General features: G+C 37.6%; 1 long non-coding RNA gene and 1 pseudogene across 1 annotated transcript; one reads left to right on the top strand and one right to left on the bottom strand.

Annotated features, from left to right (window-relative positions):
• Positions 1-5604: 5604 nt before the first annotated feature.
• On the top strand, positions 5605-27746 carry LOC134808142 (uncharacterized). The gene is made up of 3 exons (XR_010150523.1): positions 5605-6368; positions 26066-26227; positions 27606-27746. It is a non-coding gene; the product is annotated as an uncharacterized LOC134808142 (long non-coding RNA).
• A 2746-nt stretch (positions 27747-30492) lies between these two features.
• Positions 30493-99791, bottom strand: LOC100609120 (magnesium transporter NIPA2-like; annotated as a pseudogene).
• Between the last annotated feature and the right edge of the window lie 26774 nt (positions 99792-126565).

The following is a 126565-nucleotide window of genomic DNA, read 5'->3' as shown; positions in this document are numbered from 1 at the left end:
AGGCTGAGGTGGGTTGATCACCTGGGGTCAGGAGTTTGAGACCAGCCTGGCCAACATGGCGAAACCCCGTCTCTACTAAAAATACAAAAATTAGCTGGGTGTGGTGGCATGCACCTGTAATCCCAACTACTCAGGAGGCTGAGGCAAGAGAATCACTTGAACCTGAGAGGCAGAGGTTGTAGTGAGCTGAGATCATGCCACTGCACTCCAGCCTGGGTGATAGAGCAAGACTCTGTCTCCAAAAAAAAAAAAAAAAAATACCCAGTGAAATACAGAAAATCTGAGATTTGCTTAAAAATATCCCAGGGAAATAACAATAGGTAAAAATGCTGATAATTGTTGCAACTGGATAACAGTGCATGAGAGTTCACTGTCTCATTCTCTCTTTTTCAGGAATGACCACTCATGTTCCTAAAAGAAAGTTTAGAAAATTCTACTCAAGAGGATCTCTGTGGAAAGGCAATGAAATTTCCATGGAGAAAATTTGTTTGGCAGGTACCAGTCAGCAAACTGGGGACTGAGGTAGCACAGCAGCCGAGGAAGTAGAATGCATGGTTAGTGTCGAAAGAACTTCAGGAGAGGTACTCAGTGCATGGGACTTTCTGTTACATGTGTGAAAGTACTCTGTGTGAGAATAAGTGCTCCTTAAACACTTCCCCAGCCCAGACATTGAGAAGCCTTCATTGACAGTACCAGTCAAGCAGTAAGTACTCTATCCTAATCCATTTTTTTCTTTCTCTCTTTCAAAAACATGTCTGGCAAGTAAAGAAGAAAATTAGCAAGACAGAGAGAAGAAATGGGAGAGAGGGTTAGCAACAGAGAAGAGGAAAAAGCAGAAGAGGTGAGTGAGGGAATGAGAGAAGCTACATACCCCATTTCAAGATGGGGAGAAGCTGTGTGTGATCAGCTCCAGTGATCCCACCTGCAGGCAACAGGGTGCTTCTGGGGACAGGAAAAGTTTTCTTAATTCTAAATCAAGTTTGAAGTGTTGATTAACAAATGAGACTAGAAATTTAATTACTGAATTAATGTTTGGTTTGTGAATTAAAGCATCTGCAAGACTTCACACTATCTAGGAGTGACCTGCAAAGTCTTGGGCTTTGCCTGCATTTTTATCCAGTGGCAAGTGATAAGCTGCCTGTGTTGAGTTCACTGAGAAGTTTTTTTTTTTTTTTTTGAGACGGAGTCTGACTCTGTTGCCCAGGCTGGAGTACAGTGGCATGATCTCGGCTCACTGCAAACTCCGCCTCCCGGGTTCAAGCGATTCTTCTGCCTCAGTCTCCTGAGTAGCTGGGATTACAGATGTGCGCCACCACGCCCAGCTAATTTTTGTATTTTTAGTAGAGATGGGGTTTCACCATGTTGGGCAGGCTGGTCTTGAACTCCTGACCTTGTGGTCCATCCCTGCCCCTACCCCCCGCAGCCACCCAAAGTGTTGGGATTACAGGCGTGAGCCACTGCACCCGGCCCCATTGAGAAGTTTTAATGAGGCAGATTGAAAACAGAAAAGATGCAGAAGATGCTTTTGGCTTACATTGCAAGCATTCTGCTTGTTCAGTCTGTTTTGTATATGTATTGTCCCATGTTAACCTTGTGGCAATCCTATGGATGCTCAAGGGAGGCATTATTCACTGCATTCTATTAATACCAGTAGATAAATTAAAATGTTAAGGAAGTTGAGTGATTTGCTCAGGATCACAATGTTGCTAAAAGATTGAAGCAAAGCTGGAACCTGGTCTTTCATTACTTTATTGGTCCAGCATTTTTACACATTATCTCCTAAATCCAGACCAGTCCTAAAGACTTAGAGAAACGGCATGGACTAAAAGTGTTAAAGACTCCTCTTAGATCATGGAGAAGCATCGTTTACCTGGTGGGTTCTACATTCTAATCCTGTAACTTGGTTCTTCCAGATTCCAGGGCCTTATCACTTCTCTGGGGATCTCAGAGACTGAGAATTGATTCATGTTTAGACAAATTTGTTGGGGCCAAAAAGCCCAGCCCTTATTTTCTGGAATTTAAACAAATGTCGCTTTTCTGTCAAACAGTAAAGACACTTGAAGGCTGTGATGTTTTTCCTGATGGCCCAAGGTTGATCAATCAATCGGTCAAAACAGTGACTCTTGTTCAAATTAGGGTCTCGAGGTAGAGACATAAACATAATTAGTTAATTCATATATAGATTGTTGTTGGGTTAATTAATGAGCACCTACAATGTACCACCTCTGTGCTTGGCATTGGAGATGTGATGGTTAGAAAAAAAGAAGAAAAAAAGAAAAGAAAAAGAAGAGAGGAAAAAAAGGAGAAAAATGCAGACTCTCTGGTCTCGTGAGACTTAGAATCTAGGAGGGGAAATGGACATTAATGAAAGAATCACGCAAACACAAATTAAATATCAGCTATGGTAAGTGGTAAATAGGAGAGGATACGGTGTTATAAGAATCAGTACAGGGGCTTGGGGCCTACCTAGTGAAGTTTGGGTAATCTGGAGGAATTTAACATTTCATCAACAGAGATTAACTCAGTACATTCAGTTGGGGTCAGGGGGAGAGAAAGGGAGATAAGTTTTTAGAGATGTTCCTTCTAGAAGTGTTATCTTTCTTCCCTGAGAAAAATAGACTATTAATATAAATAGAATTAAAATTGAATTAATTTCCACAGGGAGAGCCTCTTCCTTCCATTGATCTAGGAAACATGAAAAACCTGAACTTAGTACTTCTGTAACTTCTATGCTTTTAATTTCTGTAGAATAAGCTCTTTGTTATGCTCTAGGCTTTGAGGGAGCAGGAATTAAGTCTTGGACTTAATTTCTTTTTAATGAACATGGTGACAAAAAGAAACTTTAGCAGGACTCAGCAGCAGTCTTGGCTTCCTGAGGCAGAGGAAGACTGACAGGGAGGATGGGGGACTGTGAGTTAGGCAGTAAATGGGCCCCCACAATAGCCTCACTCTGGAGCGGTGTGAGGGTAGTAAATAAAGGTGAGAAGCAGCAGCAGGCCTTTAGGAAGAGGACACAGCTCTAAAAGACCTAGGGTCTCAACAGGGCTGTTTGTGACCCAGGGGTGAATCTCCTTGAGCACTGAAATCTTCATGTCTCTCTGTGTTATTGATTCCCATGTTTAGTACCAGGCATTGCACAAACTGCTCTGCAAAAAAACATGTTTACTGAACAAATGATGAAACTTGAACCAAGAACTTCGATAAAGTAAGGTTATCAATAGAAAGTGAAGACCTTGGAAATAATGGAGAAAGAACAAAGTCACCAAAAAGGAGGGTGGGTACAGTAGTTGTAAATTGCTGAACATCCAAATTGGCCTTCAGCTTCCCCACATGGTCAAACCTTGACTTAATGCTCCAGTGAATTGGGGAGTCTCTACCCGTTTTTCTCAATAGTGTTTATGCATGATAGTTTTTTGCAGACTTTGAAAACCCAGTTCAGTCCTGTGCGTGGGGAGAGCAGATTGATGTGTCAGGATGACTGCTATCAGATTACCGATCTTGGAAAGGGGCACTGTGTGGGGCTGTTGCTCTGGATACACAGCAATACCTCACTTTTCTCCTGCACTCCAGGTAGCAGGAAAGAGGGTAAAAAACTGATGAGGGAAAAGGATTGAGAGCATCCTATTCCTCTCTTGGTTTTGGTAGGAGGGATGATAACTTAGCTCTATCATTTCCTTTAAGACTTCTGTATATGCTAACTGTATTTTTGATTATTAGTGGCTGTCACACATTGGCAGCATTCAATGAAGTGTCGTATGTGCACCAAGCCATCAGTATTACATCAAATCGGTGATTTTCTATGCTCTTTGAGAATAGTCCTAACTGTACTGCAGCCTCATATAACATGCATTAGTCAAATCAGAAAAATACATTGCAATAAATAAAAAGGCAAATTGCAAAAATAGTAGTGTAACAGCATGAAAAAGGAGAGAATAGTTGCTCATTCAGGTGTTGGCAGCAAATTTCAGAGTCTACCAATTTACTTTTCTATCTTAAAATAATTTTGTTGCCTAGAACATTGCCTAATGTATTTAGGTGCTCAATACATATTTGTTAAATGGATAAATGCATTTTCAGGCACTGCCAGTACTCATTCTACAACCTTGCTGAAATTATAATTACTTCCTTGGAGTAATAATGGATTTACGGAAATGAATCCCAAACTTTCGAACTTGGTTTTAGGGCAATATGAGGCTTACTCTTTAGGGTTGAGTGAGATAAGTGTTATCCTCAGGGTGTTCTTTATCTAATCTTATTTTTGTTTGATGGCTTTGTTTGAAATTAGTCTGGGTATAGGAGTAATAAGTTTAAATCCATAATGTCAAAAAAGTTACTTGAATGCATATATCTGGGCCATTAAGACAAGCAACTGGAATCAGCTACTTCTTTTTTCTTGATTGTTTTATTTTATTTTATTTTTTGAGATGGAGTCTAGCTCTGTCGCCCAGGCTGGAGTGTGGTGTCGCAATCTCGGCTCACTGCAAGCTCTGCCTCCCGGGTTCACGCCGTTCTCCTGCCTCAGCCTCCAGAGTAGCTGGGACTACAGGCGCCCGCCATCACGCCCGGCTAATTTTTTGTATTTTTAGTAGAGACGGGGTTTCACCATGTTAGCCAGGATGGTCTCGCTCTCCTGACCTCGAGATCTGCCCTCCTCAGCCTCCCAAAGTCCTGGGATTACAGGCGTGAGCCACCGCTCCAGGCCGTTTTTTGTTCTTTTTGAGATAGAGTCTCGCTCAGTCCTAGGCTGGAGTGCAGTGGTGCAATTGAGAGGTGACAGCGTGCTGGCAGCCTTCACAGCCCTCGCTCCCTCTAGGCGCCTCCTCTGTCTGGGCTTCCACTTTGGCAGCACTTGAGGAGCCCTTCAGCCCACCGCTGCACTGTGGGAGTCCCTTCCTGGGCTGACCGAGGTTGGAGCCGGCTCTCTCAGCTTGCGTGGTGTGGAGGGAGAAGCACGGGGGCGGGGGGGGGGGGGGGGGGGGAACCGGGGCTGCACGTGGTGCTTGCGGGCCAGCAGGAGTTCCGGGTGGCTGTGGGTTCGTGGGGCCCCGCACTCTGAGCGGCCGGCAGGCCCTGCTGGCCCGGGCAATGAGGGGCTTAGCACCCGGGCAAGCGGCTGCGTCACCCAGCAGTGCCGGCCCACCGGCGCTGCCCTGGATTTCTCGCTGGGCCTTAGCTGCCTGCCGGCGGGGCAGGTCTTGGGACCTGCAACCCGCCATGCTTGAGCCTCCCCCACCTCCATGGGCTCCTGTGCAGCCTGAGCCTCCCCGACGAGCGCCGCCCCCTGCTCCACCACGCCCAGTCCCATCAACCACCCAAGGGCTGAGGAGTGCCGGCGCAGGGCTCCGGACTGGCAGACAGCTCCACCTGTGGCCCCGGTGGAGGATCCGCTGGGTGAAGCCAGCTGGGCTTCTGAGTCTGGTGGAGACTTGGAGAACCTTTATGTCTAGCTAGGGGATTGTAAATACACTAATCGGCACTATGTATCTAGCTCAAGGTTTGTAAACACACCAATCAGTACCCTGTGTCTAGCTCAGGGTTTGTGAATGCACCAGTCGACACTCTGTATCTAGCTAATCTAGTGGGGAGGTGGAGAACCTTTGTGTCTAGCTCAGGGATTGGAAACGCACCAGTCAGCACCCTGTCAAAACAGACCACTCGGCTCTCTGTAAAATGGACCAATCAGCAGGATGAGGGTGGGGCCAGATAAGAGAATAAAAGCAGGCTGCCAGCGCTAGCAGTGGCAACCCGCTTGGGTCCCGGTCCAGCTGTGGAAACTTTGTTCTTTTGCTCTTTGCAATAAATCTTGCTGCTGCTCACTCTTTGGGTCCACACTGCCTTTATGAGCTGTAACACTCACTGCGAAGGTCTGCAGCTTCACTCCTGAAGCCAGCGAGACCAAGAACCCACCGGGAGGAACCGAAAACTCCAGACGCCGCCTTAAGAGCTGTAACACTCACCGCGAAGGTCCGCAGCTTCACTCCTGAGCCACCGAGACCACGAACTCCACCAGAAGGAAGAAACTCCGAACACATCCGAACATCAGAAGGAACAAACTCCAGACACGCTGCCTTTAAGAACTGTAACACTCACCGCGAAGGTCTGCAGCTTCACTCCTGAGCCAGCGAGACCACAAACCCCACCAGAAGGAAGAGACTCCGAACACATCCGAACATCAGAAGGAACGAACTCTGGACACGCCGCCTTTAAGAACTGTAACACTCACAGCGAGGGTCCGCGGCTTCATTCTTGAAGTCAGTGAGAGCAAGAACCCACCAATTCTGGACACACAATCACGGCTCACCGCAGTCTTGAATTCCTGGGCTCAAGCAGTCCTCTCACCTCAGCCTTCGGAGTAGCTGGGATTAAAGGTATGCACCACCACACTTGGTTAATTTTTTCTTTCTTTCTTTCCTTCCTTCTTTTTCTCTTTTTGTAGAGCTGTCATGTTATGTTGGTCTCAAACTCCAGGGCTTTGTTTCAAACTCCTGGGCTCAAGCGATCTTCCCATCTCGACTTCCCCGTTAACTGAGATTACGGGCATGAGCTACCACACCTGTCGCTGGAATCAGCTACTTCTGATCCTGACCTAAAAACTGGGTGAATGGGCTTACACTTTAGGCAAATGTCAGGCTATTGGGCCTCCTTAATACATACCCGTGCCTAATTGTAGGTAATTTCTAGGGTTCTTGCATGACTCAGGAGGAGAGAGGGTAGCTAGACAGGACGATTCCCCACAGCTTGTCTCCCTTGCTGTGTCACAAAGGGAAGTTCTAGGTAGGTTAGGGAATTTTTGTTTCACTATGTTGATGTAAACCCATACAGCCTATCCCACTCGCTGAGTACAACTAAAAGCTCTGGATAAAATACAAAAAATATCTATCAAAGGCTCAGATATTAAAGTAAACAAAGGTAGGCAGATTGTGAAGAGGCAACTCATATGGGGAAGGGACAGTGAGCCCTCGTTTTTTCTCTCCTAGCTTTGCCCTGAGGGTGAATCTCAGTGTGTAGTTACTTGGCAGAGGTAGCTGAAACTTAGGAAAAATCCTGTTTCTCTGGCTGGGAGAACTAGGGAAAGAAGCATCTGTGGGCCAGAGAGTATGAGAAGAATTTTGGAAAGGAGAGCCTAGCGAAAAAGACGCCTATTTCTCTGAGTGAATCCACAAAAGTATCAGACTAACCCCTAAGCTATGCATGTATGGCTCAGTCGCAAATGAGGTAGCACAGCTTGGGAGACCTAACCTGAGAGTTTAACTGCTGCTCTCAGAAGATGAACCTAAATGGCTCGAATGAATGCTAAAACAAAAACATCAACACTTCTCAGATAATTACAGTAGGACCCAGAGTCTATAGAACATCACATTCGTCAATCTAAAATTACTCAAATCAAACAAACACACATAGCAGAAAAATAGAACTAATTTTCAAGGGAAAGAAGAAAGAATAGATGCCAAGCCCTAGATGACTCACATGTTGAATTAATAGACAAAGACATTAAAGAAGCTATAATGTCTATGATCTATGAGGTAAAGAAAAACATACAGTTCAGCAGAGAAAAATTATAAAGGACAACCAAATGGAAATTTTAGAATTGAAAGTTAAATATCTGAAATAAATATTTCACTGAGTGGGTTCAATAGTAGAATGGAGATGACAGAAGAAAGAGTCAGTGAACTTGAAGACTGATCAATAGAAATTATTCAGTCTGGTACACTGTCGGTGGGAATGTAAATCAGTATAGCTACCATGAAGAACAGCATAAAGGTTCCAAAAAAAAAGCTAAAAAAAGATGGAAAAATAAAACTAAAAATATAGAACTATGATATGATCCAGCAACCCCACTACTAGGCATTTACCCAAAGGAAAGGAAATCAGTATACCAAAGAGACATCTGCACTCTCATGTTTACTGCAGCATCATTCGCAATAGCAAAGATATGGAATATGCCTAGGTGTCCAACAACAGATGAGTGGATAAAGAAAATGTGGTATATATACACAATGGAATACTACTATTCAGCCATAAAAAGAATGAAATCCTGTCATTCACAGCAACATCAGTGGAACTAGAGGACATTGTTAAGTGAAACAAGCCAGGTGCAGAAAGACAAATATTTCATAACCTTATTTCTATGTAGGAGTTAAAAAAAATTTAACTTATTGAGATAGGGAGTAGAATTATGGTTACTAGAGACTAGAAAGGGTAGTGACTAGGGAGGATTAAAATGATTACTAGAAACTAGGAAGGATTAAAGAGGGGCTGATTAATGGGTGCAAAAATAGGAATAAGATCCAGTATTTGATAGCACAACAGAGCACTATAGCCAACAATAATTTATTGTGTATTTATATGTATGTGTATATATATGTATATATATGTATATGTGTATATATGTGTATATATATGTATATGTGTATATATGTATATGTATATAGATACGTATATGTGTATATATATATAGAGAGAGGAATTGAGATATTCCTAACACAAAGAAATGATACATACTTGAGGTGATGAGTATCTTAATTACTCTGATTTAATAATGACAAATGAAATATTTATATAAACATATATTTACCTCATAAGTATGTACAACTATTATTTTTTAAAAAAGAAATTATTCAAAATGAAGAGAACAATGAACAAAGCAGATTGAAACAAACAACAAAAAACACAGAAATTCAGGCACCTGTGGAACAATATAACAAGGTCTAACATGTGAAAATTCAGTTCCAGGGGAGAGGAGAAAGATTGAAACAATAAACATATTTGAAGAAACAATAGCCAAGCCCAATTTGGCGAACAGTAAAAATTTACAAAAAAAAAAGCTCAGTGAAGAGGAAATAAGATGTATTAAAAAAATCGGGCTTTGACATATTATAATTGTATCACTGAAAATCAAAAATAAATGTCCTAAAAGCAGCCAGATAAAATAACAGCTTGCATATAGGTGCAGAATGATTTGAATTACTGTGGATTTCTCATCTGAATCTATGGAGGCCAGGAGACAATGAGACATCTTTAAAGTGCTAAAAGAGCTGTTAATTTATTAATAAAATTCTAAGTCCTGTGAGATATCTTTCAGAATTTTAAGTAAAAATATTTTTGGATGAAGGAGACAAGAAAATTTGTTCCTAGCATACCTTTTTTATAAGACATGCTAAAGGATGCTTTTAAGATGAAGGGGAAAATGGTGCTGGGGGTAAACTTGTCTTTAGGAATGTGAGAAGAACAACATGATGGTATATTGTTGGATAATTATAAAATACTACCATTTTTCTTTTTCAGTTCTTTAAAATACATATGACCAATTGAAACAAACAGTATAACATTGTTGGGTGAGGTTTTCAATATATGTAGGTATAATTCATGTAGCAACTATAACAGACTTCAGCTAGAGGGGGACTATTTGATTTCAAGACTATTCTATTTTACAGGAAGTAGTACAGTATTAACTCTATGAAGACCGTGAAAGATAAGATACATACATTATAATCCCTAGAGAAAACCCTAAATGTAATAAGAGATAGCTAAAAAGTAACAAATAAATTAAAATTGAATACTAAAAATATTCAAGTAACCAAAGAGAAGGCATGAAAGAAACACAGAAAAAAAACACAGAGGGAAAAACAGAAAACAAATAAAAAATGGTAGACCTAAATCCAACCATATCAATAATTATATTAAACGTTAATGGCTGAAACACTAAAAGGCAGAGATTGATATAGTGAATAAAAAAGCAAGAATCTAGGACGTACTTCCTACAAGAAATGCACACTAAATACAAGGACATAAATAGGTTGAATGTAAACAGATGGAACAACATATGGCATAAAAATTATAAACGTATCAAGGTTGGAGTGACTTTTTAAACTTTTAGGTTAAGATGATTTCAAGACTCAAAGTATTAGAGATAAAGAGAGATATTTTCTAAGGATTAAAGAGACAATTCCTTAGGAAGACAAAACAATTATAAATGTCTATGCATCTAACCATAGTTTTAAAAATGTAATTTAATTTTTATTATATTTTACTTTAAGTTCTGGGATACATGTGCAGACGTGCAGGTTTGTTACATACGTATGCATGTGCCATGGTGGTTTGCTGCACCTATCAACCCATCATCTAGGTTTTAAGCCCTGCATGCATTAAATATTTGTTTTAATGCTCTCCCTCCCCTTGTCCCCCACCTCCCAACAGGCCCCAGTGTGTGATCTTTCCCTCCCTGTGTCTATGTGTTCTTATTGTTCAACTCCCACTTATGAGTGAGAACATGTGGTGTTTGGTTTTCTGTTCCTGTGTTAGTTTGCTGAGAATGATAGCTTCCACTTCATCCATGTCCCTGCAAAGGACATGAACTCATTCTCTTTTATGGCTGCATAGTATTCCATGGTGTATATGTGCCACATTTTCTTTATCTGTACTATCACTGATGGGCATTTGGGTTGGTTCCAAGTCTTTGCTATTGTAAATAGTGCTGCAATAAACGTGTGCATATGTCTTTAGAGTGGAATGATTTATAATCCTTTGGGTGTATAACCAGTAATGGGATTGCTGGGTCAAACGGTATTTCTGGTTCTAGATCCTTGAGGAATCGCCACACTGTCTTTCACAATGGTTGAACTAATTTACACTCCCACCAACAGTGTAAAAGCATTCCTATTTCTCCACAGCCTCACCAGCATCTGTTGTTTTCTGACTTTTTAGTAATCGCCATTCTGACTGGCGTGAGATGGTATCTCATTGTGGTTTTGATTTGCATTTCTCTAGCGACCAGTGATGATGAGCTTTTTTTCATATGTTTTGTTGGCCACATAGATGTCTTCTTTTGAGAAGTGTCTGTTCATATCCTCTGCCAACTTTTTGATGGGATTGTTTTTTTTTTCTTGTAAATTTGTTTAAGTTCCTTGTGGATTCTGGATATTTGTTAGATGGGTAACTTGCAAACATTTTCTCCCATTCTGTAGATTGCCTGTTCACTCTGATGATAGTTTCTTTTGCTGTGCAGAAGCTCTTTAGTTTGATTAGATCCCATTTGCCAATTTTTAACCATAGAGTTTTAAAGGTACTGTTCAGATCACCTGGTCACCTTGGGAAAGTCAATGCCAAGTTGGCTTTGTCCCTGCAAGGTATCCTCACTAGCATGGCTTCAGGGATACCTGATACATATGGCTCCTGAGTTACAGTTGGGTCTGGCATAGTTAACAAGGACTATGTTCTCTCACCTTTAGCTAAATAGTAGTCAACTTTTCATTTTTAATTGTTCAGGTATTTTAAAGTGATGATCATAAATATAATACAATTTTTCAGAGAAATTCAAACTAAAGATAAAATATAAATGAAAATCTTAGCTTTTGAGTTCATTCTACATAGTCTTAAAATTTTAACAGGCTTTTCTTGTTGACAAAATACCATGCCAAGTGATGTAGAGGCAGATAATATAACTGTATGTAACTGAAAAATAATCTCCAGGTGTTATTGGCTGATTTATGTTCCACCAAAATTCATGTGTTGAAGTCCTAACCCCCAGTTCCTCAGAATGTGCCTGTATTTGGAGACAGGGTCTTTCAATAGATAATTAAGTTAAAACAAGGTGAAACAAGTCGTTAAGGTAAGGCTTTAACCCGATATGACTGATATGTTCATAGAAAGAGGAAATTGGGACACAGACATTCATACACAGTGGGAGACCCATGTGAAGACAAGGGAGAAGGTGGCTAACTATAAGTCAAGGGGAGAAGCCTCAGAAAAAAACAGACTTGCTGACACCTTGATCTCAGACTTCTAGCCTCGTGAGAAAAGAAAATTGCTGTTGTTGAAGCCACCCAATCTTCAGTACTTTGTTACGGCAACACTAGCAAACTAATACACTAGGCAAATGCCAGGGAAAGAGCAGGAGTAAAGTGAGATCCTTTAGGGATTAAGCAACACCTAAACTGTCTGCAAGAGAAAGCATTTCCTGCTTTGCAAAGGTGGTCACTCATATCCCAGGATTTTATTATTAATACGTGTGAAGTTTTTCAATATGTATAAGTACATATACAGGATTTTCTTGTGTAATGAGAATAATGGAAGTAAGTTATTACTTCCATAAAATGTTGGAGTGGATGTAATTGTAGCCGAAAGGATGATTTTATTACATAAGAAAGATACTGTTGGCTAAAGCCAATTCATTAGAATGGTACACCAGTCTGTTGTTATTTTTTATTTCTAGTCCTTACGAGATTTCATTCTTTTAGATAAAAACACGCATATCAGCTTTGGAGTTTGATTGCCTTATGGGCATAAAGCTTTGCATATTTACTGCCCGTGAATCATACCGGTATGTGAAATCCAGAGAAGATTCAATTTTTTGCTGCTAGATGCACCTCCAGCCGTTTAATTAAAATATGTATTATTAATAAAACTATATTTAAGTCATATTTTTTACAGATATGACTGAAACATTAAGTGCAAATTGTTTCATACTTTCATAGTAATTTGCTTTTAATGTTTTGTGCCTTAATCAAGGTAGCACACTAGTCAAAGGTTTGTGGTACTGCAGACTTCTTGATGGCGAAATTGAGAAAAACAAGTGGAAAGTGGTGATTAATGAAAGGACACATTTACTTTTCAGAAAGACTCTGGTTTTATTGCAAAAGGGTTCTGTACTAAATTGGAAAGTGCAATAAAATAAAGAGCAGAAAAGAATATTTAATCTCTTTCAGTGCATAGCAATGCCATTTGCCATGTGCATGATAGCTTTGTGCATGTTTCCAACACTGTGTTTCAGCCTGGCTGTCTGCCTTTAGATGTCACAGTTGTTCTTCCACTGAACTGAACTGACTTCATCTCTGTGTTTTCACAATTTTTTCACTTTCCAGAAAGCTTGTATAATCAGTAACACTGATTAGAGGCATTATAGCTCACTTATATAATTCTTAGCAAGGAATTGATTCACAATAGTTTTATTAAATAGGTGATGAAGGTGATGGCTGGATGGCTCTATCAGACACTATGTAGCTTGCTGGCTGTAAGAATATAGCCACGGTGAATGGAGTTTGTTATTACAGATTACAAAATTTCCAAACTCTTGAATTTGGTACAAGTGACGATGGTGGTGAGTGGTACAGAATTAGTAGAAAGGAAGAAAGTATTTAATGACTTCCTACTATGTGCCAGGTACCGTGCTAATCCATTTGCCAGTTGTTATTTTATCCTCATAACAAAGCTTCAAGGAAGAAATGCACATCTCATGGGTTTCACATGAGGAAATGTAGGCCCTGGGAAGTTACGTAACTGCCCCAGCTTTGTAGCTGGTAAATGACTGAGTCTGGGATCAAAATTTTGGCTTTTTAACTCCAAAGCTCCAGTGGGATCACTGTATAGTCTCTTGCATGTTGAGCCTCTACGAATGCATGCGTTTTTTATGTCTGTTTCTAACTAACTGTATGAACACCACCACCACTTCTAAATTTAATTTTTAGAAGTAATTTGTTTGTGATTCTAGACCTGTAATTACAGAGTTCAAATTAATGAAGCCCCCTCCTTTACTTTAAAATGAGCTAGATGGGAAGCCATTAGCTCAGCTAAAAAGAAGACAGTATTTTAGCAAGTTTTCTTTCTGTTTTCTTTCTTTCTTTCTTTCTTTCTTTCTTTCTTTCTTTCGATAGAGATTCTGACTTTATGACATCTACTTAAATGGCATTGGATTGGATAGTTCTCCTTCAAGAAGAAACAGCGTGGAGCTGACATAGGTCATAGAAAAAAAATCCTTACTGAAATGTGTTTGTTGTAATATAGACATCTCTTTTAATACTTAAATTCCCATTGCAGAGATACTTAAATATGACTTTTTGCCTTCAAATTTCCCATTTCTTTATGCTAACTATAGAAATTGAACCTAGCATCGTGTTGCCACCAGAAAAATGGATGCTTCTGTCTTTTCCTTAACCAGTGGGAGAGTTTACCTGTGTTTAAAGTAACAGTGATGACTGTATTAGTCAGGGTTCTCTAGAGGGACAGAACTCTCTCTCTCTCTCTGTCTCTCTCTCTCTCTGTCTCTCTCTCTCTCTCTATATATATATATAGTTAATACTTAATAACAATACTTATAATACTTAATAAACTCATATATATGAGTTTATATATATATGTATATATGAGTTTATTAAGTATTAACTCACACTCACAAGGTCCCACAATAGGCCATCTGCAGGCTGAGGAGCAAGGAGAGCCAGTCCAAGTTCCAAAACTGAAGAACTTGGGGTCTGATGTTCGAGGGCAGGAAGCATCCAGCACGGGAGAAAGATGCAGGCTGGGAGGCTAAGCCAGTCTCTCTTTTCACATTTTTCTGCCTGCTTATATTCTAGCCATGCTGGCAGCTGATTAGATTGTGCCCACCCAGGTTAAGGGTGGGCCTCCCTTCGCCAGCCCACTAACTCAAATGTTAATCTCCTTTGGCAAAACCCTCACAGACACACTCGGGATCAATACTTTGTATCCTTCAGTCCAATCAAGTTGACACTCAGTATTAACCGTCACAATGACCATGCTTGAAAACAAAGGGAAACTAAGCAAAATTAGGTCTGATTTTCAATAATTGTAGAAGAATGTCTAGGCAAAGAAACAGAAAGCCCTCATAGTCCAGGGCAGCCCAAATTCCAAGAAACAAGTGGCAAATCCCAAGTCTGGTTTTGCAGGTGCTGGCGTTTCTATGTTCCGTGCATTTTTAAATTTTGTCTTTCACTGAGCATCCCTGAAGAGAGTTCCATTGGTTTCACAGTGGGGGTGCTGCCTCTTGACTCCACAGAACTCTTAGCATGGAAATTAACCAAACTTCAAAAGTTCTTTGTGTTCTAGAAAACAAACAAAACACACTCTGAGGGACTTATTATTTGCAACACTTAAATTCTAAAATACGTGCACATGCACATACACACTTATACATATTTCAAAATGTAATGACCTGTCTTAAAAATTTTGTGACTACCCACCCCCCACCAAAAGCAGCATGATCTCTCTCAAGCCAGTTCAACCCATACAAAGTAGAAAATACCTAAAATAAATACAATTAACTGGGTACCACAGTTGCACAAACACAAATCTTCAAAGAAGAAAAGCCATAGAGGAAATAAACTAGAGCAAGCCAGCAACTCTGGCAGGAATGGGTAATGGAGAAGCCCTTTACAGAGTGGCAGCTGTTAAAACACTCATCATACCAGATGGTCCAGTTGAGCAAGGCTTGGCCTCTGAAAATATTGCTGGGTTAGGTGATATTTTTTTCTAATGTGCCACATACATTTTTAGAACTGAAAGTGACCCAGGAGGACCTCATGGCAGCAAAGTGACTGAGTTCTGTTAAACAAGGTGTTATCTGGTGCTTTCCTTATTTGTAAATTTTCATTCTGGTTTTAGAGTCAGGGGAAGTTTAGTAAGTCTCATGTATGGGCAGATACAGATGAGACAAGACATGGAAATTTTACTTGAGCAAATTTAATCAGTTTTGCTTTTAAACTTACACATGGTTAAATAAAACATTTCAAATGTGGCAATCACTTTCTTTATGCCTTGTAACAGTTAGCCTTGTGAGGTTGGACCATGATCTTCTGATCGATCTGTCTGCCCTGTGTAAGTACCTACTGTTGTGCTTATACACAGAGGGCAAGCAGCAAACAGACATCATAATGCTTATTTGCATCTTTGTCCTCTCTCCAGTCTGGTTTTTGGAATGCTAATTTTAAGACTGAAACTTAAAGAAATGTAATATTTTGCTGTTATATATTGGTGCTTACCCTAAAGGGCTGTTTCCAAAAACTCTACAAAGTTTTAGCAAGAGTCTTGCAAGAGATGCCCCAGTGAAGTCCTTATTTCTGCTGATGGCTACTAATACAAGTAATTTTTTTCTTCTCCTTTTTTTTAATTGTCTTGAACAATGCACTTGAGAAGTTGATAAATTACTTGTGAACTTGTTCTAGCTACTTCAGAAAAAAATTCAGAGACATTTAAAAATTTTAGTATATTTTGCTTGAATTGTGAGTGTTAAGTCATGTATAGGAAAAGTGATTTGATGCTTTAGGAAACCTGCATAGCCTTTTCTTTCAAGAGCCATTCTTGAACCCCAGGCTGAACTAAGTGTCCATCTTCTGTGGTCCCACAACACATAGAGCAAAGCTTTGCACTTCTCACACTTGATTCAATCTATACATTTTTAGGCATATCTCTCTCACTAGTCCACAATCTCCTCAAAGACAGGCACTGTGTCTGATTCATCTGTGTGTTCCAATTACCTATTTTGGTGTTTACACATCTTAGCCCTTACGTATTTGTTTAACAGAACTGAAATGGGGGCAGAGGATACAGGTAACTACATTTCCCTGTAAGAACCTACATTCATTTAGAAGCATTCTTTATTTAAAAGCTGAGATTGCATGTGGCTACAAATACTTGAAAAGTTTTTGCCAGACTTCTCCTATCTCTGGGCATTTGCTGTATCTATTGATTTTTTTAAAATTCTCTGGTTGGACAATTTGTTGTACAATAATGGTCCATCATGAAAATTCTAAATCCTGAAACATAAATTTACAAAGGATTCTTCCAGTTAGAAGCACCTCTACTGTGTTCCCTAGGTGGTCTCTACCATCTGTTGATTCCAAGTATACTTACTTGTCATATTCAGTCCTAAGTATTTTCCAATTTCTATTATTTTTGTAACCAGTAAATTATTTAGCATATTTTTCACTCTACAAATGATTGTTTATTAAAACTATATTTTACTATTGATATTGCTATTTATATTGTTGTTAGAGAATATCATCCAAGTGATATGGATTTCTTTTTTAATAGACTTTGTAAAAATTTTTACTTTAAGCTCTGAGATATATGTGCAGAATGTGCAGGTTTGTTGCATAGGTATACATATGCCATGGTGGTTTGCTTCACCTATCAACCCGTCATCTAGGTTTTAAGCCCCACCTGCATTAGGTATTTGTCTTAATGCTGTCCCTCCCCTTGACCTCCACCCCACCATAGGCCCCTGTGTGTGATGTTCCCCTCCCTGTGTTCATGCACTCTCATCGTTCAACTCCCACTTATGAGTGAGAATATGTGGTGTTTGGTTTTCTGTTCCTGTGTTAGTTTGCTGAGAATGATGGTTTCTAGCTTCATACATGTCCCTGCAAAGGACATGAACTCATTCTTTTCTATGGCTGCATAGTATTCCATGGTGTATGTGTGCCGCATTTCCTTATCCAGTCTATCATTGATGGGCATTTGGCTTGGTTCCACATCTTTGCTATTGTAAATAGTGCTGCAATAAACATGCATGTGCATATGTCTTTATAGTAGAACGATTTGTAATCCTTTGGGTATATACCCAGTAATGGGATTGCTGGGTCAAATGGTATTTCTGGTTCTAGATCCTTGAGGAATCGCCACACTGTCTTCCACAATGGTTGAACTAATTTACACTCCCACCAACAGTGTAAAATTGTTCCTATTTCTCTACAGCCTCACCAGCATCTGTTGTTTTCTGACTTTTTTAGTAATTGCCATTCTAACTGGTATGAGATGGTATCTCACTGTGGTTTTGATTTGCATTTCTCTAATGACCAGTGATGATGAGCTTTTTTTCATGTATATTGGCTGCATAAATGTAGTAGACTATTTTTTTAAAGCAGTTTTAGGTTCAGAGCAAAATGTAATGGAAAGTACAGAGATATCCCATATATCTCTATCCCCCAACATGCATAGCCTCTCCCATTATCAACAACCCTACTGTAGTGGTTCATTTGTTACAATCGATGAACCACACTGACACATCATTATCATCCAAAGACCATAGTTTACGTTAAGGTTCACTGTCAATGATGTGCATTCTATGCGTTTGGATAAATGTATAATAACATGTGTTCACCATTGTAGTATCATACAGAGTAGTTTCACTGCCCTAAAAATCCTCTGTGCTCTGCCTATTTATTCCCCATTCCCCTCTAACCTCTGGAAACCACTAATCTTTATACTGACTCCACAGTTCTGGCTTTTCTAGAGTGCCATGGAGTTGGAATCATGTAGTAGATAGCATTTTCAGACTGGCTTCACTTAGCAATATGCACTTAACGTTTCCTTCATATGTTTTTTGTGGCTTGATAGTTCATTTCTTTTTAGCACTAAATGAATTCCATTGTCTGGATGTGTCACAGTTTACCTGTTTACCTACTGAAAGATAACTTAGTTGCTTCCAAGTTTTGGCAGTTATGAATAAAGCTGCTATAAACATCTGTGTACAAGTATTTGTATGAATGTAAGTTTCCAACTCCTTTTGGTAACTACCATAGAGTGAGATTTGCTGGATTGTATGGCATGAGTACATTTAACTTTGTATGAAACTACTAAACCCATTTACAAAGTAGCTGTATCATTTTGTGTTCTGCCCAGCAGTGAATGAGAGTTCTTGTTGCTCCACATCCTCATCAGCATTTGGTGTTGCCAGTGTTCTGGGTATTGGCCATTTTAATATATGTGTAGTTTTATCTTATTGTTGCCTTAATGTGCATTTCCCTGATGACCTATTTCCCTGATTTTAAAGTTTATATGAAGGGGAAAAACACCCAGAATAGCCAACACAATATTGAAAGAGAAGAACAAAGTTGGATGACTGACATTACTTGATTTCAAGACTTAACTATAAAGCAACAGCAACCAAGACAGTGTAGTATTGAAGAAAGAATAGACAAATAGATAAATGGAACAGAATAAAAGCCCAGAAATAGACTTACACAGACATAGTCAATTAATCTTTGACAAAAGACCAAAGGTGATACAGTGAAGAAAAGATATTCTTGACATCTACATGCTAAAATTAAGATGTACCTAGACACAGACCTCACACTGTTCACAAAAATTAACTCAAAATGGATCACAGACCTAAATGTAAAACACAAAACTATAAAATTCCTAGAAAATAACATAGGAGAAAATCTCGATGACCTTGGGTTTGGCAAGGAGTTTTTAGATGCAACACTAAAGGCATAATCCATGAGAGAAAAAGAATGGATAAGCTAAAATGGAAAGTTTCTGTTCTACAAAAGACACTGCAAAGATAAGAAAAAGACAAGCCACAGACCAGAAGAAAATGTTTTCAAAAGACATGTCTGATGAAGGACTGTTACATAAAATATCAAAGTAACTCTTAAAATTCAACATAACAAACAATTGACTGAAAAAATGGGTTGAGAGACCTTAACAGACTCCCCATCAAAAAAAAGGTATAGACAGTAAATAAGCATGTGAAAATATGCTATACATCATATGTCATCAAGAAAATTGATTCTTTTTAATTTACTGATACTTCCTACGTGGTCTAGAACATAGTTGATTTTTTAAAATGTTGTGTGTATGCCTAAAAAAAGTGTGTGTCCACTGATCATGAGATATGAGGTTCCATATACGTCTAGTGTTATTCAAATCTTTTCCATATTTGTTTGTTTCTTAAATGCCTGAATGTACACATTTTTGGAAGAAATGTGTTTTTTAAAAAAGACCCTGTTCTGATGGTGGCTTGGCCCAGCTCTCCTTATAATCAGGGATTTTTGACTTTATATACTCTGTGGCTCTATTGTTGGATGCATAAATATCTGGGATTGTTACATCTGTCAGGTAAATGTATTTTTATGTTTAAGAAATATATATCTTTAGCCATAAAAATTGGTTTTGCCTTAATTTTTACTGTGTTTTATTTTAGTATTGGCTGACTAGTTTTATTATATTTTAGCTTTTACCAAATATATATGCATATTTCATTACTTTATACTCAATATTTTTGTTTTGTTGTGTTTTGGCACTTCTATTGTAAATGGATCTGGATTGTGATGTTTATTTTTAAAATTTTGTTCTAATCTGAGTACAGATGCTTCATGAATTATGATGGGGTTACATATGGATAAATCCCATCATAAGTTGAGGAGTATACTGAATGCATATCACTTCCATACTATTGTCGAATCAAAAACTGGTAAGTCAAACCATTGTAAGTCAGGGAGAAAGTCAACAAGGGAGTTTAATCCATTTACATTTAGTATTATTACTGATTTGGAGAGTACTAATTTATAACATCTTATTTTGTGTTTTGCATTTATTATGTTTTTAATTTTTTTCTATTTTTAATTATATTGAGGCTTTTATTGTTTTTGTTTTTATTTTGCTTTTTATCTCCCCTTTTAACTTTGGAAGTTACACATTCAATGTCTATTCTTGTGGCAATTGCCCTTAATTGCCTTTTACCATGTGTAGTTGATTTAATAATATCTGAAACAGTAAATATTCTAAACCTCTTATTGAACAACAATATTCTTATAATATTTTAATTGTAATCTACCACTGACATATTATGTTGTTCAATATTTTACTTTCATCTTGTTTATAATGCCTTCAACATACTTGATTATTACTACAAGTAGTATTCCTGGATCTTAAGAATTATTGTTTCTTTAGATTCACTTACATTTTTACAATTCCTTTACATACCATTTTCTTCACATACTACTCCTTCCTTCTGAATTTAATTTCTTTTTAATAGAAGTGTGCCTTTTGATTTTTTTTGGTTTTTATTGAGTATTATCTCTAAAAGGTAAAAATTTTTAGTGTTTCTTTGTCTTGACGTGTTTTCATTTTTGTTCCTTTAAAAATTGTAGCTTTGCTGGCTATAGAATTTTAATTTGACAGTTATTTTTACCAACTATTTGAAGTTATTATTTCAATGTCTTTTGGCTTCTATCAGTATAATTTCTTTTTTGGCCTTTTCAATGGGTAATTCCCTCTGCTGTCTTTCCAGCTTGAGAGATTTTCTTCTAGAAATTCTACTTCATTAGTCATATTTTATCATGGTTTCTCTTTGTTACATGCTTATTACATTAAGCACATTTTAAATTTTTTCTTCAAATTATTTTTTTGTAGTGCTATTTTCTCATTTGTTACATCTGCTGACCCTCCCTGTTTGGCAGATATTTTTTTTTCTTTCTTTTCTTGGAAAGTTTCATGTGCCTTGGGTTGAATATATTTTCCTATGTTGCAACTGCACAATTTTTGCCAAGATGTTAGAGGTTTTAATTTCTCAGTTTGGGATTCCAACACCACAGGGATAGCATTTAGCCCTCCATAACCGTGCAAAGTATAAGGTTGGAAGTTTCATTTTTATGCATATTTTTTTTCTCAATCTGCCATGATGTCAGCACTGAGACTAAACTATTCTTTAAAAGAGAAAAGAAAGTTTATGCATAATATTTTATTCAACTATATTAAGAAAAAATATCTGATCATTTGCTTCTGATTCCTTTTTTTTCTTGTTCTTCTTTACCCTTTTATTAATGTAAGCTATAAAAACAAACTGTAGTAGCATAATGAAACTTATCTATTGGTTTAGGATAATAGCATTGCACAGTCATGCACAACACATTCTCATTCCAGACCTGGTGAAAAATGAATGATAAATATCAATATAAATTATGTCCTATGGTTAGCAGAAATTAGGTGAGAGGGTTATAAGCAAAACACACACATACACAATTTGTCTTCAAATACAGTTTACTGTTTTTGTTTTTCTTATCATAACTTCATTGGTAATTAATTAAACTAAAGAGCTTCTGCACAGCAAAAGAAACTATCAACAGAGTAAACAGATAACCCAAAGAATGAGAGAACATTTTTGCAAACTATGCATCTGACAAAGGTCTAATATTCAGCGTCTTTAAAGAACTTAAACTGAGAAGAAAAAACCAAACAACTGCACAAAAAAAGTGGGCAAAGGACATGAACAGACACTTTTCAAACAAAGACATACATGAAAAAAAAAACCTCAACATAAATGATCATTAGAGAAATGCAAATCAAAACCACAATGAGATACCATCTAACACCAGTCAGAATGGCTATTATTGGAAAGTAAAAAAATAACAGATGCTGGTGAGGTTGTGGAGAAAAAGATTCCTTTTTTTTTTAGATGGAGTCTTGCTGTGTCGCCAGGCTGGAGTGCAGTGGCACAGTCTCGGCTCACTGCACCCTCTGCCTCCCAGGTTCAAGTGATTCTCCTGCCTCAGCCTCCCAAGTAGCTGGGACTACAGGTGCCTGCCACCATGTCCAGCTACTTTTTTGTATTTTTAGTAGAGACAGGGTTTCACCATGTTGGCCAGGATGGTCTCGATCTCTTGACCTCGTGATCCACCCTCCTTGGCCTCCCAAAGTGCTGGGATTACAGGCATGAGCCACTGTGCCTGGCCCCTTTGAAAAAAAAAAATCAAGAATTCACCAGAAACAGGGACATACAGCAGTCTTAACTACATCTACAAGCCTATAGGTAGAATTTTTAAAAATTTCTTTTCAGTGATTGGGTGAGCTTTTAAGGATACTGGCTTTATTAAATGATCTTCATCTCAGCTCTTCTCCCATGATAACACTTCTTGTCTTTGCATTGTCATTAAAACTGCAATCCCACAATTCTTATGATCATACCTGGCTTTAAAATGCATCTGGCATTTTTAATGAAACCGCTACCGTGTCTTCGAGTTCCCCCTTCATTCCTGTTTCTAGAGGTCTTACCTTCCTTTTCAGCTTGGCTGCATATTTAAACATAATTTTTAATGTCATTAATCTAGCATCTGGAATTTTATCACATCTATAAGTTGTAGCTGGAGGGTGTGCCAACTGACCCAATCTGATGTAAGGTTAGCATTGAGGCTAAACTCTTATTTAAAGGGAAAAAAGTTTATGGAAAACATTAAAATATTGTATTAAATATATTTAATAAGCTTATTAAACATATTAAGAATACACAAGAATAAGTTATTAAACATATTCATAAAAAGTCTAGTTCTGATCCATTAAACAAATCAAAAATTCACCTTGCTTTGAATATTTGCTAAAATTGTTTGCTTTTGTTCACTGAGAACAACTATCCTCCTCAAGTTCACTTGAGAGGCAAAAAATATTTACCGTTTTCGGGGGATACAAAGGACCTAACTGAGAGAAATTTGCTGTTACGTTACATTCTGCGCAAGAAGAAGGAAGAAATAAATACGTTATAATTTTATATTTGTTTTCTCATTTTAAAATTGCTATTTGAAATCCTCAGTAATATTTGCCTACAGGAACCATTTGAAGAATCTGTTTTCCAGCTGAAGCCAGTGATCCTAAATACATGCCTAGACTCAGGGTTGTGCCCATATGTTTGCTAGTCTAATTCCATAGGTAGTACAGTTCTAGCACATGGTAACTTCGAGAAATATGTCTTAAATAAATACCATTGCATGAATGGATGAATGTGCCCACAGCAATTCTCCAAGTATGATAGTATAAATGTGGCATATAAGCAAGTTATTGCCAGAGAATTGCTGCTTAAGAAACTGTCCCCACGGCCGGGCGCGGTGGCTCATGCCTGTAATCCCAGCACTTTGGGAAGCCGAGGCGGGTGGATCACGAGGTCAGGAGATTGAGACCATCCTGGCTAACACGGTGAAACCCCGTCTCAACTAAAAATACAAAAAATTAGCCTGCCTGGTGGCACGCGCCTGTAGTCCCAGCTACTCGGAAGGCTGAGGCAGGAGAATGGCGTCAACCCGGGAGGCGGAGCTTGCAGTGAGCCGCGATAGTGCCACTGCACTCCAGCCTGGGCGACAGAGCTAGACTCCGTCTCAAGAAACTGTCCCCACAACTCAGTAGTACAAAGTTAATATTTATTTTTATGTTAGTGTGGTTTTGCTAATCTAGACAATCTAAACTATGTTCAGCTGGGCTCACTTGTGTATCTGTGTGTTGAGGATTAAAAAAAATCTAGGCTGGGCTCACTGAAGGCAGCTTGTATGGGCATTAAGTGTCTCTCTTGGAGCTTCAGTGACGAATTGGCTAGTCCATGCATTTCTTTTAAGGTCAATGGCAGAGGCTAGGAAAGCAAGCCAATTGCTGGACTGTTAAGAGCCTCTTTGCCTCATGTTTGCTGACATCCCATTCGCTGAAACAAGTCACATGGTCAAGACCAATGTAAATGAAATGGGAAATATAACCCTCTTCTGAAAGTAAGGTGGAGGGAGAGAATATTTCTGAACAATAATCCAAGCTATCTCACCTGGGAAGAGTTGAAAATATACTGAAGCCTGGTTCACCCAAAGTGCATTTTCTGTTTAAGGGGTCCCTACTCTTATAGACATCTGTTTGCAATTGCAGGAAGTTGTGAAACTCTCCTTTTACAAATTTGCACTATCTTCTCTTATTGTTATGAATGGCTACTCTTTTCTGAGTGCCTACCATGTACCAAGTGATTTATATATACTTTCAAATTCTTTAACATTCCAACAAATTAACTATTTTATTCATTGTCATTTTTCATGTTTTTTTAAAGTGGCTCAGAATACTCAGTAACTGGTATTAGCTAGTAAATGGTAGAATAGACATTCAAATTCAATTATCTTTGAAACCAAAATCCATATTTTTAATCCATGCCATAGCTTAACTTTTACAATCCTAAAAACTGCCTCAAAGGAATGAGTTCTGAGCTCTGAATAATAATAATAATAAAACTAACATAAAGACAAGATTTGTTTTTTTAGAGGGCTTTGTTTTCTTAGCTACCAAAGTAAGAATTTTGAAAGTGAAATATCTCTGACTTATTATTGGTTAGAATATAATCAATTACTGGCCTTTTCTATGGCTTGTTCAAAGTAATATCAATTTGTCGTTTTACTTCCTTTTAGCAATACTGTCATCTTATTGAATATTTCTACTTGATTACATTTTTTTTCCTGGAACTTTGACTTTCACTTTTAAATACAAATCTATTTTGGTTCAAGATGTCCTGGAAACTCAGGCCTTCATATGTTTTCAGATGTCAAAAATACAGCTATAATTTTTAAAAGTAATTTTCTGACCATTAAAACATAACCTTGTAAGTTTTTAATATTTTCCTTGTTGAAAATGTCTGCAGTAAACAAATATTGCCTGACAGTTTACAACTCCAGGAAAAAATGAATGCAGAATTACCAGTGGGGGGATTATCTCTCTGTCTGTCTGTCTGTCTGCCTGTCCATCCATCTGTCTGTCTATCGACCTACCTACCTATCTGGATATTTACCAGTTTTTAAATGGGAAAATATTAACATTTAATTGTTAATGTTTGAATTGATGATGGAGTGTGAGTAGAGATGTGTGAACTGATGATTGAACAGAGAGGTGAGTATAAAGCAGTAATTCTAGCTATTTTGGTTCTGCTACCAGTTTTGCTTCCAACTAACTCTGCAGTCTTAGAAAAGCAATGTCATTCCTTCAGTGAACTATCAGTTTACAGCCTCCCCTGTGATCAAGCCATCCTGTCATTGATCTTGAACTTGCTACTGGTTCCTTGCATTACTGTTTTTGATGTGGAAAAACTTTACATAGAAAGTTTATCTTTTCTTTAGGCAGAAGGAGATAGAAAGGTCTAAATCAACAACCTAATCTCACATGTAGAGGAACTAGAAAAATGAGAACACACTAAAGCCAAAGCTAGCATAAGAAAAGAAATAACTAAAATCAGAGCAGAACTAAATGAAACTGAGACCTCAAAAAAAAAAAAAAAAACAAAAAATAAATGAAACATTTGTTATTTTAAAGGATAAACAAGATAGATAGACCGCTAGCTAGATTAACAAAGAAAAAGAGAGAAGATCTAAATAAGCACAATCAGAAATAACAATGGTGACATCACAGTGAATCCCACAGAAATACAAACGATTCTCGGAGACTACTATGAACATCTCTATGCACACAAGCTAGAAAATCTAGAGGAAATGGATAAATTCCTGGAAATACACAGAGGGAACTAGGTTGATGGATGGGAAAATTCTATTGAGGTTTTTCAAAGAGGCACGTGGATTGGGGGATTGTAGTGTCAGACATGAGGAATTTATTGATTTCAAATGTAGGTTTGTGAGAACACTTAGAGTGTAGAGTATCCCTAGCCCCTGTGAGTCCTACTTTATAACAGCCATTCCCTCTTCTTTCTTGCTAACAGTATTCCCGTTTTGTTTGTTTAGCAATATTAATAATTCCAGGCTTTTGTCCCGCTCAGATCACTGCTCTCTGAGTGTGAGATGCTTGGAGGTGAAGCAGCTCTCCTTTTCCTGCAAGTGCAAGGCCCATAGTGGCGTGGATGCTGGCACAGCTTCCTGACTTCATTGAGCTCTTGAGCCAGTTCTGGAACCACTCACCTCCAGACTTCTTGTCATGTGAGGTAATCAAATGCTTTTCTTTATTTTAGCTTCTATCAGTTGGGCTTTCTGATATTTGCAGCTAAGTGCATCCTAAAACAAACTGTATGTGGGAAATCTTAATTTCATTGCTGAAGAAGTTTATGTGCACTCTTTCTGGCCTTTTGAAGGCATCATTATTCTTTTCATTTAAGTTCACCTTCTTACTTGTTTGTGAATTGGTGTAGGCAGTGGAAAACAATTGATGAGCAGTTTTGACTCGCCTATTCACCTGGCACTGGGTAGAGTGAAAGGTGCCATCATCGTATCATAGTCTTCTTATCAAATTATCATAATCATTTCAAGAATTTCCATAATGCATTGAGGACCTTGAATGAAATAATTTGGATAAGAATAAACTAAATTTTTTTAAAATTTATTTTTTATCTTTTTTTATTATGTATTTATTGAGATAGAGTTTTGCTTTTGTTTCCCAGGCTGGAGTGCAATGGTGAGATCTTGGCTCCCTGCAACTTCCGCCTCCTGGTTTCAAATGATTCTCCTGCCTCAGCCTCTGGAGTAGCTGAGATTACAGGCTCCCACCATCACGCCTGGCTAATTTTTTGTATTTTTAGGAAAGACGGGGTTTCACCATGTTGGCCAGGCTAGTTTCGAACTCCTGACCTCAGGTGATCCACCCTCCTCGGCCTCCCGAAATGCTAGGATTACAGGTGTGAGCCATCGCGCCCGGCTAAATTTTTATTTTTAAAATCTCAGTTGAAGATGAATTTATTCTGGATATCCTCTACTATTTATTTATCTATTTTTACTTTGGAGGATGTGTGATTCTTTTTTTCCCTACTATTTTTAAATATTTTAAGTAAAAATAATTGTTAAAATACACCCACAATACTCCAGAGCTGCAATTTCCAATCAACTGGGAATATAGGGAGAATGCAGTCAATACCAGTTTGCCTTTGGGGCAGTAAGTCTGCTCATTTAAATCTAAGTGGAACAAATCCCTCTCTTGAAGAAACCTGATTAGCTATATGAGCAATTGTGTTTGTCTGACAGCCATCTTTTACAGTTGGCTCAATTTGCCAATCAGCAGGTGAGGTTTGTGGAAGAAGACTGTATCTGAAAACAGTGGGAACTGGAATGATCTTTGTATAACGACACTGTACTTACTGCTAGTGTGTTCTCTGTGCCTATATAAATGTTAATATTTTTTTTAAAACCATGGCTTGAATGACACTCAGGGTTATGTCTTGGCTTGGTTGTGTCACCCCATGCCACATGTTCGATGAAAATCCCCTGTAGGTTATATATGACAGTGATCAAGTAGTGACTTGGTCTTCCTCTCTCCAGGCAAGTTATAATTATACTCACCTTAACAAAAACTGTTTCTCTATCAATCCAAAGGTATTCCTTAAACCACAGGTTACAACATCGTCCTTGAAAAATTTCATCACATTTTCTGCATCTTGCATATTAAAAGAAGCCTGAAATTTGAAGGCAGTGTTTACCTCAAAGTTGTTCCACTCTGTACCATTTAACAATCAGGTATGAAAATAGTACAGTTTTGCAAGTGTGCTTATATTTGATGGTTCATAAAGTTGATCATTAGATCTTTCTTTTTAAGTTGTGATTGGATCACCTACCAATATTAGGCATGAAATGGCTTCATAAAAAAGCTATCCAGCTGGGCACGGTGGCTCACGCCTGTAACATCAGCACTTTGGGAGGCTGAGGTGGGCAGATCACCTGAGATCAGGAATTTGAGACCAGCCTGACCAACATGGTGAAACCCTGTCTCTACTAAAAATAAAAAAATTAGCAGGGCATGGTGGTGGGTGCCTGTAATCCCAGCTACCCAGGAGGCTGAGGCAGGAGGCAGGAGAATCGCTTGAACCCAGGAGGTGAGGTTGCAGTGAGCTGAGATCGCACCATTGCACTTCAGCCTGGGCGACAGATTGAGAATTCATCTCAAAAAAAAAAAAAAAAAAAAAAATCTACCAGCTACTGCTTTTACCAAGGACCTCTCATCAGAGGTCCAATGCCAAGGATTTCAGCTCAGATCCTAAGCAGGAAATTATTCTTTCCATCACACAAGGTGTTAAGTTTCTTCCTGTTGCTGTAAGAAAGAATGCTGCTGGCAACTGGGAGGATGCAGGCTGGGCGGCATGCTCGGCCAATGAACTTGGGTTTAGACAGATGACCAGATAGCTCTGGCACCACAGGGCTATTCTTTAGACCTAGGAAGGCAGGTCCCAGCATTTTGCAAAGCACATTGGAGAAAATCAAAATTTATTGAAGAGAAGAAATCCTTTCTTGGTATCTGATTGATATAGGCTAAATACTTAATGACATTGCTTTGAACAAATGCATTAGCAAAGACTAAGGAATTTCTATAGTTAGAAATAAAGAGGCAAAAATTAGATATCCCAGTGTAAGCCAATGTGAAATGCAAGAAGCAGTTTAGTACCCACAGAAGAGCATCTATATAGAACTAACACTAAGGGTCATCAACTATTCCTTGTGAGAATGAACAGGGAACTGTCATCAGAGCCCACCATATGTGCTTCATGTTCTGTGTATATACATTGTAGGTGAAGTGTAATTATTAAAGGATGTGGTTTCACTTTGTAGTTAGATGAATGGAATTGTGACTATGTAGTGTATGTTCCATCATCTTATCATTTTTACATAGTGCTAAGTGAAAAGGCTACGGTTTAGAGAATTATTTGTATTGCAGGTGATTTACTGGGGAATGACATATTAAATTTTAACAGAAGTTTTAAGACTTATTTTAAGTCTTATTTTATTTGCCTAAGCTACATTTCTAGTTGCCTGCTACTATGCAATGGCATATAACAGCTGAGAGAAGTCCATTCAGCTGGCCTTGAGAAATGGGTAAGATTTGGATGGGCAGTGATGGAGAGGGGGCAATTCAGCACTTGTGGGGGTGCACAGTGCAGGAGTCTCCATTATTCAGGGCAAAGCACTGAGCAAGGACATGGTGAGGGAAAAGGTGTATGACGAGGTGTATGTTATATGTTACACATATAATAGTAGCATTCCCTACTACTATGCAATGGCATATAACAGCACTATTTTACTTATGCAATTAAACTTCTCCCTACTCAGTATTACTATCCATTGATTAATGTACCATTTATTTTTACTGTCAATTCATTTAACAAACACTTTTTCAGGTCCAATTATGGGTCTGGAATTTGGTTGTATGCTGTACATCCAAAGGATTCTATGGTCCAGTGTGGAAATAAAAATTCACAAATAATTATGATTCAGAGTCATATATGCTCATTAACATATGAGCAGGGGCAGAGATGCTTCTCAGAGGAAATGATAGTTAAACTTTACTCTGAGTGATGACCAGTTTTTAAGGGGGACAAGGCAGAGAAGGGGCATAAAGGGAGATGGAACAGTACTGGAGACACAAAAGGGGAGTTAGAAGTTGCTTATTCTGGCTGAGATGTTGGCTGCCTGTGGAGGAGATAACATTGGAAAAAGGTAGCTTACACCAGGCTCCTGAGATGTCAGTCGACTTGTAGGTGAGATTGTGAGATTTGGACTTTCTTTTGCAGGTGGAGAGTCCCTGAAGGCATTTGTACAGGGAAGAGATATATTTTGATTTGTGTTTTAGAAAGCTGTCTCTGAGGGCAGGATGCAGAATCAGATCTTTAGCAAGCAGACAAGTTCGTCCAGATAGGATGAGAACTTAAAGTAAGACCATGGAAATAAGGCTTTCCTAGCTGCCATTGTTAGCATATTAGGCTGCAAGTAATAAGTACTAAGCATTGGTCCTCCACTGGACCAAAGACTTTCTTAAATATGAGAACTGTATTTTATTCATCTTTGCGTGATCAATCATGTGTGATCCATGGCATGATGAAAAGGGTAAAGCATTTTTGAATCAGACAGGCTCAGGTTCAAATGCCACTTCTATAACTTAGTAGAGTGTATGGTCTTAGCTAAGTCATTTTGCCTTCTTATCTATAAAATGGGGCTAATAATACTTTTGCAGAGTAAGGACATTATGTAAAATACAATATGCCCATATGTCATTCTTATTATGGCCATAACTATGTTACACTCCACAAGTAAAGGAGAATATTAGGCTAGTACAAAAGTAATTGCTGTTTTTGCCATTAAAACTAATATTAGAGAATTTATAGGAAGGCCATTGCCCTTTGAATATACTTTGCTATTCACTAGAATGCTCTTGTGTCCAATTTTCTATACAGAAAATGCCTTTTCTCTCCATCTCCACTTGTCCAAAAGCTTCCTATCCCTCATGTTCTTTTTTTTCCCCACAGATTAATCTTTTAATTACATATTTCTTAAAAGCTGTCAGATTCCCATTTCCTTGGGAGATATTTTCACCAGTGTTTTGTTTGATTCCACAGGTTAGGCTTCTTTTTTTTTATTACTATACTTTAAGTTTTAGGGTACATGTGCACAACGTGCAGGTTTGTTACATATGTATACATGTGCCATGTTGGTGTGCTGCACCCATTAACTTGTCATTTAGCATTAGGCATATCTCCTAATGCTATCCCTCCCCCCTCCCCTGCAACCCACAACAGGCCCCAGTGTGTGATGTCTCCCTTCCTGTGTCCATGTGTTCTCATTGTTCAATTCCCACCTATGAGTGAGAACATGCGGTGTTTGGTTTGTTGTCCTTGTGATAGTTTGCTGAGAATGATGGTTTCCAGCTTCATCCATGTCCCTACAAAGGACATGAACTCATCATTTTTTATGGCTGCATAGTATTCCATGGTGTGTATGTGCCACATTTTCTTAATCCAGTCTATCATTGTTGGACATTTGGCTTGGTTCCAAGTCTCTGCTCTTGTGAATAGTGCCACAATAAACATACATGTGCATGTGTCTTTATAGCAGCATGATATATAATCCTTTGGGTATATACCCAGTAATGGGATTGCTGGGTCAAATGGTATTTCTGTTCTAGATCCCTGAGGAATCACCACACCGACTTCCACGATGGTTGAACTAGTTTACAGTCCCACCAACAGTGTAAAAGTGTTCCTATTTCTCCACATCCTCTCCAGCACCTGTTGTTTCCTGATTTTTTAATGATCGCCATTCTAACTGGTGTGAGATGATATCTCATTGTGGTTTTGATTTGCATTTCTCTGATGGCCAGTGATGATGAGCATTTTTTCATCTGTTTTTTGGCTGCATAAATGTCTTCTTTTAAGAAGTGTCTGTTCATATCCTTCGCCCACTTTTTGATGGGGTTGTTTTTTTCTTGTAAATTTGTTTGAGTGCATTGTAGATTCTGGATATTAGCCCTTTGTCAGATGAGTAGATTGCAAAAATTTTCTCCCATTCTGTAGGTTGCCTGTTCACTCTGATGGTGGTTCCTTTTGCTGTGCAGAAGCTCTTTAGTTTAATTAGATCCCATTTGTCAATTATGGCTTTTGTTGCCATTGCTTTTGGTGTTTTAGACATGAAGTCCTTGCCCATGCCTGTGTCCTGAATGGCATTGCCTAGCTTGTCTTCTAGGGTTTTTATGGTTTTAGGTCTAACATTTAAGTCTTTAATCCATCTTGAATTAATTTTTGTATAAGGTGTAATGAAGGGATCCAGTTTTAGCTTTCTACATATGGCTAGCCAGTTTTCCCAGCACCATTTATTAAATAGGGAATCCTTTCCGCATTGCTTGTTTTTGTCAGGTTTGTCAAAGATCAAATAGTTGTAGATATGCAGCATTATTTCTGAGGGCTCTGTTCTGTTCCATTGGTCTATATCTCTGTTTTGGTACCAGTACCATGCTGTTTTGATTACTGTAGCCTTGTAGTATAGTTTGAAGTCAGGTAACATGATGCCTCCAGCTTCGTTCTTTTGGCTTAGGGTTGTCTTGGCAATGTGGGCTCCTTTTTGGTTCCATATGAACTTAAAAGTAGTTTTTTCCAATTCTGTGAAGAAAGTCATTGGTAGCTTGATGGGGATGGCATTGAATCTATGATTTACCTTGGGCAGTATGGCCATTTTCACGATATTGATTCTTCCTACCCATGAGCATGGAATGTTCTTCCATTTGTTTGTGTCCTCTTTTATTTCATTGAGCAGTGGTTTGTAGTTCTCCTTGAAGACGTCCTTCACATCCCTTGTAAGTTGGATTCCTAGTTATTTTATTCTCTTTGAAGCAATTGCGAATGGGAGTTCACTCATGATTTGGTTCTCTGTCTGTTATTGGTGTATAGGAATGCTTGTGATTTTTGCACATTGATTTTGTATCCTGAGACTCTGCCGAAGTTGCTTATCAGCTTAAGGAGATTTTGGGCTGAGACAATGGGGTTTTCTAGATATACAATCATGTCATCTGCAAACAGGGACAATTTGACTTCCTCTTTTCCTAATTGAATACCCTTTATTTCCTTCTCCTGCCTGATTGCCCTGGCCAGAACTTCCAACACTATGTTGAATAGGAGTGGTGAGAGAGGGCATCCCTGTCTTGTGCCAGTTTTCAAAGTGAAAAGAGAGAAGAATCAAATAGACGCAATAAAAAATGACAAAGGGGATATCACCACCGATCCCACAGAAATACAAACTCCCATCAGAGAATACTATAAACACCTCTATGCAAATAAACTAGAAAATCTAGAAGAAATGGATAAATTCCTTGACACATACACTCTCTCAAGACTAAACCAGGAAGAAGTTGAATCTCTGAATAGACCAATAACAGGCTCTGAAATTGAGGCAATAATTAATAGCTTACCAACCAAAAAAAGTCCAGGACCAGATGATTCACAGCCGAATTCTACCAGAGGTACAAAGAGCTGGTACCATTCCTTCTGAAATTATTCCAATCAATAGAAAAAGAGGGAATCCTTCCTAACTTATTTTATGAGGCCAGCATCATCCTGATACCAAAGCCTGGCAGAGACACAACAAACAAAGAGAATTTTAGACCAATATCCTTGATGAACATTGATGCAAAAATCCTCAATAAAATGCTGGCAAACCGAATCCAGCAACACATCAAAAAGCTTATCCACCATGATCAAGTGGGCTTCATCCCTGGGATGCAAGGCTGGTTCAACATACGAAAATCAATAAACGTAGTCCAGCATATAAACAGAACCAAAGACAAAAACCACATGATTATCTCAATAGATGCAGAAAAGGCCTTTGACAAAATTCAACAACATTCATGCTAAAAACTCTCAATAAATTAGGTATTGATGGGACGTATCTCAAAATAATAAGAGCTATTTATGACAAACCCACAGCCAATATCATACTGAATGGTTAAGCTTCTTAAGAACTTCATGCATATTTGAGAGATTGCCTTCATTGCTTTCTCATCTTTTCAAAAAGACACAGGCAGACTTGCTAGACTAAAGCCGACATCTTTAAAGGCATGCAACAAGAATATCCCCACAATTATTGTAAAGAAGCCACTCAAAGTACCAATGATGTCATCAACAGGCATAACTTGCCACTCCTTAAAAAGGATAGCTGTACAAGTTAAAACTGATGTTGTAAAGATTGCATAATACATTGGAGTCACGATGAAAGTGTTGAATATATCCAGGGCCCTATTTAGGTAATTAAACTGTGTGCTCACACAGATGATGAGGCTCAGCAGCAGAACCCAGGCTAGGGAATGCTGCAGCACAGGCTTTCCAGCAAAAAGCTCCTTGCCTATCCCTCATTTTCAAATGCAAATGTCACCTCCACTTTAGTGGCTTTAGAGCTTTCTGCCTCCCTTAAGCCTCCGTGGCTTTCAGCAGCTCTTTCCTTATGGTGCTTCTCACTTCCTACCTAATACCAGAAAGATATTTGAGAACCAAACTTCTCTACTTCTGTAATGTTAAGAGGCTTTTCCAACTCTTTCCTTTTCATCTTCACTTGGCACCGAAAGTGGTATCATTCACATGGTAGACATTATGTCAATGTTAAATGAATGCAAAGTTAATTAATCATTTCTGGACAGAGAGAGCAGGAAAAAGCTGCATGAGGGGAGTCCATTCAGCTGGCCTTGATAAATGGGTAAGATTTGGATGGGCAGTGATGGAGAGGGGGCAATTCAGCACTTGTGGGGGCACACAGTGTGAGAGTCTCCATTATTCAGGGCAAAGCACTGAGCAAGGACGTGGTGAGGGAAAAGGTGTATGATGAGAGAACAGGGGTCCTGTGGAGAAAACCGGGAGGAAAACTCTTTTGGTTGGTTGGGAAAAATGGGAGTCAAATGTGAGGGTCTGGAATAAAGCTTGTAATCTATAGTCAAATTCAAATCTTGCAGGCATGTTCAGGACAGACTGTGTGGAAGGAGAAAAGATTGGAGGCCTATCTTTTGGTATACGATGTTTTTACAAAGTAACGTGGGCTGAGCCACATTAGTGTGATAAAAATAAAAATGAAAGGAAATGGGCTAGTGCTCGTGTGACATTTAATAGGAGCTGGTAGATGATTGCTTGGGGAAGAGAAAAGGCTGGAGAAGTTGAAGTGAGGATGTTCATGCCATTAGGAGAAATAGAAAATTTTCTGGAAGATATTTGTTCTGTGAAAGGTGATGATTTCTGTCTCCAATAGGTTGATTTTGAAGCCATCATGGTAGAAATCAAAAAGGTGATGGGATCTTGGGAGAGAAATCAGTGCTCAGGTGGAAGTTTTGAAAATCTTTTGTATTGACATTATGGTTAAATGGCAGATAGTCTCAATTCATACACTTGACTCTCATGGTGGGTGTGCCTGGGAGTGGATTGCCAGTTGGTGGAATAAAGTGGGAGAAGCTTAAACCATTTGTGATTATTCTTGGCTCTTGTTCAAGCCTTTCTATATTTCTTTAGCACCTATATGCTGAGGGTGTTAAACCCAGACTTATGCATCTTTATAAAGTCCACGTGAAATAAAAACAGGAAAAAAGTTTCTTTCAACTTGGATGGAATTAACAGGGCTACTGAGAGTCAGAAATTATCCTCAATTCCCTTAAACCTTAGCTTCCAGAACTTAGGTCTTCCACATTTGAGGAAGATGTATTACTTTTGGGGTATTAAACATTTATAATGTAACTCTCATTTTAAAAACAAATTCCCTTTCTCACTTTGGTTTTCTCCAGGAAAACACTCCTTAGGCATATTCATGGGTGAAGTTCTCTTAATAAGCAGTAGCTTCACCAGAAATTTGCCTGAGCAGTTCCCAACTCTAATGTTGAATAGTTAGTCCCTGCTGACTCTTATAAATCATGCCTTTAATGCATAAAACTGTTTTTGGTGGTTTTGTTTTAACATTGTACTCATACATGAAATAGTACTTGAAATAAAGTCTAATAATAAAGAATGTGAACTGGGAACTAATGCTTGACTTTTGAACAAGTATTCTTTTTAATTAACAATTGAGAGAATGCTTAGTGATTTTAGTTTATCAACATTGAGGACAGTCATTAAAAGAAAAAATATGAAATATTGTTCACATTGTCCCAATTACATTACTATGTCATTTTTTTCTGTTTTTGTTTTTTTGATTTCAAAAATTTTATTTTTTCTCTAAGAAATGCCCTAATCAAATCTTTTTCTAAGACAAAAATAATTTTTAGATATTACCAAACGCAAGTAAAATTCACATTCATTTTATTTTGTTGTAGAAAGATTTTTATTTGCTTATTTATTTTCTTCAAAGAATTTGAGGCAACTAGGTCAAATTTAAAGATTTCTTTTCTTTTCTCTCTCCCTCCTTCCTTTCTTTTTCTTTATTTTTTCTGAAGATTTGGGAGTGTCTGGACTATCTATGTGAGAAGTAGGACCAGATGCTTTCGGAGTTGCTCATGTGCTCTTGGGGGAAGAGGAAAAGTTCTTCGTTTGAATAATTTGGTCCTTGCTCTTTTAATCAATTCAGCGTGTAATTGTGGGCTCGCTTGAGAACAGTTGATCATTTATTTTGATAAAACAGTGGCCTGTAGGAAGCATACAATACTTCCTCTTCCTTTTTAACACTTTAGGTCAAGAAGACCTATGGTTTGGTAAGGTCCTTGCCCTGGGAGTTAGTGACCTAGGTAGGTGTCAGTTCTGACCTAGACACATCTGAGACCCTGAAAAGATTCTCTTTCTCTGCTTCTGTAAGTTGAAGCGGTGGGATTCAATGATCTATGATCCTTTTTATTTTTACTTTTAAAGATTCTTTGAAGGTATAGTTTCCAGGATAGCTGGAACTTTTCAAAATGATTCTCCTTTTCTTTTTCTTTTTTAGATTAAAGCAACAGCTCAGAGCTCATTATGAGGAAAGAGGAAAGACCCTGGCTAGATATTCCCAAGGAAAGCAAGTTTCAGAGTGTACTCAGAAATCTGTATAGACAAAGCAGTTTGACCCATGTCATTGTAAACCTTGCTAAAATTTATTAGGAGAGGAAAATGATCAGCCAGGAAGATCCTTCTAGATTTATTTCTTAGTGCTTACATGAAAACATGCATTTTAAACTTAATATTAACATTCACAATCTAGATTTATATCTGGCAAAGAATATTGCCACAATTAGCTAGTTATTTCCATATTAGAGAGATGCAAAACTTTCTTCTCCTAGTGTATGCTGTTTTTACAGATGCAGCTACTAGAAATTTGAAATGGGTCAAACTGCTTTTAACCTGGCTACCATTACTCAATTTTATCAATTCTTCATTTTCTATTAGCAGAAAATCTGTTTCATGACTTCAATATATAAAAGAACACAAAGCAGCCTGAAGCAGATAAATATTGAACTAGTCAAACACACATGCTGCTGAGAATTAGAATAACTTGTATTTTTGCTCTGGGACTAGGCCAGGAGAATGTTGAAGCTGTTCATGCCTAACTTACCTTTCTCAATCTATTTCACCTGCTTCCATTTTTTTTGTTTGTTTAGTAAACATCTGCTTTCTATTAGATTGTTTTATCCCCTTAACCTTCATAAATGACAATTAAGTCCATCTAGTCTGTCAATAGCATGTCATTTATTTGTTGCTACAGCTGAGCCTGACCTTCATTGATTTTATTGGAGTAATTTGCTGGAAATGATTTTTTAATGTTGGATTTATTGCCCAGGCACTTCATTGTCAGATAATTGAAGTAAATTGTATTTTTTTTCAAACCAAATGCAAGAAGTGCAGGAAAGAGATATATATATTATTTTGAATAATTATTTCCTATTGGGAAATATTATTATTGAGGTAGAGCGACATTAAATGTGATGTCATACACTTTTCAAGTTTGCAAACATAGATTGTTCTTGAGTCGTGCACACTTTTCTCCCTTTTTGGCTTTTCCTTAAGGATAGCTGAGGTAGAAATAGGAGTTGGTAATGAATTACATTCAAAAATGATGTTGCAAATTAGATTAGCTATATACCTAAATCTATCAAGTAGCTACACCACCACCTCTTACATAATGGGCCTTGCTATTGTGATTTAACTGCAGGTTAAATTATAAATATGCTGATGTTACATAGTTAATCTTAGCTTTTACAAGGTATTATCTTATTCCCTCAGTATCAGTGTTAACAAGGCTTTTTTATGTTGTGCGTTTGGTTCTCCAAAAATTTTGATTGTCTGCCCAGATGATAATTAGTATTTCAGTCCCTAAATGAGACTGTCTTGGTATTTGTTTATTCCAGTGGTGTTGTACTATATTTATACAGCAGAGGTGATACTGAGCGATGTAGTTTACATTTGGAAAAGTATTGTGAATATATGACTTTTTCCTTGCTGTGCTGTTGTGTCCTGGTGTTAGCAGGGACACGCCAGGAAAGGTTTGCCAGCAAAGCTGCTGTTCTTGTTATTCAGAAAATGGACTTGGTTTGACATAAAGGAGATCAACCTTTGAACTCCACTTTAGATACTAGCAAATGAAACATGCCACTATTCACACTCTAAATGATCATACATTTCTGAGTAGGAAGTTTCCCAACATATTGAAACTAGTTAAGGAAAAGTAGACAGAACTTGAGTCTTATTGTTTAAATGAACTTATTGGTTTTTTTTTCCTCCCTTGTGAGCAGAATCAAAGAAAGCCATCATGTAATCAAAGACAGAACACTGGATCAAAATTCTCTAGAAATCTGTTCTAATGGCTGCAATTTCTCCATGCATTCATAATTGTTTTGAAGTCAAAAAAAGAGAAAACTATAATTTTTAGGGGTTTAAAAAACATTTTATATAGTTAAAAGATTTTTGGAAATAATACCCTATTGTCAGCTTATAAGCTAAAACTATAACAACATGAATGGATATTGGTGACGCAATGGTTCTCACTCATGTTGCCGATGACTTCCTCTCCTGTCATATTCATTAACGTGAACTTGGTATCAGTTTTAATGAAGAACAGATAGATGATCACATCCCCAGGTTTTTTAAAATTCAAACTTGCTGCATCTGGAAAGGCAGTTATACATAGGCTTAGGAATGATTATTCCAAAGAATATTCCTGGAATAAAGTTCAGTAAAAGTAGAATCTGCTTTCAAATTAGGAGTCTGACGTAATAATTTTGGAGTAAAGACAGTCAGCAGCCAACAATGTCCTTCTCAATAGGTTGGACCCGGAGATTCAATTTTAATTTGAGCAGAAATTGTGGGGAAAAAGGGCTGCAAAGACTTGAGGGAAAAACTTCTTGCTTTTAAATGGTCACATCTCTTTTCTGTCTCTGTTCCTGTCACTATTATTGATATAAAGAATCCATCAACATATTTTTATGGGTGATTAAGAAAGGCTGACCTTTCTTTTGCAGGTGCAAATAGGTAGTTCTTCAGAGGCTGTAACTGAATGACAAGATAATTCTATCCATTTAATATTGAAGTGATGTTGATAGTATCATTCTTCTCGAGTTGGAAACAGGACAGTGTAGAGGCCTTTTCTGCCTCAGCCTGTTCTGCCCTGGGTGATGGATTTTTCCTCTGACTAATCGCTGTCACATTAACCCGCACTATTTCATCCTTCAGAGCTGTCAAGATAATGACGATAATCCAAGTGGCTCATTGTAGGTAAAGGAAATTATATGAGCACAGTAATATCATAAAACAGTGTTTAAATATTTTAATTTCATTTGTCAGGGCTGCCCCAACACTTCATTACACATATAACCATCTCTCATCAGTGGAATTAGTGCATTATTCATTACTGTTAATTATTTTCACATAATGGCTGCCCTGATATATTTAACCTCCACATTATATCTCAGATAATGGGTCTGTAAAATTGAATTGTGTGAAGAGTGGAGTTCTAAAGCTCATTTGCAGAACATCAAAGAACAAAGAAGAGGAAAAGAATTCTAAATGGGACATTTTGCCCAGCTGGGACCAAACATTTGTTTCTGTCTGATTTGCATACAGAAAATAGGTGGTGTAGAAGTGGCTTAACACTATATAGGCTGTCTGCTCCTATTACTCAACCAATTAGGATTTGTTAATATCACACACATCAGAAGCAACTTGAGAATTATAATATGGAAAATGAAATAGTTCAGAGAATACATAATATATACAAAATGTAATTTCCTTTTTGAGACAATTGTAATGGGCAAAAAAGAAGAGAGAGAGATAAGGAAAGGATACTATCAAATTTTAGATTAATTATTTTTATGAATAACTTTAATAATAAACACTAAGTTTTGAAAAGTCATAAAACCTAAGAATAACCATAGAAGTCCATTTAGCTTTTAGTCACTCATTCTTATCATGGCTAGTACAAAATTTGCCGTTTGTATTTATGATGATACTTTCTCAGTAACTTAAAGCCTTTCAACATTCATGCAAACAAAGCATCACTTTAGAATTACCAGCATCCTATGCATACAAGCCAGGTTTTTGCAATTTAATGCTTCATGATTTTGAATTACTATTCTTTTGTAGGGCATTTGACAAGCTTAATGATCCGATTAGCAATGTCTAAATGTACCTGTATCCAGGTGTATTTTCCTTACAGTTTTCAGTGTAATTAAATGAACCAAAAACCAACTGAAATTGGTAGAATCTGAGTCAGAATCTCCTGAGGGTGAGACTTAGACATGCATATATTTTGAAAGCGCTGCAAGAAATTCTGAGGGACTTCCTATGTGCAGACTCTTGGTTTGAGAGGTTAGCGGAGCGTGAAGCTCATCGCAGGCTTGTAGCCTCCCTTTATTGTTTTTGAATGACTCCCTAATCTTTGTATTTCTAAAAATCTTTTCCTTTAAAAATTTTTTTAAAATTATTTCATGTTTGTGGGTACATAGTAGGTACCTCATAGTATATATTTATGAGGTACATGAAATATTTTAATACAGGCATGCAATGTGTAATAATCACATCATGGAGAATGGGGTATCCATTCCCTCAAGCATGTATCCTCTGGGTTACAAACAACTTTTGTATTTTTAAAACATGTTTTAAAATAATTTCATTATCCATATTTGAGGTTTATAATACGATATTGGATACATATAGGTAGTAAAATGTTCACTACAGTGAAACAAAATAACATACCTCTCATCTCATATGGTTTTTTTTTTGACAAGAGCAGCTAAAATCTACTTATTTAACAAAAATTATTAATCCAGTACAATTTTATACTATTATTATTTATAACTATAGTCTTCATGTTGTATGTTAGATGGTTAGACTTGTTCCTCTTACATATCTGCTACTTCATATACTTTGACTTACATCCCCATCTCTGCTCCCCAACCTCCTAGCTCTGATTACCACTGTTTTATTCTCTATACATTTGACGTTTTTGTTTATTTGCTTGTTTCCACTGATAAGTGAGATCATGCAATACTTTTCTTTCTTGCCTGGCTTATTTCTTTTATTTATTTATTTATTTATTTATTTATTTATTTTATTATTATACTTTAAGTTTTAGGGTACATGTGCACAAATGTGCAGGTTAGTTACATATGTATACATGTGCCATACTGGTGCGCTGCACCCACTAACTCGTCATCTAGCATTAGGTATATCTCCCAATGCTGTCCCTCCCCCTCCCCCCACCCCACAACAGGCCCCAGAGTGTGATGCTCCCCTTCCTGTGTCCATGTGTTCTCATTGTTCAATTCCCACCTATGAGTGAGAATATGCGGAGTACACCTATTTTGGCTGTGAGATGGCTTTTATTACATTGAGGTATGTCCCTTGTGTGCTGATTTTGCTGAGAGTTTTAATCATAAAGGGATGCTGAATTTTGTTGAATGCTTTTTCTGTGTCTATTGAGATGATCTTGTAATTTTTGTTTTTAATTCTGTTTATGTGGTGTATCACATTTATTGACTTGCATAGGTTAAACCATTCCTGCATCCCTGGTTTGAAACCCACTTGATCATGGTGGATTGTATTTTGGATACGTTATTGGATTTGGTTGGCTAGTATTTGTTAAGAATTTTTGCGTCTATATTCATTAGGGATATTGGTCTTTTATTTATTTATTTATTTTGGTTATGTACTTTCCTGGAGGGTGATACAGGCTTCATTGGATAATTTAGGAAGGATCTCCTCTTTCTGTATCTTGTAGAATAGTGTGAGTAGGATTGGTACCAATTCTTCTTTGAATATCTGGTAGAATTCAGCGTGAATCCGTCTGGTCCTGGACTTTTTTTCATTGGTAATTTTTAAATTACCATTTCAATCTCACTGCTTGTTATTGGTCTATTCATGGTATCTAATTCTTCCTGATTTAAGCTAGCAGGGTTGTATCTTCAGGAGTTTAGTAATCTCTAGGTTTTCTAGTTTATGCATGTAAAGGTGTTCATAGTAGCCTTGAATAATCTTTTGTATTTCTGTGGTATCAGTTGTAATATCTCCCATTTTATTTCTAATTGAGCTTGTCTGGATTTTCTCTCTTCTTTTGTTGGTTAATCTTGCTAATGGTCTATCAATTTTTTGTATCTTTTCAAAGAATCAGCTTTTTGTTTCCTTTATCTTGTATTTTTTGTTTCAATTTCATTTAGTCCTGTTCTAATCTTAGTTATTACTTTCTTCTGCTGGATTTGGGTTTGGTTTGTTCTTGTTTCTCTAGTTTCTTCAGGTGTGACCTTAGGTTGTCTTTTTGTGCTGTTTCAGTCTTTTGATGTAGGCATTTGGGGCTATGAACTTTCATTTTAGCATCACCTCTGCCGTATCTCAGAAATTTTGATACGTTGTGCCACTATTGTCATTCAGTTCAAAGAATTTTTTAATTTTCATCTTGATTTCTTTACTGACCCAATGATCATTCAGGAGCAGGTTATTTAATTTCCATGTATTTGCTGGTTTAGAAGGTTCTTTTGGAGTTGATTTCCAGTTTTATTCTGCTGTAGTCTAAGAGAGTGCTTGATATAATTTCAATTTTCTTAAATATATTGAGGCTTATTTGTGGCCTATCATATGGCCTATTCTTGGAGAAAGTTCCATGCACTGTTGAATAGAATGTATATTCTGTGGTTGTTGAGTAGAATGTTCTGTAAATATCTGTTAAGTCTATTTGTTCTAGGGTGTAGTTTAAATCCATTGTTTCTTTGTTGACTTTCTATCTTGATGAAATGTCTAGTGCTGTCAGTGGAGTATTGAAGTCTCCCATTATTATTTTGCTGCTGTCTATCTCATTTATTAGGTCTATTAGTAATTGTTTTATAAATTTGGGAGCTCTAGTGTTAGGTGCATATATATTCAGGATTGTGATATTTTCCCATTGGACAAGGACTTTTATCATTATATAATGTCCCTCTTTGCCTCTTTTAACTGCTGTTGCTTTAAAGTTTGTTTTGTCTGATATAAGAATAGCTATTCCTGCTCGCTTTCGGTGTTCATTTGTATGGAATGTCTTTTTCCACCTGGCCTTAAGTTTATGTGAGTCCTTATGTGTTAGGTGAGTCTTTTGAAGGCAGCAGATAGTTGGTTGGTGAATTCTTATTCATTCTGTGATTTTGTATCTTTTAAGTGGAGCATTTAGACCATTTACATTCAACATTAGTATTGAAATGTGAGGTACTATTTCATTCATCATGCTATTTGTTCCCTGTATACCTTTTTTTTTTAACTTGTATTTTTGTTTTATAGGTCCTGTGAGATTTATGCTTTAAAGAGGCTCTGTTTTGATGTATTGATAGGATTTGTTTCAAGATTTAGAACTCCTTTTAGCAGTTCTCACAGTGCTGGCTTGGTAGTGGTGAACTCTCTCAGTATTTGTTTGTCTGTAAAAGATTGTATCTTTCCTTCATTTATGAAGCTTAGTTTCACTGGATACAAAATTCTTGCCTGATAATGGTTTTGTTTGAGGAGGCTGAAGATAGGGCCCCAATTCCTTCTAGCTTATAAAGTTTCTGCTGAGAAATCTGCTGTTAATCTAATAGGTCTTCCTTTATAGGTTACCTGGTGCTTTTGCCTCATAGCTCTTAAGATTCTTTCCTTTGTCTTAACTTTAGATAACATAATGATAATGTGCCTAAGCGACAATCCTTTTGCAATGAATTTCCCAGGTGTTCTTTGAGCTTCTTGTATTTGGAAGTCTAGTTTTCTAGCAAGGCCGGGGAAGTTTTCCTCAATTATTCCCCAAATATGTCTTCCAAACTTAGATTTCTCTTCTTCCTCAGAAACACTGATTATTCTTAGGTTTGGTAGTTTAACATAATCCCAGACTTCTTGGAGGCTTTGTTTATATTTTCTTATTCTTTTTTCTTTGTCTTTGTTGGATTGGGTTAATTCAAAAATCTTGTCTTCAAGCTCTGCAATTCTTTCTTCTGCTTGTTTGATTCTGTTGGTGAGACTTTCCAGAGCATTTTGCATTTCTATAAGTTCATCCATTGTTTCCTGAAGTTTTGATTTTTTTTATTTATGTTATCTATTTCACTGAAGGTTTCACTCCTCATTTCTTGTATCATTTTTGATTTCCTTAAATTTCCTTTCTCTGGTGCTTCTCTAATAACTGACCTTCTGAATTCTTTTTCAGGTAAATCAGGTATTTCTTTTCGGCTTGGATCAATTTCTGGTGAGCTAGTGTGATTTTTTTTTTGGGGTGTTAAAGAACCTTGTTTTTTCACATTACCAGAGTTGGTTTTCTGGTTCCTTTTCATTTGGGTAGCCTCTGTCAGAGGGAAGTTCTAGGGCTCAAGGCTGTTGTTCAGATCCTTTTGTCCCACAGGGTGTTCCCTTGATATAGTACTCTTCCCCTTTTACTAGGGATGTGGCTTCCTGAGAGCCGAGCTGTAGTGTTTGTTATCTCTTTTCAGAATCTAGCCACCTATCAGGTCTGCCAGGCTTCAGGCTGTACTGGGGTTTGTCTGCACACAGTCCTGTGTTGTGAACTGTCTATGGATCTCTTAGCCATGGATACCAGCATCTGCTCCAGTGGAGGTGGCAGGAGGGTGAAATGGACTCTATGAGGGTCCTTAGTTTTGGTTTAGTGCATTATTTTTGTGCTGGTTGGCCTCATGCCGGGAGGTGGCGCTTTCAGCAGAGCATCAGCTGTGGTAGTATGGGTAGAATCAGGTGGTGGGCTGTGCCCTAGAACTCCCAAGAGTGTATGTCCTTTGTCTTCAGCTACCAGGGATGGTAGGGAAGGATCATCAGGTGGGGGCAGGGCTTAGGCATGTCTGAGCTCAGTCTTGCCCTGGGCTGGTCTTCCTGTGGCTGCTCTGGCAGATGCGGGTGTGGTTCTGAGGTCAATGGAGTTATGTTCCTAGGAGGATTATGGCTGCCTCTGCTGTGTCATGCAGGTGTCAGGGAAGTGGGGGAAAGTCGGCAGTTACAGGCCTCACCCAGCTTCCACAAAACCCAGAAGGCAGTTATCACTCTCACCATGCCCCCCACAACAGGACTGAGTCTGTTTCCAGGCAGTGGGTGAGCAGGGCTGAGAACTTGCGCCAGGCTACCAGCCTCCCAGCTGCAAAAGCAAGTGGGGCTTTTGTGCTTCCCGACCTGTGGAGTCTGCACACAAGATTTACGCCTTCCCCCGAGTTCTGGCCAGGAGACTTCTCATTCAGTTGGAATTGTTACAAAGTTCAGCTGGAAGTTTTCTTCTCTCTTTGCCCTTTTCCCAGTTCCACTGACAGCCCTCTCCAGGTAGCCCTATGAGACAAGTCAGAAATGGCTTCCCTGGGAACCCAGAGATCCCAAAGGGCTTTTCCCACCACTTCCTCTATTCCTGTATTTCACTCAGCTCTCTAAATTGACTCAGCTCCAGGTAAGGTCAGAATCTTCTCCCGTGATCTAGACCTTCAAGTTCCCAAGTGAGGGTGTGTGTTTGGGGGCAGACAATCCCCCTTTCCCACTTCCACAGTTTGGGCACTCACAGTATTTGGTGTGTCTCCCAGGTCCTGCAGGAGCAATCTTGTCTGTGGGTTCTCTTGGCTTTCCTGAATTGTTCCTGCAGTAGCTCTGGAGCAAAAGTTCATGATGCGAGACTCCACATGCTACTCTGTCCATCTGAGTGGGAGCTGAAATCTAGTCCTGCCTCCCATCCACCGTGATCCTCCTTTGTCTATTTTTTAATTGAGTTATTTGTTTTTCTGCTATTGAGTTATAAGTGTTCTTCATAAATTTTGGATATTAACCCCTCATTAGATATGTGGTTTGCAAATATTTTTTCCAATTCATAGGTTGCCTTTTCATTTTGCTGATTGTTTCCTTTGTTATGCAGAAGTGTTTTAATTTGATGTAGTCCCATTCATTTATTTTTTTCTTTTGTAGCCTAAACTCTTGTTGTGATAGCCAAAGAATTATTGTCAAGTCCAATGTTAAGGAATTCTCCCTCTGTTCCCTACTAGGAATTTTGTGGTTTCAGGTCTTACATTTAGGTCTTTTACCCATTTTGAGTTGATTTTTGTTTATAAGGTATGATGAGGGACCAATTTTATTCTTTTGAATGCAGAAAAAGAATTTTTTCCCAAACCATAGTTATGAAAGTATCCATTCTCCATTGTGTCCTACTGGTGCTCTTGTCAAAAATTAGTTGACTGTGTATGTTTGGACTTATTTTGGGGCTCACTATTCTGTTCCATTCATCCATGTTTCTATTTTTATGCCAGCATCAAACTCTTTTGATTATTATAGCTTTGTAGTATAATTTTAAATCAGGAAGTGTGATGCCTTCAATTTTATCTTTCTCAGTATCAACTTCAGCTATTCCAGATTTTTTTGTGATTCCATACACAGTTTAGGATTTTTTTTCTATTTCTGTGAAAAATGCATTACAGTTTTTAATGGTAAAGGGTCATGGTTTACAATTTTTTAAATTTAATTTTTAAGTTGACAAATAATAATTGTGTATATTTGTGGGGAATAATGTGATGTTTTGATCTATATATACATTATAGAAACATTCAATTAAACAAATTAACATATACATCATCTCACCAACTTATTTTTGTGGTGAGAATATTAAAATCTAGTCTTTTAATTATTTTGAAATATGTAATATGTTATTATTAACTGTGGTCACCATGCAGTGCAAAGATCCCCAAAATTTATTCCTCTAGTGTAACTGAAGCTTTGTCCCCTTTGATCAAGATCATCCCTTTGCCTCTCCTTTTGCCTCTGGTAACTACCTTCTACTCTCTGTTTCTATGAGGGCAACTGTTTTAGATTCCACATATAAGCGGCTAATACAATATTTGTCTTTCTGTACCTGGCTTATTTTACTTAGCGTAATGTTTGCTGTATTCACTCCTGTTGTGAATGACAGAATTTCCTTTTTTTTTTTTTTAAGGCTGGGTAGTATCCCAAACACTGTATGTACATATATAGTATCCCAAACACTATATACACATACGTAAAATATTTTTTATCCATTCGTTTCTGAACACTTAGATTGCTTCCATAGCTCTGCTACTGTGAATAATGCTGAAATTAACACAGGAGTGCAGATATCCCTTTTACATACTAATTTTAATTTCTTTGGATATATACCAAGAAGTGGAATTGCTGTATCACCTGGTAGTTCTATTTTTCTTTTTTTTGAGGAACTTTCATGCTGTTTTCCATAATGGTTATACTAATTTACATTTCCACCAACAGTGTACAGGGTTCCCTTTTATCCACATTCCTGTCAGCACTTGTTATTATTCTTTTTTTTATAACAGCCATTCTAACAGGTATGAGGTGACATCTCATTGTGGTTTTAATTTACATTTCCCTGGTGATTAGAGATGTTGAGCACTTTTTCATGTATCTGTTGTCTATTTGTATTTCTTCTTTTGAGAAATGTCTGTTCAGATTCTTTGCCCATTTTTAAATTAGGTTGTTTTCTTCCTGTTGAGTTGTTTGAGTTCTTTATTTATTTTGGATATGCCAGATATATGGTTTGTAAATATTTTCTCTCCTTTTGTGAGCTATCTCTTCATTTTATTGTTTTCTTTGTGGTACAGAAGCTTTTCAGTTTGATATAATTAGATTTGGCTATTTTGCTTTTGTTGCCTGTGCTTTTGCAATCCTATTCAAGAAGTCATTGCCGAGACCAATGTTGGGGAGATTTTCCCCTATGTTTTCTTTTAGTAGCTGTAGTCTTAAGTCTTATATTTAAGTCTTTTATCCATTTTGAGTTGAGTTTTGTATATAGTGTTAGGTAAGGGTCTGGTTTTATTCTTCTGCTTGTGGATGTCCAGTTTTCCCAACATTATTTATTGAAGAGACTGTCTTTTACCTGTTGTGTACTCTTGGCATAGTTTTTCAAAAAATCAATTGACTGTAAACAGTTGTGTTTAGTTTTCTGCTTTCTCTACTGTTTTGTTGGTTGATGTGTGTGTTCTTATGCCAGTATCATGCTGTTTTGATTGCAATATATTTATAATCTATTTTAAATCCAGGTAGTATGATGCTTCCAGCTTTGTTCTTTTTTGCTCAGGATTACTTCTGGTATTAAAGGTCTCTTCTGGTTCCAGATTACTTTTAGGATTTACTTTTCTATTTCTGTGAAAAATGCCATTGGAATTTTGATTGGAATTGTATTGAATTTTTAGATTGCTTTAGGTAATATGAACATTTTAACAATATTAATTCTTTCAGTCCATAAACATGGAATATCTTTTTAGTTTTTGTGTTTTTCAATTTTTTCCATTAATGTTTTATAGCTTTCAGTGTACAGATCTTTCAACTCCTTGGTTAACTTTACTCCCAGTATTTTATTGTATTTTTTTTTTGATGGTATTGTAAATGAGATTGTTTTCTTAATTTTTTTTTGGATTGTTCATTGTTGGTGTATAGAAATGTTACTGATTTTTGTATGTTGTTTTTATAACCTACAACTTTATTGAATTTATCTATCAATCTTAACTTTTTTGGGGGATGGAGTTTTTAGAATTTTCTGTGTATAAGATGATGTCATCAGCATCAAAGACAATTTTGCTTTTTTCATTTCCTACATGGATGTCTTTTTTTTTTTTCTTGCCTAATTCCTCTGGCTGGTACTTTCAGTACTGTGTTGAATAAATGTGGCAAGAGTGGGCATCCCTACCTTGTAGTGGGTCTTAGCAGAAAAGCTTTCAGTTATTTCCCATTTATTTGGATTTAAGCTGTATTTCAAAAATGAACTTTATTATGTTGAGAAATTTTCCTTCTATATCTAAACTGTTAAAAGTTTTTTATCAAGAAAGGATACTGAACTTTGTCAAATGCTTTTTCTGTCAGTTGAGATGATCCTATGAATTTTATGTTATTCTGTTAATGTGACATATCACATTGATTGATCTGCATATGTTAAACCAGACTTGCACACCTGGGATAAATCCCAGTTGGTCATGATGTATATTATTTTTGATGTATTATTAAATTTGGTTTCATAGTATTTCATTGAGGATTTTTGCACCAAGTTTCATCAGACATATTAGCCTGTAGTTTTCTCTTTTTGCAGTGTCTTAGTCTGGCTTTGGTGTTATCAAGGTGATCTTGGCCTTGTAAAACATGTTTGTATATGTTTCCTCTAGCTCTATTTCTTAAGTAAAAGTTTATAAAGTATTGGTAATACTTCTTTTTAAATGTTTGGTAGAATTCAGCTATGAAGCCATCTAATATTGGGCTTTTCTTCTTTGGAAGATTTCTGATTACTACTTCAGTGTCTTTATTTTTTTTATTGGCCTGTTCAAGCTTTCTGTTTCTTCCTGATTCAATCTTGGTAGGCTATATTTTTCTAGCAATTTATTCATTTCTTTTAGATCATTCATCTTTTTGCCATATGATTGTTTATAACAGTCTCTTATGATCTGTTTAATTTCTGAGACATCTCTGTTGTAATATCTTTACTTTTACTTCTGATTTCATTTATTTGAGTCTTTATTACGTTGTATTTAGTCTAGCTGGAGGTTTGTCAATTTTGTTTATGTTTTAAAAAATAATCCTGCTTTTATTATGTTTTCTATTTTTTGTTCTTTATTTGATTTATTTCTGTTCTGATTTTTATTTTAATATTTTTTATATATTTTAATATATAATTATTTTAATATATAATTAAAAAATATTTTAATATTTTTAATATATTTTAATATTTTATTATTTTATTGCTACTCTGAGTTTAGTTTGTTCTTTTTTTATTTTAAAATCTCCTTGAGGCATAATTTTAGGATATTTACTTGGAAACATTCTTCTTTTTTAATGTAGGCATTTATTGCTGTAAACTTCCTGTTTAGAACTGCTTTTGCTACATCCCACAGGTTTTGTTAAGTTGTGATTCCATTGTTATATGTCTCAAGATATTTTTTAATTTCCCTTTTGATTTATTCCTTGACCAATTGATTGTTCAGGAGCATATTTGATTTCCACATATTTGTAAATTTTCTAAGATTCCTCCTGTGGTTATTGATTTCTAGTTTTATATCATTGTGATCAGAAACAATACCAGATGTTATTTGAATCTTTTTGAATTTTTTAAGACTAGTCTTATGATCTAACATATGGTATATCCTGGGGAATGTTCCATCTGAGCCAGAGAAGAATGTATATCCTATTGCTATTGGATGGCAAGTTCTATATATGTCCGTTAGGTTTATTTAGTGTAAAATGCAGTTGATGTAAATATTTTGTTATTAACTTTCTGTCTGGTTGATCTATCCATTTTTGAAAGTGGGGAAGTTTCATACTACAATTGTATTTGCTATCTATCTCTCCTCTCATGTTCATTAATGTTTCTTTTTCCTTTTTATATTTAGGTTCTGATGTTGGATGCATATATATTACAATTGTTATGTCCTATTGATAGGTTGACCCCTTTATCATTAAATAATGACCTTCTTTGTCTCTTTTTGCCAATTTTTGACTTAAAGTCTATTTTACCTGATGTAAGTATAACTACTCTTGCTCTTTCATTACTGTTTACATGGAGTATCTTCTTCTATCCCTTCACTTTCAGCCTGTGTGTGTCCTTAAAGCTAAGCTAGATCTCTTGTAGGCAGCATATAGTTGGATATTATTATTTTTTCTTTAATTTTTCAACTCTTTCTTTTATTTTTCAACTCTTGGCAGAATTGGTTATTAACATTAAAGCATAGTTTTTGTTAGTTTAACACTGTCTATAGAAAATGGCATCTCACTGTTTTCACATGTATTCTTTTTTTCTTACTATCCTGGTCACTTTATGTGTTTTGGTTGCAGAGTTTAATCCATTTCCATTTAAGGTTATTATTTATAAGTAAGAATTTACTCCCGCCATTTTGTTGTTTTGTAAATCTTTTTGTTCCTTTCTTTCTTTGTTGTGTATATTTTGTGTTTGGTGTTTTGCTATAGTGCTAAGCTTTTATTTCTTTCTCTTTCTTGTTCATGTATCCATTGTGGCTTTTTTCTTTGTGATTACCATAAGGCTTACACGATGCTTAGTTTTGAACAAGAACAATAAGCGCTGCCTGATGGCAGCAGCTATGTATTCTTGGCTTCCTTTACTGCTATCATGAAGGGCAATGTAGAAAGTCATTCAATAACTGCTTGTTAAATCTACTTTGCCTTTGTCAGGTATTCACTGCTATAATTATACCGGAATTAATTTCAAATCTATACATTTTGTTTCTTTTGTATTAAAAAATTTTTTTTGAGACAGGGTCTTGCCCTGTCATCCAGACTGGAGTACAGTGGTGTGATCATAGTTCACTGCAGCCTCAACCTCCCAAGCTCAAGAAAATCTCCCACCTCAGCCTCCCAAGTAGCTGGGACACAGGCACACACTACCAGGCCCAACTAATTTTCTATTTTAGTTTTAGTAGAGATGGGGTCTCTTATGTTGGCCATGCTGGTCTCAAACTCCTGGGCTTAAGTGATCCTCCTGCCTTGGCCTCCCAAAGTGCTGGGATTACAGTCATGAGCCACTATGCCCAGCCTGGATTTTGTTTTGTTTTGTTTTTTAGATCAAGTTCCATGAGTGGGATTTACCATTTCTATGGCTCTTGGTACATTTTGTTAAGTAGATTTCTAAGAGTTGCATTAATACTGTGATAACAATGTATAAATATAATACTTTTATTGCACTCTTGGCAGAATTGGCTATTAACATTAAAGCATAGTTTTTGTTAGTTTAACACTGTCTATAGAAAATGGCATCTCACTGTTTTAACATGTATTCTTTTTTTCTTACTATCCTGGTTTAACACTTCCCTTTTTTATTTACAGTTTGTTTTCTGTGAATCATCTCTTAGTTATCTAAGACTTTTGGCTATTTATCTAATGATTTCTTAGTTTTTTTTTTTTTTTTTTTGAGATGGAGTCTCGCTCTGTCACCCAGGCTGGAGTGCAGTGGCGCCATCTCGGCTCACTGCAAGCTCTGCCTCCCGGGTTCACGCCATTCTGCCTTAGCCTCCCAAGTAGCTGGGACTACAGGTGCCTGCCACCACACCCAGCTAATTTTTTTTTTTTTTTGTATTTTTAATAGACATGGGATTTCACCGTGTTAGACAGGATGGTCTCGATCTCCTGACCTTGTGATCTGCCTGCCTCAGCCTCCCAAAGTGCTGGGATTACAGGTGTGAGCCACTGTTCCCAGCCTGTTAATATTTTTCTTAACAAGTTTAATGATTTCTTCATATAGTAAATGTATTATACTTTTTATTGCTCTTTAAACATCTTTTACTGTATGTTGTTTGCATTCTTATTTAGGCTTTGTTTACTTGCATCAAAGTTTTCTCATTTTGTATGTAGCCAAATAAATTAATTTTTTTTTCTGGTAAGTTTTGTCCCCTTCTGTCTTCAAGACTTAAGACATAATCACAATTAGCTATTTTTAAAAATAAATTAGATTGAGTCCAGAGATGTTCGAAAATATAGTGGAGAAAGTCTAACAACATAGTTGAAAATGAAATTATGATAATTTACCTCTTTGTATGTTACACCATTCTTTTATTTTAATGAATTAGGTAAACTCCCTTCCTGAATACCCACTGTGAGAACAGACCTAGTTGGTGGGATATAAATGGAGGAGAAGTTCATCTCTGCCACTAACTTCCCTCTTGTTCTCATTCATTTTGTACCATGTGGTTAAGTTGTCCTATAGTATCAATCTATCACATCATCTCATAAAATAATATCTGAAATTTTGGCCTGGACATTGAAATATTTCTTTTATTTTTGCCTCTATATAATGTTTTAATTGTATATCCATTGCCTAATGCCAAGCGAACATTGTCCAATATTCATTTTTTAAACATTTATTGAGCTTCTACCATGAACCAGCAATGTTGAAAATAACCAAAAGCAATCCCTATCTTCAAGGAGCTCATAGTGCAGTCAGCTCATTCCTCCTAGAATATTCTCTGTATTCTGCTTCTGGAAACTTGCTCCATTTTCTCAGTATACTTAAATTTTCCTATATCTTAAATATTCCTTCACAGCAGTACCTATTTTTTTAAGGCTCCCATTCAAATCTTATTTTATCTAGTAAACTTTCTATGTTAACTACACCCATGTTGGCAAGAATGATGTTTTGTCTCTATTATAACATTTCATTTTTATGAGCTTCATAATAAAGTTATTGATATATCCCTCTGTCTCCTCCACAAGACTTTGACATTTATGACAATAGCAGTTGGATCTTATTCAACTTTGTATACCCCCTCGTGCATAGCAAGGTTTGTACTCATGGTAGGAAATGAGTAAATATTTGTAGGTTTTTTTTTTCTGTTCATTGAAAGGTCAAAATTCAAGATTATAATCAACTCCTCCAATATTGAGTCACAATTACCATGATTTTTGCCATTGTTCAATTTGTTTATTTATTGGCACTGTAGAGATGCTGCGCTTTCCACAGGACTCAAATTTAGTATCCAGTAGGTGTTCAATAAGTTTTCTTCACTGAAAATCTGAAAGGGTGGCAGTAAATCTGTGTACAGAATCTGCAGTAACATTTGTTATCCACTTAGTTTTTCATATATTTCGGTATTCTTGCAATTTAAAAAAAAGGGCACAAAATTTAGTCAATGGATGCTTGATAAACCAGTTTTTTGGTTGAAAATCTTGCTTTAGTACCATGCCAAGTGTTAATTTACATAACTTCCTGTTTTTGTCATTTGCTAAAAAGGTTTCTTTCACAACTGCCAAGTGACAAAGGGGTTTCAGCTCTTTCCATTAAGTTTTAATAAAACATCCTGTAGTACAGATCCCCTTTACCTGGTTCATCTGGGAGTTGTTTGGAAGAGATCCATTTATTTTACTTAAAGTTTGTTACATGCTTCCATTTCGGTGGCAAATCCCAGGGTACCGTTAGGGCCCAGAAAGGTTGGTGTTCATTTGGTTAGAGACTTATGAAAGATTACTATTTGCTGTCAGTGTCAGAATGTGTCATAACAGGGGTCCTCCTTTTATTTTTACTTGGTAACCCTATGAATGAGGACAATCTGATGTTTCTAATGAAAGTGACTTTTATAAACAAGTCATCCCCCACTGCTTGCTTGACAAAATACCAAGGCCAATCCTAGGGAAGACTGGGAAACTGAGAAAGTTTGCTTTTATTCCTTGCCTATCATTGTTTTCAGAGCCACTTTGTCATCTTAGAAATCATCCCTTGTTGTGTGACTTGCCTATTCCTTCCTTCTGTGTCCTTTTATCCAGGCTTTATCTCTGACATTTATTCTAGAGACACCTCTCTATCCTCTTCCACTTTCCTCAGCTCCTGCCACCTTAATAGGAAGGTAAATAGGAAGTGTTTCTGATCTCTCACTATGACTCTGGCACTGCACTAAGCACCTGATATGTATTATCTCATCAATCCTTAAAGCTATCCCATGAGATGGCTATTATTATCAGCATCATTTTTCAAATGAAATAACTAAGTCTTAGTTTAAAAGATTTGCCTGAGATCACACAGCAAGTGTGGCAGATGGTAATTTTTACAGATGATCACAGCACCACCGTCTCTCGTCCTGCATGTTCTTCCATAATGTGACCTTGCCACTCTGCCCATAAAGGGTTTGGGTCTGTGTCCCTTCCTTCTTTTGAATCTAGGTGGGTTTATGATGACTCCTCCTAAAGAAATCTGGCTGATGTCATGTGGACTTCTGCACCTGGAAGATAAAAGGCACAGTAGCTTCTGCCTTGGTCACTGAAACACTTGTGCTTGCAGCTCTGAGCTGCAAAGTGAGAACTCTAATTACCCTGAGATGGCTACATTGTGTCAAAGTCAAATCACATGGGGAGGTCACATGTAGATTCTCTGGCTGGCAATCCTAGCCTTTGAGTCATTTCATCTCCAGTGCCAAACATGCGACCATGAATGAAGCTGTCTTGGACCTTCCAGATCAGCTCACCCACCAGCTGAGAATCACCAAGTGACCTTAATCAGTGCTACAAAGGGCAAAAGTATCAATGAGATGAACACTTCCACAAATTCCTAACTCACAGAATCTGCAAGAAAAAAAATCATTGAGTTTTGGGGTATTCTGTTACATAGCAAAAGTAACTGGAACAGCTAGTAAGTGGTAGAACCTGAATGGGAGCTGGGCATTCTGACTCCAGAGTTCTCACACTTCATCCCTAAAGATGAACAGTCCCACAATAATCTATGACACGAGTGTTTGCATATAACAGGATCTTGCCTTAACTGCAAGTGCTCAATTTCTAATGGCAAAATTTCTGGCACCAGTGGAAAGGTTGATGGTGTCCTCACATCAAATCAAGTTGCTCATTATCTATTTCACACTAGAAAGACATTAGCCCTGATCATTGAATACTTTGTATAATTTATTTTATTTACTACTTATTAGAAAACACATTTTCAACTTTTTATTGGAATGTAACACACATATAGAAAAAAGCACAAATCATAGGTGTATCATTTAATAAATCATCATAAAGTTAATTCTCCCATGTAATCACCACCCAAGCAATAAATAGAAGGGAATAAGGAGTTGTCTCTTCATTGCTATAAGGGTTCTTCTATATAGCAAATTATTTGTTGCTTTACACTACCATAAATTTAGAAAATGAGTAATAAAATGTGGTAGACTTCTTTATGTAAGAAGCAAATTGAATATTATAGAATTAGCTTTGGGTTTGGTGGCATCTATTTGGCTCCATAGGGACTTTTATTCTTATTTCAAAGTTTGCAGACATGTTGGCCCCCACTTAGTCCCCCTACCTACTTGGCTACTGGCTCTCCACAAAATGGTGTGCTCAAATAGAGCTAAGTTTGCACATAAACTTTGCATGTTTATGACCATCTGTGTCAATCATGATTTTCTGTCTTAGAACACCTTACTCCCACTTCTTGGCCCTTGTAGTGCTACTCCTCCATTCCTACCTCTGGAAGATCTTCCCTGACCTCTCACTGCCCCCTACCCCAACCCTCACTGCTCCCAAGGACTCCAGGGTAATGTAGTACTGCTCTCTTCAGGACTTCCTGACCATATTTGATTATCTCAATTATGATGTTTTTCTCACTGTCTTGCAATTATTTGTACACATTTCTGCCTGCCAAAGAAATTGTGAGCTCCTAAAAGGCAGGACTTACCTAGCATATTTCCTGCCACATTGCAGGAATCAAAACATATTTACTGAGTCACTGGGTAACTATAGATGATTATGTCCTTTAAATAAATAAACCACAGATTAAAGGATAAACAGTAGGTAATGAGAACCTCAACTCAAGCAATTTTTTAAAGATATTTTACAACTTTAAAGTCTGCTCAATGTAATCAATTAAAATATCAGACTAAATGTTACTTACAACACATAAATGCAAAACTACTATATCTTTTCTTTTAACACAGATCAAATATTAATTTGGTAAAAAGCTCTGTAACAATGAGAATATTTTTTCCTTTGATATGTAACAGTGTATGTCTCTGTTTCATCAACTCTTCAGAATAAAAAGTATAAGTATATTTAAATGAGGTTATGTTTCCTTTGGTATTGAAATTATAATGATTTTGAGCCTCCATTTCCCAGTATAGATAGCCAAGATATTTCTCCATGTCTCACAGTCTCCTCTGAAAACAATTATTCCTTCAGCCTTGGGCCCACAGATACAGATTTCCTGTCAGATACTGATTCCCTCTTATTCTCCCTCTACCTCTATCTCTGTCTGACTCTCTCTGTAACTCTCTGTCTCCCTCTCTCTGTCTCTGTTTACCTCTGTCTCTCTGTTTTCTTCTGTCTCTTTCTGTCTGTCCCTGTCTGTCTGTCTGTCTCTCTGTCTCTCTTCCTTGCTCCCTTTCTTTCCCTATTTCTCTTTTCTTCTGTTGCTACCTCCATCCCTCCCAGACTCCCAGAACAGGCACAGAGAAGACTCAATCCATAATGAGAAAAATAACATTTCTCTGAAGAAAGCATAACTTGCAGAGATCCAACGTTGTCTACACCGAGGCAATTTTATATGTTATACCCAGAGCAGTTTAGCTCTTTGTAGCTGCTAGCCTCAAATAGTTCTACTTCAGAAGAGGGTCTTTATATTTAAAAACTGAAAGGGCTATTAGGTTGATTTTCCCAGAACACAAGCAAAACTCTGCTCTCGAAACAGCATTCAAAGTGTATTAAATGTTGCTTTTAAAAGCAAAAATTTTCCAGATACTTTATTTAATATTTAAATATCTTTTAGGGCTTAGTTTTAACAATAGCCCCCCAATTCCTTGTGGGAGAAGAGTGAAACAGTGTATAACATGTCCATTCCTAGGATACTGTTTTCTCTTGTATGAAATTCTCTCTAGACTATCACCAGGACATATTAAAGGAAGAATATAAACAAATCCCTCGGCGATTTTGTCAGAAACTTGCATTGAATTAAAATTTTAGTAAATCAATTTTTTTCTTGGCATGGAGAAGAAATTTCGTCTGTATGAAAAATGAAACATCAATCTACTGGGGAAATGTACATTACAAAAACAAATTAAAATCAAGAAGTTGTAAGACAGGTTCAGTGTCAACGCTCAGATCCCTGAGTGCATTTTGCCTGGACAGAAAACTTCTGAGTGGATCTTAGGATTCTTTCCAAATAAGCAGCATTCTCTTCCCTAAATCTCTACATATGGTTGAGGATCAAAGTCAATGCTCAGCGGAGACTTGTGATCTGAATACCACCATTTTCTGGTAATAAATAATTCCTTATTTAGATCAGAAATATAATAGAACAAAAAGGTTAGAACTGCTGAGCTCTATAATCTGACACAAAGGAAAACCTCATTCTTCAAATTGTTGCTCACCCGTCTTTTAGATGAAGCTTGAAAGATTTTGTTTGCAAAAAGCTGTTGAGAGGTTAGAAGGTCATCCTTAGCTACAAAGCTCCTTAGGGTTTTCAAAGTACTTAACCATTCCCTGAAGGTGCCCTTTCCCTGGGCAGTGTTCAAAGCCTCCCTAGAAGATTCTTCAATATTTCTCTTTCCAAAGTCAAACTAGGCTCATTGTTTAGAAGAAATGGATTCAGGTGAGTGTCTTTGAACTGCATTTTGAATGGACTATGAAGTCAAGTGGCCTTAAACAAACACATATGAGCAATTTGCGGCTAAAAAAAGGATTTTAAAATGTTACCTATCTCAACGAGGGAAAGGTGGTTGAGGGGAGGTGTTTTATGTCAGTTAAAAAGCAAACATGCCTTCCTGGTAGATCTGAATTTCAAGGTTCTATCTTGTATTTTTCATGTATAGTTTGATTTTGAGATATAGGCCAACACTGCCTTTTTGAAGTATTGCTATTTAATTTGTGGGAGATCTTACATTCTAATAGCTACATGGACAGAGTAGAGGTTTAAAGCAATATCAGGATTAATCAGGTCAAAAGATCCACTGCTATCAAATAACTAATTAGTAAATAATTATTGAGCACAAACTATGTGTAAGGCAATAGTGTATTTTGTGACCTTGTTTCTCTAGATCAAAGTTTAATTCTATACTTTCCAAGGCTTGTTCTAAGAAAGATAGGCCTTATTTCTATAATTAGAGGCAAACTGGTCTGATTTATTCATGAGTCAGTTTTCACAGGGTTGAGGCAGAGTCATGATTAGTGTTTATCCTACAGCGCTTGTAGGCCACAAGGAATGCCTCTTCTGTGAAATGATATAATTCAGAAAAGCTTTGTCCTTCCCTCTGTTGCTCCAATCAGAGTTGTCACATATACTTTAGAGTCCTAGGTGTTAGAAGTGAAAGGGATATATGTAATTGACAAAAAGTGAATTTTAAAGGAATTCCTATTTGTACTTTTAGCAATTGCAGAAAATGAAGGAAATTCTTTTACCATCCCAAGAGGCCCAGATATCATCTAAAAGTGCTTATTTAACTATTTTCAACTTTTCCCGTACTTCCAAGCAGATTTTACTTCACATATATAAAGTATGGGCAATGTGTGCGCACACTCGCGTGTTTGCACACACAAACACACACACTTATTCTCAATGCTTGCCTTGGAGGCAGGAGATGGCAGGAAACTCAGGGACTGGTTGTAGACTTATCAAGCTGGAGATCATTTGTTCCAACTGTCATTTTGTTCAGGAAACTCAAGACTGATTTGTGCAAAAGCAGTTAGTTACCTCAGGGGTAGAACTAAAACCAGAACCCAGATACCCTGACTCCCTATTAAATTTTATTTTTCTCTACTTCTTCTCATTAAAATCCAATTCACACAAAAGGTAAAGATCAAAGGCAAAGACAAGCAAGAGTCTATTGATAGTTTCCTCCAACTTGAGATTTCAGCAGTACAATTTTGGATAAATTTAAAAAATGTTGATTCCACTTGTGCTTCTCACCTGCTGGAAGCCAAAAGAATGATAAGCAACGTATTAACAGGTTGCACAGCTGAGCACTAACCAATCAGAATGAATGCTGACAGAGCTGGGAGGGAAGTCTTGGCAATCATTTAATCTGCAGATTCCATTATTCTTTACCTCCTACCATGTTGCTTTATATTCCTTGCCTAGAGTTCTAGATGACCTCTGTAGAGTTGCACTGAACCTGTAGCCTCTAGGACAAGGGCTATGAAACCGTTTCTCACTTTCCCTAGATCACGTTCCCCATGATATTGGAGTTGGCAGTCATTGCCCCACACCTGAAGTTTCTGGTATGGGTCTTACACTAAACTGCTCATCACCCAGAACCATGGCACTGCCTTATCATAATACTATCATGAGGACTTTGCTGTCTTATCACAATACTATCTGAGTACTTCGCTGAAGACTTTTTCCCATCTGTTTCATTGAACTTCATTTTCCCCACCTTCACCATGGCTGCAAATCTACTATGACTGAAGTTCTTGAATTACCCTGGTACCCTCATGGGGGCCTGCCGCTATCCCTCCCACTCTCAATCCTTCACCTGACAACCCCCATATTCCTGTCATGCCAAATCTTAGTCTCCCTCAGTCAGAATCTGCCTAAGTTCTAACTCAGTGTTTAAGGACTTCATGTGCCTTTATTCTCATTTGCCTGTGAGAGATAAATGGGTGGAGATTATATTTCATTTGGTGGTTATTCCTCACATGTTATGTCCAATCTGTATTTGTATCTTGACCAGAAATAACTTTAAAAAACTGTGTTGATATCTAACTCAAATATCTGTTATTTGCAGACTGGGTAAACAAAGAGTTAATTGTTACATATTTCTTCATGGAATACTATTAACATATACCTAAGAATAAATGAGTTACAGCTGCCTCTAACAACAGGGATCAATTTCACAAACATAATAATGCTGGGTAGAGGAAGCCAGACTCAAGATAATACCCATTGTATGTTTTCACTTAAATAAAGTTAAAAAGCAGACAAAACTAATCTATGGTGTTAGAAATAAAGATAGTGGTTACTTTTCAGGGGAAGAAGAGAGAAGGGATTAGGTGGTTGCTTGAGGGGGGATTCTGGGGGCTGGCAATGTTATTTCTTGCCCTGGATAGTGATCACATGGGGTAGTTCACTTTATGATACTTTATCAAGTCAAACACTTATGATTTATGTATTTTTGAATGTGATTTACACTTCCACAAAATGTTGAGAAATGTGTATTTTCTAGTCAATGGGAAATAAAGATAAATTATATTAATTATTCAGTGACCAGGGCTAATGTTTCTCAATTGTGAGACAAATAACGAGTACTTTGATTTAATCTAAGGAACCTATCAGCACTTTCACTGGTGTTAGAAATTTCACTATTAGAAAGTTGTCCTCATGGTTAAAGCAAAATCCTGGTATACGCAAATAGCGGCAGAAAGTGTGTCGCAGGTTATTGTGGGTTTGTTCATCCTTAAAGTGTAGGGATGAAGTGTGAGAACTCTGGAGTCAGAATGCCCAGTTCACATTTAGGTTCTACCACTTATTAGCTATTCCAGTAGTTCCGACACACACACTGTCTGATGATCCTTTGAGGAAGAGCCAATAAGATCGGATTTGTTTTTTGTCTGAAAATTCCCCAATGTAAGCAAAATATCTGGTAGTAAGACCCATATTTTTGTTGTAGATGAGAAAAGAACCATGATTTTATCTCACCTCCTTTTCCCAGTGGTTTGGGAAACCCTATCAGTGAATTTTATTCATAACAATATGTACAAAAGTTCAATATTTGTGTGGGTGAAGTTATAGTCAATAATCTGTCCATTTCTCCTGTGTCAAGTTGCAAGTGTGTGACAAAAGGCAGAAACACCATTAAGTGCACCTCAATTTTATAAAGAGACAAATTTCACCATGTCATTCGTAATTTAAATAATAATAGTAGCTAATCGAGGGCCACAAAATTACACAGAGACTATCAACCCAGCATGAATTTTCCATGTGATTAAATCCCTTCACATATTTCTATTTAAAGCCTTTGATCACTTTTAAACTTAATACTATGTTAAAACATGCACAGGCATTTTGAAATATGCTTGGCCAAGGGTGGTGGCTCACACCTGTAATCCCAGCACATGGGGAGGCAGAGGTGGGCGGATCATGATGTCAGGAGATCGAGACCATCCCAGCCAACATGGTGAAATCTCGTCTCTACTAAAATACAAAAAAATTAGCCAGGCATGATGGTGTGCGCCTGTAGTTCCAGCTACTCGGGAGGCCGAGGCAGGAGAATCGCTTGAATCCGGGAGACGGAGGTTGCAGTGAGCCAAGACTGTGCCACTGCATTCCAGCCTGGTGACAGAGCGAGACTCCATTAAAAAAAGAAAGAAAGAAAGAAATATGCTTGAGTTTGTAGCCTGCTTTCTCTCAAAACATAAACAAGCAAATCAAACCAAGTTTGTTAAAGTTATTGCTTAGAAATTTTCTTCTAAAACTTCCTCATGGATAAAAACGAATATAGGGTAGTAAAATTTGTATCTGGAAGCAGTTTTTATAGTTTTTTCTTTCTATTTCATTTGTTTTTGCTATAGGTTAGATAGTACAGAAATGTTGGGAGCAAAGAAAGATAGAAACGCCATTTTCCTACTCCCCTCCAGAGGCAGTCAAGATCGTGTAGGAATGAGAGCTACGGGAATGGAAAGGACTTCGGATTAATGAGCTAAGAGAAAATAAGGAGAAAACATGACTGAGAATCATACTAGTCAAAAAAACAGTTAAAATATATCATAAAAAGATATTTCTTTAAAATAGCTTTTTCTAATTTAAAAAATAACGTATGTTCATCTTAAACTTATTTATATAAAATGCAGGGAACTATAAAGAAGAAAATAAAAGTCACTGACAGTCCTATTGAGTTAACCACTGGTGACATTTGGTGTTATTTTCTTTTCATTTTTTTCTTCACTTCTGTATACAAAATATATGTGTCCTTTACTGAAATAAAGTCAGTCTATCTACAGTTTTTTAAATTCTGCTATTTTCACTACACATATCATGAGCATTTTCTCCCTTTGTTTAAACATTTTTTTAAATATTTTTTTTTGCTGTATTTTATTCAGTTCTATGGCGTTTTAGAATTTGATCTTTTCCTATACATATAACTTATCAAGTAAAGGGAGTCTTCCATTTGGAATACATTACTTAGTCAGTGGCATCTAATTAATAAACGTACTTCACTGAAGTAATGTTTTCCTATGGCAGAACTCACGGGGTTTCTATAGACCAGTTCTGAGGGGGAATTGCTGGCAGGGATGCAAGTGACTCCATAGGCTGCGGATGAAACTAACTGAGCCTGCATGGTGGTGACCCAGATCTTAATTCTCTCTGATGGGATGGATAAGTCTTATCTGCTCTATTTCAAACCTCAAAATCTTTCTTTAGAGCACCCTGGTTTATCTATATTCCAATTGTTTCTTTTCAAACTCCCATGATGAAATAAACCCTACACCTGCAGTTTTTAAGTTTACTTTCTTCCCTCATTCAGACAAACTCTCCAAACCCTACCTCAATCTAAACAGTTTCTCAAATCCAAGAAATCACTGTGAATTTTGCTAGAATGAAGATCTTAAACCTTTCTTTCCCATCACACAAACTCAGTTTCCTCTTGATGTTTACAGTGCAAATGTTTGCTAGCTTTATATATTTCTCTAGGCTTTTCCTTTGTGTGCTTTTAAATCTTCTGCCTTTGCTGAATCAACAAAGTCAGGGTCTACGTAACATATAGTGGGCAGATCTGTGCTAGAATTAAAACACTGCTCTGCATTGGTGTGTATGTGTGTGTGCGTGTGCATGTGTGTGTGCGTGTTCACACATGCGCAGGCCAAAAGCTTCCCTTTAGTTTCTTTCCCCCATATTTTTTCTCAAATATTCTTTACAGCTATAGTTTCACACATTATCTTTGGGCTCAAATGCATTCTGGGAAGTCCTCTCTTTGTTGAAACTAAGCAGGGGTGAAGCTAGAGGTAAGAGTGGGCATTGACCTAGGAGCTAAGTTTGTATGTTTGTGTGTTATTTTTATCTATTTATTTTTTATTTCAGCGGTATAAGTGATTTTTGTTTACATAGATGTATTGTATACTGGTTAAGTCTGGACATTTAGTGTACCAGTCACCCAAATAGTGTACATTGTATCCAACAGGTAAGTTTTCAGTCCTGGCTCTCATTCCATTCTCCCTGCTTCTCAGTCTCCAATGTCCGTTATACTGCTCTTTATGCCATTGCATACCCATAGGTTAGCTCCCACTTAAAGTGAGAACATATGTTTTTTTTTGTTGTCCATTCCTGAGTTGCTTCACTTAAGGTAATGTCCTCCAGTTCCATGCAAGTTGCTGCAAAAGACATTATTTCATTCCTTTTTATGGCTGAGTAGTAGTCCATGGTGTATGTGTGTGTGTGTATATATATATATGTATGTATATCACATTTTCTTTATCCACTCATCAATTGATGGGCACTTAGGCCTTTGCAATTGCAAATTGTGCTGTGATAAACATGAGCATGCAGGTATCTATTTGACATAATGACTTCTTTTCCTTTGGGTAGAATCCCAAAGTAGTGGGATCGCTGGATCAAATGGTAGATCTATTTTTAGTTCTTTGAGAAACCTCCATAGTGTTTTCCATAGTGGTTGTAATAATTTATATTCCCACCAGTAGGGTATAAGTATTTAACCTGGGAGCTAAGTTTGGCCTAAAAAGAAATTGCCTCACTTAATCCAGCAGTCATTTTAGGATATCAAATATACTACTCTACAATAATTAGTTGCATGGTTAGTCTAGCCATATGTCCAAATACCATTGATTGATGTTGGTTGAAGTTGTTAAACTTATTAAATCTCAATGGATACATTATTATATGCTATGCCTGGGTTTCTAGCAAAAAGGGATTGGGAGGCAGGTTCTAAGAGGCAGTAATTGGCCAAAAGGAATTTAGAAAATATGAAATATGAGATATATCTGGGAAAACAATATATGCATCATTTATGAATGAAAAATATTCCTAATATACAAAGAACTCCTAAACATTAAATACAAAAAATGGCAAAATGAAAGGCAATTCTTAAAGAAGATATGCAAATACACAATGTATTGACTTAATTTCATTAGCAGGCAGAGAAATGCAAAACAAAACAATTGTGAGATACAATTTTTTGCTTGAATCCTAATTCTAATTCTAAACCTTTTGTGTTGGTAAATATTAAAAGGATTGGTGATGTCCATTATTGTCAAGAGTGTGGAGCAACAGAAATTCAAATATATTAATGGTAGGAGGATGACCTACTAAACATTTCGGGAAAGTAAACTAGAGGTATCTTTAATAATTAAATTTTGCAAAATTACCTTTATGGAGTCCTACTGTGGGAATCTACAGATAAATTAAACTATGAGTCTGAAAGGACATAGATAAATGTATCTGTTGTAATATTGGTTACCACATTGTAGTAAATGGTATCAACAAAAATACCTATCAATAGAGAAATGACAACAGGCATGCCTCAGAGATATTGCAGCTTTATTTCCAGACCACCACAAAAAAGTGAATATCACAATAAAGCAAGTCACACAAGGTTGTTTGTTTCGTTTGTTTCCCAGAGTTTATAAAAGTTATGTTTACACTCTAGTCTATCAAGTGTGCAATAGCATTATGTCTAAAAAACAATTTACATATTCTAATTTTAAAATACTTTATTGGCCGGGCATGCTGGCTAATGCCTCTAATCCCAGCACTTTGGGAGGCCAAGATGCGTGGATTGCCTGAGGTCAGGAGTTCAAGACCAGCCTGGCCAACATGGCAAAACCCTGTCTCTACTAAAAATACAAAAAATTAGCCTGGTGTAGTGGTACATGCCTGTAATTCCAGTTACTCAGGAGGCTGAGGCAGGAGAATCACTTGAACCCGGGAGGTGGAGGCTGCAGTGAGCTGAGATCACGCCACTATACTCCAGCCTGGGCAACAGAGCAAAACTCAAAAAATAAAAAATAATAAAATAAAGTAAAATGCTTTATTGCTTAAAAAAATCCTAAAAATCATCTGAGTCCTTAGTGAGTCATAATCTGATTGCTACTGGAGGATCTTGCCTCAATGTTGATAACGGCTGACTGATCAGGGTGGTGGTTGCTGAAGGTTGGGGTGGCTGTGGTGATTACTTAAAATAAGACAACAATGAAGTTTGTAACATAGATGGACTCTTCCTTTCACAAAAGATTTCTCTGTAGTGTACGATGTTCGATAGCATTTTACTTAGTGCAGACCTTCTTTGAAAATTGGAGTTAATTTTCTCAAACGCTGCTGCTGCTTTAGCAACTAAGTTTATGTAATACTATCCTTCCTTTTGTTGTTGTTTCAACACTTCACAGCATCTTCACCAGAAGTAGATTATATCTCAAGAAACCACTTTCTTTGATCCTTCATAAGAACCAACTCTCATGCATTTAAATTTTATCAGGAAATCACAGCAACTCAGTCACAACTTCAGGCTCTACTTCTAATTCTAGCTGTCTTGTTACTTCCACTACATCTGCAGTTACTTCCACCACTGAAGTGTTGAACTTCTCAAACTCGCCAAAGAGGGTTGGAATCAAGTACTAACTCTTGCTAATGTTGATATTTTGACCTCCTCTTATGAATCATGAATGTTCTTACTGGCATCTGGTAGGCTGAATTTTTTCCAGAAGGTTTTCCATTTACTTTGCCCAGATCCATTAGCAAAATCACTATCTATGGCAGATACAGTCTTATGAAATATAGTTCTTAAATAATAAGACTTGAAAGTAAAAATGACCCCTTGATCTATGGGAATAGATGTTCTATTAGCAGGAATGAAACAATGTTTATCTACTTCACATCTCCATCAGAGCTCTTGGGTGACCAGGTGCCTTGTCAGTGAGCAGTAATATTTAGAAAATAGTATTATTTTTTTCCTGATCAGTAAGTATCAACAGTGGGCTTAAGTGCTTCAGTCATCTCTGCTGTAAACTAAGACACTGTCATCCAGGTTGTGTTGTTCCATTTGTATAGCGTAGGCAGAATAGATTTAGCATAATTCTTAAGGGCCCTTAGATTTCTGGAATGGCAAATAAGCATTGGCTTCAACTTAAAGCCATCAGCTGCATTAGCCCCTAACAAGAGTCAGCTTGCCCTTTGAAGCTTTGAAGCAAGTGTTGACTTCTCCACTCTAGCTATGAAAAGTCCTAGATAGCATCTCCTTCCAATAGAAGGCTGTTTGTTTTGTCTACATTAAATAGCTGTTATTTAGTGTAGCTACCTTCAATGATCTTAGCCAGATTTTCTGGATAACTTGCTGCAGCTTTTACATCAGCACGTGCTGCTTCACTTTGCAATTTTTTGTTATGGAGATGGCTTCTTTACTTAAACCTCATGAACCAACCTCTCCTAGCCTCCAACTTGTCTTCTACAGCTTCCTCATCTCTCTCAGTCTTCAGAGAATTGAAAAGAGTTAGGGCCTTGCTCTGGATTAGCCTTTGGTTTAAGGGAATGTTGTAGCTGGTTTGATCTATCCAGACCACTGTAACTTTCTCTACATAAGCAATAAGGTTGTTTTGCTTTTTTTTTTGAGACAGTCTTGCTCTGTCACCCAGGCTGGAGTGCAGTGGCTTGATCTCAGCTCACTGCAACCTCCACCTCCCAGGTTCAAGCGATTCCCCTGTCTCAGCCTCCTGAGTAGCTGGAACTACAGGCGCATGCCACCATGCCTGGCTAATTTTTGTATTTTTAGTAGAGGCAGGGCTCCACCATGTTGGCCAGGCTGCTCTCAATCTCCTGACCTCAGGTGATCCGCCTGCCTCAGCCTCCCAAAGTGCTGGGATTACAGGCGTGAGCCACTGCTCCCGGCCCACTTTCTTATCATTTGTGTATTCACTGGAGTAGCACTTTTAATCTTTTTCTTTGCATTCACAACTTGGCTGTTTGACATGAGGCCTAGTTTTCAGTCTGTCTTGCCCAAACACACCTCCCTTGCTAAGCAGAATCAGTTCTAGCTTTGATTTCAAGTGAGAGATGTGCGACTTTTTCTTTCGCTTGAATAAACACCTAGAGACCATTGAAGGGTTATTAATTGTCCTAATTTAATATTGTTGTGTCTCGGAATAGGAAAGCCTGAAGAGAGGGAGAGAGATGGGGGGGTGGCCGGTAGGTGGAGCAGTCAGATCACACACAACGTTTATCAATTAGGTTTGCTGTCTTGTATGGGCACAATTCATGGCACCTCAAAGTAAGTACAATAATAACATCAAGGATCACCAATCACAAATCACTATAACAAATAAGATCATAATGAAAAAGTTTGACAGTGTGAGGATTACGAAAATGTAACACAGAGATACGACGTGAGCACATGCTGTTGGGAAAATGGTACCGATAAACTTGCTTGACACATGGTTGCAACAAACATTCAATTTATTTTAAAAAATGCATTATCTGTACAATAAAGCACAATAAAGCAAAACACAACCAAATGAGGTATGCCTATGATTAAATTGTGATGGAGCCATACCATAGAATTTTATGTAGTTACCAGAAGAATTAGTTGGTTCTGCATGTATGGTTGTATTAAAAAGTTACAGAAAAAAGTGTAGAATAAACAGAAACATACCCTCATATGTTTTAGAGTATATGTTTATATGCTTTGTAGGAACATTGGAACAGATATGTAGACTCGACATGATGGAGGAAAAATGGATGGAGCTTGTTATCAATCCTTGCTTGAGGCCAAAAATCACTTTGAGCTCAACCAATGAGCAATTACTGAAAATTTAATGTACATAAAGCTGTGCTAGACCCTGGAGAAAACACAGATATGTGAGATATAGTTACTGATCTCTAAACAATTAAACTGAGTTAGGATGAAAACAAAGACATACATGTACATGATTACATGCTAGATGATATGATATGAACTCCAGGTGCTGTGGAAATTTGAAGGAGAGGTTGATCTGGGTGGACGGGGAGCAGCTTTTGGAGAAAAAGAACTCAAATTGTGTTCAGAGAGCACACTGCTTGCATTCTTTTTGCTTCTTTTTGCTCCACCTTCCTTTATGTAGACTTTCATTGCTGTGTACCTGACCTTATCATTTGCCCTTGGTTGTCCACCTTTGTTAATACTTGCCTAGTATTTTGGACTCTTGAGTAACTTGGGCCCCAGTTTGTTCTCAAGGGTACCTTTGAGTCCATTTCCCTGTCTTAGTCCCTTGGAATAAGAATTAGATGGACTTCAGCCAACCTACCCAAGCTCAATCGGTCTCCACCTTTGTTGACATGGGTCAACATGACAAGCACTATAACAGTTGATTGTCGTGATTCATCTCCGTGTTGGAAATCCAGGTCAGGACACAAAAGAGCTTGCTCAATTCTTTCCTCTTATGCTGTTAAAATAAATGAGGGTGAACCATACTGGTTGAGTTTTGCCGTTCTACATCTAGTTCATTATGATTACACAGACCTAGCCTCAATTAAGTAATATTCTCTGCAGTGGGAGTGGGCCATTTTGTGAGTGAATTTGAATGTCTGCATAGATCAGCATTATTGTTCATCACATCTGCACTTACATATATTTATATGCACACTCACAAGTGCAAAGATGCAGTTTCAAACTTAATTAAAAATAGGAAGCAACCTAAAGTGTGCTAGTACTTCCCCTGACTTTAGCATGATCTACCACTTTGACAAAATTTCATAAATCTCCCGCAATAGAAAATTCTACTGCACAGAACCATTTTATGCAGCAATATAGGTATTTAAAATATTCAACAACTTTCATCATGTTTTGCCTCATGGTACACAGGATTTTTATGTATTTAATAGTTACATATGTTATATATTTTAAACAGTATTTTTTACTAATGGTCCCCAACAGTACATTTTTCTGAAACTCTAACATCTGTGTTTTGTTCTTGTAGCTTACGATAATAATCTTAAATTGAGCACATCCAACCACAGAGGATGAATTAGTAGCTAGCTTTCAAAGGTGGCTGGATCCAGCAATGAAAGCGTCAAAACTTATCAAGTCCTGGTGACAGAAAGGCCTCCTTCTTCACTTTTTGAAGGGCAATTCTGGGTCTGGCATCCGAGTGGCTCCTGCTGTTGCCAGGCCTGCAGCAGGTACACAGAAACTCAGAGAGGAACCATGGGAAATGTTCATTTGTTATTTATTTATAAACTTGCCGTGCCACATCATGTAAAATTAACACCTTTAATGGGCTCCTGCCTCAGTTGCTTGAAGGACGGGCTTTCACCAGCCAAGGCCACCCACTGGCTTCCAGGCAGTGTTGCTGTGTGTTTGCTTTGGGCTTCGAGCTCCATGGAGTTTACCTGCTGAAGTTATGCCTGTGCCCAGCCGGTCAGCAAAGGTCTGTCCCATTAGAGAGAATGTTCAGGAAGTGGAATCTTTGGGGTTTTTGTGCTGAAGAGATGAGTGATTACTTTGGAGTATAAATTCCTTTCTCCATTTAGTTAATGAAGAGATTTACTCCAACATTCGTTTATTATAAATTGGAGGCGGGGATGGCTTCTCCCATGCGCCAGCATCCAGAGGGTCCCTTTCCTGTAAGAGTTCATAAGTAGTCAACGTTTACAATGAAAAAGTTTTGTAAGCATTATCTTTTCCTATCACAAAAATTCCCTCATGCTTCTAAGGGAAGACCAATATAATTTGCAGACAGTGATTCTGGAACAAAAATGGCTTTATACATAGGGAATGGATGTAAGCGTTTGGGGATTTCGAAGCAAGAGCTCACCTTCTACACACACCCCATTGCTCCAGCTTCAGTGCCTAAAGTTCCAGTCTAATTCTGCAACATTACTGAAATGCAAATAACGTCTGGGAGAGTGGAGGAACAAGTTAGGTTATTCAACAAACATTTATCAGCTTACCATATGCTGAGTATTGCACTTGATAGATATAAAAGCTCTTGAAGAGATCATGGTCTAATGGTAGAAAGAAAAAAAGTGACACACAATTAAAATCCAACTTTAAGTGTTATAGTTGAGGCCGGTGCTGAGTGGTAGGGAAATAGAGAGGAAGGAGGATTAATATTGCCCAAACAGATTGGAGAAGGCTTCAGAGAGAAGATACTTTTTGAGCTTGAAGAATGGATAAACATTTATCCAGATGGGAAGAAAAAAACAATTCCAGTTAATTTTTGAGGGAGCAATGACAATATGTATTTGAATCCTTGCTAGATGCCAATTGTTGTGCGAAGGGCCAGGCCCTGTGTGAAGTGCTTTAGACCCATGATCTAGTCCAGTTCTTACATGGGAGGAGCATTGTCAGTGCCTTAAGTGTCAGAACACAGAGAAGGTCCCCAGCGGTTAACTAACCTGCCCAGTGTTGGAATTCAAACATAGGGCTATATACTCCCCAGCCGGTGCTCTTATTTTGACCCTGCAGCATTCACGGCTGCCTTTTTCCAGAGCCATGGGGGAAGTATAACCTTTTGGGAGATGGGTGAAGGGCAACTAACATGGCTGTGAGTTGAGAGAGAAAGGGTGCAGGGAAGTCAGGTTGTGACCAGACTGTGAAGAGCTTTGAAGGCTGTAAGATGTTTGAACTTTGTCCTGTATCCTGTAGGCAACGGGAAGCCAGCCATTGGAGGTCTTTGAGTGTGTGTGCTTATATGTCCTGTATCCTGTAGGCAATGGGAAGCCAGCCACTGGAGGTGTTTGAGTGTGTGTGCTTATATGAGGGAATGAGAAAGAGAGATAAAGACAAAGATGGGGTGAGATTAAGAGAGAGAGAAGGAGGGAGGGGGTTGTTTGTGGTTTAGAAGGACAACTATGGCAATGTGTGACAGATGAACTTCAGAGAAGGGCAGTAGTTGTGGGTGGGGTAGTGAGATGAGGAGTGAGCTATGTTATATCTTCTGCGAGATATAGCATAAGTCTGAATATACGCCTTCCATTCATTGTGGTACAGAAAAGTTGACCAGTTTTCGGTTTAAGAGCATGTAGGCTTGAAAGGTGGACAGGTCTGTAAATTACTGGCTGTGGCATCCTAAGCAAACTGGGTAAACTCCTTTTACATAGTCACAATGCCAGCCTCAGTCTCTTCACCTGTAAAAAGGGGATAATAATAGTATCTTCCTCACTGGACTGTTGCGAAGATTAAATAAGATAGTGATCTATGGTCCAATACCTGGCTCGTTGCACATTTCCTATTATTGATAGCTATTACTCTATGAGCACTCTCCAAGGAGAGTTATTTTATCAGACTACTCAGTGAGCCACCCATGAAGGCCATGAGGAAATGGAATTTGAACACTCATTGATGTGTACAGTGGGTGGCAGGAAAAGTAGAAATGAAGGAGAGTAACAAAGGCCTAGAGCATTCTCCCAGACTGAGAGCTGGGCCTGAAAGCTGTGGAATGATGCCTACAGTTAGATGGGAAAGAGGAAACCAAGAGAAAATTGAAGGCAAACATTCCTTCCCAAACTGGCACTTGAGATGAACTTAGCTAGTGCACAGAGGAAATATAACATTGTGATGATGTTATATTTATTCTAGTTATTGCCAATAATTACTTCTGTGTCTTTTCCTCCATTCACTGTGATGCCACGAAGTGGGTCTATCTGAAGATAAATATTAAACAAATAATAGTGCATGTGATATGTGGGTGTAGCAAAAATTGTGAATATGGTCTGAGGTTGAGGACATGTGGTGCCAAAGAATGTGGCCTTCTCCAGGACAGAGAACTTATCTGATGCACGACTCTCTCTCACCTTGGTATGTAGCACCACAAGCCTGGCAGAGTGGATGCTTCGTAAATGTTTGTTTCACCAAATCATGTTCCCTGCTTGTACTCTGGGAGCACTGTGAGTTTTTAGTATCAGCTTCATGTGCTACTGTCATCCTTTCTTAGAGGTCATCTCTTGACTTCTCTATCTCTCAACAAGGGGATTTCCACTAACAATACAGATTCTAAATTCTATGGTGTATAATACATACATGCTGAATTTACACCAAATAAATGAAAGAGGTGTACAATGCTCTTTGTAGCATTCAGCAGGGAACATAATAAAATTATTAGGAGCAAGGGCTTAAGGTCACACAAACCTGGTTTCAAGTTCCTGTTCTACTGTTCATAGCCACTTAACCTCGGGTAATTCATTTAATGACTCCAAGACTCAGATTTCTCATCTGTAAAGCAGCGATCTGATAATAAAAGTACTGAACTCATCAGGCAATTATGAACAGTAGATTATATAAATGATGGAAAGTACTTGACACAGGGCTTGTTAGAAATACTTAGTAAATATTTATTATTATCATAGTAATATCATGCTAGCTATGGTGACTGGAAGTTTCTGGTTTCTACAAGTAGAGTGTCCAGTTTATGTCTGTTTTAGAAGACAGTACGTGCTTCATCTATTGCCTACCACAAGACCTGGCACATAAATGTTTACTAAATGGGGTAATGAATAAACATTAAAAGAGGAAGTGGAATGAGCTGATTTTAGGTGATTTGAAGACATTTTGCATACATGGTTTAATAAGCTTTGTAGGCAAGATGGCTTGTGTTTGCTGACACAGAAGTAAATGGCCACTCTCCTTTTAAAGAGTGATAATCTGTCAATATGCACATCCGCCAATATCACCTTTGCTTCTCAGCTTTTTGTACTCCCAGAGATATCATAGGTGAAACTAGCATAGGAGTTAGATACCTTTTAAGCAAAAAGCACTTGGGGCAATACAAGACTTGGCAAGTATAACATAGCTCACACAGTGTTATAACTGTGGAGTCTGAGAGGCTGAATTTTTTTACTCACCTAAGAAATGCAGTAATCCCTTCTGAATATACTGCCTCAAGCATAACACTGCTCATAAGATATAAAGTGCACTTTGACCAAGATGGCCAAAAGGTCCCCCTCAGCTTGACTCAACTTTAGCCAGGTGACTCTAGGGCCCTGACCTCCCTTTTCTTAGAGTATTTTACTTTAGAAAATTTGCAATTGTAAATTCTTTCTCTGCCTTTATGAGATGTAAATCTTCTACAACCTAGAAATGTATTTATCCCTGAGCTGGGATCTATCTCTCTGAAATGTAACCATTGAATGTGATAGCACCCCTCTCCTAGTCTCTGTGGGAGGATAGGAGCCTAACTTCTATAAAGGACAATTAGCAAACACAGATGGCCTAATCACATTGACTACCCTCCTCCTAATGTCTTCTGGTACTTTTCCGTCAGCTTACCTCAGGGTTAAAGTACTCCTGCCTTTTGTTTCAGTGAAGTTGAGTTCAACTTCTCTCTCCATTGCAGTAGACTTGAATAAAGTCTCCCTTGCTATTTTTAGCAAGTGTACAGTGCAATTTTTATTTTATAGTTCCTTGAATTAAAAAGGGGGGAGTGAAGACTCACCCTGTGAATTTACTGACTGTCATTAAAATCAACATGATGCCCATCACCATCAATCAGACAAGTCCCACAATATCCAAAGCCTTCTGATAGTGAGTTTCACAATTAATTAATGAGACAGAATAGGGTGTGGATTGCATGATTTTAATCTGCACAGAAGAGGGTAAAAAGCCTCAGGTTGAAGACCCAGCACTCTGAGGTCAGCCAATACAGAATGAATGCTGCTCAACTTCCCAAGCTAATGTCTTTAAAAATCACACTGCTTTAAAAAAGTAAAGAATGAGGTTCAGAGGATCTGAGATGGGATGAAAGACAAAGAATTTGGAATATCTTTGCCAACGTGGGCTCAGTGAATTCCGAAAATTAGTCAGAAAATTGATTTGATCAATTTGTTTTTATCAAAGTGTTCAGATACAAATTCTTGTTGAAATAACAGGTTTTGAGGTTCACATCACCCCTTTCCCTAAAACTGTTTCTTGGTTTATGTTGGACTTGAGGATATCATTCAGCCTTTTTGAAGTGGCTCATGGTCTTCTCTCTATCTCTCTGTTCTCCTTTCTTACTGACCCCCTCTCATGCCTTGCAGTCCAACCATTCTGACCTGCCTAAAGTCCTCTGGCTGGGCCATGTACTCTGCTCCCATGACTGCTATTAGGTCTGTCTTAAAGGCTTTTCTACTATTTTTCACCTGTCAAACCCAGCCAATCCTCTTGGAAGCCTCCAGCAATCTCACAGGGTTAGGGTCTCCTTCTTGATACCCTTAACCATCCAGTTCGTAGCCCTATGGCATGAGAGTCATAAGATGTATCAATGTTGCTTTTTTATTTGTCTACATTCTCCACTAGGGTGAAGACTCTTCTTTGTCCATTTTGTGTATCCCCAGCAGAGTTGCTGGACCCAAGAGAAGAACTAGATAATACTTTCTGAAATAGCTTACAGGTGCATACTATCAAGAGTTCAGGCTGAGTCTGCAAAGTGAAGGGAAAGATGGGTCTGCTTCTAGTGCTAGCAATGACTATCAAATGCTACCAGCAGCTGTAACAAGAGCAATAATTTCCCAGGTCTTCTTGACTTTAGCCAAGTTTTAGTAAATCTGTTTTTACTCCAAATATCAAAAAGTACTAGCTTTAAAGGAGACAGACTCTTTATTGACCTTAGGGACACTGAATGTTCCTCAAAAACATAGTTAGAGGGCATGATTTGGGAGTACAGGTTAATCAGTGTGACGCTTGCCTGACAGAGAGACCCCTTTCACTGGAATAGGAAGATCTACTTTTGGGTCTTGATGTTTTATTTGGCTGGTCTCTGAGCCAGTCCTGACCATTACACCCACGTGGGCCATGCCTGTTGGCCTTAAGTCTCATGGGGGATTGGAGTTCAGCTACCTGCAGCATTCTTTCCTTTGCTGTTTTGGTTCCTTTCCTGTCATCATTGGCACCCTTAGTTCTATAACACTTAACCCTTTCTCCCATTCTTTTCTTCCTGTAAACTCTGGTGATCTTATGTCATTACACTGAAAAAGAACTACTCTGCTCACCATAAGTTGGCCATTCCTGCTGAGAAAGAACACAGACATTTCAGATGCCACGGATATCTTTTTCTTGCAATGTACAGGTCAGCTTTGCTGCAGTTATACATATCTGGTTGAAATGCTTCATGCCTGGGCAAAAGGAGAAAGGGAATTTTTAGAGTGCCAGCCCAAAAGTGATCCTTGAAGTGCTTTCAGTATTCCAACATCTTATGGCACTTTCTCAGTTCAGTTTGCTTGGTAGTCATTAGATGTCTTCAAGTTGATGACTGAGTGGTAAAAAGAAACCTTAACAAGTCAGCATTTTTATTTTATAAAATAAGATTTTACCAGTAAATATTAAATTTTTAAAATAAACAATATGATTGGTGCCCTAAGTTCTAAGTGTTATTTTGGATCAAACTCTACCTGTTCTGATGAAAATGCACTTGAGGAATGACAACCTGTGCACTTCTCTATTAGAGGTAGGCAGTAATTCCAGGCACAGAGCTATTAAGGATTAGGGAGTCTGATGGGTTGGCAGCCTCCTCAGTCAATACCTGATGCCTAAGTGCAGAGAGGATTCAGTCCTTGGCATGATGTGAAAGGCCTTTTATGATGTGGTGCTTGCCTGCTTCTCCAGACTCATTGGTGAGTGTTCCCCTCCTTTATCTCTCCCTCTTCTAAGTCTCAGCTGTGTGTCGTCTCCCTAAAGATTTGTCGTGTATGCACCCACAGAACCCTGTGAGTATCACCATCCTAGCACTGAGAAGAGCATATTATAATTTTATATTTACTTGCCTATTTTCACAAGATTGTGAACTTTCTTGAGACCAGAGGCTGTATCTTATTTATCTTTGGATCTTCAGAAACTAGCACAGTCCCTCTTTCAAGGTTAGCACTGACAGAATCTAATTTTTCAAAATTCATCAATAGAAATATATTATTATTTTTAGTTCAAGATTTGTATATATTAAGACTTTGGTACTATTTTGGATATTTACTTATCAAATATTCACAAATTAAAATTTTTACTATAAATTTCTTTTAAAAATCACAGAAATGTTTGTAAAATAAAGAACAGAAAAAAGTCACCCATATTCACATTTTTTTCTGCTTCTTTTAGCAATATTTTAAAAATACTTTCTCAAATGAATTTCAGAATAGTTTCATCAAATTTGCATTCTAGAAATTCTTACTGGGACTAGAAATGCATTAAATCTATAATAGATTTGGAAAGAACTGTTTATAGTTTTTAGTCTTCCCATTAGACACATCATTGCTCCTGCCAGTTTTGCAAACCTTATTCTTTTAGAATGTTTGGAAGTTTTCTTCACTAAGATTATTTTAAGGTATATTGATTTTCATAGCTTTAGATTCTGATTAAAAGTAAACTGGCCTCAGGCGGGTACGGTAGCTCACGCCTGTAATCCCAGCACTTTGAGAGGCTGAGGTGGGCGGATCACCTGAGGTCAGGAGTTTGAGACCAGCCTGGCCAACATGGCAAAACCCTGTCTCTACTGAAAAAAAAAAAAAATACAAAAATTAGCTGGGCATGGTGGTAGGCGCCTGTAATCCCAGTTAGGAGGCTGAGGCAGGGAGAATCGCTTGAATCCGGGAGGCGGAGGTTGCAGTGAGCGGAGATGGCACCATTGCACTCCAGCCTGGGTGACAGAGTGAGACCATCTCAAAAAAATTAAAATAAATAAATAAATACACTGGTATCAAATGTTCAGCGTGCTGTTTTCACCAATCCACCTACTGAAGTGCAAAGTCCTGAGCCTCCCCTCCTCCAAATCTCCAGTCTACTTGTGGAAGTACCAGGACTCCAGAGGAGAGTGGGGAAACTGTAGGAATCCATACCTTGTGGGGTTCCTGTTCCTGCCTCACCGCTCTCTTTAATATATGTTGGAGATTAGTATCAGTTCATGAGATTTCTTTACCCTGCTTCTGGATTGTTGTCCTGGTGAGTGAGGAAGGGGTCTCTAGTGGGAGACTCTTATGGTATGAGGAATAGCTCATCCCTTCTCTATTTACAGTTAGGAAATAACAGTGGATAGAATGAGCAGAAAGTTGGTGTCCCAACTCTGATAGTCTGTTCTAGTGCTTTCTCCACTAAAGATTTCTACAACGTATCGATCTGCTTTTTTTCTCCTTTTCTTTCTTTCTTTCTTCTTTTTCTTTTCTTTTTTTAAAGAAACAGTTCACAGTTCACTCTATTAAACATTCAATTTTGCAGGCAAGTGCAGTGGCATCATTATCAAATCTCACTTTCTTCAAATATCTTAACAGGTTATTCTGTGACTCAAACCTGCTTTTCTCATGACACTTCTAAACTCAGTCTAAATTGCCAATCTGTGGAACCCATGAGCAAATAAATAGTCGTAGTTTTAAGTCACTTGAATTGGGTGGTAGTTTTTTATACAGCAATAACTGACTGATGCACTCTTCTTATTTCCAATCACCTTTCATAGTTTATGAGAAGGAAAATAAGATAATACTTGGAAAATAGTAGTCACTGAATAGTTGTTGAATAAATAATTAAATAAGTGTACAAATGAATAAATGAAACAGTATAATTTTTTCTGAAATTCCAGATTTAAAACAATTCATCTTGATACCTTGAATGTTGGTTTTCCCCTCCACTGCTATATCACCTGGTGCACACACTTCTAATAGCAGCAATTACACTGAATTGCAGTTATTTATGCATGTGTTTCTTTACATCATGAGGAATTCAAGGACTAGGACTATTTTCTAGCCATTTTTGTATTTTTAGTGCTCATATACTCAGTGCCCCCAAAAGGTTGATTCTCTGGGGATTTTAGAAATTGGAAGTTCTGACCTTCGGAAGCTGAATGGCAGCTCTATAGGCTGCAGTGATTCTAAACTGTGACTGAAAATTAAAATAATCTGAAGCTTTAAAAATATATCAATGCCCAGCCTCATTTCAGCAGTCAGTTCAGAATCTCTGGGGGTAGGACTAGGCAATGCCAGTTTGCAACCTGGGCTGAGAACCTCCAGGTTTAAGTGTCCTTAAGGTTTGTTAGTATTAGCACCAAACAAATGATTCTCTTCAGCAACAAGGAAGACATATTAGGAAATAATTTGGGATTACTAAATATTCTTAATTTCCAAGCTGAAACATTAATGATAATTGAAGTGCTAAATATTATGCTATACATATGAATGTATTTGTCTGCATGAATTACATATGAAAATTCATTTAAAAATTGTTTACTATTTGACATAAAATTGTCTTTTATTTTTCCTTTAATATTTTTATCAAAGCTATAAAAGTTTTTACAGTTTTAAACTTTTTTTGAAAAATGTCAACTTTATTTTTCCATTTTCTTTTCAATCAAGAATTTTATGATATTTTGTGTTTATTCCTTGGTGTTGATTTTGAATATTTAAAAATGGGTCATTAAAAATGTTTTTTGGTTCAACAATAGCTTATTCAGAACAAATCACTCAATATTTTCTCTCACATGAATAGTTATGCTCCAAGATTTCAATTTGACATCATTAAGCTCTGTGTTCTTATTTATTAAACAACCAAAACATATCTATAGATTGATTTTAGTGCCCCTTTTTTCCCCACTTGAATTCACTATGATTAAAAGTTCACAGCCTTGGTTACAATATATAATTTGAGAAATAACCAACAATGTCTCTAGTGATTAAATATTCAAATTTGCAATTATTTTGTAACTTTTGTTCTGCTCTTTGCTCACTCTAAAAATTATCATAAAATTTTGAAAGATGTCCTCAGTGTAGAATATGTCCATAAAATATTAAATATTTAATTTTCCTCTATCATGGCTTGAAAAATTCATAATTACATGATGATCCACATAATAACTCATTCTGAAAAGTCATATATGGCACTCCCTCTGTGACTGAGTTAATAATTTACTGCTGTGTGGGATTTTCACTCTGCACTGTTAGTCTTGGGAACATTTATTAAGCAAATGTTCATTTTCAAAGATCAGGATGTGAATGAAGAGGGTAAGAATTTAATGAGGAGTGACAGACAGGTGAACTGATTCCATATAGAACTTTAGTACAAGGGAAAGCAGAGAGCTTTATCTTTCGTTGCCTCGATAGACACCTGAAATGAAATATAGAAGACAGAGGGCAGGAGAAAAAAAATGATGCTCTTCTGCAGGGGCCAACTGAGGGATAAATCAAGGGAAGTGAGGAATACAATTCAGGTCATTTGAAAAGATGCCACTGAATGTGGAGCTTTAAGCTTTAGAGTAGAGGGGATGTTGACTTTTTATTTTAAAGTCACCAAATCCTGCCAAAAGAGAATATTTCATGTCTTATTTTTTTCCCTTTGGTATCCCAAATTTTCACTGCCAAAAGCTTGAATGACCAAAGCATATGATTGAATAAGCAAAGAAGTTTCCACAGAACTGGTTATTTTAAGGGCTTGCAATTGCTTAGAGAAGCTTTTAGGAAACCCGTGTTATTTAAATGAAGACCTAAAATACAGCATCTAGAAATAAACCTTACAATGAGTAATCTTTATTCTCTTATTTGCGTCAGTTCTGTGAAAATACAGGCAGCGTGAATGAAGCAAGAAGTTTGTGTTTGATTTATTGGATAATTACATTATGTGAGTAACTCTGACCTCACTTTTCCATGTTGCCTTGGGCAGATCTTAGGTATTCAGAGAAGTGATGGGTCACCAGAAGTCATCAGATGGAACCAAGAAGGAAAACAGTTCAGTTACCTTATTATTATATTAATTTTTGATTGACAAATGTTGAGACTCAATAAAATCGTGCCATGATAGGTTACTTCTATGCCCTTTTAAGTGATTTTTGGAATATGGTACAGGTTAAACAAATACATAAATGAATAAAACTAAAAGAAATTACAATAAAAGAGGCCACACTACACACGTATGATTTGAAATTTATTGAAGATTTATCTATAGTCACCAGTTTTAATATCTCCACACTTCAATTTTTTTACTGGTGAGGATAAGTTACGAAAACCAGAGTGGGGCACCAAGAAGGATGTAGAGGAAGAATCAAATTTTGTTGATTGAAAATAACTTTACTTTGTTTTGTTTACCCTTAAAAGCAAAGTTTATATTTGAGGTCTTGGATCATCATTGTTGAACTTTGCCTGAGCCCTGTGCTCCTGAAGAACAGAGAAGTTGAAAATATATGTAGATATAAGTAGACCCGATTCAAGTCCCAGCTTTGCCATAAGTTGACTGTGTGACCTTAAACATGTCACAACTCTGAGTTTGTAACCTCAATTGTGAAAATGTGCATTGTAAACAAGAATATCTTTTCAGAATTCACACAGCTCTGAAAGCCAATGGTTAGAGAGTGATGCTGGTGTTTCCATACAGTTTGATAGAGATAATCCTAAAATCTTTTTTTCTTTCTTCACTGTCCCAATTATTATTTTAGGGACATATAAAATAGGTCCCTATAGGTCTTCAGGTTTACTTATTCTATTTTAGAAATCAACCTTGTTGAGATATGCATAATACAGAAAACTGTATATATTTAATGTATACAACTTGATAAGTTTGTAGATAAGTATATACCAGTGAAACCATCACCACAATCTATGCCATAAACATATACATTATCTCTAAAAGTTTCCTTCTACCCTCTTTATTATTAATATTTGTGTGTGTGGTAAGAACACTTAACATAGAGCATAGTGCCTAGAGTTAACAATACTGTATTGCAGGGGTCCCCAACCCCCAGGCCACGGACTGGTACCAGTCCATGGCCTGTTAGGAACAGGGCTGCACAGCAGGAGGTGAGTGGTGGGTGAATGAGCATTACCACCTGAGCTCTGCCTTCTGTCGGTCAGCAGCGGCATTAGATTCTTGTAGGAGTGCGACCCCTTTGTGAATTGTGCATGTGAGGGATCTAGTTTGCGTGCTCCTTATGAGAATCTAATGCTTGATGATCTGTCACTGTCTCCCATTGCCCACAGATGGGACTGGCTAGTTGCAGGAAAACAAGCTCAGGGCTCCACTGATTCTACATTATAATAAATTATATAATTGTTTCATTATATATTACAATGTAATAATAACAGAAATAAAGTGCACATAAGTGTAATGCACTTGAATCACCCCGAAAACCATACCCCGCACCACCCCATCTTTGGAAAAATTGTCTTCCATGAAACTAGTCCCTGGTACCAAACACATTGGGGACCACTGCTGTATTGTATACTTGAACATTTGCTAATAGGGCAGATCTTGTGTTAAGTGATGTTAGCACATCTAATGTTTTGTTTAAAATTTTTTTTAATCTATATTAAGAGGTTGTGGATTCTTGGATTTGAACATGTGTTCTTAGGGTTGGCCAGAAATATTTGTGCTGAAAATGTATCTTTGGACTTCTATTTTATTGCCTGGAGATGTTTGCCATTTGGACCAATAATAAATGCCTGAGATTTCCCTCCTATGCATGTGTGTAAATCTGGGACTTCAAATTTATCTAAAGACTTGGGTAAATGCCAAGGCTATGTTTTCAAATAGCCAGGTACTTTGAAAAGCTCTGTCTTCATTGTTCTCCTCTTGACGGAGATGTTAATGGAAGCTGACCTTGATTGGCACTCAGTGAGAAATCAATGAGATATTTTTTTCAAGGTGTTTGAAAAGGTGTAAGAAAGGTTTGGCAAATGTTTTTAACTCAGGCCCAGATTTTAAAACCAGGTTGTTACTGTTTTATTATTAGAGAATAATCATTTTTGTAGTATTATATTTTACAGATATTTTGAATGAAACAGGAAGTCTGTGTTCCATTTTGAATGTCCTAGATGGGTGAAATATGTCAATTACTCTATTCTATATGTGTTTATTAAAGAGAGCATTTAACATTCATGTTTATTTAAAAGTCCAAATGGACCTAGTCTTTCCTCTTTAGTCTCCTGGTTTCGTCCTCATTCTTTCTTAGTTTTCACTTTCAAATAATACAGAATATAAATTGTAGCTTATTCTTGCTGAAACCTATACTGCACCAGTGGCCAGTTTGCTTATATTCATTACAACAAGTCACCATCCTAATGAAGCCTCAATTTTCAGGACTGATAGGGACTGGGAGAGGATTTATAACTAATTTCTTTGTATCAGAATAAGTCAATTTCCTCATCAAAAATATTAGTTACCAAGGTCTAAATGAGGTCACTTTTAAATGCCAAGCAGAAATAGAATACTCAATAGTTTACCCTAAGTAATTTCTCTGACTATAAATTTCAAGATGAGTGAAGGCAGAATTTTAATCATTGCACTGAAAAAACTCAAATTGATTGTGTCTCTACTGTAAGAATTTGTCAAAAGAATAATAATGATAACAGTGAACGTTGGAAACACATTTTTCTCAGATATCAAATACAAGTTCATCATTAATATGTGTTCTTGTATGGTAATACCAAAAAGCACAAATACATACGTAAAATACACACTACTCACATACAGATCATTAAAAGTGGTGAACAATACAAAATATAAATTTTCTAACTGCCATAACAATATTTTGTGGGATATGTAAACTAGAGGCTCCATCGAGTTGCTCAAAAATTATTTGGTTAAAGGGTAAATACACCTTGTACATCATAATGAAAGTCTTATAGGTAGGGGTAGAGATTAACACTTCAGGCTGTCTACAGAATATTAATAAAATTCAATATATTTTCTAAAAGGTATAATTTATATTTTGTGGAAATGAGACCCTTTTCTAATAAAATTCTTCTGTCCTTCATTCTGTTCATATAATTTTGCTATAAATCATCCTGTAGGAATTTTTTCCCCTAAATATTCATCTCAGGGAGAACCTATTTAAATAAGCCCTCTTAGCAAGATCTTTCAGAATTAAAATTACACCACAAGCAATACTTCATCTGTTTCCTTCTATAGAATTTTATTATGCCTAAAATAATGTTTTTGCTGAATTCCATTATGATAAAACTGTTGATTTGAGGTGACTTTGATAGTAAAGAAATTGTGTGTTAAAAGATCATCAAATTATCCTTAGTCTTTTTAATTGTAGTGTCTCTGAATTTGTACCATTGCAGCTCCTTCCTGCTTCCAATCTACATACATAGTGAGAAAAACCTAAGGGCATTATTCTCAACTTCATTACAAAGAAAGAATAAGAAGAAAAATTGCTGCTGGATATACTAGGTTTCCTAGGCTTCTAGTAAACTAGAACATTATGCTCTTTCTTAGTCATTTAAAGCGTATTTTACTCTACTGTCTGGTAGCCATTACAAAAAAGTCTTTTATTTCTGATATAAATATAGTAAGTAATTTGATTTTTTAAGATGTGAGATACAATATGGCGAATAGACATATCAGGCATTCACAGGTACGTACACACACACACACACACACACACACACACACTACATTAATGTCAGGTCTTTGGAAGGTCTCAAGTACTGGGAGTGTCTCTTGAGGGTATTACAGGAGGGTTCCATAGGAAACTCATGCTGCAGAGCTCGGAGAAGATTTTGGATAATGTAATTAGCAAAACTCTTGCTTGGCAAATTATCACGTGCTTGACAAGTGAATATTCAGGTGCTTTAATTCACCTATTTCTTATATCTGCCCATTGAGGTAGGTGAAATGGGCTTTATTACCTTCTTTTTCCATATGGAAACTGAGGTTCAGTCAGGTTACCTGACCTCAACACAGCTCACAGCATTGTTTTCTGATGCAGAGGCCAGGACTCTTTTACATGACATAACGGAAAGCTGACTTTTGGTCAACTAATACTTTTGGCTCTTGGGCTCTCAGGAGGCCTTCACATCATTTCAGTCCCAAGCATCAAGCAGGAGATGAGCTTGGGGTTCAGATTAAATGTATACATTTATTGTTTGCTGTGGGATGTATGTGGGAAGCGGTAATGTGCATAGGCTCCACAGTTGTTGCAAACATTAGGCACCTGATAAACCCTCTGTATGGGCCATGGGGCATCACAGACTATGGCATCAATGTGTTGGGGGAATATCTATCTGCTCCACCATCCTCAGTGTCATCTGTCTCCCATACATGTAGATCCCTTCGTGGTCTCAAGTTGGCTGCCACATCCCAGGAGTCATTAGCAGACGGACAATATCAGCAAACTTATTAGAGAGGAGTTGAGCCTCTTCTGATGCATATGGCTGCATGATACAAAATCAGGGTTCTTGTGGCAAGATATAAGACAGGAAGCATTTGAAGAGGCAATAACAAGTGCCTGCCCAGAATGCATAGAGAAATAAGGTAATATTTAGCTTCTTGCATTAAAAAATGGAATTTTTACAGCAAGAATGGAGGCTTCTTATCTAAATTCCTTCATCTGCTCTTCTGGCATGCCATTAAGCAGGTTTAGCAGGTATGAGTTTGATGTAGAAGAGCTCTTCAGGCTGGAGAAAGAAGTGGGGAAGACATAGTCTTCTTTGGCCCCAAAAGATTGTGGAGAGAAAGAGAGAGAGAGGAGGAGAGTGAGCTGTTGTCCTGTTTTCCCTTCTTGGGGTTGGTTTGGGGATGTGGCTGTGGGGGAGGGGGCACTGACATTAAGTAGGTGTCAGGGAGCAGTGAAAGCAGAATGCTCATGTCCCACTCTCACATTTGGAATTCTGGAAAAATGCTAATTTGCCAAGAATCTTATTAGGAGGGAATAGCATTGCAGTCAGCATAAATAACTTGCTGGTACTCTTGAGGCCTTCTCAGGTTCTATGCACAGTCGAATCTAAGTGGACACATAGCTGACCTGTCTTCAGGACAGCAAGGCAGAGGACTGAGTTCCATGAGCAAAGGGACTGGCTAGTGGACATGGTGGACATGCAGAATTTTCCCAGGAGCCAAAAGAATAACCCCAAGTTCATCACCTACAGGACTCCCAGCCGACAGGTGAACTTAGGACTTCTCATCAGAGGTGTGCAGTTGCTAGCCATGGCATACCAAGAAATAGCACATCAGCTGGTGCCAGTCTCCATTATCCACCAGAATTGTGAAGCCACTTACTCCTTCCTCTTTATATGTGGACGCTCTATTTGGGATAGAAGCAAGGAAAATGTTGGGCTATCTTAGAGCCTGCACCAACCAAGATGAGGTGACTCAATATTTCGACCTGTTATGGTCTGAATGTTTATGTTCCTCAAAAATTCGTATGTTGAAATCCTAACCCGGAAAGTGATGGTATTAGGAGGTAGGGCCTTGGGATGTGATTAGTTCATGGGGCAGAGCTCTCGAGAATAGGATTAGTGTCCTTATAAGAAAGGCACAGGGGAGACCCCTCACTCCTTCTATTATGTGAAGTTACAGTGAAAAGAAGGCCGTCTGTAAACCAGGATGCTGGCCTTTGCCATGTTCCAAATCTGCTGGCACCTTGATGTTGGACTGTTCCGCCTCCAAAACTGTGAAAAATAAATTCGTGTTATTTATAAGCTATATCTGGTTTGTGGTATTTTGTTGTAGCAGCCTGTGCAGACTAAGACACACTCCCTCCATGTTGTCTATGGGCAGGGGGTGGAGTTTGGAGACAGTTCAGGATTTCATAACATGGTTCCTTTTTCACTGAAGTATTGGTTCCTCTAGTGTAGTATGACATGAAAAATATCAACATACTTATAACATACCTGTTTAGGAAAAGGAGGAAAATGTTTAGCATGCCTGTATTATTCCTCCTGCATACTATAGGAATATTTTGTTTGTTCTTATGTATAAGAAGAAAGTACTTATTACTAACACAGCATATTAACATAATGAAAAGAAGTGTTTATGCTAAGGAAATCTTTACTAGGAGGTATTTTTGAGATAAGGCCTAATTCTTTAATGGCCATTAATTTGTACCCAATTAAACAGTAGGCACTAAAAACTGTAGTGAGTATAAATGAGGGAAGTCAAGGGGATGAGAAATCTGAAAACGCTGGGGGAGTTTCACTTGTGGAAGATAAGACAAAGTTAAGTCTTCGTGTGGGTGGGGATAAACTGCCGGCTATGAATATATAAAGGGTTCTGTTGATAAAATCACATAATCAACATAAAATTGCTCTATAAGTTCTAAAGCATTATGGAGATGTTATCTCTTTATGTTTTATTTTATTCTGTAGTTCCAGACAGCATGAGTAGACCCAATGGGTAAAATGTAAAAGGAAGTGGCTTGTTAGCAGTTGACCAGGTGAATGTACTACCTTAACCATGGGACCCCAAATGATTCAAGGGCAGGATGGATCTCTCTCTTTCAGGGTGAAGGTGGATGTGCTTTAAGACCTCTGTAAGGCTCTAGGTCTCCACTGTTCCAAGAAACAATTTCTTTTATGTATTTATTCTTATTTATTTATTTATTTATATTATACTTTAAGTTCTAGGGTACATGTGCACAACATGCAGGTTTGATACATAGGTATACATGTGCCATATTGGTGTGCTGCACCCAGCAACTTGTCATTTATATTAGGTGTTTCTCCTAATGCTATCCCTCCCCCAGCCCCCTACCTCTGACAGGCCCCAGTGTGTGATATTCCCCGCCCTGTGTCCAAGTGATCTCATTGTTCAATTCCCACCTATGAGTGAGAACATGCAGTGTTTGGTTTTCTGTCCTTGTGATAGTTTGCTCAGAATGATGGTTGCCAGCTTCATCCATGTCCCTGCAACTTTCTAGTAGAACATCTGTCCATTTACGGGGCTTCTTCCCCTGAAATTGAAGAGGCTAAGTGATATACTTAAGGCACAGATCAGGTAAATGGAGGGTTTTTAACCTGTGAGGATACCTGAGCCAGATGCTTGCTACTGAGAGTGTGGGGCTGGAGCCAGGATTAGCAGCATCACCTGGGAGCAGGTTAGAAAGGCAGACTCCTAGCCCCACCCCCTGGGATTCTCAGGCCAGCATGCCAACAGGCTCCCCAAGCATTCCTGCACACACGGAGCTGGACACTTAAAGAACTCCTATAAATGTTAGACTCACAAGTGGACCCAGAGAGCTCCTACCTGGGAGGCTGTTGCATTCTCTGATTCAAAGCACCTGCAGTTGAGACTCCTGCTCACCCTCACCCTCCTATCAAGACAAGTAGCTAAAACCACAGTGAACCCAACGTGCTATTTTGGGTTAAAATCAGTGGTGCCCATTGTAAGAACAAATGCAAATTAAAAATAAAAAGCTTAATTTCCCCTGTTGAAATGAGGAAAGAGATTCCCCTAATTGCCTGTACTTTCTTATCTCTTCGAAATGTATACAAATCATTTTGAAAACTAAATAGTCCTTTTGTCAGCTTTATGACCTAGGAAAGCTTTCTCTAGAACCTGGGAGACATCTCTTTGAAATGTAATTGTAAAAGGAGCCAGCGTTTCTATCTCCCAGTTTCTGTGAGAAGGAAGAACCCTAACTTAGGTGTGCGCCTTGTTCCAAGTTGCAAACCTTCTGTTTTTAAGATATTAGAACTTGGTTTTGCTCTGAATAAAGCCACTTAGCCAACACAGATGGTAACCCTAATTACCAGATAAAGTTAGAATGAACAGTGTGACAAAATATGGCCCTCTTACTTCAAGACTAGTTATTGCTTATCTTCAGAACATGTATGTAATGCATTGTATCTGCTTAGCTTTATAAAAGGGTGTAATTCCTTACTATTGTTGCAATCTCTTAGTGGATTACCTATAATGTGCTGATGCACATTCTGGTTTAATACTTAGTCAACAATGAAACTGTTTTCTCTACTACCTTTGTGGAGAGGTTTTCTGGGTGGAGGAAGATTTTCATTTTTAAATTATATTTCCTCGGCGACATACTATTATACTAATAAATTATTAAAGTATCCTATTTATTATTCTTATATTCCTGCACTGCCATAGTCCCTGCCTCCCTGCCTCCCTCCCTTTTTTCTTCCTTCCTTCTTTTTCTTTTTCTTTTTTTTGACAGAGTCTCGCTCTTTCACTCAGGCTGGAGTGCAGTGGCGCAATCTCGGCTCACTGCAACCTTTGCCTCCTGGGTTCAAGTGATTCTCATGCCTCAGCCTCCTGAGTAGCTAAGATTACAGGCTTGCACCATCATGCCCCTCTTATTTTTGTATTTTTAGTAGAGAGGGGGGTTTCACCATATTGGCCAGGCTGGTCTCGAACTCCTGACCTCAAGTGACCCACCCACCTCCGCCTCCCAAAGTGCTGGGATTACAGGTGTGAGCCACCCTGCCCAGCTTTTCTTTCTATCCTTCCTTTCTTCCTGCTATCTCCCTTTCCTCCTTTCTCCATCCCTCGCCAGCTGTCTTTCCTCTTTTCTTTCTTTTCTTTTTGCTTTTTTGTTTTTCTAAATTGGCCTTAAACCAATTCCTCTCCAGCCAAATTATTCAGTAGAGATGAGATCGTAGATTTTATGAGTAAATATCTGTCCCAAATGTTCTGAAAAAAAGGTAATAGCATGGACCCAAACAATTAAAACACTGGTTTAATCCAAAGTTTATTTTTGCTTTGCAGTGAGGAAGTTTTAGGACTGAGCTCTTTGGTGTTTAACTGAGAAGTCAGAACAAAGGGTGTTCCTTATATCACGAAGGATGGTAACTCACAGACATTAAAAAAAATATGGATTTCTAATTTTGAGAGGTATTAGGTTGGCAATTGTAAGATGTCATTATTATAACTGGTCAACTGTGTGTGTGTATGTATGTGTATATACCTATATCCAACTATCATCTACCTATATGTCAGGAGCCATTCTACTTGTACTTTTTGAGATTAAAGAAACATTCATTTGAAATATATGAAAAATTCCGTGTGCTAGCCAACAAGGGAAATGCAAATTATTACTATTGTTCATTTCTAAGGTACCATTCTTTGGTTATAAAACCTATCCAAAGAGCATATTAGCAAAATAGTGTATTCAAATTACTATTTATACAAAAACACAGCAGCTCTATAATAATTTAAGCAAGTGATATTATAATTTTATTTCTATTGATACCATATAGGAATTGATGAGCTAATGTTGTCCCCTGAATCTGTGGTGGCGAGGAAGTTCCTAGGGGGAATACAAGAACTACCTAGCTTAACCTAAAATCTACACAGCATTTGTGCCCCTGAGCTTTTTAATAAGCAATAGCAGTGGGGTTTCTGATTGAATACTCTCCTTGGTCAGTATCAATAAATACTTAACCTTTTGGAGCCAAAACATGCATGTGAAATAAACAATGAAATATCTCCTGATTCTCTAAGAAGGCTTGGACTCTGAAATTGTTTTACATACTATGACTTAATTTCTGACCGTTACCTTTTTCACCCCTGATATTTTGATCCTGTCCTTGCCGGAGAGCCACAAAGAACCTTCTGACTAAAAAACAATACAAATAAAAGCCTCACATTCTGCATAACCACAGATATAATTCCACATTGGACAGCACTATTTAGTAACATCCTAGGTTTACTGAAGCATTCTATTTTTTTTTTTTTTTACCACAAATTCAAAGCTATCCAGTGTTACTTTTCTTAATTAAGCTAGGCTGCTCTCACAATTCAAACAGCTTCATTTTTTTTCTGCTTAAATTAAACTCCTTGTGCAATGCAGTGACCAAAACAAATAATCTATGACCTACAAACAAGACACTTGCATTCCCTGAAGAATTACGTTCTTGTTTCCTCTAGGTTATACATCTTTGAACCTCTCTTTGCTGTAACGACCTTCTGGTGCTCATTAGCATGCTGATTACCATTAACACAGCTATAATGCAGCAATTTTCTTGGTGTATGTCGAGGAGAAATGCTCATCTGAATGCAGTCAGGGGACAAAATTAACTGCATAAATCTACAGCACAAACTGGATCTCGTCCAACTTTGCACAAGTCGTCTTTCCTCTCCTGGTTGTGACATCATCATCTAGATTCCCACTGATGGCTTAATAAGTATCTCAGGGTTTCATATTTAATTTCCTTTCATCTCTGTATATTACATTTCAGCTTAATTTCAGGAATGCCTGACCACCTTATTACTATGTCTCATAATGTATATTTACCTTTAATCTTTTAGCTATATCCCTTAATGGCTCTGTTATGAGATTCCTATCAACTCTACTTTTTACATCTTTTTTCAACATTTATATCTTTAAAAAATATTGACTGATAGAGTAGAATATAAGCACATGAACACACACACATTAATACATTTATGGAACTGAGAACGAGATTGAGATCTATAATTCATCTGTATGTTTGGAAGCAGGCATACATATTACTCTTTTGCAAGAGAGAACTCGATGAATAGTCAGGAAAGGAAGAAATTTTAATGGAGAGAACAATGGATGTATGAGATTGGATTTTCTTCTTGCTGCTGTCATGGGCATTTGATGGTTTTTTGATGATATCGGTCTCCAAATGTAAACTGAGGGCTGCTGACTCTCAGCTTGCAGGTTCTAAAGCTGACAGGAAAGCTCCTGTACCCCTCTAAAGTTCCTCTACTGGGTTGTTCTTCAAGGGTGGCATTGCAAATATTATAGCTAATTAAATGAACAAATGGCATCAGGAATATTTTGAAATCTTGTTCTCTTAATGATTATATAACTGGAATTATAGAAAATGTGGCAGAATAAGAATCACTTTTTTTTTTAAAAAAAGAACATTTGATGTGATTACAAACTACATCACAGTATAAATAATCACCTCAAATAAGAAAGGTTATGCATTTTCTAATCAAGAGTGGGCTGACATTTGCATTTATAATCTTTAAAAATGCTAAGCTCTGGCCATTTTAATTTTTAAAGACATAAAATAACTTCTGCCCCATGCTTTAAGAAAAGCACAGATTAAGAACACAGACTGTGAACCACTCAATTGCTACCTCAGGATGATTAAACCTGATGGAGAGTGGTCTCCTGGTAACTTCCTAGCACTTACTGGCACGGAGGGAGACTGGGAAAGGGTGGAGCAAGGAGGAATAAATGTCACTAGAATGCCACTTCTCTTAACACACTGTGATTCACTCCATGTTAGCAATGTGAACAAAGTGCTTGCGGATGCTCGTGGAAAAGGAAAGTTAATTCTGATTCTCCTCTGTGGGCAGAGAGCTGAGGGACGTAACGGAGAAGATGTGGGGGAACATCAAGAAAAAAGGAACTATTTGGATTGAGTTTTGAAGATGGGGTAGAATTTCATGACCCTGGGAAGGGTGAGAGAGAGAGAGAGAGAGAGAGAGAGAGAGAGAGAGAGAGCCTTCTTTTCTTACTTTGATTATTGCAACTATAGAAACAGAATCATTGGTTGGGAAAGCTGGGAGGAGTTTCAATGATCCCTTCTGTCCTACTCACCAACTTACCGATGATAGGAAGCACTACTTGCCCGTATCCCTGACCTGTTGATGCGAGAAATGATAGGTCATTAGGTTTGCAACTATATCACTAATACAAAGAAAGATAGGATACTTTTAAATATTTCCATTGTCACTGTTATATGCAAATTAAACATTGTAAAAATGATGAAAAAAAGAAGAAACTCATAATTGTCATTACTCACACAAAATGCTTGCATTTAGTATGTATCCACATTATACTTTCTGAAAGTCACCTCAGTAAGGCTCAAGCTCTAGTTTGAATAAAATTCTTTAAATATTATAATAGTCATTGCTGTAAAAATGACTGCTTAATTCAAGCCTAAATCTCTTTGTATGATCCATCTCTACTATGTCTACATTCTGAAAGCATGATTTCTTTTATAAAAGCAGTGGGCCGGGCGCGGTGGCTCACGCCTGTAATCCCAGCACTTTGGGAGGCCGAGGCGGGCGGATCACGAGGTCAGGAGATTGAGACCATCCTGGCTAACACGGTGAAACCCCGTCTCTATAAAAAATACCAAAAAAATTAGCCGGGCATGGTGGCGGGTGCCTGTAGTCCCAGCTACTCGGGAGGCTGAGGCGGGAGAATGGCGTGAACCCGGTAGGCCCAGCTTGCAGTGAGCCGAGATTGCGCCGTTGCACTCTAGCCTGGGTGACTGAGCGAGACTCCGTCTCAGGAAAAAAAAAAAAAAAAAAAAAAAAAAAAAGCAATGACCTCTAAAGGTTAATGTGTCTTTCCAATGTTTCCAACTGATTGACTCTCAAGGAAAAACTCATCTTTTTTAGCAAAATCACTTCACAAATGCTCGTGATATTCTATACACCATCCAGATCACACAGGTAAGTTCTCTGCAACTTGGAAAGTTGCACAGATTTGATATATGGATGTAGATATAGATATAGATGGATATCAGAAATCGTTTGCCCCAAATTAAAAATCTGTAAACTTGTGTATGTCTGAATTGTAAAAATTCAGTTTTAAATGTTTATTTTTCTTTCTTCAATCATTTAATTATTCAGTCATCTAACACTCAATGCCAATCCGTTAGATTTCTACTATATTCCAGTTACTCTGCTAGAAACTGGAGTTATAAAGACAACTGATGAACAGTTCACATTGTGAGGCATCACAGTATTACGGGGGAAAAATAAGTCAGGCTGTAAGTGCTTGGTCAACAGGCTGCATTAGTCTGTTTGGGCTGCCATAAGAAGAAATTGCCACAGACTGGGTGGCTTATCAACAAGGGAAATTTATTTTCTCACACTTCCAGTGGCTGGCAGTCTGAGATCAGGGTGCTGGTGCAGTTGGGTTCTGGTGAGGACTCTTTCTGGCTGCCTTCTCCATGTGTCCTCACACAGTGGGGAGAGAAAGAGAAAGAGCCAGAATGCTAGTGTTTCCTCTTATAGGAGCATTGATCCCATCACAAAGTACCACCCTCATGACCTTAACTAAACCTAAATTCCTCCTAAAAGTTCCATCTCTAAATACCATTACACTGGGGGTGTAGGGCTTCAACACATGAACTTTTGGGAAGATAAAATTCAGTTTATTGCAACAGCTGTGCTACTTTGAGAAAATTGTGTAACCTCTCTGGGAGTCCAATACCTCCACTATAAAGTGAAAATAATACTGCACACATTTGAGATTATTGGGATAGTAATATAAGGTAGTATAGGTAAAAGCATTTATTAAAGATGGTGCCTGATAAATAGTAGGGACTAAATAATTAGTGTCACGGCCCTCTTCTACCTGCCCTTTCTCTGCTTAATGTTCCCAATGGTAGGAATAGATTGGAGAGTGGGACAAGGAAAAATAAACTGTAAAGGCACCTCTCATAAGGCATTATGATACATCCTGTATTAGCAATACTTTATCATAGAAGGGAGAAATTAATTCTGATTCTGACTTCTTGGAGTAGTGAGGGGCATGGCAGAGGGCTGCAGGGGAGTGGCTAGGAAGGAGGAGATATTTGAATTGGGTTTTGAAAACGAGGTGGAATTGCCCTAGGCCGAGACCCTCTGTGCTGATGGGCACAGTGCACCTGGGAAATCTGGTTGGCATGACTGTGAGCACCTATCTAAGGAATTTCAGCACACTCTAAGGTGATTTGCTTTTTTTCCTTTGAAAGCTCCTTTACCACCTCATCTTCTCATCTTAATAGTCTATCATTTCCAGGTAAGAAAAACATATGCCATATATTACTGAGTGCAAATTGGAAAGATTACAGCACTCTGGGTTTTGGAGTTGCAGATATAAATCTCTTCACGGGGACTCCCAGACACAAGGAGGCACATGTGGCAAGTCTCAGCCTTCCACGGGGCCTGACTGAGCCTCTGAGCAGCTGCTATTTTATGTCCTTGAAAGCATGTCTGTTAGAGAAAATCCTTTTGCACACAGTCTCTAATGCTAACAGTTTCTTTCCTAGGTGAAAAAATATATATTTTATTTCACATACAGAAACCAAAGTAATAGAACCATTTAAATGCACAACTTAGGGTATCTGATTTTTCTTCTTAAAATAAAATATTAATGCCCTTTTTTCTTACTACAGTGGTAGTCCATGTTCAGTTTAAAAACCACAAAATACAGATAAACAGGAAAAAAACGAAAATAAGTCACCCGTATTCCTACTACTTAAAGATAATTTTTAAATTCTAGGGGAACTTAAACTCTTTAATTTGTATTTTATGCATATAATATTTTACTTTTCTATAAGTTTTTAATGTTTTATCAAATATTTTTGGAAATAAGGTATTTTTCTAATATAATTATAGTAGCTACTTAATATTTTAGTATAAGGTTGTGCCATAATTTGTTTTCACTAACTTTATATTCTTGTTTATTTAGCTTTTGTTTTTTGAAATTCTGTGATATATTTATAGCTTGTAAATTTTGCATAAGTTAATACTTCTTAGGATAAAGTTCTAGAAGTGGAATATTTTAACTTACAGGTATATACATTTTACTTGCAGTTGATAAAGTGTTACCAGTTGCTGACCACAAAGAATATGCTAACATAAAAATTTACCAAAATTTTATGAGAAAATATATGTCTTTCTGCTTCTTCCAACACTGGACATTAGTACTTTTAAAAAATATTGCCCATTAGATATCTTTTTCTTTTTAAGGATAAGCTTCAATAGGGAGGTACTACTTGAGCTTTAGAAGGGAGACACCTGGGGAGAAAACCAGAAATAGAACAAAGGACTTGAGAGTCCAAGGATAGAGCTTCCCTAGCTTACGTTTTTGCCTAGGGTTAGCCCTGAGTTGCAAGACATATTATTGCATTTGTCTGAGAGGCCATGACATACTTATTTGAAATTCTAAAAAGAAGACAAAACCACCTTTCTGTTTTCTCCATTTCTCTGTTGTTTTTTTCTTCTCTCCAAATATACCCTTTCTTTCTCATTGGAGTTGCCTCCACTATTGCAGGAATGAAGAGCAAGTAGGAGAGATTAGACTTTGGCTTCTCTACGAAGGGTGTCCATACTCTCTTCAAAGGCTACTGTGGAAAGGGGCCACAAAGATGCCTACTCTGCAGGCAGGATTACCTGGCAGAATTTTGAGATGTTAATTGTTTATTTATTCGATGACACACAGAAATGGAAATTTCTACTCGATAAACTGTTGAAGGGATCGTGGAAATAAAACCAACAAAAGAGAACTTTTAAAAATAATGTTTTTAGGGAATGTTATTTTACTCACTCAAAATTTACTAAATCACAAACCTGGACCTGATTATGAAGTGCATATTCCAGCCTTGGGGTTGACTTAAATTGTAAATAGGTAGTTGCAGTGTGGCCCAGAGGGCTGTATCTGGCCTAGTGCCATGTGGAAAGAGGACTGATTAAGGATAGAATGAAGTAGTAAGAGGGCTGGCTGTGAGAGTGAGACCTGAGTTAGAATTCACTTCCATCATTCACTAACTGTGTAACTTTGGTAAGTGGCTTAAATTTCTAATACCTCAGTATCTTATCTGTAAAATAGAGATTATAAAAGCCCCCTCATAGGATGTGAGGATTAAATGACATACTTGTAAAGTACTTAGCAAAACATCTGGCTCATTGTAAATGGTCAAAAAGTAGTAGATATGTAGATACAGTTGTATCTACTACCAAGAGCCCAAAAGTCTCATTACTTCACACTGTAGCCCCTTGTGTTAACATTGTGTAAAATGAAGAGGCCACATTCTATTAAGTGTTAGTTTTAAAATGTTCACAAAGGATGAAAGCAAGAGGAGGAGTAGACCCACACAAAACTGTTAAATTCTCACAAAGAGGGAAAGATACAATGTAGATCATAATCCTGCTACTTAGATTGTTGAAGCTCATTTCAACTGGAAAATTGATCTTGGCTGGGGCATAATTTAAAGATAGTATTTTTATTCTTTAGGACAGGCCTAAGTTCCTATAGTCTTCTTGGACTGAGATGAAAGATAGCTGATTTTTCCCCCCAGGAAACAGGTAAGGCAATATTAGTTAAACAATAAATTTATAAACAGGCTTTATCTATTGGTCTCAAGAAAGTGAGAATTCTGGCCAAGTGACAAATCGGATTCTTGAAAATGAATTTGGATGTGAAGAACATTTAACAAGAGGCTGGAAACAATTGATGAACGATTCAGTCATATGTATCTCTAGATTGATAAATCAAGGATACTGCAGCTGGTGTAATGAATGGCTAAATACCAAAGTGCTTGTTTATCCTTTTTATCCTCCCCAAGTTTTTAGCAGGGCTCATACACATAGGTGCTCAAGAGCTACTCATTTTTAATTAACTCAAATGCATTATATTTCATTACCATGTTTTTAATAGTATATAATACTTCAGTGTAGAGAAAGTAGAGTATTAGTATTCTGTATGTGCCAACTGGTTTAATGTTTAGTTCCAGAAACAATCAGTTGTGTTTATAAAGAATCCATTCTCCAAAGATGGTGGGCTAACATTTTATCAGATGGGCCACGCTCCAGAGATGGCTACCCCAAGATGTATAGCAAACTATCCATTTCAACTAACATGTTAGGTGATGTTAGTTAACACAGTGAATGTCAAAAATGGGTTATTATTGGTGAAATTGGTGGCTTGTTATTTAGTATGTTTAATATCAGAGATGGGTTCTCACTGTGATGTTAAAGTATACAAAACATGTGAATTGGCCAAAATATTTTTTAAAATCCTATTCCCTTTTCCTTCTCCTTGCATGAACGAGGATTAAGAATCCAGTATTGTTGGTAACCAGTACCCTTAGGCACAGGATATGAAGTCCTAAATGGCTCCTGAGCTCAGCTATTGGTTTAAGAAGCTTAGTGGCCTGGTACCAACTATAAGGGTAATAAAAATCAGCTTCTCAGAATTGCCTAAAAGGACACTGAGTTCACTGAACAGATTGTATGAAGTGTGTTGAGGGTTACTTGCTAATGAATGCTGAATGTGTGAAAGAATTGGGCTTGAAGTAGTTTTCATTGGCAAAGCTGTATTGTGCAGAGGTAGGAATGGAATCCTCTCACCCATCTCAAATTTCTTCAGGAACTACCATAAAGAACCTAAGAAATGTGCTTGTCCAAAATGGCTTACATATAATTTGCAACATGCTTACTTGTTCTATATAGAGTTCCTTTTTTAAGATCCTCTGATGTTTTGGAGGAGCTCCTATTTGTTCAGAAATGTTCAGAGCAGATTATGTAGACTATTCTACCATCCCTAATTAACATCACTATTATATTTAATTTTTTAAAAAGTCTGACATTGTGTTCCCTTTCTTTCCTCTAAGTGCACTAGACTCAATGACATTTGGTTATATGGATAATATGTTGCCGTCGATTTTTCCCAAAGGAAATGTTGGTAAAAGGGGAGAAAGGGCTTCCTCTCTATGCACAAATACAATGGTGCAGGTATAGAACTTGCCATATGGCCCCAAATGGGAAGAGGGCCAAAGGAAAGAGCAGAGGAATGGGCTCATTGTTGGCCATGACAGGAGTCTGGAGGGGACAGCAGCAAAGCTCTTCTCTAAGAATAGCAATTATTTTTATGGTGACTATTTACTGAGGATTTAATATGTGTAAGGCAATGTGACAAATTCTTTTAGTACAGAGTCTGCTTTTACTTAAAGTCTCTATGAGGTAGTTACTATTATCCTCATTTTACAGAAGAGAAAACTGGGACTCAGAGATGTTAAGCAACCTGCTCATAAGTGGTAGGGACAGAAATCAAACCAGCTGACCAGCAACACTCTTTCAAGCTCTCCTTTCTTCTTCTTTTTAAAAGAAACGTTTTTAAGAATAGAAGTTTTTATATACTTTTGAGACAATTCTACACAATTTCACACACCCTTTTTACATTTCAGATTCTTTTAGAAATTTGGTTACTGAATCCTATGCTTGCTTCTACTAGCACTTGTGAAGATTCTGTAACCTGGGAAAGAAAGGGAAGCAAGTCTCCATTTTTTCTGTGACCTCCATTATAGCAGGGGTCCCCAAACCCTGGATCATAGACCAGTAGTGGTCTGTGACCTGTTAGGAACCAGGCTGAACAGGGGGAGCTGAGTGGTCAGGCAGTGAGCATTACTGCCTGAGCTCCTCCTCCTGTCAGATCAGCAGCAGCCTTAGAGTCTCACGAGAGCACAAACCCTATTGCAAACTGCGCATGTGAGGGATCTAGGTCTCGTGCTCCTTGTGAGAATCTAATGCCTGATGATCTGTTGCTGTCTCCCATCACCCCAGATGGGACCATGTAGTTGCAGGAAAACAAGCTCAGGACTCTCACTGATTCTATAATGCATTATAGTGAGTTGTATAATTATTAATATTTCATTATATATTACAATGCAATAATAATAGAAATAAAGTGCACAATAAATGCAATGCACTTGAATTATCCTGAAACAATCCACTGATCCCAGTCTGTGGAAGAATTGTCTTCCACAAAACTGGTCCCTGGTGCCAAAAAGGTTGGGGATCACTGCATTATACCATTCTAGCACAATTCTAAGTATTTTAGAGGAGCTCTAACTGAATAATACTATCACTAAGAGGACACTGCCATTAAATTTTTGAATATATATCTTTTAGGTATTTTTCCCCCAGTGCACATGTAGCAAAATGGAATCACATTATAGATATTATATTATAACTTGTCTCTTACTAACAACATATTATAAACACCTTTTGGTGTCACTAAATATAAACATGGAATATATAGTCTTAAGAATTATAATTGGTTTCAACATCACATCCCCCCATCCAGGAACTCTTAAAATCTCCTTAATGTAACTCTGTTGAGGGGATGCATATGACATTATTACCCAAGAGGAAATCAAAGTTATCAAATGCATCTGCACTATTCTCCCACAGCATTGTTTTGACAGGAATTGCAGTATTTTCAACCAATGTATTAGCACAATCTGAAAATCAAATTCTCTTTGATATTCACAGATGGCATAACTGAAGTGACTTGATGCTGCTGTTGTATAAATTTTCTTACATGTTGTTCTGGGAATGGGGTCAATATGGTCGTAGATCGAAGCTGGGCACTTTGGCAGCAGTGAAATCAATGCTGTTTTGCATTTCCTTTATTGATAGGCTCTAGAGGACCACACTTAGACCAATTCTGAATTCACATTTTGGTAAACACTTATCCAAAAAGTAGATGTTAATGATTTGACATCTGATAGGGTAGACAGCAAAGTATCCCTCCTTCAAAGTGAAAGAAAGTACAAACTATCAACAAAAATCCTTATTTTATTTCTTAGATTGCTATGTTATTCTACCCACTTCCCTCTCTTTGCATATCTGATGGTTATGATTGTTAATCTTAAGTAATTGATACGCATATAAATGTATATCTCCACATTACAGTTTTTTTAAATCACAGTTCTTTACTGACAATATCCAAATACAGCAGATAATCTTACAAAGAAAAAAAAAATCAGAAACAAACCTCAGATGAAACAAGAATACCAAAAAGAATTCAAGGTTTTTATCTACCAACTTAAGAGGAAGGCAAGGCACTTAGTCGATCTTGCCTTTTGCTGGTGTTTAGTCTCTCAGGCCCTCCTCAGTTTTATGAACCAAGAGCCACCAGAGGGAAATAGAAAGTTGAAACATATTAATATGTCAAAGTGTGGAAAGGTGAGTCTCAGCATTTCCCATGTGGGTGTGTTTTGATTTCATGTTGATTTGCCTATTTCAACTCTCTTACCTGGAGCTTCAGAGGCTAAAATTGAAAGTGCAGGAGATCCTGACTGAAATGCTAAATTACTCTTCCAGAGGCTATGATTCCACATAGCCTAGTACCCCACCATTCAAATAATCCATGGAGGAAGGCAATTTCTTTATTAATCTATTTGTTTTTAAACCTTAATCTATTATAGACTAATATTTTGGTAAAATACAAAATCATGCTGTTGGCTGTCATGGCAATATGCCAAATTGTTATAAAAGGTTTTAATCACGTATTCTCAATATCTGTACCAGTAACAAACAATTTGAGTAGTACTGGTCTACTGAACTAAACATTAGTTTGACAGTTTAGAGATTGGGACTAATCTCAATTTGAATGCTAAAAGTCCAAACGACTCAGATCACTTAGCTTTTCTAGGACTCTGGCCTTTTTAGGTTTTAAGTTTCTGTATCATAGGAGATGTCAGATGCTAAACAGCTTTGATTAAAAATGTTTAAGCATGACACACAAGCTGGTGGGAGAATTTGATACCAGCTCATTTGGTAACTGGGAACAACTTCGGTGCATCTGATTTCAACATTTTCTGTGGAAATTTGTTTCTTAACTGAGCTGCTGGAAAGAATCATTAATAAAAGATAACATAAAACTAAACACCCAAATACACACACACACACAGACATACATGTAACACAGCCATCATAGATATGTTTGACTCTTGGCAAGAGTTGGTGCAAGAAGCCCAAATGGATCTAAAGGACATGAGATTAAATGTGTCTTCTTTTATTTTAGGCTTTTTAAAAGAAATGTAAATTTTCTTACACAGAAAGTGGGTTGCATAATGCTGATTATGCTTACCTTAGACAGGTACATTTTTTTTCCTCCTTATTTTGAGGCAGAAGCTATTGGAGGAAAAAGGAATGACTTGGATGAAATTAGTTTATTATAATTTGCAATGGGAAACATGGTGTTTTTGAGAAAACATTATATTTTTAATTATAGTTAACACACATAGAAAAGTGCATAAACTATAAGAGAACAGCTCAATGAATTTTTACAAAATGCATAAACCCACCAAACCAGCACTCAGTTACTGAAGAATATGAACAACCTGGAACCTCTCCCTCCCTTAATCTCCCTTTCAATCACCAGTTCCCCAAGGGTAACTTATATCCTGGCTTCTTATGCAATAGATGAATTTTGCTTGTACTTGAACTTTATATAAATGGACGCATACACTAACTTCTCATTTTTGGCTGGCCTCTTTTGCTCAACATTGTTTGTGAGATTCATTTCTCTTGTTGCCTGTAGTTGTGGTTTGCCTATACTCATTGCTTTACAATGTTCCATTATATGAACATACTCATGTTTTTTTTAATTGGGGAAAACTTGAATGTATTTGAAAGCTTTTTGAACCCATCTCCAAGACAGAATTATAAATCCATGAAATGTTTATAAATATGTTGCTCCTGGGGTATTAGACTTATGTGTGCCATCCCATTTTTTCTTCCCAATTTTCATTCTACAAATAGGCTGGAAGTTTGCCTAAGCTGAGTCAGAAGAAAAAAGGTGAGCAGATCCCATCCAAAAGCATCAGCAGCCAAACAGATGTGGTAAGAGCGATGGTTCTGATGTTATAAGGCACCTGGCTACTGCCTCCCTGATTCGGGAAAACTGTATCCAGAGAGTTGCTTTGGAAATGAGTCAACTGATCCATGATGGGAGAAGCTGATTTGTTTGTCTAAATTTAGGCAGGAGGTATTGAAACTAGCCCTACTCATCAAGGTTTATGCAAGGCCATTATAATATTTCCACATTATCTCTGCCTTTATTAATTCATCCAAGCAGCCTATTCGCTTTTTGGCCCAATGTCGCCCATTGAGCAGACATCTTAATTGAGTTGTTCATAATGACGCCTAGATCTTTTTCGGGAGAGATGCCAGCTAATTCAGAGCCCATCAGACCCATTAGTGTGTGGGAACTTCAAACGATCTTTCTTTTTCAGTATGCATTACTCTGCAGTGAACTACTTGGGAGTGTGTTTTCATGCATAACCTAATCAATTTCTCTTAGTTTTTTGGGAATACCACAGAATCTCTCAATGTTTCCATGAGGCTTAAAAGTGATGTTGAGATCTCATGGTTAAACTGGTCAAGTTTCATTCTTTTTTCTTTCAGGATTTACATTTTCAGAATTTATTTGCCTACCAAAACCCTAAGGTTTTTATTTCGAGCTGAAGTTATAGTTGAAATGATTTTTGTTTGTTTCAAAAAATATCTACTTGAAAAAAGCCTTGGGCATTACAAAGCTCCAAAGAATGAAAGAAATCAGAATGTATACCTCATAATGAAATCCTACACAGAGAAAATGAATTTAAAATTCAGCTATAATAATGGATCCTATAAAGGAAACCACATCTAATAATTCTGCATATATTTGAATCAAGCAAATCACTATTTTGTTTATATTCTATGATTTGAAATTAATTAAAATGAGCTGGAGGTTTTTTTATTTTGAGAAATACTCTCAATAATCTTAATAATTTAAGACTGGAAGCAATCTATAGGATCCATCCTTTTTTTTTTTTTAAGAGATTGACTTAATTTAACTTTCTCTGAGGAGTTGGGCATCTAATATATTATAAAAGAGGCAGAATTATGCTCTATGATATGATGACTCTTTATTTCATCTGTAGTTTTACAAATATAAAGGGAAAATCAATCATAATATTTTATCTCTATAATGTAGAATTTTTAGACTGGTTATAAGGCTAACCTACAAATTAAGCCTATTAGTCTTTCAACTTTGACTTGAGACCATTTCAAAGCTACATAAGAAATAATTTGGGAATTTTCTTAAAATAGAGATAAATTCTTACTCTGTGTGGGAAAATAGATTTTGGCTGCAGCTCTGCTGACCACCACCCTCACCACCCATAGGTCGCAACACCAGTTGGGTTCTTGTTCTTTACCGCATTTTTATGAAACGATATATAATGATGAAAGTACATACTGATCATATGATGTCTTTGATTTACTTAATTCTAATGGACTTAATCTTAATATTAAAGCAGTAGTAGCAATAACATGCATTATAATCCATAATGTTATAAAGCAACAAATATATTTGTATTTTGAGAGTAATTTTTTTCCCAAGTGGTAGGTGAAGGTCAAGAGGAATCAGTTGATTTTTCAGCTCCAGACTCTTAAGTATAATTTCATCTTGAAAATGGCAAAACAAAATATTTAGTATTGCACGAGTCAATGACAAATAATGCCAGGAGCCCAAATATACTTCATCAAATTCAGATATCCCTCTGTAACCACTGGGGGATTTTGATCACCAAGGATGATCATGTGAGAAGTTATTTACTGACAAGGTTTTTCCTGGTTGATAGAAGCCAAACATCATGCTCAATTGGCTGTTTAGTTAATGATTTTGGTGATAATGATATCCATTTTACATGTTGTGTGTGTTACCCTTTATTTACTTATTTATTTTTTAAAAATTATTATTTTCATTTTGTAGAGGTGGGGTCTCACTATGTTGTCTAAACTGGTTTTGAACTCCTGACCTCAAGTGATCCTCCCACTCCAGTCTCCAAAAATGCTGGTGTGAGCCACCACTCCTGGCCAATGTCACCACTTTTTTAAACTTTTATTTTAAATTCAGGGTTGCATGTACAGGTTTGTTATATAGGTAAACTTGTGTCATGAAGAGTTGTTGTATAGATTATTTCATCACCCAGGTATTAAGCCTAGTCCTATTAGTTATTTTTTCCTCATCTTCTCTCTCCTCCCACCCTCCACTCTCAGGTAGGCCTCAGTGTCTGTTGTTTCTCTCTGTGTCCATGTGTTCTCATCATTTAGCACCCACTTATACATGAGAACATGTGGTATTTAGTTTTCTGTTCTTGCGTTAGTTTGCTAAGAATAATGGCTTCTAGCTCCAACCATGTTCCTGCAAAGGACATGATCTTGTTCTTTATTTATGGCTGCATAGTATTCCATTGTGTATATGTACCACATTTCTTTATCCAGTCAACTGCTGATGGACATTTAGGTTGATTCCTTGTCTTTGCTGTTGTGAATTGTGCTGCAGTTAACACATGCCTGCATGTGTCTTGATAATATTTACAGAATATTTCTATTCATTTTATATTAAATGATTTCTATTCATTTAGATATATATCCAGTAATGGGATTGCTGGATCAAATGGTAATTCCGTTTTTAGCTATTTGAGGAATTGCCACACTGCTTTCCACAATGGTTGAACTAATTTACTCTCTCACCAACAGTGAATTGTCATTATTTTAAAAGTCAGCTTTGGCAATTTGCCTCCTCACATCTTTCTGGTGTTACCAATTACTTCCAGATCCCTGGATCCACTCAAACATTCTGGAGAATGATTGCCACTTACTGGCAACCAGTGTCATTGCAAAGGACCTAGCAACAGAGAAGTTACATTAATTATATGACTTTTTAATGATCTGAATCTGAAGAAATATCTATGCCTTTGTATATATAATATTGATGTATTGAGAACTCACAAAATTTTATGTGAGAAGGAAATATAATACTTTTCTGTGATGACACTTTGGTCCACTTTTTCTCAACTCAAAACTGTGGAATTAAAAATACAGCAGGACCTAAAAATTCATCATTTCAATAGTGAGCACAAATAGATACTCAATACTTCATCTCTGACAAACCAGAAATGTAGAACTCAATTTATATTTCATGTTCTTAGCAGTTAAGTTATTTGAGGACAAAAATTATTTTTTAATGTGTTTTGTGAACAACTCTTGCAGGAATGTGGGTTATTAATAAATTTCAATTGGGGAAGATGATGATGGATCACACATGAGATTGGATGGACCCTTAATGGTGGATTAGATGCTTTTAGCATGCCTCAGCCACTTGGAAATAGCAACATAATACATAAAGATCAACTTTGTGAGTTCTAATGCAAGAAGAAAAACGGCAACACAGTGCAACCATGAAGGACACCCCAAATCCTAGCAGGAGGATGCCAGCAAACAGCCTCTGTGACAGCATCTGGCTGAAAAAGTGAGTGAAGCCCCAGTACCTGAGAGAGGCAGACCACCTCCCCCTGTGACTCACCTTTCCACCTGGGATTCAAGCAACTCAAGCCAAAAAAGAGCACTTTTGTTTCTTCCAAGCTCTGGAGCTAACTTGGGGAGAGGCTTGGAGGCTCTGAGAGGGAAAGACACTGGAAAAAGCTGCAGGCATTTTCACAGACCCAGGACCTGGAAGAAGATGCCATTTTTAATCCAGGTGCATACAAAGTCAGCCATTCTTTGGGGACCCAACAATGTGGCTGCACAGACACATTAGTCTCAGGCCAGAGATTGGAGCATCCCTCAGGCCAGAGATTGCAGTGGGGTAAAGGCCTCCACAGCCAGAACTGTGGGAAGTGCCTCAGCAGTAAGCACTGGAATGGTGCTGTCCCCTGTTGTAAGCCTGAGGCAGGAGGAGAGCTGCTACAGCTGCAGTTTTTCCTGGATGGCAAGACTTGTAGCCAGTACCAACTTGATCCTAGGAAACAGTCTGTATGTGCCATGGCTGGGTGTACCAGCATGCTGCCCTGAGTTCATGGTGCAGAAAGGCCATCTCTGCTCCATCCCCAGGCAGATATATGGGCATTTGGTACACCTGCTTGCCTGAACCAGCAGCCTTGAGCTTCCCCATCCTTCCTGAACATAGAACATGGAGTAGCAGGGCTCTCTCCACTCCACACCCAGGCAGATCTCCAGGCATTCAGAGCACCCATTCATCTGGTTCAGCAGCCTGAGCCACTCTACCCTTTCTGACATAGATTGTGGTGCAGTGAGAACTTCCTCATTCCATGCCCAGGCAGATTTTCAGGTATTCAGAGCACCTGTTTGCCCAGGTCAGCAGCCTGACTCACCCCACCCTGCCTGTACAGAGATCTTAGTGCAAGGGGGCCCTCTATGCTCCATATCTAGGGAGATCTCCAGACATCAGGAGTACCCAATCTCCTGGTTTGGGAGTTTAGTCCACCCTTATCCCCATATACAGAACTTAGGGCAGAGTACAAGAGTGGCCACCAAGTGCCCAGAGGTGTGCCTAGGCATGGAGCTAGGAAACCATGGAGCTGCTCTCCCAGTTCCATGCCAAGGCACACCTCTGGGCACTTGGTGGCCACCTATTATATTCTCCCTCAGTACTGGAGCATGTGCTTGTCATTGGGTGATCTGTAGGTTGACCTGCCTGGTCTGGCCCTGCTCATTGTGGCCCCCACTCACCCTGACCTGAACAGGAAGCTCAGATCACTGTGCATGCCACAATCAGCCCACTTCCTGAGGCAATAGAGAGCCTCTCCCACTAAACAGGGATCAAGTATATACCCAGCCACATTGTCCACAGCTGGTTCTTACCTGTAAGTGCCGTCTACTGGCTTGCAAAACAAACTGCACAGCTTAATATGAAACCTGCCGACAAAGGTACATAAGGCTATAGGAAGCAAAACCAAAAGACCCTACCTAGCATTCTCTATAGTCTCACCCCTAAGGAGCAGGGGGGAGGAAAAGGGAAAGAAGAAACCCAATATTATGGGGGGAAAAAAGGGAAAAACCCTACATACACACAAATTACAAACATTAGAAGTGCTAGTGTGTCAGATGAGAAGGAACCAACACAAGAATTTGGGCACCCTAAAAATCTGAATGTAGTGACACCACAAGAGGATCATACCAGCTTTCCAGCAATGGTCACGGTATAGATTCAATGCCATCCCCATCAAGCTACCAATGACTTTCTTCACAGAATTGGAAAAAACTACTTTTAAGTTCATATGGAACCAAAAAAGAGCTTGCATTGCCGAGTCAACCCTAAGCCAAAAGAACAAAGCTGGAGGGATCACGCTACCTGACTTCAAACTATACTACAAGGCTACAGTAATCAAAACAGCATGGTACTGGTACCAAAACAGAGATATAGACCAATGGAACAGAACAGAGCCCTCAGAAATAATGCTGCGTATCTACAACCATCTGATCTTTGACAAACCTGACAAAAACAAGAAATGGGGAAAAGATTCCCTATTTAATAAATGGTGCTGGGGAAACTGGCTAGCCATACGTAGAAAGCTGAAACTGGATCCCTTCCTTACACCTTATACAAAAATTAATTCAAGATGGATTAAATACTTAAATGTTAGACCTAAAACCATAAAAACCCTAGAACAAAACCTAGGCAATACCATTCAGGACATAGGCATGGGCAAGGACTTCATGTCTAAAATACCAAAAGCAATGGCAACAAAAGCCAAAATTGACAAATGGGATCTAATTAAACTAAAGAGCTTCTGCACAGCAAAAGAAACTACCATCAGAGTGAACAGGCAACCTACAAAATGGGAGAAAATTTTTGCAATCTACTCATCTGACAAAGGGCTAATATCCAGAATCTACAATGAACTCAAACAAATCTACAAGAAAAAAACAAACAGCCCCATCAACAAGTGGGCGAAGAATGTGAACAGACACTTCTCAAAATAAGACATTTATGCAGCCAAAAGACACATGAAAAAATGCTCATCATCACTGGCCATCAGAAAAATGCAAATCAAAGCCACAATGAGATACCATCTCACACTAGTTAGAATGGCAATCATTAAAAAGTCAGGAAACAACAGGTGCTGGAGAGGATGTGGAGAAATAGGAACACTTTTACACTGTTGGTGGGACTGTAAACTAGTTCAACCATTGTGGAAGTCAGTGTGGCAAATCCTCAGGGATCTAGAACTAGAAATACCATTTGACCCAGCAATCCCATTACTGGGTATATACCCAAAGGATTATAAATCATGCTGCTATGAAGACACATGCACACGTATGTTTATTGTGGCACTACTCACAATAGCAAAGACTTGGAAACAAGCCACATGTCCAACAATGATAGACTGGATTAAGAAAATGTGGCACATATACACCATGGAATACTATGCAGCCATAAAAAATGATGAGTTCATGTCCTTTGTAGGGACATGGATGAAGCTGGAAACCATCATTCTCAGCAAACTATCACAAGGACAAAAAACTAAACACAGCATGTTCTCACTTATAGGTGGGAATTGAACAATGAAGAACACATGGACACAGGAAGGGGAATATCACACGCTGGGGCCTGTTGTGAGGTGGTGGGAGGGGGGAGGTATAGCATTAGGAGATATATCTAATGTTAAATGACGAGTTGATGGGTGCAGCACACCAACATGGCACATGTATACATATGTAACAAACCTGCATGTTGTGCACATGTACCCTAAAACTTAAAGTATATTAAAAAAAAAGAATTCAAAGCATGGATTGCAAGAAAGCTCCATAAGATCCAAAACAAGGTTGACAATCAACACAAAGAAACTTCTAAAGCAATCCAGAAAATAAAGGAAGAGATAAACAGCTTAAAAGGAAATCAATCAGAGATTCTGGAATTGAAAACCTCACATAAAAAGTTTTAAAATACAATTGAAAGTTCTATAAATAGATTGGACCAAGCAGAATAAGGAGTTTCAGAGCTTGAAACTGATCTTTCAAACTAACATAGACAGAAATTTTTAAAGATTATAAAAAAATGAAAAAAGTCTTTGAGAAATATGGCATTGTGGAGAGTGACCAAGCCTATAAATTATTGACATTACTGAGGGAGAAAGAAAAAAAGTAAACAACATGGAAAATGTATTTGAGGGAATAATTCAAGAAAATTGTCCTAATCTTGCTATAGACCTAAACAACCAGATATAAGAAATCTAGAGAACTCCTGTGAGATACTATAAAAAAGTCAACAATGCTAAGGCATATAGTCAACAGACTGTCAAAGGTCAATGCTAAATAAAATATTTTAAATGCAACTGGAGAAAATTATTACATCACATGTAAAGGGAAGCCCAGATTGCCAAAAGTGGACTTCTTGTTAGAAACCTTATAAGCCAAGGGAAACTGGGATCCTATTTTCATCATTCTTAAATAAAATAAATTCTAACCAAGAATTTCACATCCCACCAAACTAAGCTTCATTAGTGAAAGAGAAAATCTCTTCCAGACAAGCAAGTGCTAGGGAAATTTGTTACCACTAGACTAGGTTTACAAGAGATCCTAATGAATGTTCTAAACATGAAATGAAATAATAATACCTGCTACTACAAAAACATATGTAAGTACATAGCCCACAGACCCTATAAAACAACCGCATAATCAAAACTACAAAGCAACCAGCTAACAACTTCGTGATAGAATCAAAACCTCATGTATCAATATTAATCTTGAATATAAATGGTCTAAATGCCCCGCTTAAAAGACACAGAGTGCAAGTTGGATAAAGAGGCAAGACCCATCTGTCTGCTGTTATCAAGAGACTCATCTCACATATAATGACACTCATGGGCTCAAAGTAAGAGGTGAAGAAATATCTACCATGAAAACAGAAGGAAAAAAAAAGAGCAGAGGTCACTATTCTTATATAGGATAAAACACACTTTAAACCAATAAGAGTAAAAAAGGACAAAGAAGAATGTTACATAATAATAAAGGGTTTAATTCAACAAGAAGACTTAAATATTTGAAATATATACCCCCCCAACACTGGAACACCCAGATTCATAAAACAAATATGTCTAAACATACAAAAAGACTTAAACAGCCACATAATAGTTGTGGGGGGCTTCAGCACCCCACTGTCAGCATTAATGGATTATTAAGGCAGAAAACTAACAAAAAAATTCTGGACTTAAGCTCAACACTTAACCAACTGGACCTAGTAGACAAGTATAGAACACTCCACCCATCAACCGGAAATATACATCCTTCTCATTTGCATACTGTATAAGTCAGGGTTCTCTAGAGGGACAGGACTAATACAAAGGGGAGTTTATTAAGTATTCACTTACATGATCACAAGGTCCCATAATAGGCTGTCTGCAAACTGAGGATCAAGGAGAGCCAGTCTGAGTCCCCAAACTGAAGAACTTGGAGTCTGATGTTCAAGGGCAGGAAGCATCCAGCCCAGGAGAAAGATGTAGGCTGGGAGGCTAGGCCTGTCTCTCCTTTTCACTTTTTTCTGCCTACTTTATATTCACTGGCAGCTGATTAGATTGTGCCCACAAGATTAAGGGTAGATCTGCCTTCCCTGGCCCACTGACTCAAATGTTAATCTCTTTTGGGAACACCCTCACAGACACACCCAACATCAATAGTTTGTATCATTCAATCCAGTCAAGTTGACACTCAGTATTAACCATCACAGAAATGGAACATATTCCAGGATCAACCACATGCTCAGCCATAAAGCAAGTCTAAATAAACTCAAAAGAGTTAAAATCATACCAACAGTATTCTTGGACTACAGTGAAATAAAAACAGAAACCAATACCAGGATCTCTCAAAATCACACAATTACATAGAAATTAAACAACTTGTCCCTGAATGACTTTAGTGTGAACAACAAAGTTAAGGTAGAAATAAAAAAATCTTTGAAATAAATGAAAACAGAGATACAACATACTAAAATCTCTGGGATGCAGCAAAAGCAGTGTTAAGATAAGTTTGTAGTGCTAAACACCTACCTCCAAAAGTTAGATCTAAAATTAATGATCTAACATCATACCTAGAGGAATTAGAAAAATAAAAACTAACCTCAAAGCCAGCATATGAAAAGAAATAATTAAAATCAGAGTAGAAATGACAAAATTGATACCCCTCAAACTCCATACAAAGAATGAATGAAACCAAAAGTTGCTTTTTTAAAAGGATAAACAAGAGTGATAGACCACTAGCTAGATTCGCAAAGGAAAAAGAGGAGACACAAATAAGCATAATTAGAAACAACAAAGGTGACGTTACAATCAATCCCACAAAAGATCCTCAGACTATTAGGAACATCTGTATGCACACAAACCAGAAAATCTAGGGGAAATGCATAAATTACTGGAAACACACAACTTCCAAAGATTAAGTCAGTAAGAAATCGAAACCCTGAATAGACCAATATTGAGTTCCAAAAATGAATGAGTAATTGAAAACTAATCAACCAAAATAAAGCCCCAGATCAGATGGATTCACAGATGATTCTACCAGATGTACAAAGAAGAGCAGGTATTAATTCTACATTCCAAAAAATTGAGGATGAGGGGGTCCTCCCTATCTCATTCTGTGAAGCCAGCATCACCCTGATACCAAAACCTGCCAAAGACACAACAAAAAAGAAAACTACAGGTCAATACCTGTGATGAACATAGATACAGAGATCCTCAAAGAAATGCTAGTTAACTGAATGCAGCAGTGCATCGAAAAGTTAACTCACCACAATCAAGTAGGCTTCATTCCTGGGATTCAAGGTTGCTTCAGCATAAACAAATTAATAAATGTGATTCACCCCATAAACAGAATTACAAACAAAAACTATATGATCATCTTAACAAATGTGCAAAAACTTTTGATAAAATCCAACAATCCTTCATGATAAAAACCCTGAATAAACTAGGAACTGAAGAAACGTACCTCAAAATATGACAAACCCGCAGCCAACATCATACCCAATGGGCAAAAACTGGAAGCATTCCCACTGAAAATTAGAACAAGACAAGAATGCCTACTCTCACCACTCATATGCAACACAGTACTGGAGGTGCCAGCAAGACTAATCAGGCAGGAGAAAGAGATCAAAGGCATCCAAATAGGAAAAAGTCAAACTATTTCTCATATCATGGATGATATGATTCTATACCCAGAAAACCTTAAAGACTGCCAAAAGACACCATGGAATACTATGCAGCCATAAGAAATGATGAATTCATGTCCTTCGTAGGGACATGGATGAAGCTGGAAGCCATCATTCTCAGCAAACTATCGCAAGGACAAAAAACCAAACGCCGCATGTTCTCACTCATAGGTGGGAATTGAACAATGAGAACACATGGACACAGGAAGGGGAACGTCACACACCAGGGCCTGTTGTGGGTGGGGGGAGGGGGGAGGGATAGTATTAGGAGATATACCTAATGTTAAATGAGGAGTTACTGGGTGCAGCACACCAACATGGCACATGTATACATATGTAACTAACCTGCATGTTGTGCACATGTACCCTAAAACTTAAAGTATAATAATAAAATTTTAAAAAAGACTGCCAAAAGGCTCCTGGAAATGATAAACGACTTCAGTAAAGTTTCAGGATCCAAAATCAATGTACAAAAAATCAGTAGCATTTCTATACACCTATAACATTCAATCTGAGAGCCAAATCAAGAAAGCAATCCCACTTACAGTAACCACAAAAAGTACCTAGGAATACATCTAACCAAGAAGGTGAAAGATCGCTACAAGGAAAACTATAAAACACTTCTGAAAGAAATCAGAAATGACACAAATGGAAAAACATTTTATGCTCACAGATTGGAAGAATCAATGGTGTTAAAATGGCTGTACTGCCCAAAGCAATCTGCAGCTTTAACACTATTCCTATCAAACTACCAACATCATTTTTCACAGAACTAGAAAAAGCTATTTTAAATTTCATATGGAACCAGAAAAGAGCCTAAATAGTCAAAGTAATTCTAAACAAAAGAACAAAGCTGAAGGTGTTACATTACCTGATTTTAAACCACACTATAAGGATCCAGTAGCCAAAACAGCATGATACCAGTACAAAAACAGACACATAGACCAATGGAACAGAATAGAGAACCCAGAAATAAAACTGCACACCTACAGCCATGTGATCTTTGACAAAGTTGACAAAAATGAGCAATGGGGAAGGGTCTCCCTATTCAATAAATAGTGCTGGCATAGCTGGGTAGCCATATGCAGAAGAATAAAACTGGACACCCTAGCTCTCACTATATGCAAAGATTAACTCAAGATGGATTGAAGATTTAAATGTAAGACCTCAAACTATAAGAATCCTGGAAGTAAACCTAGGAAACATCATTCTGGATGTCAGCCCTGGGAAAAAAGTTTGACTAAATTCTCAAAAGCAATTGCAACAAAAACAAAAATTGACAAGTGGGACCTAACTAAACTAAAGAGCTTCTGTAAAGCAACAGAAACTATCAACAGAGTAAACTGACAACCTACAGAATGAGATAAAATATTGGGACATTATGCATCTTACAAAGGTTTAGTATCCAGAATCTGTAAGGAACTTAAACAACTGAACAAGCAAATAAATAAATAAATTTGTTTTCTTAATAAATAATTAAGAAATGGGCAAAAGGCTGAACAAGAACATAAACTTCTTTTTCAAAAGAAGACATACAAGTGGCCAGCAAACATATGAAAAAACTCCACATCACTAATCATCAGAGAAATGCAAATCAAAACCACAGTTAGATACCGTCTCAAATCAGTCAAAATGGTGATTATTAGAAAGTGAAAAAACAACAGATGCTGGAGAGGCTGTGGAGAAAAGTAAATGCTTATACATCGTTCGGTGGAATGCAAATTGATTCAGCCACTGTGGAAAGCTCTGTGGTGATTCCTTAAAGAGCTAAAAACAGAGTTACCATTTGACTCAGAAATCCCATTCCTGGGTATATATCCAAAAGAAATGGATATTCATTGCAGCACTATTCACAATAGCAAAGACAGGGAATCAATCCAGGTGCCCATCAACAGTGGACTGGATAAAGAAAATGTGGTACATATACACCATGGAATATCACTTGGCCATGAAAGAGAATGATATCGTGTCCTTTGCGGCAACTTGGATGCAACTGAAGGACAATATCCTAAGTGAATTAATGTAGGAATAGAAAACCAAATACTGCATATTCTCCCTTATAAGTGGAAGCTAAACATTGGGTACTCATGGACATAAAGATGGTAACAATAGAAACTGGAGACTACTAGATAGGGAAGGAGGAAGCAGGCAATGGTTGAAAAACTATTGGGTACTATGCTCAGTACCTGGGTGAAAGGATCAAATATACCCAGGTAACAAACGTGCATGTGCATCTCCAAATCTAAAATAAAAGTTAAAAATAACACAAACAAAACAAAAACAAAATAAATTTTGATTGGGAAAAAGAGGCACCAACATGGAAAGACAGCTACTGCCATAGAAAATTTAACATTTGATGCCTACATGGGGGTTAAAGAGACGTAGCTGTCTAATCGCATTTTTCTTTGGTCCAAGGATCTTAATTATTACATTTGGAATATTTCAATAGTTTCCAGAGTACACTATCATTTACCTAGCTCAACACAAATGTTTATGGAATAAACTATAACAACATATATTTTATACCCAGAACAGAAAGAAACTAATATAAACTAATAGAATCAAAATTATGGAAAGAAAAAAACTGCAGAATGAGGAGTATATTTGATGTGGTTCTAAAGTGAAAAAGCAAATCAAGATTAAAGGAATGCCATAAAAAAAAAATGTTCAAGTTGTAAAAGGCCTATTCCAATGACATGCAGTAGCTGGGATTTGTTGATTAGGAAAGAAGGAAAAGTTGATCAGATAAGTGTAATGGGAATAATATTTCAATGGCGTCTTATGTGTGAGTGTGTATGTGTGTGCATCCATGCATGAATTTGGCTGAATATTTTAAATCAACTTGAGTGACATATAACTTACATATAAGAAAGTGTACATATGTTAAGTATGGAGTTCAATGAGATGTGAGGATACATGTACCTATGTAACCCTCACAATCTAGATGTAGACAATTTCTTTTTAACTAAGAACCTTTTTCTCTCATTGCAGGCAGCATCTGAAACAGACCTAGAAACTGCACTGAGAAAAGGAGGAACAAAATATAAACTCTAAATAGAGTTTTATAAATCTTAACAGAGGATATTGGTTTTGGAAGAGAGTTTAGGTTCAGAAGTTTGGGCATTGGAGTATGAGAGCCAAAGCTGCAATTAGCCATCCAAAAGGCTTGTGAAAAATGCTGAACGAGCTTTCTATAGAAATCTTTTCCTCTCTTAGTCTTGCTTAAAGAATTTCTTGGGCTGTAGACAAGAAGCTGAATCAGAAATACCAAGATTTAGCCAGTTTGCGACAGTATTATGGAGTAGGAAGATGGTATTATGGAGTGATATGGTGTTTTTCAGTACAGAAGATCAGTTTCTCAAATCTCTGGTAGTCTTAGGAGTGGTATGTAAGGGCATCCCAAAATATCTCATCGCTCCAAAAGAGGAAAGGATGCCAGAGAGACAGTCTGTGGGCCTAGGGCGAGGAAAGCAGGGTGCACTATCAGCTGGAGGCTGATGAAAACTCAGACATCAGCAGTGAGTGGCTAAACCAAAGAGCAATGTGAGCCAAAAACCAGAAGTCTCTCTCCTGCCCTCACTCCCAGTAGCCTAGCTGTGATACAAGTTTCCCAGAACTTGAATTAGCTCTGGGGAGAATGGTGAAGGGGAAATCCTAGAATGTCAGAAAGCACCAGTTTGACAAAAATTAAGTTCTCTGCTACTAGGTAAAATGGGGCTTAAAGTAGAGTTTAGGTTGAATAGTAGAAAAGTAAAGTGACATTTTCTTTTTTTGCATATCTAAATTCTGAGAAATGTGTACCCACTGCATAAGCAGAATAAATAAATCCAATGTCATATTAGAAACTAAAATTAGTAATGAATGAACATTATTCAACCATATTGAGTAACTTTGTTTGTATGGCACTTGAGAGTTGACAAGTGGTTTTGTGTACTTAATCTTATTTGGTCCACTCAATAGCCTGCAAGGTAAGCAAGTCAAAGACCTTTCCTTTACTTGAAAATATAGACATCTATGAAATACCATCCCTGAATATTCATTGATTCAGTTCATCCAAGAAATCAGTGAAATGCCATATACTTACCACCTACTTGACATTTCATTTTCCCTGGAGTGCATTTCCAAGAGGCTGTGAGGGATATAGAGCAGGGTCACAAAAGCATCATGAGAGGTAGGAATGTAGTAAGACCAAAGGGTGGCAATGCCCATAAACAGAAATGGGCATAGAGGTAATAAGGATAAAACAATGAGTTCTTGACATTTTATGTCACTGTTGCAGAAAGGAAGGTAATATGGTTTGGCTATGTCCCTACCCAAAATCTCATCTTGAATTGTAACTCGAATTATAATCCCCACGTATTGGGGGAAGAACCTCATCAGAGGTGATTAGATCATGGGGGTAGTTCTCCCATGCTGTTCTCATGATTCTCAAGATAGTGAGTTTTCACAAGATTTGGTGGTTTTATAAGAGGTATTTCCCTGCTTCGCTCTGTACTTCTCCTCCCTGCCATCGTATGAAGAAGGACATATTTACTTCCCTGTCTGCCATGGTTGTAAGTTTCCTGAGGCGTCCCCAGCCATGCAGAACTGTGAGTCAATTAAACCTCTTTCCTTTATAAATTACCCAGTCTTGGGCAGTTCTTTACAACAGCATGAGAACGGACTAATACAGAAGGGGAACTCTAGTGATATCCTAGTATATGCTGGTGGTGATTTAGATGGTGTGGAGAAGAAGCAAAAGGTTCACAGGGGAATAGTCTTAGTTATCTGACTGCTGAGCCAGTGGAGGCATCAGTAACCCTGCCAGGTGGTGAGGAAGACGCTGGACAAGGTAAGAAAAGGGCTTGGAGAAATAAAACTGGTTTCAGAGACTGGTCCTTGCATACAAGATGCAAAGAGGTGTGGTGTTCTTGAGCTTGTCCTGTATCTGAGTAAGTCCAGACATGCAGATCTGCAGTTATTTTCCAGGGAGCAGGTGATATCAAAGCATGGCAGGTGGCTGGTCAGTTCCTTCAACAGCCAAGACCCAGCCGCTGGCCAGGATATGGAGATTCATTCAAGCAGCTCAGAGATTAGAACAGAGTTTCAATTCTAGCTGCAACTGGAGTCCTGGAGGGAAATCAAGGTTGTAATCCTGACTGCGGTCTAGGGCAAAAAAGAGGAGAGCAGAGAAAGAAATAGTGGAGATGAAATCAATGGCAGCAGGGCCCCTCTCCTGCCACTGTGGGCTGAACTGCTGCTGACCTTCCGACAGGGTCAGGATGAATGTGAACTCAAGGGACCTACACTACAGATGAAGGTCTTCCATAGTGCCAGTGGTGTATAGAGAAGACAGAGATTGAACATCACAGCACCCATACAGGGTAGGTTTTGAGCCAGACTGGAAATCCCAGTCTGACAAAGTACACTAGTCATCGATTTGGCACACTGCTGAGATGTGAAACAGGTAGCTGGAAAACAATACCTTGACTGGTAGGCCATTTATTTAAAGAAAATCAAAAGTAATTTTAACCAGATGGCTAAATAATTTTGATAGTAATTTGTAATTTTAACAGGGTTTAGGACATAGGAAAATTTTCCTAGATAAATAGTAAGAAATGTTCCAAGCTGGACTCAAGAATTAAATGAACAGTAAAATAATTCCTGACTACCTCTGTCATATATAGAAGCCCATTCGACTTAACTGTTCATCTGACCAGCCTAGTCTTGTAGAAAACTGGCCAGGCCAGTCCCGTAATTTCTATTTCTCTCTGAAGTCCTTATGTCCTGTCAGTCAATTTTGACAGGATCCTGAGAGAGGCATTTAAGAATACCCAGATTTTTTTTTTTTTTTTTGCTTATTTTTTGTTGTGGTTCTATATTTCTGTTTACTTGAAGAGCTTCCATTCTCCATGCACACAGACAAAAAAAGTATAAATCCTGGAATAATAGGAGCAAGCTCTTATACACCTATAACACCTACACTATCTAGTAGAGTTACTACATGGCATTAGAAGCACCCAATGTACCATGTAATTGATCTTTAATTTTATTTATTCCATTTTGTTAGAGAATTTTGAACTAAGATTTCTTTATAAGTGCCTAGTTTTTCCTATGTAGCAGAAATAATAATGATGATAAGAGAAGAATGAACACCCATAGAATGTGTACTGTGTCCTAGGTATCCTTTGAGTTGCTTTGCCAGGATTATCTTATCTGTCTTCACAAACTTATGAGGTAGGTACTGTTATTATCTCCATCTTCCTGGAATCCACAGGATTTTAGATCTGAAAGATAAACATGTTAGCAAAGATGTTGCCTTGTTTTCCAATTAGCTCTTATGCCATACCAGTGTCTCACACAAATAAGAATGAATTAGACACCAGTGTCTTGCACAAATAAGATGCTGAGGTCCAGACCACTTAAGTCAGTTGCCTAAGGGCTTGCTTTTGTTATATGACAGGCCTGGAATAAATGCAGATCATTTCATGTTCATTTATCTTTCAACTATACCATGCCTTCTCTTAATTATAATTTTAAGAAGTATCTTCTCTTAGAAATACAAATGTATGAAACAGATGAGGTCTGGTCTAATTACCAGAAGTAATTAAATGAAATTCTATGTGAGCTTATTATATATATTTATATATAATGCTGCCTTTAACAAAATATCAGCAAAGGAAATAAAAGAATACATGGAGATTTCAAATCTTTGAAAGCTCACCAGACTTCCTGATAACCAAGTTTGTGTCAATGGTCTGGAGCTACTTTCATCTGAGCTTCTACAAAAGATCCAAAGAAGGCACCTATTAAAATTTCATAGGTCATAATTAATGATCCTGCTCATAAATTGCTGCTATTATCTCTGACTCTAGATAGACGGTTTACCTGCAGGGAGAATTTTCTTTGCAGCAACACATGGAAGACCATAAATTGGCCTGGTTCATTAATTTAGTGGGTCTTGGAAAGCTAAAACCTCTTTCTTTCTAAATTAATGATTTCAAAATAAGTTTACTGCAACAAGACATGGAGAGCTTGCTATATATACCCACTTTCTAAATCTACCAGCATGGCCTGAGGTTGTGAAAATTTGAGGAAACTTTTGATTTTCAACTCTTATTGCGGTTTCCCCATGTTCATGTCCTTGTGTCTGCAGGGCATGCATCCACAGCTCTGTGGTACACACTGTGAGCACAAGAAAAATCTGCTTCTTTTGTGACCTCTGCTGTATGCAGTACAGTGTGAGGAACAAGGTGTAATTCCGCATTTGTTGAGCCATTGAGACTTTTCTTTTCACCTACTTTGTCCTCTTCCTCTACTGTTTCTTCCTCTCTTTCTTTTCTCCCATCTCAACCATTACCCGTCTGAAAGATTCTTCCTAAAACAATTTCTTAATTATCAGTGTACAATTGAGCCAAGAAAGCATTTTGTTACCACACTGGCTTCCTCCAACCTCCCCGCCAGAGTGTTTGGTTTTTCCTCCACTGTTAGAGGAAATGAGCTATAGGGATAATACCTTGACTTGAGTGTGCTTCTCAAATGCTTATCAAATTTAATACTTGTTCTTTTGTTGAATTAAAAACAAATGTAGAGATGGGGTTTTGCCATGTTGGCTGGTCTCAAATTCTTGAGCTCAAGTGATCCACCCACCTTGGCCTCCCAAAGTGCTGGGATTACAGGTGTGAGCCACTGCACTCTAATACTTGTTCTTGAAATGTATAATTATAAAGATAAATCTACCAAGGGTAAAAAAATATTACACTTTAATTTAAACAGTATGACCAATTGTTCCATTTGGCATTTTGGATTATCTGCACCTTCAAGGATTACTGTCTGAACCTAGCATTTTATCTGCAACAGTTTTACATCCTTCACAGACTTGAAATGCAATAAAAGTCATTAGTTGGCAGGAAAGAGCGCTATTAAATTTGCTTTAAATAATAGACCCAAGTGACATATCAAAAATGTTGACTTGGTTTTCTAGACCTCATGGAAACAGACTAAACGGGGAGGGAGGAGGGGTGTTGAGTACAAGGGTGAAGATATAATTTACAGTTGGTTATTAACTTAACCAATGTTGTCAATAGTGTATTTCCTTTTGCCTTGGGGCTAGCTGGAAATGGTAAAATTGTCTCCAGTCCAATCAACTGGCATCTGCCATTCACGGTGTGAATAATACCACACTTAGAACTTGATAGAACAACCCATCTCATGTAGACTTTGAAACGTCACCGCTTGGAAATTGCATCTCAAGAAACCAGAATCAAATATGACACATCGACCTAAAGTGAGGAGGGTCAATAGCCCATTAGCAGTTCCCCAGAGAATTTGTGTTATAAGTGACCTTCCCTTTCTGCTCCCACTCTCATCCAACTGCATCAAAGCTGCTTGGGGAAGAGACAAACTAATCACTTGCATATACTAAATTTGCTGCAGGCCATTGTATGATAAATTGTCCAATTTCACTAAGCAAGGTAGCTTTGAAAAAGAAAAATTCAGTCTCACAGAATATAACATCATTGTGCGGTCAGGTCTTCAGCTGTAATACAGGACTAAAAATATCTACATTTTCTGTAAACTTCTCCCATTGTGCTGGGTGTGTGTGTGTGGTGCATAGAGGGTGTGACTGTTATAAAACAGTCACCAGATGAGTCTCCTTGGCTAGAAGAACTTGATTTTTTAAAAAATATGTCACCTCATTGATTTGAAGATTGCATTTTTATAATTTTGTTCTTGTAAGAAAGTAAAGCATGAAGTATGAAACCTAAGAGGTCAATTTGGAGTACACTTATATGATGAATCAACTTGACAGCCTCTGAAACAACTTTCAATGGCTTTAAAAATATGAATAATAGTTTGAGTTACAGCAATTTGGGTATTGAGAATGATGACATCACAAATTCTACCGCTTGATTTAAGGATTAGGTAGCTTGGGGGAATTTTGTTTTGCTGCAAAACACACTTATGTTTAACTGTTGTTGCTAATCTTGTCCCAACGTTTCTAGGCAGTAATGTCAGGAATACCAATTTTTTTGTTGGCCAATTCTGGGCAGGTGGTAGGTGGGACGTTAAGTGGGGCTAAAAAATGGGGTGGCCATATCTCTTGTCTCTACAAATTGTTCTTGGTCCTTGTTCTATCTCAAATGTTAGTTTCTTTCATTTATGGAGTACCTCAGATGGGATTTGCCAAAGGATATGCCTCACAAAACTGGTTATACAGCAAGAAGATAGATGCTACTCCAAAAATGATAGTAAGTTATCATTTAACTTACTAATAAGTTTAATAAATTGTTTAAAATTATTTAAACAATAAAATAGGTGCTTTTCTCAGAGCTTTAACTTACTAATGTGCATTGTGGCTAACCAAAAGGGATAGATAATAGGTGGCATTTACCAAACTTATTTGTCCAACTATTTATTTCAATCTAGGGGAATTTTGTGGGAGTGATGTTCTGTGGTGCATACTTGGCCAAACACTTAAATTGCTCAATTTCAAATGAAAGCAGTCCTTAAAAATGATCTGCAATACCTACCATATGAACCTACTATAAAATAGAACTATAATAGAGATGGCAGCAGTGTAGAAAAATAACAATTCAATGTGAACTGACACTATGAATAGTTTTGAAAAACGCTCAGACTAGCGTACAGAAATTCAAGGGAGAACAGGGGATAACTGCCTCCACCTGCCCTCCTGCAGGTTGCCTGGTAAGTTTTTGAGGGTGACGAGAGATTAAGAGATGCTCCCACATTGTGAAAATTGTGAGGAGCATGAAGGTCTTAGAAGTTTTATTCTCCTGTGACAAAGCAGCTTTGAGAATTGTGACTTGGCTTGGACGGGCAGTTCACCAGGGAAGAAATGTGGCCACAGAGGCATCCATCCTATTTAGATGGCATGTTACCCTGCAGGAGAGCACAGACCTCTTCTCTCTGGGGCATGCTTAATGAGACTCCCTTTCCCTCTGGAACCAGATACATCCATTACCAGTCAGAATTCTCATTGATGTGGTTTATCTTGGTATAGGAAACATGCCTATAAATTGTACTTCTTTATCATTTGTTGATTAACCTGAATAACTTGAAAAGCCATGTAATTAAAATGCTTAATAGAACAATATAACCTATTTTATTCATTTATTTAAATATTTATAATTTTATTTATTTTTAAAGCCTCTTTTAACAATTACTGTATCAGCTATCTTCTAATCCTTGACCCCTTTCTTTCCACATTTTCTGTTCCTAGACTTTCCCTGATTTTCCTGCTACTGCTTCCAGCTCCTGACACATAGCATTAATTGATTTGTAACAATTCTAATATCTTCACAGCAACAAGAATGCAGATAAATATCCAACCAAAGAAAATGAATAGAACTTCATTCAAGTCAATGAATGAACTTGTAGATCATCTTTGCTCCAAATTTAAGAGTCTATCTATATAACCTGCCACTTCAAAACATCTAATGTTTTTAAAGCCAGAAGCATTTTGTGTATTCATCATTTCTCACCAAATATAAGAACTGCCACAGAAATGCCTAGCTTTTAAAATTCTATGGCAGAATTAAACAATCTCAAGACTAAGCGGAAAATCAGAATACCGAAGCTAGAAGAAGAAAAGTGAACATAGATTAGTTTGTTTCTGCTGACAAGCCAGTTTGTAGTTCTCTCTTTAGGTCAGTGTTCCTACAAAGCTGGAGGCTTCCAGCGGTTACACTGGAATCTCCAGACTCAGTCGCTGAACTGTTGCAGATCTGAGCACCCCTGCCTTGTCTAAATCACCAGGGAAACCTCAGCTATCCTTCTCTTTGAACATCTGAGGCAGCCATGGGTCGTCATGGTGAATAGCCAATAAGCTAAAGCCAATACCTCATCATTCCACGATAGAGGGCAATGAAGCCAGGTTGTGGGGATGATTGCCCAAGGTTGCAGAATCACAATTTGTTTTCAGGTCCCTGACATCTAGATTAATAGTTATGTTCAGGCTTCTTTGTGATGGTGCCTCTCAAAACTCTGTAGAAGGTATTAATCCTGCTGATTTTCAGAAGACAGTTCTTGCTATCTCTATTCAAAATACCTGACCAAATGATCTTAACGTGTTTCATGAAGAAATCGCCTCAAAATGTTTAGGATGTGGGTGATGAGAGGAAGCATAGAGAAGTTGTCTCTTGCCTCATAACAGAGGAGCTGGAAATAGTGCCCAAGCCTGAAAAGAAAGATCTCCAGTGCAGCAGGGCTTGCTAAGGCTTGCAAAGGTCTTAGGGAGATAAACGATGTTTCAAGAACAACAGTTATTTCCAAAGGCAACTTCCTTAAGAAGTACAGCTTTTTGACAGCTCTTTCTGATAAAGCCATCTTAGATTTAGAGACTACCACGCAAGTTCCAGATGGTCTAGATTAAGCTTGAGATACCAGTTTCAGAAGAAGAAACTAGTCAAGAATAAAGAATTTTTCTGAAAGAAAAAAATAACTTTCTAGGTAAATTTAAAATGTTCATTATATGTTGGTAATTTTTAAATAATTTCTCTTTGATGCCATTCTGCTAACATTCTTGGTGTCTAGAAAGAAAACAAGCACGATTTTATTAGATCCAATATGTGAGTAGTTTTGGCTGCCTTAACACCTAAAAAATTCTCATTATTATTATAATTATTATTTAGAGATGGCAACTCATTTTAATACGATTGCTTTCTACCATTCTGTGAAGAAACCTCTGGAGTCATGAACTTTTTGAGCAGAAGAAAGTGAGGTCTGATGAGCTCAGTGATTTATCCTCAGAATCAAAATTGAGTCCTTGACTGGACTGGGATAAACCACAGGTTCTTACTCACATGAAGTATTTATACTTCTTAAAGATTTTAAATAAAATTTTTTGCTTCTCTCCACAATATTCATTAGTTCTAATCATATTATGGTCCCAATATAGCTATTTTAAAGTGAAATTAAAAGGCAGCCCAGCTTTGGAGGGTAAGAGTTATTGAAAGAGGTGTCTGGAGAGCCATTTAAAATTTTCAAGAAAAAAAAGAGAGTGTGTGTGTGTGTGTATGTGTGTGAGAGTGAGCTGTTCTTTTCCTTTTAAAAATTAAGAAATCAAATATAGAAATAGTCTAATTTACATTAATGATCTGCAATCCATGAGACAATTTTTAACCATTTTAAAGTGAAAGGCTAGTGATTATGTGGGTGAGTAGATGGCGATAATAACCATAAATCTTTGAAAAGATGTGCTAGGTAATAGTATATAAAAATGAAGTTGGCTGGGTTTCTGGCCTGTGTGAGAACTTTCTTTTTCTTTTCTTTCTTTTTTTTTTGAAACGGAGTTTTGCTCTTGTTGCCCAGGCTGGAGAGTGCAATGGCACAGTCTCAGCTCACTGCTACCTCTGCCTCCAGGGTTCAAGTGATTCTCCTGCCTCAGCCTCCCCAGTAGCTGGGATTACAGTCACCTGCCACCAAGCCTGGCTAGTTTTTGTATTTTTAGTGGAGATGGGGTTTCACCATGTTGGCCAAGCTGGTCTCGAACTCCCGACCGCAGGTGATCCACCCACCTTGGCCTCCCAAAGTGCTGGGATTACAGGCGTGAGCCACCATAAGGAAAGCCTAAGCCATTCTTCTGAGCCCTTGAGAGGTTGAAACTTACTATTTCTACTTGTCCTTATACTTGAAGGGTTAGCCTTTTCCTTTCTGGCATCTTCTCCACCCCTATGGACACTGTGTAGGTTACAGTTAGGTCTGCAAGTGAGCACTGGCTCTCCTTAACCCCTCTCTCAGGGAGAGTAGGGCTAAGAGCAGTTCAGGAAGTGGGAATACTGGCTGTGCAAAATCAAATACCTGCAGAGTGGCAACTAGCCCAGGTGGACTCCACGGAATTCCCCACGGGTGTTGCTGGCAATCAGCATTCTTTCCTCCTAACTTGTATCACGAAAGCATGTTGTGCGTCAACTGCTGAAATTCTGTTCTCTTTACTGCTAGGCCCAGTCCCTCTTAGAGAAATAAACATTATTGCTTCATGGGGGGGGGGGGGTGTGGATAAGGGACTGAGGATGGACGGTGAAGACATGAAAGATGGAGGTGGAAAGGCAGATTTGTCTGAACCTATCAATGAGATGAATGAACCTCAGCTCACATGTAGAGGGAAGATGAGAGTCCACGAGACGGTTCTACTAGGAAACAGAGGCAGTCATGACATGCGCAAATTGCCCAGATGTGCAGATTGAACCGGAGACTTGTTTGAAAATAGAGTCTACTTGCCCTGTTTCCCAGTTCTAGGCCCCACATCATCACTGGGAAAGAACACATCATGGAAATCCACATGTAAAGCACAGTCAGAAACAAACTGTGCATTGATGTGGGTATGATTTTAAACGTACTCAGTGATACTTTCAAATATGTCATGAACACACTTTTAAAGAATTCCCCTTTACCACTTAAAACATGTAAGTGCAATGAAAAGTATGCTTGACTGCACTGCAATAAATAGTACGTTTCTTAATAATTTTAATAACTATACCCCCAAGTCTCTTAAGATAAATAGTTAATGGTAATTATTTGTAAATGTTATACTTCAAGGGAAGTCTATTGCATGAATTCGGTTTTATATGACAGGCCAATACTATGAAAAGAATTTCAAAATTTAACCTTATTTTTAGAGACAAAAACGGATTTTTAAAAAATGCCTGTGGAGAATTGGCTCTAGCAATGCCATTATGTGTTATACATATTAGCGAAGGGGGCATGGCATGGACTCAGAGAGTTTTAGAGGAAATTAGAATGCTACAAATGATTCCCTTTCTTGAACCCTAAAAAATTCCACTTTGATTTAGCACTGGTGGAATTGTTAATAAAAACTTCTTTGCACATGGTGTATAAACAGCACAGCCCAGCCTGTATCAACTTTATGCTCCAATAAACAAGACAATAATGACAAATTATCAAAGCAGGCCTCAGATGTGACCCTCAATTGGGAGAGCAGCAATTTAATGAAGACAAAAGCTAGGTGAAAGCTGCTAATATCATTTACTGATAAACAGATTTTCTCGAGAGGCTCCTAGCTGAATCCCCCAAGGACCCATAAACCTGCATAATTCCATTTAAAATATTGTGCAATTCACTAAATTAGTCTTTGAACATCCTTACTATCCAATTACGAAGCCCCAGCATGGACAGAATAATGAAATTTTTCAAACTGTGGAATGCATGTGGTCTTAACAAACTTATGACAAACACCAAAATTAGCTTTCAATTTTGAGGCCAATGTAGCTCCCTTTAATACCTCAAGTCAGAGAGTGGCAACAATAAAACACTATTGCAGGGCTAAGCAGAACAGAAGAAAAATAAATCTTGACTTACTCAGAATTCTGAACACGGTCTACCTTCAGGAAAAAAAATCATACGAAGTTGAATGATGTTTTGCATTTGCAAGTTATTTGGTCGCTTAAAACCTAGTAAAAGCTTTACTGAATAAAGGGTACAAAATACCTCCTGGACAGTTCTATCTTCCAGGCAGGCAGAAAAAGGCGAGAGTTTGAGGAAGTGAAATTTATTTCTGTTCGAGCATTGCAAGCTGCATTATTAAAGTCATTTGTCATGGTTTGAATATTTCTGCCTGATTCACCATTAAATTGGCCTTCTAATTACCAACTTTGTCATGAAAAGTGGTCTGGCTGTTTCATTCACCAGAAAACTTTAATTCTTTAATCGTCACTTGCTGCATGAAAATAAAAAAGAAAAAAAAAACAGAAAACAACAAACCATATATTTGATCCTAAAATCTTAAAAGAAATGATGTCAACAAAATTATGCTTAAATTATCACATAGCTACACATTTAAAAGATGGTGATAAGTATTTAGGAAGTTAGTTCTTTCATCTTTGTAAAGAAACTTTGTCAATATAAACCTATCATCTGGTTACGTAACTCAGTCTTGCTGTTTGACCGTATAACCTCGTGTGATGGTTTCAAAACCAACGCATACCAACTGTAAACATAGTGTGCCAGGTGAGTTATTTCTCCTTTTCACATTTTCTAGGTTCTTGGCTTTTTAAATGCTATATTTAACTCTATCAATAGGAAAATATCTGGAATCCATGGCTTCTCTCAGCGGCCTGGTGAGGTCATAAAGTTAACTGCTTGTTCCCACTGTAAGGTAGG

This window comes from Pan troglodytes, chromosome 14 (genome assembly GCF_028858775.2).
Source record: "Pan troglodytes isolate AG18354 chromosome 14, NHGRI_mPanTro3-v2.0_pri, whole genome shotgun sequence".
In the NCBI taxonomy this organism is placed as follows: Eukaryota; Metazoa; Chordata; class Mammalia; order Primates; family Hominidae; genus Pan; species Pan troglodytes.
This window is presented reverse-complemented; position numbering and strand designations above follow the sequence as displayed.